The following is a 144,179-nucleotide window of genomic DNA, read 5'->3' as shown; positions in this document are numbered from 1 at the left end:
ACCACGCAATACACAACGGGTCCAAGATCAAAGACGGGAAGAGTGACAATTAGTATTTCAGCTGCTTTCACTTTTGTTTTCCTTCAAATGAGTAATGAGGCTGTGTAACAGATAGAGTTATAGAGAAGGAGCTGAGCGGCCTCACCTCCCCACAGCCTCCCCCAGTCCTCAAAGAGGTGCCCCAATAGGAGTGTTGGGTAGGAAATCACCGGTCGTGGGCGTGGTGGGAAGTGCTTGAATTTGCTTTTTAATCATTAGCCTGGAACTCCAGGCTTCACTGACCACGAGATAAGGCAATTTGGTGCTCTGATCAACGGGCCTACAGGTTTGGCCCTGGACAGCACTCACAGGCCTCTGTCCTTCAAGCTTCTTGAAGGAAGGGGAGCCATGTCTTGTATCTCTGTATTTCTGGCCTAACACTCCAACAAGCCCATAGGAGGGGCCCTGAAAATATTTGTTCATCAAATGAGCTGACTATTCTGTTTTAGTTCCACACCCTGGAGTATATGAAGGATTCCTGGAGAAGGTGAACAAAACCCCAGGAAGTTTAGTCACATGGCCATGGGGGTTTCTCCTTTGCACTAATGTTTCTAGATCTCCATTATGTAGGAATAGCAGCTCGAGCTTTCCAACAGCAACAGCTGGCCTTCAGAGACCTGAAGAGGGAAATTTGTGTCCTGAGCCAAAGTCACTCCCAAGGCATGATGAGCTTTGCTGCAGAGCCCAATGGCAAGAGGGGGACAAGGACAGGAAGACACAGGGGATGGGCCTGCAGACGCTGCACGTAGCTTCTATGAAGAGCTTAATACACTAACTTTCCTTTTTCTTTTCTCATGAAGCCAAAATAGCTCAAGTCCTGTATCCCTCTGCTTGTCAAACATTTTCCCATAGTATTGGTGTGAGATGAAGTTTTCACAGATTTACAGAAAAATAATAAAAATAAGGATATTGCTTTCATTAAGCAAAATGTATTCCTTTTCAAGAGAGTTACCTAACATAGAGATCTCTATTTCCTTGATTTTGGGGGGGAAGGGGAGAAAGGGAACTGTTCTTCTCTGCCATTATGTCGGTGGGTAGCATTTTTTAAAAAATGTCTTTAGTTGACAAAAGTTGGCAAACTTATACCAATTTCCCAACTGTTTGTTTATCTGTCTTAAGTTTACTGATCTGTGATATCTGAAAGTTTGGGTACCACTGCTATGACCTTTCTTATAGATTTTATTTTATTTTGAATCTCTCACTTGTATTTGAAGACCTTCTACGAACTTTGGGCATATTTTCATCATTGGCTTCAAGTGCAGAGCAGCATACAAAGATTTGCGTCCAGCTATCTTCTCAACATCCTCAAAGGCATCCCAAAATTAACATGTCCTCAACTAAATTCATCATCTCCAATGCCCCAGAGCTTTCTCCTCTGGCCTTCATGTACCTACGATGACCCTGTTACTCATCCGTTGCATAAGCCGGTGACCTCTGAGTCTCCTTCATCCTAGACATCCAGTCCATTGCCTAAATACACCTTGAATCTGACTTGTGCACTGAAGCCAGATTTAAACCTTTTTAAAATGCAAATCAGATCATGTCTCTTATCCTTAATCTTTGAATAAAGCATATAAATAATGCACCCTGAGTACCCATATTTCTTCTCTGTAATAGTTCTCTAGAAAAGTAGTATCAATGGGATTATACACACACACACACACACACACACACACACACACACCCGGACACACAGAGAGGAGAGAGATTTATGTTAAGGAGTTGGCTCATTATGGAAGCTGGAAGCTCTACCTTTAGGGTAGAGGCTGAAGACCCAGAAAGAGCCAACTTCCATGCCCTTTCCAGGTAGACCCACTCTCCCAGCACCCCACGTGTTCACCACCCCAGTCACTCTCCAGATGCCACACTATGGGATTTTTATGAAAGGCTTCATCACGTAGGCATGATTGATCACTAACTTCCTTCCCAGGCCCTCTCCCCTTTCTGGAGAATGGGGATGGGACTGAAAATGTCAAGCTTCTAATTGTGATTCGGTCTTTCTGGTGACCGCGCCTGTACCCAGGAGCCCACCAAGGGTCAGCTCATTAGGACTAAAGATACTGCTATTATCCAGGAAATTCCAAGGGATTTAAGAGCTCTGTGTCAGGATCCAGGGTCAAAAACCAAATAGTAGAACAAAGGATGATCTTAGCGCTCTTATCACTTAAGAAATGACAAGGATTTTAGGAGCTCTGGGCCAAGAACTGGAGGCATATATGTGGTCTATCATATCATAATAGCACGACAGAAATATCAGCAAGTTTGTCTCTAATGAAATAATAATGGCCTCATGATGGATGTCAGCTCATTCCAGATTAATTTTTCATGACCCCAGGTTAATGATTAATTTTACTGCTCACGATATGCACAATGCTCTGCTCATTATAAAGTAAAAATCTATCAGACTGATTTAAGATATTATAAAAATAAACTAATATCTGTGAGATGCTTACTTATTGATGAATATGAGTCCATCAATAGCATGGGTTTGAGAAATTACTTCTGACAATATGAAATAACCCTCATTTTACCTTAAGGTAATAATCAATGTTACTGTAATAAATAATATATTAAAATAACATTTTGCCTTGCAGTGGCTAGTTTTCTATTCAGAATTTAGCAAAGGCTTGACAGTAGTCTAGCTAGGAATAGTCCCTCGGGCCTTCTGCCCAGTAACAGGTTCATGTTCCTTTCAGAAACGATGGACACTTCCCCCTCCAAACAGAAATCTCAACTTGTTTTTTTCAAAAAGAACAATGTCTGAGGTTTAAGCATCCTGGACATTTAAGCATTCTCTATTTTCACGTCTCTAGTAACTTTTGCTTCAGGGATACAACGTGTACCATAGGTTCCATTTGTGACTGTGACTTGTAACTCTTCTTTTCATTAACCACATCCTTCTAGTGATTTGCCTACAAGCAAAGGATAAATCTACACCGCTCATGGTGGGCTAATCGAGACCACCCATTTATAATAAATGACAAAATATGTTTATCTGATGGCCCCTCCTAATTCCTTGCTCATTGGACTCTTGCTAGCCGCAGAGCTGTTTGCAGGGTCATGCCAAAAAAGAGTCTTCCAAAGTCAAAATGGAAATTTAGCTAAAACAAATTTTAGCTGCAAGCAAGTGAAAACACCTAAATTATGTGCAAGATAGGTCTGTGTGCACACACCTACACACACATACACAGAACTGTGGCTGTTGGAATGCATAGACACACACTTATATCTTAGCTTGGTCCACTAAGAAAGCCTGGTGTGAACGATACCACAGTTGCAAAAAGGACACCTTGCACCCAAACATTAGTTTCTTAAGAGCACTGTCTACCCAGGACACCTGGGTGGCTCAGTGGGTTAAAGCCTCTACTTTTGGCTCAGGTCATGATCCCAGGGTCCTGGGGTGGGGCCCCACACCTGGCTCTCTGCTCAGCAGGGAGCCTGCTTCCTCCTCTTTCTCTCTGCCTACTTGTGATCTCTCTCTGTCAAATAAATAAATAAAATCTTTAAAAAAAAAAAAAAGAAGAGCAGTGTCCACCCTTCTTTCTTAAATACCTGAGTAGAGCCCTGAAAGTTATGATCCTCCCTGCTTTGCTCTGCAGGTAGGATACTGATATAGGAAAAGCTAGAGGCTAAGAAATGCAACTAAGACACAGAGCGAGTCAATAGAGGGGCTGAGATTTTAGGAAGGCTCTGACTTCTAAGCAACTGAGCCTTGATAACCTCTGACACTCGCAGCCTCTGTCTTGCTTTGTATTGGTGAGGATGAGTTCATGTTCCTGGGCTGAGTTCATTACTTACTTCGCAATCCGCGATTCCTCCTGTTCTCTCTGAACAGCCCATCCTGATACTTTCAAAGGATGGGGTGAAGCTGGTACAGTGAAACATATTTAGAAGTTGTTTCTACAAAACCCGTCAATGTCTAAGAGCATCTCATGTCTAAATGCAACTCACGAGAAAGACATCATGCGTTCAAGGTAAAAGCAGCCTTTTTTTTTTTTTTTTTTCCAGAAATCAAAGTGAGTAGGATTCCAAATCTCTCTCACTTTCTTTTGAAGCAAACCCTAATTCCCACCCAAATCTGAACTGTAATTGCCTCTGGAAATCCCCTCTTGGATTGCATGTGAGCAAGAAACAGGCTCCACTTATGCAATTGAGGTCTGGGTGTTAATATTTTGTAGTGATTATCCTTCCACGATTGATGGAAAAATTGGTACATACAGCTTAACCAAAACCTAAAGTCTAACTTGCATTCAGGCAGTGAGAACAGGGAGATACTGAGAACGGTGGGGGGTGGGGGGGTGGGGGGTATGCAGCCTGAAGATCCAGGTTGAGCGGGAACAGCACATTTCACCTGGATGGTAGTCCCCTGGCTATGGTACTACTACTTCAGCACCAGTTACATGAAATATCTGATGTTAAGCTATCAAAATACTGGCATTAACCATGCCTAACGTTAACCTTCGATAGATATCCTCACATTGCCTAGAATTGGGATTTTTATCCAAAATTAGGTGATGATATAAAATAAATATATAGTGTTTTGCATTTTAGTTTATAAAGTATTCCTATATTGTATGCCATTTTGAAGATTCACATTTCCAAAGTCAGAAGATTTATCACGATTGCCATAATATGCCACTAGACTTTTCTATTCTAATTACATGAACATAGTGCCCTTTTTAGGAACATAGTCTAAGGATGGCTATTCTCAGTGAGCCATTATAGAAAGCCTTGTGTTATGAGTTCTGAAAAAAATTAAAGTCCAATTCTATAAAATATCTCTGAGTCAGTTTGTTATTCCATTAACTAAGATAGAACAAGACAGTTATGGCTTTCTACAACTCCTTAAACCAGTATTCCCACAATTGTTCATTTACTGGCATACATAAAAAATGATAAAATTACATGATCCAGTGGAGAAAATGGAGGAATCTGCTCACAGACTCAGATGCATGACCTCATGGACTCTGGCCACCTAAGTCTCCCTGGTACAGATTAACGATATCAATAGTTTGGCATATCTGTTAATGTGCTATGTACCACCAGATGAGAAAGTCTGCTATGTGCCTGAGATACAGGATTAAATTAAAACATTAAGACTGCACAAATGCCCATGAAAAGATATACAACATCATTAGTCATTAAGGAAATACAAATCAAAACTGCAATACGGTACAACTTCACACCGACTAGGAGGTCTGCCATACAATAAAATTTAAACAAAAGACAAAAGATAAGTGTTAGCAAACATGTGGAGGGACTGGAACTTTTGTATGTTGCCAATGAACATGTAACATGGTGCAGCCACCGTGGGAAACAGTCTGACAATTTCTCCAGAAGTTAAACACAGAATCACCATATGGATTTAAACACAGAATCACTGTAACACAGGATCATATGGTGATTCTGTGTCCAACCCCCAAAGAGCTGAAAACAACTACTCAAACAAGAACATGTACTCGTGTTCACAACAGCACTATTTAGAATAACCAAAAGGCAGAAACAACCCAAATGGCCATCAACAAAGAGATAAACAAATTGTGGTATGTACACTGAATGGGCTATTATTTGACTGTTGAAAGGAATGAAGTCCTGATGTAGAATGTGAATGAACCTCCAAACATTATACGAGGTGAAAGACAAAGTGTCACGTGTGGCGTGATTCCATTTACAAGAAATATGCATACTAAATCAGTCCCTTGCCACAGGACACAGATTAGTGGTGCCAGGCAGAGGCTAGATGGAAAGATGGCTTCATGGGTTAGGGTTTTACTTTGGAATAAACCTAATGTCTTGGAACCAGACAGAAAATGGTTCTTGCTTGACACTGTGAGTCTACTAAATGCCAATGAATTGTCCACTTAAAAATGATTAATTTTTTCTCATGTGATTTTACCTTGGTAAATTATTTTTTTAATTATACAAGTGAAGTAGAAGTGGAGATTTTACATTATAGAAGTGAATTACAATTATAATTACAATGATACAAGTGAAGTAGAAGTAGAAATCTTAAAATTCTCCAAAAATTTGATCAATAAATGCTAAGGCCAACAGCTCAGGAGCGAATTTTCTGTAAAGTGTATCTGTATGTTTCAAAATGTCTTATCCCATTAACTGGAAAAACTGTGCCAAAGAAAAGATTGATTCCACTTCATTCAAACATACTTTTTTTTAACTTATTTTTTTATTAACATATAGTGTATTATTTGCTTCAGGGGTACAGGTGTGGGATTCATCAGTCTTACACAATTCATAGCACTCACCATAGCATATACCCCCCCCCAATGTTCTTAATATGAGTCATTTTAAAAAGGAAGAGGTCAATTTATTGAGGTAAACAGACAAAGGATGAAAACAAAGCACACTGGAGAATAGGAAAAGCATGCATTCTCTACTCATTTTCCTACCTTTTTCCTAAAGCAGGACACGCTCATGGTTATTGCATTTGTTTTTTGTTTTTTGTTTTTTTTTTCATGGAGCTAGATAATGCTAGAAATAAATGGGGCATTAGAAATCTCTCTCAGACTATAGCTTGATCTAAAGCCAGGCTCCACTTTAAATTGTTTCTTCCACAGAGAAACAAATAGCGGTTGTATCACTTAAATTCATGAGAAGCAAATAAAATATACACCACTGCGATGGTTAATTCTGTGTGTCAACTTGGCAAAATGTGGTGCCCAGCTGTTTGATCAAACACTAGTCCAGATGTTACTGTAATGATATTTTTAGATGTGGTTAATATTTATAATCAATTAACTTTAATTAAAACAAATTACTCTCTGTAATGTGGGTGGGCCACATCTAAACCTTTGAAGACCTTAAGACCCAAGACTGAGGTTTCCTGGAGAAGAAGGAATTCTGCTTCCAGACTGCAACATACAAATTCTGCCGGAGTTTCCAGCCTTTGACTCAAGACTGCAAATCTATTGTGACATGTGTCTAGCCTGCTGGCCCGCCATTCAAGTGTGAGACCTGTCGTCTTCCCGGTCTCTTGAGCTAATTCCTTAAAAGTAATATCTGGATAGAGATATGGTAGATCCATCAATTGATTGATCCTATTGATTTTGTTTCTCTGGAGAACTCTAATACAACCACTTCAACCCCATCCCCTTATACTGATCTGGGGTGCTGCTCCTAGCTATTAAGCTAAGGCACTGCCACCTCACCAGTATTCATCCCCACCCCCCAAGCCAAGGCCATTCTATCAAAAGCCAGGGTTTAGCCCTCCCAGGTTTATTTACCTAAGGCTCACCCAGAGAAACCAGGACTTTATTATTACTGTTCTTTGATTCATGCTGTTTAGCAAGACAAGGTTTAACAATACCAAACCACGGAAGGGTGGTGTCATTAAGTCTCAGTGACAGCACACTTTAAACCAAAGTATATTCAAAAGCTAAGTGTATTCAATGTAATATTAATTCTTCAAAGAAAATAAATTACAGCATTCAGAAGGAAGTGGCTGACAGCTATTTTCTTTTCATTATCCCCCTAAGATGAGATAATAACAAATAGAATTTTAACAATCTCCTCTGTGCAGACTGAATCAGAGGAATTTGGAAGTGGCCAGAGTTCTACTTCATCTTATTTGGGGGAGACAGAAAATGTGTAATGCAGACATGTGAGAAAAAGAGCAGAGATCTACACTTACAGGTGGTGTGTAGTAACTCAGCCAGCTTCCTCAGGGGGGAAAAAACCTTCAGAAGAGACCAAGAGAAAAATATGGTTTTTAGGATTCTTATATAATTCAACAATGAAGCTTTTTGTCTACGATGCTCAGTGTTATCTGTAGTCTAAAATAAATAAATAAATAAACTGGAAAAATAATGAAACCTAAAAGCCATCTGATCATTTCAAATAGATGCAGAAAAAGCATTTGACAAAGTACAATATCTATTCATGCTGAGAGCCCTCAACAAAGTAGGTCTAGAGGAACATACTTAGCATAATAATGGCCAAACATGAATAACCCACACTGAACATCATACTCATTGGGGAAAAACTGAGAGCTTTTCCCGTAAGGTCAGGAACACGACTAGGATGTCCACTCTTACCACTGCTATTTCACACAGTACTGGAAGTCCTAGTCTCAGCAATCTGACAACAAAAAGAAATACAGGGTATCCAAATTGGTAAAGAAGAAGTAAAATTTTCACTATTTGCCAATGACACAATAATATATATAGAAAACCTTAGACTCCACCAAAACACTGCCAGAACTGATAAATGAATTCAGTAAAGTCGCAGGATACAAAATCAATGTGCAGAAATCTGTTGCACCTCTATACAATAATAATGAATCAGCAGAACGAGAAATTAAGAAAACAATCCCATTTACAATTGTGCCCCAAAGAATAAGATACCCAGGAATAACCTAACCAAAATGGTAAAAGACCTGTACTCTGCAAACCATAAACCACTCATGATAGAAACTGAAATGACACAAAGAAATGGGAAGATATCCCATGCTCATGGATTTGAAGAACAAGTATTGTTAAAATAGCTATACTACCAAAAGCAATCTACATATTTAATACAATTCCTATCAAAATACCAATAGCATTTTTCACACAACTGGAACAAACAATCTGAAAACTTATGTGGAACCATGAAAGACCATGAATAGCCAAAGCAATTTTAAAAAAGAAAAGCAAAGCCTGAGGTATCACAACTCCAGACTTCATGTGCTATTACAAAGCTGTAGTGATCACAGTAAACACAGCATGCTTCCGGCACAAAAGTAGAGAAATAGATTAATAGGACAGAATAGAAAATTCAGAAATAAGCCCACAACTATATGATCAACTAATCTTCAACAAAACGGGAAAGAATATCCAATGGTAAAAAGACAGTCTCTTCAACAAATGGTGCTGGGAAAACTGGACAGCAACATATGAAAGAATAAAACTGGACTACCCTTTGCACCATACACAAAAATAAGCTCAAAATGGATGAAAGACCTGAAACCATAAAAATTCTAACATAGAGTACAGGCAGTAATGTATGTGACATTAGTTATGCAACATTTTTCTAGATATGTCTCCCCAGGCAAGGGATACAAAAGCAAAAATGAACTACTGGGACTATCGCAAAATAAAAACCTTTCGTACAGAAAAGGAAATAATCAACAGAACTAAAAGGGAACCTGTGGAATGGGAGAAGATATTTGCAAGTGACATGCTTAATAAAGAGTTAGTATCCAAAATATATAAGGAACTTATACAACTCAATACTCCAGGAATAAAACCAACAGCAACAACAACAAAATAAAACAGTCCAATTAAAAATGGGCTCAAGACATGAACAGACACTTCTCCAAAGAAGTCATACAGGTAGCCAGCAGATTCATGAAAAGATGCTCAACATCCAAGTCATCATCAGGAAAATGCAAATCAAAACCACAGTGAGATATCATCTCTTACCTGTCAGAATAGATAAAATCAACAAGACAAGAAACAACAGGTATTGGGCAGGGTGTGGAGAAAAAGGAACCTTCTTATTCTGTTAGTGGGAAAGCAAACTGGTGCAGCCACTCTAAAAAACAGTATGGTGGTTCCTCAAAAAGAAAAAAAAAAAATAGAACTACCCTATGACCCAGCAATTGCACTACTGGGTATTTACCCCCAAAATACAAACACTAATTCAAAGGGATACATGCACCCCAATGTTTATAGCAGCATTATTTATGATAGCCAAGTTATGGAAGCAGCCCAAGTGTCATCAGTGGATAAATGGATAAAGAGGTGACACATATTTATCATATATATGTGATTGATATATATATATATATATATATATATATATATATATGGCACCCTTATTTGGGATATATATAATAATGTATATATTATATATGACATATAACTCCCCTTATTTGGGATATATATAGTAATATCCTTATTTGGCCATAAAAAAGAACAAAACTGTGCCATTTCCAATGACATGGATGGAGCTAGAGGGTATAATCTTACGTGAAATAATTCTGTCAAAGACAGATACCATATCATGTCCCTCATATGTGCAATTTAAGAAACAAAACAAGCAAAGGAGAAAAAGAGAGAAAGAAGGGCAAACCACGAAACAGACTCTTAACTGCAGAGAACAAACTGATGGTTACCAGAGGGGAAGTGGGTGAGAGTTGGGCAAAATAGGTGATGGGGATTTAAGAAGGGCATTTGTGTGACCAGTAATGGCTGATGTATGGAGCTGTTGAATCACTATATTGTATACCTGAAATGAATATGACACTGTATAATAATTATATTGGAATTAAAATTCAAAAATAAAGATGAGATAATGAAAAAAATTAAGCCATTATCACCTATCAGATTTATAAAAATTAAAACATTTATAATATACAGTGCTGATCAGGATGTGGTAAAACTAGCACCATCACACACTAGTGATATCAGTTTCTATTGTTAAAACATTTTGAAAAAGAAATCCATCACTGTCTATTTCTATTAGCACTTACAATGCACTTACTGACCTAAAGATCCCACACTGGGAAATAAAAGTGAAACATGAGGATCTATGGACAATAGTTACTTTTTATTTTTTTTAAGATTTTATTTATTTATTTGACAGACAGAGATCACAGGTAGGCAGAGAGGCAGGCAGAGAGAGAGGAAGGGAAGTAGGCTCCCTGCTCAGCAGAAAGCCTGATGCGGGGCTCCATCCCAGGACCCTGGGATCAAGATCTGAGCCCAAGGCAGAGGCTTTAACTCACTGAGCCACCCAGGTACCCCATGGTTATTTTTTAAAGCATATGTGTAGTTACTAAAAAAATACTGAAAATGATCTACATGTCTATAAAGAAAGAATGCTTGAATAAATTTGAGTATCCATCCTATAACATAGTAACCATCTATTAAAAATAATGACTTATATCTGCAATTATTAATGTACAACAAACACAGTCAACTGAGAGCATAAGTGGCAGAGAGATGTATAGGGTGCGATTCCATGTTTATTACAAATATCTCCTACAGGAGCACCTGGGTGGCTAAGTGGGTTAAGCCTCTGCCTTAGGCTCAGGTCATGATCTCAGGAGATCCCGCATCGGGCTGTCTGCTCGGGAGGGAGCCTGCTTCCTCCTCTCTCTCTGCCTGCCTCTCTGCCTACTCGTGATCTCTGTCAAATAAATAAATAAAATCTTTAAAAAAAAATCTCCTCTATTTGTGTCAATACGTTTGCTTGCATATGTTCACAGAGAGAAAAATGTGGAAGAATACACACCAAAGAGCTAACTTTACTTCATTTTTTAAAATTTTTTCAATTTATTTATTTTCAGAAAAGCAGTAGTCATTATTTTTTCACCACACCCAGTGCTCCATGCAATCTGTGGCCTCTATAATACCCACCACCTGGTACCCCAACCTCCCACCCCCGCCCGCCACTTCAAACCCCTCAGATTGTTTTTCAGAGTCCATAGTCTCTCATGATTCACCTCCCCTTCCGATTTACTCCAACCCCCTTCTCCTCTCTAACACCCCTTGTCCTCCATGCTATTTGTTATGCTCCACAAATAAGTGAAACCATATTATTGATTCTCTCTGCTTGACTTATTTCACTCAGCATAACCTCTTCCAGTCCCGCCCATGTTGCTACAAAAGTTGGGTATTCATCCTTTTTGATGAAGGCATAATACTCCATAGTGTATATGGACCACATCTTCTTTATCCATTCGTCCGTTGAAGGGCATCTTGGTTCTTTCCATAGTTTGGCGACCGTGGCCATTGCTGCTATAAACATTGGGGTACAGTTGGCCCTTCTTTTCACGACATCTATATCTTTGGGGTAAATACCCAGGAGTGCAATTGCAGGGTCATAGGGAAGTTCTATTTTTAATTTCTTGAGGAATCTCCACACTGTTCTCCAAAGAGGCTGCACCAACTTGCATTCCCACCAACAGTGTAAGAGGGTTCCCCTTTCTCCACATTCTCTCCAACACATGTTGTTTCCTGTTTTGTTAATTTTGGCCATTCTAACTGGTGTAAGGTGATATCTCAATGTGGTTGTAATTTGAATCTCCCTGAGGGCTAATGATGATGAACATTTTTTCATGTGTCTGATAGCCATTTGTATGTCTTGATTGGAGAAGTGTCTGTTCATATCTTCTTCCCATTTTTTGATATTTTTGCCTGTTTCATGTGTGTTGAGTTTGAGAAGTTCATTATAGAGCCTGGATATCAACCTTTTGTCTGTACTGTCATTTGCAAATATCTTCTCCCATTCCGTGGGTTGCCTCTTTGTTTTTTTGACTGTTTCCTTTGCTGTGCAGAAGCTTTTGATTTTGATGAAGTCCCAAAAGTTTATTTTCGCTTTTGTTTCCTTTGCCTTTGGAGACATATCTTCAAAGAAGTTGCTGTGGCTGATATCGAAGAGATTACTGCCTATGTTCTCCTTTAGGATTCTGATGGATTCCTGTCTCACGTTGAGGTCTTTTATCCATTTTGAGTTTATCTTTGTGTACGGTGTAAGAGAATGGTCGAGTTTCATTCTTCTACATATAGCTGTCCAGTTTTCCCAGCACCATTTATTGAAGAGACTGTCTTTTTTCCACTGTATACTTTTTCCTGTTTTGTCGAAGATTAATTGACTATAGAGTTGAGGGTGCATATCTGGGCTCTCTACTCTGTTCCACTGGTCTATGTGTCTGTTTTTACGCCAGTACCATGCTGTCTTGGTGATCACAGCTTTGTAATAAAGCTTGAAATCAGGTAACATGATGCCCCCAGCTTTATTTTTGTTTTTCAGCATTTCCTTAGCAATTCAGGGTCTCTTCCGATTCCATACAAATTTTTGGATTATTTGCTCCAGCTCCACAGAAAATATCATCCTTAATGGGAAAAAGCTTGCAGCCTTCCCATTGAGATCAGGAACAAGACAAGGATGCCCACTTTCACCACTCTTGTTCAACATAGTATTAGAAGTCCTAGCAACAGCAATCAGACAACAAAGAGAAATAAAGGTATCTAAATTGGTAATGAAGAAGTCAAACTCTCTCTCTTCGCAGATGACATGATTCTTTATATGGAAAACCCAAAAGACTCCACCCCCAAACTACTAGAACTCATACAGCAATTCAGCAACGTGGCAGAATACAAAGTCAATGTGCAGAAATCAGTGGCTTTCTTATACACTAACAATGAAAATACAGAAAGGGAAATTAGAGAATCGATTCCATTTACTATAGCACCAAGAACAATAAGATACCTGGGAATAAACCTAACCAAAGAGGTAAAGGATCTGTACTCGAGGAACTACAGAACACTCATGAAAGAAACTGAAGAAGACACAAAAAGATGGAAGACCATTCCATGCTCTTGGATTGGAAGAATAAACATTGTTAAAATGTCTATACTGCCTAGAGAAATCTATACTTTCAATGCCATTCCGATCAAAATTCCACCGGTATTCTTCAAAGAGCTGGAGCAAATAACTTTACTTCAGATAAGGTGTAAGGGACTTGGGGGAGGGCATAGGTGAGATTGCTAATGTTCCATTTTTAAGCATCTATATTGTTTGACTTTCGATTATTTATATCTAAACGTTTTCTAGAAACTATGCTTTGACATCTTAAAATGTCTATCTAGCTGAAGAAAGATAGCCCTCCCTGGGCTAGCCAATCCTGGAGATGGTAAAAGGCTCAGCAGGAAATGAGCCTTTGGTGAGCAAACTAATCAATTCAGAGACACATCTCCTCTCTCTGGTCCCTGTACACCAGGGGGCAAGATCCCTCTGCCTTCATTACCTCAGGCCATGCATCTAGGGACCATCCCTGTAAGTTTACAGCCTTCAGAACGTATTCAGACTAGTCAGTCCTAACATGTTTCCCCCTCCCTGCCTTACCATTCCTAAGGAATGCCCAATACAGGCTCTGGTTTGGGTTTCCCCTTTGCTCCTGCTTTCTGGCTCCTAACTCCAGGAGACGTCCCCATGTGGCCCTGCTGGAGGTTCTGTGCTTCCTGCTTCTCGGACCTGTGAGAATAAGAAACTCTATTTCCCTGAGCCTGTCCTGTGTCCCCCTTGTGACCATACCTGACTGACCATCACACACCAAAAAACACAGAACAGGCCTGTTATACAACCATGTATAATTCCTGTCATTTAGAAAATGGAATATTTAAATAAAATAAGCCTTAAAATAAAACCCTACTAGATACATTTAATATATAATTAAAATGAAAGGTGGGGATTCATTTCTACCTGAACAATGAGTCTTGGGTTTTTATGACAAACGACTGAACAATGGACAGGACCATGAGGCCTGTGGATTTGCATCTATCCAATCTCTTCTCTGTTCCAGAGATGGCACAGCAACCCTCCAACTCCCCCACCCCCACCCCAATCCCACTAACCTGTATTCTGCTGGGAATGGTGAAAGGCACCAGCTAGGGATGTTCTAAGATCATTAGCAGAGTTCACCTCTCTGGGTCTCACTTCTCAACTAAAATGGCGGCTACATGAGAAGACCTGTGTCTTGATGCCCTCACTAATTAACTGCACCCCTTCCACTGAGTCCTTGATACAGGATTATTTCAATAGAAGTATAAGCCGCTGGTAGAGATATTTAATTTTAGCCTCTCATTCTTTAATTTCAGTATGATTCAGCCTATTTGTCTCAAGCTTTTGGCTTCATTTTAGGAAGCAGATGTTTAACCTCCTGTTCCTTGAGCTAGTAATCTCTATAATTAAGAGTTCTGAAAGAATACTGGAAGGGGTACAACCTAGTTCTTGGATAAAATTATATCTGTGCGTGGGAACTGTGTTTCCTTCCGATTCTTTAATTATAATCTTGTGCGTCTATAGCATTTGTTCAGCATTTACATTTTAACAACAACAAAGCTCTGCTCGAAAAAAATTGCAGAGTTTCTTGAATGACTTCTTCCAAATTCATCTTTTATTTTCAGTTACATGTTTTCAGCCAGTGAATTTTTATGGATTTTCAAGTTTTAAATGTTTAACAGACTAAGCTAGGCAATGGCTTGGCTCTGCCACATGAACAACTAAACCCCGAAACTCGAGTGGCCCTCAAAGTGAGGTAAACCAGCTGACCCTCCTCACTTTCAGATGGAGCCATCTGGTGTATGGGGCCTTTAAGGTCACCATAGTAGGGCAAGAACAGGTGAAAGGGGTGTGTGGGATCTTTCATGGGCCAGGACTTCAAGAGATTTGCTTCACTTTCCCCCAGATTCTAATTGGCCCAACCCAACCGCAGGAGACGCTGTAGACATGTAGAGGGATATTTGTTAATCCCAAAGATTATCCAATGGGTGGAGGTCAAACAGAGAGGGGCTATGTATGAAGCACCATCAGTTTCTACATTAGATCGACGTATTTAAAATCAGTCCACAAAGCAGAAAAACGGAGCAGGACAAGGACAATTTTAACAATGTGACTTTTCAGTTTGTTTGATACTGTTCACTGGACTCCAGTAAGGATACCAGGAGCACTGATTCTAACTTAGACTATGGGGCTTCCTGCTCAGGAGGGAGTCTGCATCTCTCTCTCCCTCTCTCTGCCCCTCTTCCCCCTCATGCTTTCTCAGTCGCTCACTTACTCTTTATCAAATAAATAAAATCTTTTAAAAATGCACTCCATAAAAAAAAATAAGATTTGTGAAATGATCAAAGTTCGTGGCTACGTGGAAGAGCAGTAGGGTGGATTCAGTTTCAAATGAAGTAAAAGTTATGAGTGGCCCCTGCATAGGGTGAAACCAAAGGAAAATGGGTTACAGTGTTGGTGTATGAAAAAGAGAACATTATTCAAGTAGGAGATTTACAGAAGTAGCTAGATTTTCAGGTTCAGAAGTTTTGCTTTACACATTGCCCCTTCCCTCATTTTTATTCCTCATGATTGCTTCAATACACCCCTTTCCATTTCTCTACTTCCCAGCCTCCCTTGATAGGTCACAACTTTAAAAAACTGAACCTTTCATCCAAAGGAAAAAATGTAGAAGATTAGAGACAAACTAATGTTGCCCCCATTTTTATAAAGAAAACGGTAATACAACCAGAAAACTCAGTAAATTAAGCCTGAGTTTCACTTCTGTCATAAAATATGACGAATAAAAATAGTCCCTTTCCTGACGTGGTTCACAATCCCATAGGAGGAGGGGAACTGTGATTATCACGTAATATGATGTGGGACCTAAGGGCTCTATAAACAAAGTACAATGAGAGCTTAAAAAACACAGCAAGCACGGCTGCCTGTGGTATGAGGACTCATCACGGGACAGATACTGGAGTGTATTGCAAAAAATGAGACACACGCAGAATCAAAGAAATCTGAACTCATGTGACTTGGTCTACAAGAATGAGCCAAGTTGGATGTGGGGAAATGACGTGACAATGCTGGAAATACAGGCTGGGGTAACAGGCTGCCAGTCTCCCCAAGCCAAATTAAGATATTTGGGTGGCTCAGTCAGTTAAGCGTCTGCCTTCGGCTCAGCTCATGATCTTGGGGTCCTGGGATCAAGTCCCACATCGGGCTCTTTGCTCAGCGGGGAGCCTGCTTTCCCTTCTCTCTCCCTCTCTCTCTGCCTACTTGTGATCTCTCTTTCTATGTCAAATAAATAAATAAAATCTTAAAAATATTAAAAAAGATTCTATTTTTAAAAAAAGAAAAAAGAAAAAGAAAAACTGACATCTCTATTCCCTTGTTGGTTATTAAGCAGGAGTTGATCTTAGCTCCCAGAGGTCCCTTTCACATTCCTTTCCCATAGCACCCCCCAGACAGTTCACAGAATGGATGCTTGCTTTCTTTTAATCCAGCCAAAAGACAACTCTCTCCTCTCTTCTCTGACCAGGGGTTCATGTGCTTCAGTCAGGCCCACCAGGACAATCCTCCTATCTTAAGGTCAACTGATACGGGAGTTTCATTGTATCTGCAAAACCTCTTTACTGCAGTAAGGTGATTAGTATTTGACTGAATAACCCTGGGCCAGGAACCTTGAGGATCTGGTTTAGTATTCTGCCTACCACAACAAGCAATTTTTTTCATAAAAAATCTTTTAGAGTACTACAAAATGATGTTCCCACAGCCACCCAGTCTGGTAAAAACTGGACTGAGTGTTATAGAAAGAGCACTCTGGAAATTGGAGATTGAGTGTGCGGAAAAACCACACCAAACATCGCAGGTATGGACACATGGAAATAGGTTAAGAGGCTATTGTGGTTATCAAAACAAGGCAAGGGGCGCCTGGGTGGCTCAGTGGGTTAAAGCCTCTGCCTTCAGTTCAGGTCATGGTCCTGGGCTCCTGGGTCAAGTCCCACATCGGACTCTCTGCTCAGCAGGGAGCCTGCTTCCCTTCCTCTCTCTCTGCCTGCCCCTCTGTCTACTTGTGATCTCTGTCAAATAAATAAATAAAATCTTTAAAAAAAAAAAAAAGGCAAAATGAGCAACTTAGCTAAAAGAGTTTAGAGATAAAATCAATATCTCTTGATAAACGAATAGGAAAAGGAGGAAACTGAAAACTTTCAGGTTTTCAGCCCAAAAGATTAAATTAATTGTGCTGAACCAAACATAGTAGAAATGCAGAATATAAAGTGGTTTTCAGTATGTTGTTTGAATTCTAAGGTATAAATGGGAAGAAAAAGTTTGAAACCTTGCAGAAAGGGAGGGACGGATGATATACATCAGGGAGTCATCACAATGGATGAGAGTCTCTAAACTACCTGACCCAAAGGAGAATGGAACAGGAGTGTGGTTGGAGTGAGCAAATAAGTTCACTAAAACACAAGCAATGAATGCCAAGTTAAACCCATAAAATCATTTCCTTATTAGGAGACTGCTATAGTCAACTTTACGTTAATACCAACAAAGTATGTAACAGAAGAATCCATGATATCCTTGCAGGTAGATGAAAAGAATGCACGGGCTCTAAGACCCACACAGGTATCCGTACTCAAATAGGGATGATTCATTATTCATTATCAAAGCAATCAGTGAAAAAAAGCACTGATCTTGGAGTCGGGGAAGACTCTGGGCTCTTCTACTAACAGGGATCCACATACTAGATTAAACAACACACACACACACACACAGACACCCACACATCTTAAGTAAATGAAAAATGAATTGCATGCCCTTGAACCCACTTATCAGGTCAATATGAGTGTTGCATTAGATATTCTGAAAAATGCTTTTATCTCCAAAATTGTAAGGATTATGAACTCCAGGGGGTGAGATGCCTTCCTGCAAAGCACCATGCAGTTCTCATCTTTGTTCTAAACTGTTTCGTATTTTAATCTGAGATTTGGATAAGTTAACTTTTAGCATTATTTGGTTGAAACAAATCGGAGAGACACACTAAGTAACAGATGGCAAAAATCAATATTAAATTGTTGGCAGGAATCTGGAAGCAAAAACACAAATAATTAGCCAGTAATCTGACTAAATAAAGATTGTTGTTGGAACCTAGACTATATTTCTCAATAAATATAATTTCAAAGATTGTAATATCCTAAAGTCCTAATTGGTCAATGCCTGAGCCCTGGGTTACCCAAGCTCATGTTCTATGGGCTCCCGTGAGACTCTGGGTAAAAACGTCACCTCCCGTTCCCCTGAGTGTGGTCAGTGTTCTCCATCCCACTGTTTCTCATGCTCCCAAATCACTTACTATCTCATTCCTATACGCATCTTACCCCTCAAGTCAATATTTCCATGCAGTTGATCTCAACTAGATGTTCTTCCAAAATACTTTATTATTTTTAAAAGTCGTAAGTGATCATGTTAAGACAACAGTTACACCTTCCTTGTTAGCAGTGGGTTCTAAAGTTAACATGTAAGTAAAATATCCTATAGTCAAAATTACCACTGAGCATTCTGCAGGAAGACACCACACTGAAGACCAGCGCATGGTTATCGCTATCCCTGTCATTGGAACACACTATTCTTTCTTCAGTTAAGCCTCCGATGAAGCAGTTGGCCTACATTCAAGGGCCAAGTTGCACAAAAAACCACGCCTCTTAACCTATTCAACCCATACTGAGCTGCGCACAGCCAGGGGCTCTTTCTGGAGGCCACTGGCTTTTCAGTCCCTGAAATTATTGAAATCAGTCTCTATCTTCCATCCACCTCAAACACACTCCTAATGGGGTTGCCCCCTACAGGCAGATAAGGGAAAGACGGCAGATTGAAGTACGTGTGTGTGTGTGTGTGTGTGTGTGTGTGTGTGTGTGTGTGTTGGTATGTATTTTTTTTTTTAAGATTTTATTTATTTATTTGACAGAGAGAGATCACAGTAGACAGAGAGGCAGGCAGAGAGAGAGAGAGGGAAGCAGGCTCCCTGCTGAGCAGAGAGCCCGATGTGGGACTCGATCCCAGGACCCTGAGATCATGACCTGAGCGGAAGGCAGCGGCTTAACCCACTGAGCCACCCAGGCGCCCGGTATGTATTTTTTTAATGTGTCCAGAAAACAAGTTGGTATGCTCTCAATTGAACAGAAATTACGAAAAACCCCTTAAAGGAGATGGAATGTTGGACCGAAAAATCACAGCCTGAAATGCAAGTGAGAGAGCACTACAGGGGAAGGTGGATTGAAAGGCACTTTGAGGTGGTTAATCAGAGAGCTGGAGGCAGCATTGGAGCAAATATCAAGGTAATGGTTGGGGAACAGCAAAAGAGCCTCCAGGCCAGTCAACCATTTCCTGTCTCCCACGTGCACCAAGGAGCACACGGCAGAATCACCTGTCCTTGTGTCCAGAAGTCCTAAGACTGGCATTCAGGATCCTGCGGCCCATCCCAACCCACCCTGACAACCCTTATGGACAGGCTATGGTCTTTTTAAAAAATACAAAACTATGTTCAAAAAAAATCAACAATCATCAAACATTTAGGGAAAATTTATATAATAAAATATAGACCAAATTTGAATTTTTTTTCTTCCAAATATGGCAACTTTAAAAAAATGATTAATATCATACATGGTAGAGAATGTGAAGAAATAAATTCTCTCTTAGAGTATCGGTGGGCATACGATTATTACGGACATTTTCTGTGGGCCGCTTAGCAGGATTTAAAAAAACGTTAGAAGACAAATATTCTTTCAACTCTGCAACTTCCCTCTTTTATATGTATCAAAGAGAAAATCTCACACATGTGCACAAAGAGAAAGTCTCACAGCTGTGCACAAAGAACAATGCACAAGAAATCTCACTGTGGCATTATTTGTAAGAAAAAAAAAAAGTAAAAAATAAAACCACCAAAAACCTTAAATCGCTAACAAGGCATTGGTTAGATAAATTACAGTACCTTGTTACTATGTGTATTAGTTTGCTCAGGCTGCTGTAACTATGTACCCCAAACCCTGTCTTGCATGACTTCAACCACATTTTTCTCACAATTCTAGAGGCCGGAAGTCCCAGCTCAAGATGTCGGCTACGGGGAACTTCGCAAGCCTCCTTCCCTGGCTTGCAGATGGCTGTCTCCTCCATGTGTCTCGCTGCTGTGTCGGTCTGCTTCTGTGGACACTCACCCTAATGACCTCATTTTAACTCAGTTACCTCTTTAAAGGCTCTATCTCCAAATACAGTGATATTCTGAGGTACTGGGGCTTAGGATGGCCACACATCAATTTTAGGGGGACAAAATCAAGCTCACAGTGCTACTGATGCTGTGTAACAGTTAAAAAACAAAAGAGGACGTGTGCAGATATGGTTTTCTGTAGGGTCTAAACTTAAGTCTCTGTGCAGATGGTTCCCATTTACCCAAAAAAACAGCATTTGTTTATGAGGTGATAGCTTCTTCCTCAGAAGGAGAAGCCGGGCTGGAAGAGATGATCAAGTTTGTTTCATATGCATTATTTGAGTTTTTATGAGGAGAGTATATTTCTGAACTATTTGTGAATCCTTCTCTGAAAAAATTCCAAAACCGAACCAAAACAAAATAATACATGCTCACTGTAAAATTTGATTTGTAAACAGAGTCAGGAAAGAAGAAAAGTTATTCCCTGTGACTTCTCCAATGCACGGTTTGGAGTGGACCCTCGCACTTGGCTTTCTACACTCGGAGGACACAGGCAGGGGAAGGCAGCACAGAACTGACTGTCGGAACTGGGACACTTTCAAATGCGGAAGGGGCAGAAATATTAATTTCACTTGGAGAAAAGGCAAACCGTGAGCATCCTGGCAGACCTAGAAGAAAGGTTCCTCTGCATAGGTATATTATTGTTTTTTTAATTTTTAAACATTTTATTTATTTATCAGCAAGCACGCGCAAGAGAGCACAAGTGGGGGAGGGGCCGGCAGGGGAAAAAGCCGGCTCCACTGAGCAAGGAGCCAGATTCAGGACTCTAGCCCAGGACCCTGAGACCATGACCTGAGCCGAAGGCAGACACTTAACTGGCTGAGCCACCCAGGCGTCCCATGTGTATGATTCTTTGCCCCCTACATAAATAAGATCATATTATCTACAAATACTGGAACTATTCTGGTCATTGGGTCTACCTCCTGGAATCATTCCTACAGAACAGACAGGTCATCCTTCCTTACCTTGCCCTTTCCAATGGCCGAGTAGTATTTCCTGGTGCAGAGGTACCACAATTTATTTAAGCTGTAATTGATGAGTGACCTTCTAAAATTATTTAGAAACTTTTAAAATGGAAAGTAAGATTCTTCCCACCAAGTCACATTCTACTGAAGTCACCCCTTTGTCCAGCTTCTATTTGACAGTGTTTCTGGTGGTGAACTTCATAATTTCACACAATTTCATAGTTGGCTGATTTCCTAGATGAAAAATTTGGTATTTATATGAAAGATGAGAAATAGAATGGGTTTATACTGCCTTCCACAACCTGTCCCTGCCTCCAATTTTCCAGCATATTGATATATGGTATATATCATGTGTCAGCTCGGACTCTCTTTATGTCTATGTATATCTGTCTATCCATTTACAAAGAGTGTGGGGAAAGGGATGGCAAGCCCCCCCCCCAAGTGCCCTCCATCATCTCCATAAAAGTTACTGCTGATGCCCACCTATAGGCATCAAAGCTGCTTTCATGGAGTATGGTTTATAGAAGTCAAAGCCTGAAAACACCACTGGTATTTCAGATGTGTGTCCTGCTGAGTACAAAACTCCCCCATCAGAGGAGGGAGATGACTCAAGCCCTAGGCTTGTCACTGTAATTAGATTTAGAAATGAATGATTGCATTAAAGGGATTACAAATCTTTTCAGTTACCTTGATTTAATCTCGTCTATTAACTTAATAGAAATCTTGGACAGAGGAATCAACCCAGAATATTATGTCATTTGCTAATGAAAAAACTGCATCAAAATAACAAGAGAGATATGACCCCGCTGAATGTATACAGCTCCTGGCACGGCATAGTAACACAGTCTTAATTTGTTCCTTTTTACAGATTTGGGAAGGAAGAGAGGAAGTAGGGGAGGAAGGAAAGAGGGAAATAAAGAAACAGCTTAGCTAAGAGGATTTCTTAGCCCTCATAACTACTGATTTATGCTGCTAAAATTATGCCTCACTAATCCAGCCCTTGAATGAAAGGGGATTTCAGGGTAATATTCTAGAAGTTTCTCATCCCTTAAGGATCCTGATTCTATGGCTCACACACAGATGTATCTTTGTGGGCTTACTATACATGTGGAGTTGGGTTGACGGCCCAACGAGCATGTTGACTGGACCGAGTGTCCTCACTTAGGAAAAGGCCAACAGATGATGTCTCTTGGTCCCCATTGTGTGGACTCTGAACTCAAGAGAGGAATGTGTTAAATTTGAAAAGGTGATATTTAAGAGCTAGAGCTAGAACAGGTAACTCTGAATGCAGGGCCACATTTCAATAGATTAAGAGAGTCTCTGAGGACGCCATGTTTTCTGCGACAAGACAGACAATCACAGGGCATGGCTGGTTTTAGATTCTTACATAAAATCTTCAGCTTGTGTCCTGAGGTGTTAAGATGTAAATGCAGGAATCTTGTTTCAAAGTTGTAAACCCCTTCAGGGGGCTCCAAATTTTGGATTTCATAAGTATTTGATTTCTCCTTTATGCTTAAATATTTGTTGAGTTCTTTCTACCATGTGCAAGGCCCTATGCTATATATTCCAGAGGCTAGAAAAATGAAAAAGGCAGGGAGGTCTTCAGATCTGTCTCCAAAGGGAAGATGGGGACAGATCTGAAGGGCAAGGAAGGGAACAGTATTTGGGATACTGGAGGGTGGCAGAGATAATGCAGAATGGTGGCTGGATGTGACTTGGCAAGCCAAAAATTCCGGGTCAGAACCCTCACAGGTAGGTGCAGCTTTAAAAAATTATCTCAGCATCAGATTGTTAAGGGAATATATCCCCAGACCTGGGGGCTGAAGAGAAGATTGAGGAGCGAGGTTAAGTTAAAAATCCATTTCAGTGTCTGGGTTCCATGTACCAAGTCCTGCCAAGTACTGTCCATATCTTGAATCAATAGTTACCTCCTCTCTCTGTTGGCAAGTGCACGCTTCAAACGTCACAAACGAACTGCTGGCTGATGAGGGCTTTCAAGAAGTACCTGACCTGACAGCTGAATCCGTCCAACAAACTGTATCCAAGTCAAGGTCTTCACGGACCAAGGAGACGAATGCATTTTAATATGTCCTTGCTGGAAATCGTCTGACAGAAGCATCTCTGTGAAATTCCTGGAACCGAAAGACTAATAGACTTAAATATTTTACTGGCTGTCAGGTTGGAAGGCTCTTGGAACATTGAATTTAAGCTAGAACATTAAGTTTAAGCTTTTCAATCTCTTAGCGACTGGGTAGGAACAGACTGATAAGGACAGTGAGATGGAAATAAAAATATATCAAAAGAGCTTTCGATCGTCTTTACTATACTTCGATCCATCAGCCCGTTGCCTAATGGTAGGCTCCCAGGCAACCAGTATAGGCAATCAGAACCCACTTGTGAGTCCTTGTCAACCATGTCGAGAGGGCAAAGAACACCAGGGCGAGTAAGACTGCTTCTTTGGGAATGCTACCCAACTGTGAATTAGATATTTTCTAAGACTCTTTTTGGGGGACACCTGGGTGGCTCAGTGGGTTAAGCCACTGCCTTCAGCTTGGGTCGTGATCTCAGGGTTCTGGAATTGAGCCCCACTTCGGGCTCTTTGCTCAGCGGGGAGCCTGCTTCCCCCTCTCTCTCTGCCTGCCTCTCTGCTTACTTGTGATCTCTCTCTCTGTCAAATTAATAAATAAAATCTTAAAAAAAAGAAAGACTGTTCTTGTAACAGAAAAAGCTAAAATCATCGATCACAAAAATTGTGATCTGGGAGTAGAGAGGAGTAAAGACAGATTTTTAGGCTGTATGTCGGGCACCAGGCTAGGCACATGACATTTCATATCTATTTACTCCTCCAAACACCCACAAAGGTAGATGGTCTTACTACCTTGTTGGAGGACTGAAGCTAAATGTTTGCATCCTTCTAAATCCCTTGAGCATTACTCAGTGTAAATTCTGTTCACCTGAGAGCCCCACGTTGGCTGAACTTGAGATGAGGCAGAAGTGCTACAGTTTATAGGGAAGATGCCCAGGCAGAGAGCTCTCCTTAGGAGAAACAGAGAAAGAGAGGAAGCATAAGAAGAGTGGAGGAAAAGGGAAAGAAAAAGTTGCATGGGAGCCCATCCAAGGGTGAAGGGAGGAAACCAAGAGGCTAGTCACCAAGGAGAGGTATCAGGATGGAAAAAAAAATGTTTGTAGGATTTTAAAATGGTAACTCACTTGTTGAATGATCACATTGTAAACTGTTTCTTCCATCTCTACTCCCTTCTTAAAAAAAAAAAAATTTAATAGAGTTGACCTTGAATTTGCTTTGTGGAGAAATGTGGAGTCTTGCTTCAAAGGGGGTGTGGAGTAGGAACAGAGGCTGCCAAGGCCAAGGGGTGGGGCATGAGCAGCTTTTAAAATTCACAGAGTTGGGGCAATTGAGACTCCAAGAGCTTTGGTGACCTCCTCAAGATATCAGACGTAGGATGTGAAGTCCATTTCTCTTTTATCAAACCAGTGGGTCACTAGCATGGCCCCCGGGCCTGCCGTAGCGGCAACAGTCGCATGCGGGAACTTGCTAGAAATGCAAATTCCCAGTCCCCACCTCAGGCCTGCTGAGTCAAAACTCCAGGGGTGGGACCCAACAACCTGTACTTTAACAAGCCCTTCAGGGGTACCTGAGTGGCCCAGTCAGTTAAGTGTCTGATTCCTGATTTTGGCTCAGGTCATGATCTCAGGGTTGTGAGATCGAGCGCCGCAATGGGCTCTGTGCTCAGCTGAGAGTCAGCTTGAGATTCTCTTGTCTTCTTCTCCCTCTGCCTCTCCCCTCACGTGCATGCATTCTCTGTTTCTCTCCCTAAAATAAAATAAAATTAAAAACAAAAACAAAAACAAGCCCTCCAGGTGATTCTGATTCAAGCTCAAGCTTGAGAACCACTGTTCTACAGTAAAGACTACGCCACACTGTCCTCCCTAGGATTTAGGTCAACCTCTTCATCCCACAAACAGAAAACTGAGATTCAGAAAAGTGAGTTGACTTACCCAAGGTCAAATAGCTAGTTTTAAATAGCTGAAACTAGCACTCAGATTTTTCTTTAAGCTTTAATCCAGTTAACTTTTCAAATTCTTGTCAAGGTCTCCAAAAAACCTCAATATTGCCAAGCCATTGCATCTAACCAGACCTCTTGGCCATGTTTTAAAGAATTGGTCGCTCTTCCCTTCTTGAATCATCTTGATCTCTTGGCTTTGATGACAACATACTCTCCTGGTTCTTCTCTGAGAAAGAAGAAAGCCACCCCTGGTGTCTGGGAGCTGGCCTGATGCAGCCAGTCAGGGCTTGCTGCAGTTTAGGACCTGGCCCTGCTTTCATAGCTGGGCCCTGGTGTTCTGCCCTTGAACATAAACCATTTCATAGAGCATCAACCTCAGACAAGGTCACTCTGTGACTACTAGGCATCAAAACAAAGAAAGAGAACTGCTTCATAATGCGGCCTTAAGAGAGCCCCTCCATGTGAACACTGTCCAAACCTATAAAACCCCAAACATCCCCTCTCCTGGCTCCTCCAAGGGACCACTGCCTCTGTATCAGTGACAGCCTTGCCCTGGCTCTGCTCTTCCCTTCTTTTCCAGAGATTTGTTCAGAAATCCAATCATAGAATTCTCTTCCCTTCCTGAGCAGCTAATCAAAGCCAAAAAGCCTTGCTTCACTCCCCAGAGTCACCGGACACAAGCCCAAATCTTATAAGACAGTCATTCTAACACTCCTATTGAGATGTCTGTGGTTCCCCAAGGGGGTCGTTCCCCTTGCTGTGATGGGTAATAAACTCAACTTTGCTCAGCTACGGTCATGTCCCTGGTGTCTTTGGCTGGAGAGCATGGACACTGCCTACCTCACTGCTGCTTTCCTCTGTCTCTTTGCTCAATCACCTTCCTCTTTCTGATGTCTAGTGTTCTGTTTTTCTACATACTCTCCTCCCCTCCTCTGCTTTTCTCTTCTCTCCACACACCCTCTACAGGTGATCTCGTCCGTCATAGTATTTATGTACTGATGATGTCCACATTTATATATTCTAGTTTTAGCCTTTCCCATAGACTTTGATCTCTTGTGTTCACCTGTCTATACCATATATCCACACTCAGCATTAAATTCCAGATTTTTTTCCCTTCACACCTGGCCTACCCTCAAAGTCTGCCATCTTAGAAAATGGTACCACAGTTAATTCAGTTGTCCAGGTTCAAAAGCCTTGTAGTCATCCTTGACCAACCTCAGTCTCTTTCACTGAGCATCTAAGTCATCAAAATCCCAGAATAAAATATATTCTGAACTAAACACTTCTCCCCACCCTTCCCTGCAGCATCTCACCATCCTCTGTTTTGCAAGAATAAACAGCCTCCTAATGAGGCTTCCGGTCTCCACCTTGGTTCCCTCTATTGAGGCGGAGGCTAGAATCTAATCTTGTGAGCCTAACAGAAAGAAATTTACAAGAAGGCATTTCAATGGCTTGCAGCAAAGGAAGACTGAAAAAACAAATGCCGGTTGAGCCCCCCAGTCAAAACTTGGATGATCCATTGCGGAACCAGGCCACCAAGGGAGCTATTAGCACTTCCGTAATCACATCAGCTGCCAAGCACACGCGTCCAGCACTACACTGCTTTGCCGCAAACAAAAAGCCAGCGTGATCAGGAGAAGCCACGTGTCCTGGCAATGATACTTTCCAGCAGAAAATAGAAACACCAAATGGTTCATGGTCTTTCCCTTACTAAATCTCATGCAAATGCATCTGAGTGGCAGAACCTCTATCATGGGGGATGTGGTTTTTAGCCTTCTCCTCTCTGCAGAATGGGGAGGTTCTCTAGAAAGAGGGAGGGATGGATACCAAGCCTCAGGCCGCATTATACTCCCTTATTTCACCACTCAAAAGCCACAGCAATTCTGTTCAACACAGACCCTTTTTTTTTTAATTTAAAGATTTTATTTATTTGACAGACAGGGATCACAAGTAGGCAGAGAGGCAGGCAGAGAGAGAGAGAGAGAGAGGAGGGAGCAGGCTCCCTGCCGAACAGAGAGCCCGATGCGGGACTCGATCCCAGAACCCTGAGATCATGATCCGAGCTGAAGGCAGAGGCTTAACCCACTGAGCCACCCAGGCGCCCCTAAACATAAACCTTTTTCATGCACCACTCTGCTCAGGACCATCACAAGTGGGGCGCCATCGTGCTCGAATAGGATTCAAGTCCTTCCAAGTCCTTCCAAGACTTGATCTGGCAGCAGGCTCTTCCGTGCTCTTTCTTGCTCTGTCTGCTGTAGCCACTCTGGCCTCACAGATCCTCAAACGCGCTAGAACATCCCTGCTTCCAGACCGTCCTTTGTGCCCAGAGCAGCCCGCAGAAACTTACCTTGCTTGTGGTCCCACTTCACACATATCTCTAGCCGAAGGCCAAGGCAGCCTCCCCGGAGTACCCTAGAGAAATCGCGCTGCCCCACACCCTCCATCCACGCCTCTCCTACCTCACTCTATCCCCTCGATCGTACCTCTGTCACTTTTTATGTCTATATCGTGCTTCAGTGTTCTTCATATTTGGAACTGTATTTATCTGCTGACATGCTTATAACCTGCCTCACCTCATTAAAATCTAAGCTTCACGGCTTTGTTCCTCTTTTATCCTTGGGAAAGAACAACAGGACCTGGTATATGGCAGGTGCTCCGTATATACTTGTCAAATAAACTGATTATTCAGTCCTTCAAGATAATCCCCGAAATGTGCGCTATGACATGTAGGTAGTAGTAACGAAGTATGTGTAGTGCAGATCTACAATTCCTTATCTTTGATTTTGAACTGGAAAAATCTCTGTTAATGCAAAGTTTGATTTTTTAAAAATAACTCATCTACTTTGTTTATGGAACACTATTTTTTTTTTTTAAAGATTTTATTTACTTGAGAGAAAGAGAAAATGAACAGGGGGGAGGAGCATGTGGAGAGGGAGAAGCAGGCTCCCCCCTGAGCAGGGAGCCCCATGTGGGACTCGATCTTGAGTCTGAGATCCTGTGATTATGACCTGAGCCGAGGGCAGACGCTTAACTGACTGAGCCACCCAGGTGCCCCATGGAGCAGTATTTTTACTTGAAAGAACCAATTATATAACACTACAGTTACTTAGACTTGAGAATTTGGCAAACATTTTCTTGAAAATGGAAAGAAGTAGACCAATTGCTTTAAAGAAAACAACTGACAGTGTTGGTTGCGCATGATAAAATTAAAGCTTTTAGGTGAAAATTAAAATTTTGGAGAACATGTATTTGCATACATTACCTTATCAGCTTTCTAATACTTGAGAATTTTTCTGATGATCTCAGTGGTGATATTAGTGAGTAGAATTTTTAAATTTTGTTTAAGAAATGTGTTAATATTTGGAAGGTCAACATAACTCAGTAATGCCAGATGACCTATGCATCGTGTTGCAAAAAGTATGGGTAAAACTCTATTTAAAGTGCAAGGCAGATCAATGGATTTTAATGAATTAGACTACAAAAATTTCATTGATAACATTTCAGATTCCACATTTTTGCTAACCTCATAAAACTACTATATGTCAAGTTGTGGTACAGTAGCAAAGAAAAATATTCACACTTATCTGAACATGTTATTAAAACACTTTCCTTTCCCAACTACACATCTGTGTGAGGCCAATTTTTTTTTCACACATTTCAATCAAAACAGCATTATCACAGCGGATTGGATGCAGAAGCAGATATAGGAATCCTACTCTTTTTTATGAAGCCAGACATTAAAGAGATTTTCAAAAATGTAAAATATTGGAGCCCTTGGTGGCTCAGTCAGTTAAGTGTCTGACTCTTGTTTTTGCCTCAGATCATGATCTCAGGGTCGTGAGATCAAGCCCAGCATTGGGCTCAGTGCTCACCAGGAAGTCTGCTCAGGATTCTCTCTCTTCCTTTCTCTCTGTGCCTCCCCCCATCTCCCTACCCCTAAAGATAAATAAATAAATCTTTTAAAAAATATAAAATAGGGCGCCTGGGTGGCTCAGTGGGTTAAGCCGCTGCCTTCGGCTCAGGTCATGATCTCAGGGTCCTGGGATCGAGTCCCGCATCGGGCTCTCTGCTCAGCAGGGAGCCTGCTTCCCTCTCTCTCTTTCTGCCTGCCTCTCCATCTACTTGTGATTTCTCTCTGTCAAATAAATAAATAAAATCTTTAAAAAATATATATATAAAATAATACCACTCCTTTCATTATTTTTTGTTGTTGTTATTTTGGAAAACATAGTTCTTCTTTCTTCTTTTTATTTTTTTAGAGATTAATTTATTTGACAGAAAGATAGAGAGCACAAGTAGCGGGAGCAGCAGGCAGAGGGAGAGGGAGAAGCAGGCTCCCTGCTGAGCAAGAAGCCTGGCATGGGGCTCGATCCCAGGACCCTAGGATCATGACCTGAGCAGAAGGCAGATGCTTGAACCACCAGGCACCCCCTCTTCTTTTTTTTTTTTTAAAGACTTTATCTACGGGGACTCTCTCTTTCTCTCTAAAATAAATAAATAATTTTTGTAAAGGAATTTAATAAGGGGGATGTAGATTTCACAAAATGTTGCAGTGAGTATTTGAAGAAAAAGTTCTAGGCTGCATTTCCAGGAATGCCTACCAAAGCCATACAACAGAACTAAACAGCCAAGGGAATGAGGCGTCTACTACAAGAGGCTACAGAATTAGGAAACTATGAGCATAGCTGTTGCTCAGAACCACACACCCCTTTGCCCTCGCAGCAAGCTGCCAAAGCAGGAATCTATCTATTAGAAGTAGTCACATTCCTGCTGCTTCTAGAAGTTCTGCCTCCACCAGGATCCAAGCCTGCAGAGGAATGTTTATGCACTTCTCTCTCTCTCTCTCTCTCTCTCTCTAAATAACTCAATTCAAAATACAAGTCTTTTCTAAGTACCTCCTAGAATTAGGTAGAATTAGACTCACATTTCCAAACTCTGATTATACGGGAGTTTAGAAGGAGCGTGGTGTGGCCATTCAGTGAGGCATTTCTTCCCCTGTGTTGACCGTAATTCGTATCACACACCATAAGAGCAACAGCAATAACAAAAAGGCATTATAAGAAAATACAGGCAAAGATTTTATAAGCAAAATACAAATCCCAGAAGCCATTGCTCTTAAGATTGATAGTTTCAGGGGTTTTTTTTCTTTCATTTTTTAAAAAGATTTTATTTATTTATTTGACACAGAGAGAGAGACAGCGAGAGAAGGAAAGTAAGCAGGGGGAATGGGAGAGGGTTAAGCAGGCTTCCTGCCTGGCAGGGAGTCCAATATGGAGCTCAATCCCAGGACCCTGAGATCATGACCCGAGCCGAAGGCAGAGGCTTAACAACTAAGCCACCCAGGCGCCCCAAGATTGCTAGCTTTAACTACCTAAAAATTTAAAGCTAATAAATGACCAAAGATATAGAAACCAAATTAAAAAGACTTGTAACTGGGAGAAAATATTTGCAACATTTATAGCAAACAAAGGGTTATCTAGAATTTATTAAGTCTCTTTCAAATCAGTAAGGAAAAAAAAACAAACCAACCCAGTAAAATCAGAGAAAGTGAAATGTGTAGGTAACTCACAAAATAACCATTATATGGCAGCAGTTACTCAACCTCCTTAACAATTAGAGGAATGCAAACGAAAGCAACAATAAGGTTTTCTTTTTTAATCTAAAAAATTGGCAAAAAAAAAAAAAAAAAACTGTAAAGATTTTTAATGTCCAGAATTGACAAGGGAGTATTCTCATACACTGTAATTGGGACAATTCATAGGTGGGGTTTTTATGGAAGGGCATCAAGGACCGTTCACCAAAATTTTAAATATACACTCAATATCCTTTGATCTTCATACAGATAGTCCACTTTTCGCTCTCCGGTCTGCAGGGATCCTCATACATGTGCACAGACAAATGCAATGATGTTTTCATCAAGGCAGTTCGTCATGATAAAGTTGGAGATAATGTGAATCTCCATCAGTAGAGAGATTCTTTTTTTTTTTTTTTTAAGATTTTATTTATTTATTTGAGATCACAAGTAGGCAGAGAGGCAGTCGGGGGCGGGGGGAAAGTAGGCTCCTCGCTGAGCAGGGAACCTGATGCAGGGCTTAATCCCAGGACCCCGAGATCATGACCTGAGCTGAAGGCAGAGGCTTAACCCACTGAGCCATCCAGGGGCCCCAATAGAGAGATTCTTAAATAAAATGTTGCAAGTCCACACAACGGAGGCCACAGGAGCCATTAAAAAGAACGAGGCAAAGCTATGTGTAGGAATTGCAGAGTTTTCAAGACACGGGTCGTGGACTAGATAAAACGAGCTGTAGAATGATACATGCAGACACAGGGCATTTGGGAAGAATGGCTCCCCGTCGCACCCGTCATGTCTGCATTGGCAAATGTGCACAGGTGACCTCAGAGGAGTCCAGAGTGACAACAAGCACCCTTACCAAAGGTTACTTCTGGGAAGAAGAGTGTATGAGGTGAGAAGGAGTTTGTGAAAAGGGCTTTTTTTTTTCTGTATATCTTCCTTATTGTAAATTTTTACTGAAATAATACTTGGATATTAGTTGTGCCATTAAAATGGAAAGCTTATTTTGCTGTCCTTGTAATATTTGGCAATAGAAACATTTTTCCACATTTCAGGGCATAATTTGGGGCTGTTCAACACAGCCATTGCCATGGCGGGCATTTTCATGGTTAGTCCTGTTCCCTGAAATCGGATTGTGTTTATACTTTGGATAATGGCTCTATTTTCCATAATTAATTTCATGTAATTTTCACCACTTACTTACTTACAAGATACATATTTCTTGATTTTTATAATTGGAAAATACCTCGTATTTTCTTTTCTATTTATAGGGCTAATTATTGAGCCTTTAGTAGCAGACCCAGCATTACCTACTGCCGCCTTCCTAACTTCTCCCCAATAATTACATTCCCATTTTTCCACCTGCATACAAGCATGAACCTGTGATCAATTACAGAAACCACTCAGGGAAAGGAATATATGATAGAAGACTCTAAAAACCTTGTCTTTCCTGAAATCATGCAGTGGTATTGATTTAGAGCAGTTGAATCATTACTATCTCTTCTGTAAATACATCAGTCAGACAGAAATAGCTTATGAGAGCTGAACTTCCTCCTGCTCAAAAGTGCTTTGAGTGTAGGGTAACCAAGAATCATGGAAGGCTTAAAATAATTTAGTGATAAATTTCCCATCTGTGAAAGTTATTAAATATTTGAAGAATTCTAAAGCTCCACTGAACACTTCGTCTAAGAAAAAAAAAAAATGGCACCTCTATCATTGTCAAAGGTACATTAGCCATTCCCCAAACATTTATTAAGTGCTTCCCGTGTGCCAAGCTCTATGCCTGTCACTAGAAGTGTAAAGATAAATGAGCCCTGATCCTCACACAAAGAATCTATCAAACCTGTGGAAGAAATGAAACACACTCATCCGTCCTTCCTTCCTTCCTTCCTTCCATCCATCCATCCATCCATCCATCCATGCATCCATCTGTTGACATGTATTATTGGGTGCTAATAAAGGTCAACCATCCTGCCAAGCACTAGGGATACAATGGCGACCAACACTTACCTAGGAACATAGGTAATGAACAAAGCTCTGTGACAGTTTAGCAAAAGTATTCTGCCTCTGATATGAAACAAAGCTTCAAACAAGGGACATTTGTGCTGAGTCATGCTTTTAATATGTAAGGACATGGATGGAGGGAACATAGGTGGAAGAAAGAGTAGGAGCCAAGGGAAGAGAAACTCTGTAGGAGAGCACGTTCTGGCATGGCGCTTCACTGAACCTCAGTACACAATGGACACGATAGGATATTTGATGCCACACACACAACCCGAGCCTCCCAGTCAAGTTTAGTATGGAGATCCATGAACCTATGATTCTAGGAGTCCTGTTTTCCATACAAATTCTGTGTACATTTGCGTGTATGAGAGAGAGAGATAGAAAGAGAAGTCACGTCACAGAGGAGGCTGTGGGAGTCAGGACCAACACTGCAAAGGCATACGTCACTTCTGTCCACATCCTTTTGGCCAGAATTAAGTCACAGGAACATGGTCCTGCTTAATAGAAAATGAGGCTGGGCTATGCAGCCCCCCCCACGCCCCCCGTGTGCCAAGCAGATAAATGGAGCTGGTTTGTTGATCACTAAGCATTATCTCTGCTAGACTCAAGATTGTCTATAAAGGCTAATTCACATAAGGGGACCACTGGTTGGCATTTAAGTATTTAGGATTAAAGAACTGCTACACTCAACGGAATCACCATCGTGCATATTACAAGCAAATGTTGAATAACTCTTCTGCAAGATGGAGTGCTAGATTCGGAAATGCAAGAAATAATATAATCTACTGAAGGGGTTGACAGTTGAGGCCGGGATCAGGACTAACACGATGTCAGGTATGGTAAGTGCCAAAAGACACAGCAACACTTCACAGGATTTCAGTTTATGAATCATGTCCTCTTACTATAAAAAACCAGAGACCGGGCGCCTGGGTGGCTCAGTGGGTTAAGCCGCTGCCTTCGGCTCAGGTCATGATCTCAGAGTCCTGGGATCGAGTCCCGCATCGGGCTCTCTGCTCAGCAGAGAGCCTGCTTCCCTCTCTCTCTGCCTGCCTCTCCATCTACTTGTGATTTCTCTCTGTCAAATAAATAAATAAAATCTTTAAAAAAAAAAAAAAAAAACCAGAGACTGTGTTCACTGGGTTTTCATATTTAATTATAGGGTAGGCTTGTCGTACTTCCCAAACACAGAGACCAATGTATTGCTCATTTAAAACTCAGAGCTGTGAAAAAGAAAATGGAAGATGTTGACCAGAGAGAAGTATTTGTTCTCTGAGGAAGGGTGCAATTCGCAAAGCTGTCTGGTGATTTGTTTGTTTTAGAGAGAGAGAGCGCTAGTGCAGAGGGGCAGAGGGTGAGGGAGAGAGAATCCCAAGCAGGCCCCACCCTCCATATGGAGGCCCACAGGGGCGGATCCCACAACCCAGATCAAGTCACAGTGATTTATCCCATAGACTTCTGCAGGAAGTTACTTGATTGCTTGATAAGCTAAAACATGGTTTTTGACATGTATTTGGATCATTTCCTTTACTCACATAGGGATGGTCTATTGTCAGCATTGAGAGCACTGGTGTTAGAACCGAATTGTCTCAAGGCACAGCCTCATCGCATAACTGCTTGGAGTGAGTTACTCTACCTCCCGTAACTCAGTTTCCTCATTTGTGAACAAACAAAAGAAGGACAGTAGCAAGAATGATAATCACGCTGCCTCGGGCTCTCCTGCAGATCACAGGAGTTAATGCCTCATTACATATGCCCATGATGCATATCTTAAAAATGAGATATTGAGGGTGCCTGGGTGGCTCAGTGGGTTAAGCCTATGCATTCGGCTTAGATCATGATCTCAGGGTCCTGGGATTGAGCCCCGCATTGGGCTCTCTGCTCAGCAGGGAGCCTGCTTTCCCCCTCTCTCTGCCTGCCTCTCTGCCTACTTATGATCTCTGCCTGTCAAATAAATAAATAAAATCTTTGTTAAAAAAAAATGAGATATGATGACAATGTTAAAATCAATGTTTTTGGAGATGATTTAACAGAATGAAGATGTTGCACAAAGACTCAATTTAAAGCAAATAAATAGATATAATATCTTATTTTTGATTTTAAAAATATCAGATGGGGGCGCCTGGGTGGCTCAGTGGGTTAAGCCACTGCCTTCGGCTCAGGTCATGATCTCAGGGTCCTGGGATCGAGTCCCGCATCGGGCTCTCTGCTCAGCAGGGAGCCTGCTTCCTTCTCTCTCTCTCTCTCTGCCTGCCTCTCAGTGTACTTGTAATTTCTCTCTGTCAAATAAATAAATAAAATCTTTAAAAAAATAATAATAATAAAAATAAAAATATCAGATGGACAGAGACAGACAAGAACGAAATGCACCAAAATGTTAACAATGCTATCTTTAGGGATGCCTGGGTGACTCAGTCGGTTAAGCCTCTGCCTTCCGCTGAGGTCATGATCCCAGGCTCCTGGGATCAAGCCCCACAGCAGGTTTCCTGCTTAGTGGGGAACCTGATTCTCCCTCTGCCAGCTGCTCCCCATGCATATGCTCACTCTCTCTGTGTCAAATAAATATACAATCTTAAAAAGAAATAATGTCTTTAACTGGTACAGTTATGGATGTTTGGTTTTTCAAATAATTCTAAATTTTCAGATTTTTTAAACATTTGTTTCTTTCACATACTCTTTATTATCTCAAAAAGCCCTTACATCTTTTAAACTTGGTATGCACACATAATTGCTTTATTAACACGCTGGGATTCTTTTATGTTATTTTCTCATAAAGACAGGAAGACTTCCCTGAGGACACTCTTGGCTTTACTCTTATGTTAGTATAATTGGCCAGCAACATTAAAAATTAATCCCCGAAGAAGCAAATAATTTTGTTTTGTTTGCTTTCAGATTTTTATAGCTCCATGGTAAAGAACTAAAATATGATTTCAAGTCCTTGTTTTCCCCTTGTTTCTCTAATATGCACCTGGAGACTTAATCAATATGTGCTGGAATAATTCCAAATAATTTCTAATGTAAACTCTAACAGTTGAACTTGACCATTGGAGATATAGAGCTCTAGAAAGAACTCTACTCCATTTCAGATTTTCTTCAAAGCTGGGGTTTTAATACACCGAATTTATGTATATACTATAATTTATGAATTTAGGTATAAATTGAATATATACTATTCAGCATATTAGGTATAAATTGAATTTTGGGGGAAAAAAAGTTTATTTTTATTTCCATGCAAGATGGCTTTCTCTTTCAAATGAACATTTCTTCAGTCAAGCTAACTCTCGTGTGAAGAAGATTCTGTTAACACGCATTCCGTTTGGACACAGAAACTTGTGCTTGACATTGCTCTTACAGTGTCCTCTTCTGTTTCTGCTAATCTGATTTCTGAGCAGAAAGAACCGAGCTCATGAGGGAGGGTTACCGATATTACATTACACTTGTGTGTTTGTAGCCAGAATAGTTAGTGTGGGAAAGCTTTTGCCTCAGGGATGGAAGAGCCACTGTTGGAAATGACAGGCACATTCTGTCCTGCAGTAGTGGAAAATGCACAGGCAGAGGGCTTTCCTACCTGTCTGGCCCTTGACAGTGACTTAACCTCCAGGCCATTTCACCAGCAACCTTCCCCTTAGAAAGACATTTTTCCCCTGGCTCGTTATTCTTGTTGGGTGATAGCTAACCCCCCACACACACCAAACCCAAATATTCTAATTGGGCTTTCTGTGATTGTTTGGCTTGCTCAATTGGATTTTATAATGCTTTTAATCACCTTCTTACTGATTATCTTTACTTGCCTATTTTATTTCCTTCTCTTCTTTCACATTAAATGAGAAAAAGGAAGTAAAAATTCCAGGTCAGCAAAGTGAGCACCGTCTTATGCCAAACGAAAGATGCAGTTTCCCCTGACTACTTGGGCACAGGGGCTTTGTGGCTGCTAAAGCATATTCCTTGCTCTGGTCTTAGCCTAGCTCTTTTCTTTCTTTCTTTCTTTCTTTCTTTTTCTTTCCTTCTTTTTTTTTTTTTTTTTAATATTCTTATTTATTTATTTGACCGAAAGAGAGAGAGTACAAGCAGGAGGAGCAGCAGAGGGAAAGGGAGAAGCAGGCCCCCTACTGAGCAGGGAGCCCGATGCGGGGCTTGATCCCAACACCCTGGGATCATCACCTCAGCAGAAGGCAGTTGCTTAATGACTGAGCCACCCAGGCACCCTCAGCCAAGTTCTTAATAATGGGCTGAAACCAATCTTTGGGACCCCTTCCCATGTTCTTTTATATCCTGGCTTGACTGCTGTTTCCAGACATACCCAGTGTCATTCCCATAATACAGAAGATGAAATCATCTGGGGGAGGAAGGAGAAACTAGACTTGTGAAGGCCTGGGTGTGAAAATACCAGCCTCGTTCTTTGTCCAAACACCTGAACAGACTCTGTGTGTTCTGCCACGGCTCAACACCCTTTGTCAACAGCACATCAGAGAATCCCAGCTCTGGAAAGGACTCTGAGGTTCCTCTGCATGGCATCTTCTCTGATGTTCTCTGCAAACATGAGCAGTAAGTGAGCTGGCTTCCTTGTCTGCCTGTCCCGTGACAAAGAAGTGTAACTTTTTAATTTTTTTTTAAACATTTTATTTATTTGTCAGAGAGAGACAGAGACAGAGACAGAACACAAGCAGGGAAAGTGGCAAAGGGAGAGGGAGAAGCAGGCTCCCTGCTGAGCAAGGACCCTGATGCGGGACTTGATCCCAGGACCAGAGACCCTGAGATGGTGACCTGAGCAAAAGGCAGACGCTGACTGCCAACTGAGCCATGCAGGCATCCCAAGACGTGTAACTCTAGAAGGAGCCCTGCTTTCAGGCAGTTCAAAGTTCAGAAATACCTTCCTCTTGTTGAGTCTAAATGTTCTTCCTTATAATTCACTTTGTCTGGCCCGAGTTGGCCCTCCGGCGCCTCTTAGAAACTGTCTCTTTCCTCTTCCACACTTCAAGTTCTTCAGAAATTATTCTCATCAGTTAAATAGAGGCTACTACCAATTATTAACTCCACTTCCGAGACTTTGAAATCCAGCTTGGAAGACAGGAAGCTCCTGCTCAAATTTCTCCTACTCGATCTACTTCTCCATTGTTCTTAGAACGGACTTGACTGTAAATGAATAAGATAAAGAAGGCACCAAATCCCTTCTTAACTTAAAACTTACTAGATCCAAAGAAAAACGCTTTCCGTTTTGAGGTGCCTAGGTGGTTCAGCCGTTGAGCATCTAACTCTTGGACTCAGCTCAGGTCCTGATCTCAAGGCTGGTGAGATGGAGCCTGGCGCTGGGCTCTGTGCTCAGTGGGAGTCTGCTTGGGGGTTTTCTGACCTCTACCCCACCCCTGCTCTCATGCGCTTTCTCTCTCAAATAAATAAATAAACCTTTTTTAAAGGTTTTGTTTTGTTTTGTTTTAAAAGAGTGGTGTGGGACCCTCAGTGATTCCGTAACTCAACTCTTACTTTTCAGGTAAGTAATCTAAGATCCAGAGCTCTTCGTTCAGGTCAGGATTAGAGAACTCTGGTTTTTTACTAGGATTGTGGGATCATGGTATTTATTGTGTTGCTTGTTCTTGGAAGATAATAATTGTACTTTGGCAACTGCAAATAGTTTTCTAATAAAGTTTTCTTATTGTATAGTTTTTGAAACTATTTTACAATAAGTTAACTTCTGGTAGCATAAATCAGTACCTAATCTTAAATGTAAATTTATTCTAATTTTTTAAAAAAGTTGTACCCCCAAAGGTTCCAAAAATATTATCAAAGAAAAATAAAAACAACCACATCAAAAGTCACCTTTTTCCCCAGACTATCAAATCCCCAGGAACACACACACACACACAGAGCACAGGTAGGCACACATACACACAGAGAATCTACTCCATTTTTCCTAAAACTGACTTTCATATGAACTCAAGACTACCATTACTAATAGGTAGATGCAACCAAGCTACTTAGCCAGGGAAGCAACATTTCACTTTACTTGACAAACACAATGTAACACGACAAGGAACTGAGCTACAGTACAAGATGGGGCACATGGGCTGTGGCTTTGACCTTACCATGAATAGCTTTTTGGTAAGTGAATGCTGTGGTATTGTGAATTCTGTATTTAAAACACGCAGACTTACTTGCACTACTGCACTCGAGAATGTAAAGTAATATTAAAGAAAAGGAACAAGACAGCTTTCCACATGTTGATACTGCTTCTCACACACTTGACTGGAAACAGCAGGGATACAATATCAATGAAATCCATAAGCACAGAGTTGTGGCTACAAATAGGAATAATTTTTGTTCCCAAACTACATATAATCCCTTTCTCTTTAAAAAAAAAAAAAAAAAAGTATAAAAGAAGGGCATGGCTCATTTGGTTAAGTGTCTGCCTTGGGCTCAAGTGGTAATCCTAGGGCTCTGGGATCGAGTCCTGCTTTGGGCTCCTTGCTCAGTGGGGAGTCTGTTTCTCCCTTTCACTTTGCCCCTGCCTTCCCCTGCTTAAGCTTGTTCTCTCTCAAGTAAATACAATCTTTAAAAATGTACAGAAGAGTACAAAAATGGAAATTCCATCACCCAGAGGAAATCACTATTAACATTTTGGTATACATGTCCTGTATTTTCCCCATACATGTATGTAAATATGCAATGTATACAAAATAGTGATCAAAATGCTTTTTTATTCAACATTATATTCTATTTCCAGGTCACTAAATTGTCTTTAAAATCATGGCTCTGTATTTTCTCTACATGCTAGATATATATATATTTTTTTTAATAGAACACATTCCCTGTTGTTGAAATTTATTTTTTATAGTCTTTCTTTCCCTACCGTGACGAAAAAAGTCATCTTTCCCATTTCCTCTCCACTCCAAGCCAAAAGCAAACAACACATATCCCAAAAAAATCATACCTGAGATTCTGTATTTGAGAGTGCTTCTTGCAAAAGAATTATGCAACAGCACAGTGAAAGAGAGAGAGAGAGAGGGAGAGAGAAACAGACCAGGAGACATGTGTCACTCACTGTTCCAGCTAAAAGCTGACTCCCAAAATTACAAGATTACAAACAGAAGCTTATGAAAGAGCAACAAAGCAGAAATTAGAAGAATGCCGAAGGAATACCCAAATTATGCCAGAGATGGGGAGGAAGTAGGAAAATGACACAAAGGATAGTGGAAGATGACACAGGTGCCCCCCCACGCAAAAGGCACAAGGTTGTTTTACATCCTCGGCAAACATTATAAATTAGAAGGTAGAAGGATGGGGCGCCTGGGTGGCTCAGTGGGTTAAGCCGCTGCCTTCAGCTCAGGTCATGATCTCAGGGTCCTGGGATCGAGTCCCGCATCGGGCTCTCTGCTCAGCGGGGAGCCTGCTTCCTCCTCTCTCTCTCTGCCTCTCTGCCTGCTTGTGATCTCTCTCTGTCAAATGAATAAAATAAATTCTTTAAAAAAAAAAAAAAGAAGGTAGAAGGATGGTGGGCTCGTGCTGGTAAGAACAGCACAGTATGGATGAGAGTGAGAAAGAAAGTTCTTGACAACACCGCTAGAAGCACAAGCATTTACATGTTGTCCTGCCGGCAGAGAAACAGGGTGCATTTGGAGATGGATGACCCTTGGATCTGTGGTAACGGAAACAAAAACAAATAGGTTAAGTGGCGGCATGTTGAGACCAACATCCGAGGAAGCACCTGCTGGTATTTTAATCCATCGCTGTGTGATACAGAAAGCGTCACACACTCATACATCAGAACGAGATGGAGCTGTTCCTTCAACAAAAGCTCATTAAACACCTGGATTGCCATGGCTCCGGGCTAGCCTCTGAGGGCACAGGATGAATCCATCTCCGGAGTTCCCTTTAGGGAGAGATGGGACACAAGAGTTTTGATGACATTCTGTAACCTTCCTTCCAGGGACTTGATTCAGCTGGGAACTACACATTTTTAAAAAAGACTTGATACTTATTACCTGACAGAGAGGGAGAGAGGGGGAAAGAGAGAACACAAGCAGGGGGAGTGGCAGGCAGAGGGAGAGGGAGAAGGAGGCTCCCCCTGAGCAGGGAACCCAACATGGGGCTTGATCCTGGGACCCTGAGACCATGACCTGAGCTGAAGGCAGAGGCTTCACCAAATGAGCCACCCGGGTGCCCTGGGAACTACACATTTTCTTCGTGATGTCTGTAATTATTTGATTAATTTTTTAACAATCTGATTAACTATTTGATTATTGGCCATCATCCCACAAGACCGAAAGTTCTATGGGGGGTGTATTTTGTCCATTTTTGCTCACCGTTGTTTTCCTAGCACAATGCCTGGCACATAATAGATGTTCCATGAATACTTGTTGAATATATTAATGAATGAATAAGTACTTTTTATAAAAGTCATGATAAGCATCTTATATAGGATATACATAAAGACTGCTGCAGGCTCGGGACAGAGATTAATTCCAGATATAAGCTAAAAGGTTTTGAGGAAGAGATGGCCTTGTAAGTCAGGAGCCCAGATTCAACAATTACTATACTCATCTTGGTGAGAAGTAATAGGACATCAACATCTAGAGTAGAAACAATAAGAAGACAGAGAAGTGGATAGGTGAAAGTATTACAAAGACAACACTGGCAGATGGTGGCTGCCAACGGGCTAAGAAGGACAAAGAGAAGCCAGGCACGCCAGGAGTTCCCCGAATAAAGCAAAGAGTCACTGGCTTAGGTCAACCGGGCCTAGGATCTCAGATGCAAATGTACTGAGGTCCCCCCCAGAGAGAATTCAAGCAGAATGCCAGCAATGTGGATCCGGAGGTTTATGAGAAGACCAGCTCGGAGGCAGATCTTTTATTCATCCACACAGAAATTCTGCTGGCAGTTATAAAGGTAGATGAAGCTGTCCTGGGAAGCACTACAGAGAGAGAAAAGCAGAAAACCAAGGACAGGTATTTGAGAAGTACTGCAATTTTCGCCAGGGCTATTTTTTACATAGTTCAGGAAGACAGAAGGCCAGACAGAAGACAGAAGGCCCATAAAACCCTATCAGATCATGTTGGGAAATTTCCTGTTTACCCCAAGGAGGCTGGGGCCCTATCCTCCTTGGGTCTGGAGAATACCAGTTCTTTGGATAAAGGCAGCAGCCCCAGACTCTGTTAGCCCCAGAGTGGCTGGGGAAGTGAACGGTTTAGGACCGAGGTGGAGGGCATACTGAACCCCAACCATCCTCGTCCCAAATGCCAAGGACAGCTTCTGCTTATCGCTTCCATCCCTAGGATATGCTGATTTATAGTATCAGTGGCGGTGAGCTTCTTAAGCCCCAGGCCAGTCTGACGGGTTTATCATAGGGAATCCTTTGTAACCAATGAGGTCACAAAGCCTTTTCTATCCCTGGTGTCAGACTGGTTTATATCCAGTCTCCTCCGGTGATCATTCTGGAAGCACGGCTCAATGTCTTCCTGTGATCTGCACACAGCCCACCTCGTCTATGTTTACAATTCTACCTGTTGAGAGCTCCCGTTTTCTGATGTACCAAGATATTATCGTACTAAGCTTGTTAAAATCACTCAAAAATACAGAATGACTTTGAAAGGAGGAGCAATGAAGGGAAGATAATTTTTTTTGTAAGTCCCCATTATAGTAATAACAGAGAAGCACTCAGACGAGAGATTTTCATGTAGCAGGTACCCAGAGCTGACATGACTAAAATAGTTACATAAGTATCATGCAGTATAGTTTGAGGCTTATCGTGATATGTGCAAATTAATTAATTCAAATAAATGCAGTAAGCTCTAACTAAATGCTAAGAACAGTGACAGGCACGGAGAACCAAATGAATAAATAGTCACGGGCGCTAAGGAAATAGCTGACAGAGGTAAAATGGCAGGCTCCTGGTGAGCGGCTGTCGGGAATGAAAACAGATAAAACTTGAAGAAGATTTTAAAATCAGTTTCTCTTCAGATCATCCTCTTTCATACCACCTGATAAGCATCTTGATTCACTATGGCGTTAGCAGCAGTAAAATGGGTGATAGCAAACAGAACTCTCTGGAAACATTTATTTCCAAATCAAAATGGAGCTTTATATTGTGTTTGTCATGAATCCGCACATTCTTCTCTACCAGAAGACTATAATTGCAAAGTAGAGCTCGCTTTGACATCTGATGGTGGGACGAGAGTGTGTTACCACCCTTCTGTGGACATTCCATACACAACCTATCCCTCGGCCAGATCCTCTGCATAATAATGAAGAAACACGTGACCAAGCGCTGAAAAGCCGAGTAGAAGAAAAAAAATGGGCACTTTGAGCAAGGATCCATGATAGAACAACTTAGCAAAATGTTCTTTACTACGAAGCACCGTGGGTATCCTCGTGGACAGTATCATCGATGTCGTAGGAAACGATCCTCCAAAAGACAGATGATACTGAGGTTTTCTTTTTTTTTTTTTTTAAAGATTTTATTTATTTATTTGACAGAGAGAGATCACAAGTAGGCAGAGAGGCAGGCAGAGAGAGAGAGGAGGAAGCAGGCTCCCTGCCGAGCAGAGAGCCTGATGTGGGACTCGATCCCAGGACCTGAGATCATGACCTGAGCCGAAGGCAGCGTCCCAACCCACTGAGCCACCCAGGCGCCCAATACTGAGGTTTTCAGGAATCGAAAAGATGTTATCTTGTGTCTCATTTGCCATTTGAGAAAATGCATTGATTATATTCACTAATATGTTATATAGCAAAATAATAATAAAATGTGTTCATATATTAAAAAAAAAAGAAAATAGCAGACATGCATTTGTACATAAATGCCATAACTTAAGAAATCAGAGGTGTGGAATTGAGGGCTGAATAAGCTGGAGAAATCTCTAGAGAGGTAGGTCGGGGCGAGGCTGTGAGGGGCTCGGTGGCCTGCTCCCTGGGACATGTGGTATTTAGAAAGCAGTGCAGAGCTGCTATTGGATCTCAAGCAGAGGGGACATGAAATAAGGATTTATCGATCTATTTTAGGATTTATCTATCTATTTTAGGATTTATTGATCTATTAGATTCCCCCCACACACATATCCATTAAATCAATGGTGAAAAATAATAATGGTAAATTCTGGATATAATTTTCAGAATGGTGCAGAGAAAACAAACATTATTTTTTGCGGAGAAAGATTTACTGTACTAGAAAGATTTTCAGTTAACAAATGCAATTTGATTAGCAGAAATCTGTTCTCAAATAACATCTCTAAAAAGAATCTTCTGTTTCCATAGGAAAAGAAGACCACTAAGAAAACAGAGCCACGAAGACGATCGTTAGAGCTCTCCTCTCTGTCACGACGGTGCCACGGACGGCCAGGATGCTGCCATACTGTTGTGCTCATTCAGGTTATAAAGAAGAGGAACAGTTCTCTACATGGATATCAGTTACTTATTCTGAAGTGACACAAGAAAGTAGGGAAGAACAAGCAGTGCTCTCCACAGCCACAAGCAATCAGAATGTTCTGGAAGGTCTCAAGGAAATGCAGCCCCAGGTAGGGTAGGGTGAGGTCAGCTGTCAAGGCATTCCTTGCTGCTCCAATGTAACTCGATCATGTGTTTGGCTCAGTTTAACTCTGTCTTTGCCTCTCTGGGAGCGGTGAACAGAGTGGTTAAGAACACAGGCTCTGGAGCCCCCACTGCCTGGGTTCAACTCCAGGCCTCGTGTCTAAGACACTGAGGAAAAGATCTCATCAGGCCTCATCCTCTTTAGCGGGTGTCTGTCTGGCAGCAGGCTCCCAGCCATCATCTCACAGGCCACAGGACAGACTAGACAAATCCTTTAAATGGACACAAGTCCTTTGCTGGGTTCGTCATGTGATGGTAAGTATGTTACCCATGTGTGAGGAGCCCTGTCACTGCCCTTCTCCAAAGGGCACAGGACAGATCCTGAGAGACCCTTGGCCTGCCATCTGCTCCTCAAGAGGCACAAGCCAGACCCTGAGTTAATTTGTAAAGGAACTGAGCTGATTAAGCTATGGAGTTAAGCCATGGAATTAAGCTATATAATAATCACATATAATAACATAGCATAGTACATAATAACATATAACAGACAACATCATACATATTTATACATTCACATTACATTCACATTACATATTTTATGTATTTGCATTCATTATATATAACATATTCACTTAAATTAATTTTATATATAATACATGGAATGTAAAATGTGATATATAAATATATATAATAATGAAGGAATTTATTTAACAAAGCAATATAAAATGAAGTTATGTATAAATTTAAAAAGAAACAGAATACTTGCTAAATATTCCACAGTGGTCTAACTTCCGTTAAGACCATCACCAATACTCTTTATAATCAACTGTAAGAGAAGACCTATTGCTTCTAGATAGACTCTACTTATTAATAATACAGTCATCCCCCTTCTCAACTGGTGCTACCTTCCAAGACCCCCAGTGGATGCCTAAAACTGGGGCTAGTACAGAACCCTACGTACACTATGTTTTTTCTTAAATACACGTCTCTGGTAAAGTTTAATTTAGGAGTCGGGCACAGTAAGACACTGACAACAACTAATAAGAAAATGGAAGAATTATAACGATATACTGTAATAGATGTTATGTGAAAGGCTGTCTGTCTCAAGATACTTGATTGGTTTTCACTCATCATCCTTACGATGAGGGGAGATGACAAAATGGCGGGGATCGGAGAGGAAGTGGAGGGAATGACCCCAGAGCCCGGAAGCAGCATCAGGTGACTGCTGATGTTCTGATGCATCAGGAAGAGGAGCATCTGCTTCTGGATGGCAATTGATGGCCAGGTACCTGAGACCAGGAGAGCTGAAAATGTGGATAAAGCAGGACGACTGGAATCTTGTGTATGGCATCACTGTCATACTGGTATTATTCCTTCAAAAAATTTTTTAATATAAAATTTCTATTTTAAGGGGCGCCTGGCTGGCTCAGTGGGTTAAAGCCTCTGCCTTCGGCTCGGGTCATGATTCCAGGGTCCTGGGATCGAGCCCCACATTGGGCTCTCTGCTCAGCAGGGAGCCTGCTCCCTGCTCTCTCTCTCTCTCTCTCTGCCTACCTGTGATCTCTGTCTGTCAAATAAATAAATATTTTTTTGAAAAATTTATATTTTAACAAGCCAAATTAAGAAAGTCATAGAATTGGTTATGTCTACTGGAGAGTAAAAATTAATTAAATTTTTTTCATGATAAATATCCAACATCACAAATAAGGAGACGATAATCCAATACTGGGCCGTCTTCCCCCTCTGTGTGCCCACCTGCCATCAACAACAGCCAGTGTTTGACAGTCATATTTTCGTTTATCTTTTTGCTGAGAGATGAAAGTGAAATTCTCAGGTAGAAAAAGAACACAAATACTATGTCCTAGCTTCAAGCTCCTAGCTATACTTCTCTAGTGTACAAATTTCCTTTAGAGCACACTTTCTTTCTATTTCCTCCGTCAGTACCCAAATGCTGTTAGTGGCCATGGAAATGCCTCTTATGATGGCCTCAAATAGAATAATCTCTTTATTTTTCATCCTGCCTCCAAACAAGGAAATGGTAACTCAAGTCTACAGACCTCTAGGGATTCCACAGATCTGCTTTAGCCAGTGTCTGAAATCCCAGAAAATGTATGCAAATCTTTTTACATTTGCTCTTTATATAGGAGGGTTCCAAAGCTCCTCTCGGATTTTGATATGAACCTATTACCTACAAGAGGTTAAGAACCTCTGCCTCTGCCACATCTCAAAAGCAGAGTAAACAGACTTTCTTACTTCCATTCCTTTGCTGATTCTCCATATCAAGATTCTACACCTATCACCACCTCCAGGATGCCTTCCCTGACTACATCATCTATAACCAATTTCCCTCATGCTTTCCTGAAGAATTTAAAACAGACCACTTTTGTAGTTATCACAGTCTGTTGAGACCCCATTTGCCTGACAAATATTTATTGGGCATGTATTATGTGCAGGTCACTATACTAATTGAGGTATGCCTTGTTCTCTGCCCCACTGCTAGAAGATGGCAAGGAACATTCCAGTATCCAGTATAGTCCTTGTACCCAAGGACATATTGCATATATAGCTCCATTGAATAGAAATAAAAATGAGCAGTGGCACTTTAGTGGGCTGACATCCAGCTCAAGAAAAACATGTAAAATCAGGCTCATGATTTTTTGTTTCCCCTTTTAAATGCAAAAGGCAGAGTTCCACAGAAAAAGGAAAAGTTAGTTTATCCAGAACATGGTGATAAAGATACCCAAGCAAAGGTTCCCTTCCCTACCCCAATACACTGTTGCACTACCAAATTATTTCAGAAGCACAAACTACGTATGCTGATCTCCACCAGCCCTTGTAGTAGCATCTCAAATACACCAGTGTCCATGCGAGCCCTATAGTCAGGTCCGCACAAAAAAAACACACCTGGAAAACAGCTCAACATGAAGTTCCCTTCCTCCTGCTTGAAATCAGAAACACCAAATTCATACACGAAGGGCAACAGAGCAATTACTAAATATGTTGATTTTTCAATTTTGGGAACGTGCATTTTTTTTTTTTTTAAGTACTCAGGCCTCTGATGATTAGTGAGTTGTCTACAATAGGGGTTGACGATTATCACCCTGAGGACTTGGCAGAGAGTAGTTCAACCCTATTGTCACAGAAGCAATGGGGTGCGCGTGGGGGTGGGGGAGGCGATGTGTCCGATTTCAGGACAAACTTCTAACCTAAATCCTTCCCTCTTTATGATAGATGCTATTTTGATGCGGACTAGTTTTGCAAAACTCTTAACAGGTTAAGCACCCTGTTTCAGTGAAAAGATCTGGAGACTCTAGCACCGGCACCTTGGACTTAATGCCTTTGATTTTCCATTATCCCACAAACCCGATGGGCTCATCTCCGTGGAAGTAGGTGGTTGCAAGAATCCAAGGAGGAAAGACGCGCTAAAGCGTCACGTCGCTGTCACCCCAGGTACTGCGCTGCCGTGCTCCCGGCCGGCCAGGTGCACTCGCTCGGCGGCGTCCTCTCCCACGGAGGACGGGCCACGCCGGGAAAGACGGACGAGAAGAGCCTGGGAGGAAGGCAAGAAGGTCACCCCCATCCCCAGGCCGGGCGGGAGCCGCAGAGCCTCACTTCCCGCGCACGTTCGGGAGGGGCGTTCCCAGGGCACCGGGCAGGGAGGCGACACTCCCCGGGCTCCGCTCCGCGCCCGCCGCCCCTCCGAAGCCGTCCGCCTTCCCGGCCTGGAGGCGCCGCGGGCCTTAGTCCCCGGACCGCCGGAGCCCGAGCGCCGCCTCTGGAGAGGTGAGGGCGGGGCAGGGAGGCGGGGAGGCGGGGATGGCGATGGGGGCGGGGAACGGCGCGCCCGGGGCCGCGGGCGGTCACCCAGCGGCTGTCGCGGCGCCCGCGCCGAGGCCCCCCGAGCCCCGGGAACGGCGTTTCCCGCGCACCGCGCGCGCGTAGGAGGGCGGCCGAAGCCTGGCCCCGGGCCGCGGCGGGAGGAGCGGGCGGAGGGGCCAGCCCCGAGCTCTGCGCGCCGAGCCGCGGCCCGGGAGGCCTCCGGGGCCCTCGCGGTAACTTCGGAAGCCCCGGCACGGCGGGCGCGCGCTCCCACGCGGGCACGCGCGTCCCGGCGCCCCGCTCCCCCGCGCGCGCTCCGTCTGTTTTTCCCGGTTGCTTTCGCTCTCACACTCTGAAATAGGTCAAGGGGTGGAATTTACACCAGGTACGGCCCCCGGCTCTGATGCAAAAGCGGCTCTCTCTCCCCGGCTCCTTGCAACTAGTTGGTTCCCGAGAGCCTCCCGCCCCCATACCGTGCCGAGAGCGCCGGCGACCGTGGCGCGGACAATGGTCTGCGGAGGGGAGCCGCGGCGAGCCTCGCGCCCACCCTAGTTCCGCCGGCCCTGCGCCCGCCCTCCCCCAGCACACCCGGAGGAGGGGGCGCGACGCGTCGCTTCGCGCTCGGGTCCCCGCGCCCGGGGTCTGACCGCCTAGGTGAGTTCGTGCTCTTCCCCCGCCGTTCCGGTCGCCGAGAGTGACCTGTTTACCTTGAAAACTTAGACGTGACCAAAACGGGCGAGCGTGCCCTGCCGTAGGGGGGTGCGGGGTGTGCTTCAGAGGCGAACACCGGATCCATCAGAGCTCAAGAGCTGCAGGGGACATGTTCAGTGTCTTAAAGGTGAAAATGAATTCGTGTTTTCATGGAATACATGCGTCTCTCTCCCTTTAGAAGCTACCACTTGGAAACTGCTTTTTAACTAGCAGGAGGCGGTGAACTGGGATAACTTAAAACCAGAAAGTTTATCAGAATCTGTTTTAGGTGATCTGAAAGAACTTGCGGAAATAGTCAAAGCCGACAACAAATATACAGTTTAAGAAGGAATTTCAAAACGAGATGGTAGGATTTGCATAATATTTGCCCTAGGTGTATCTTATGGTATTACCTGGGTTCTTCGTGGTGAATATCGTAAACATACAAACGCTTTCTGTAGAAAGAGTAAGGCTGTAGACATCTACCCACAACGCTTTACATCCGTTGGTATGCATGAATTGAAATGTGTATTGAACATTTCGTGTGGGCAGAGAGCTAGAAAATATATCGTGTTGAGGTTTAGGTTTTTAGCAGTATTACAGGCAAAGGTTGACATTTAACTCCTTTCAGTGGTTACACGGAGGATCCGTCATGGGACTGATTAGCGTATGGAATCCTTGACATGACTGGCTCATGAATGGTTAATCTGGCCTGAAGTTTAGAGAAGGGAGGACTGGAGGATTTTCTGTCCTTGATGCCTGACCGAAAATGCAGTGGGAAGGATTCCAGTGCTGGTGAAGGATTTTTAAAGGAGCTCAAAGGGGAAGATCATTTGAGAGGAATGAAGGGGACTCCCTGATGGCCACTGATGGCACATACCTTCTTCTAAAGGAGACCCTGGACACGCTGGAAAGCGTCTCCTCACTAAGGAAACCACTCCAGAAGCTACTGCTTTCTTAATACATTTGGTCAGACTTGAGAAGGGAGCTCTCTATGGGCTCTTCTTTTAGTTCAGAAGAAAGCCTGTCTCTAGAAAGGTTCAATTGTAATGATGTTCTCTGGAAATAATTTGTCCTTTTGCGTGTGTGTGTGTGTGTGTGTGTGTGTGTTTTAATATATCCAAATCACCAAGGCAGTTCAAGGTTTTAATAAAATTTTACTTACCGGCAGGATATGAAATGGATAATACTATGCATGGTTAATTCTGTTTCCAAGTGGGAGAGGCAGACATGCTTTCCCAGTAAATCTTAGGTCTCTGTTTATGTGGGTTTTCTAAAGCCAAATCTTACCAGGGATTAAGAGGACTCTAAAGAAGGTATTAATGCTTATGGTATTTCTGGCAGGTGGATACGTGAATACTTCTAGGCTATGTCATTGTAAATAATTCTTAGGCACCTTTAGAGAACTAGTATCCAAAATTTGAAACACATTTTGATGAAGGCTCTATCACTGCTTCGAAGAAGGCACAAAGCATCAGACCCGCTTGGCAATATACAGGACCTTAATGCTGAGAAAAACGTGCAGCTAAGTCTTTGTGTTTACTGCATGGTGATGCTCTGATGTGTATTTTAAATAGGAATTGAGTCAAGCTCTCATTGTGATTTAGCTCTTGGTCTGATGCATTTTTGAGATGAGGCTGTCAGCACTGGTCCAGGCAATCTTACCTTTCTACTTACAGGTAAATGAGAAAGTGCTCTAAGATGGCATGAAAGTATTAAGATGCTGGGGTTTTATTTAAGAACAGACCTGGGGTGTCCGGGTGGCTCATTTGTTAAGCTGCTGACTCTTGGTTTCCGTTCAGGTCATGATCTCAGGGTTATGAGATCGAGCTCCAGGAAGGACTCCACACTCAGCAGGGAGTCTGCTTGAAGATTCTCTTCCTCTGCCCCTCCCCTGAGTCACAGTCTCTAGATCAATCAATCAATCAATCAATCAGTCTTAAAAAGAAATAAGAACAGACTGAAGGAATTAAAATGGAGCCCAATTCTGGTATAGTTTGGGCCCTAGAAGGACTGCAAGCGGAGTGGTGCTAAGTGGCCAATTGAATGTCCTTCAGCTGTTGTGAGTTTCTTCTCTTGATGCCGTAAGAGCACACATAGCATTGAGCCCCTAGCTGAGAGGTATCCGAAAGGAGCTGACATCATTCACTTTGCGTACTTACTTCCCATCTAGTCAAACTTCTAACCCCTCAAGAGAAGGAATTTAGAGTCCACACTGGATCACCTGGAGTAAATCCCATCTCCAAGCCATTTCCTCATCTGTGAAATGGCCATCATGAGACTTCCCCACGTGGCTGTGAGAAGCAAATGGAAAGATTTGTAAGGAATGCCAAGCATGTAGTCAGCACACTGTGAGCCACCCCACAAGGAGAAATGTGTTGAGTTCGATGTCCTCTCCTGGGGGCCGTGGAGGGGTAGCTGTATAATTGCCAGGAGCACTGAATATTCAGGTAAATGGGTCATTCTCCTGTCCTGATACACTTAGTATGCTCTCCTAGTATACACTATAGTATAGGCTAGACTCCCAGGATTAGTGTCCCTTGGGAGCTAGAAGCTCACCCTGTCCAACTTGCATATCCTCCACCTTAGGCCTTGGCTTCTCTGTGGTTAAAGAAGTTACGAGTGGTGGTTTTTGGAAATAATGATGAGATAGTAGGGGAGGATGAGATGACCAAGTGAAATTCTAAAATAGAATTTAAACATGTTTGTGTTTATGCCGTTGGTAGTTATGGCCCTCCTCAAATGATGATCATTCCAAGTTTCCCCAGGGGCAGTTACGCATTTTGGGGTATTGGACTTCGGGGATGGGGCAGCAATACCATTCCATCAGCTTTTCAGTTGTTCAGCATTGCCTGGGGACGTAAGGCACCACACTCAGCCCTCAGAAAGCAATAGCAAGAAACACAGCTCTAACCTCCCATGGGACACAGGTGTGCTGCTCATACATAGGTAAACCTGTCATTATACTTGTGCTCAGTGCAAGGCAGGAAAAATGTCAAGGGCAGAAACAGGGAATTTGACCTAGTATGGGAGGGATGTCAGGAATGCTTGCTTCCGGCAGTGATGTTGGGGTTGTGAAGGGAGATCCTTTCTTGGGGGGAAGGAAGAGCCTTTAATGTGTAAGGAAGAGCCCCAGCAGAGACCCCCCACTGTAGAGGGACTCTGCACACTCAGGTACTGTAGAGGGACTCTGTGCACTCAGGTACTATAGGGGGACTCTGCGTGCTCAGGTACTGTAGGGGGACTCTGCACGCTCAGGTACTATAGGGGTGGGCCGAGGAGAGAACAGGGATCTTTGGAGAAGGGGCAATGTTGTCAGTAAAGCTGGAACATAGGCCTCTGCTGTTGAGACTCATTTTCTTTTCTATCAAGGATCACAGCCTCAATAGAACTCATAATTGCTCTGTGTAAACATCTTACCTTAGGCTTTGAGACTACTCTATTGAATTATAAAAATATTTACAATCATTTTTTCAAGCAGATCAGAACCTAAACCTAATTGACTAGTCTGTCAGCTCTTTATATTACTAAGTGTCTGACTTTAAAACCATTGGGATTAATTTCCTTTTTTAAAATCTAATAGATTTGTGCTTAATATACATGCTTTACATATTTCCAGCCATCATATATACATAGATACAAATTGATTTGTCCTATATTTGTATATAGGAGAGCTGGACATACACAAAATACCTATTTGATCCAGGGTGAATCTATAGATCTGAGAGCTCTCAGGACTGATTTGCTTGCATTTGCCAGTGGAAAGGCCTCCAGAGTCTGGATGGGGGAAGCCTGAGCCCAGCTCTGAGAAGCTGTGAGGCGGACCTGCGGGCAGTGGTGGGGAGCAGCGTGTCTCCTTGGTGGATTGCTTTCCAGCACCATCCAGGCAAACCGAGTGAAGAATCTGGCGTCTGAGTCTCTCCACCATACGCCTGATTTTATTCGCTCTTATTCCCTTCTTTTTCCTTCTTCTTTCCCCTCTTTGCCATTTTTTCATGTTTTTTTTTTTTTTTTCTCTCTCTCTCTCTCTTTACGAGCCCCCATAATGATTTCTCAGCCTTTATAATTATGCTCTGGCTTTAACCTCAGGCCCTACAATGTTGGCCACAGTTGGGTAGTTCTGAATCCTAGAGCCTTTGACCTTCCTGTTCTGCATGGGTAACCAGAGGTCTCAGATGGACACAAACTTTTCCTTCTTGCAGTTCTCTCAGGTGGCAGGCGTGCTGCCTCGTGCCCTGGATGCCCTCATCTCTCCCTTCTTCCCTGGATCAGGGAGGCTGCGGATAATGGAAACTATCTGAGCTACTGGAAGCAGAACAGGGTTTCATATGGGAATTAGGTGCTCACAAGAAGGTTGGAAGAAGAGGTTGCCAGTGGAAGGGGAGAAGAGGATCCAGTCTGGGCTCTTAGGGTGACACCCAGACAACACAGCTGAACTGGATCCGCCCCCCCCCTCCCCCCGCCCGGGGCTGGGGGCAGAGGATCTGCTGCCATTACTGCTGCCTTGTGGAGGCTGAGAATCAGGGCCACCTCTGGAGCTGCTGACCTTAAAGAACACAATGATCAGAGAAGCTGCTACAAGTGCCACTCCACCCAGGAAGCAGGGAACTGAACACAGCCACCAATAACAAAACAAACTAGCAGACATATCTTGTTAATATACTCTCTCCCTCCCTTCTCACCCAGCTCATCTCCCCTGCAGAACCTGATCTGTGCCCGGAACCCTAACTGCAAGGAACTCTGGGAAATGTAGTTTCTACCTTCCCAGCCTCCCAGATCAAGGAACGCATCCTTGAAGGAGACAGGAAAGAATGCGGAATGACACCCCATCACATCTTACATATATCTAAAACATATTTCATCAGAGCCTTAGCTAGCATATTTCATTCAAAGCAGGTGGATGATATATTGTAAGAATCCAAAAAGGATCTAGTTGCTAACCAATTTCCATTTCAAACAGATGGATATTATAGTCATTACAGTGGAAAATTGCTGGAAAAAGCATCAAGCAAATAGATAACTAAAAATTACCAAGCTCCTGCCTCTGCATGTGGTTCTGTTTGAATATGAAATAATTTTCCTTTGTTTCGGTGTAGTAATCAAAGCCAAAAACCAGGAGAATTGATTCTAAAAAGTTCTCCCCATCAAAGTCCCAGATAGTCTACATTTAATAAATGGCAATATGAAGGAAGAATACAGTGTCTGATAAGAGAAATAGGTCCTGACAGGCTGGCTCTTTCATTAGATGAATTATCTATGTATCTCTGTTTCTACCGAAATCTTTCTTTAACCTATAACTTGAATGGTGCTTTTTTCTTTTCTTTCTTTCTTTCTTTCTTTTTTTTTAAGGATAATAAAGATAGAAATCATCTATTAATTGGAGATTAATATAAGTATTGACTCTAATCACTTATTTCATACGCTGGTGCATATCAGGTTCTGTCCTTGCATTAAAGTAAATGTGGCTGAATCTCCATAGTTAAGTAATAAATTATCATTTATCGGCAGTCAGGAATTCCATTCGCACATTTAGGAATGAGTCTTCATTATTGAATGAAGTCATTTTGTATTTGCCTCTGATTTTGAGAGCTTGAAATCGAGAGCAGAGTAGCCGAAACAAATGGAGTAACCTAGTGTATTTGACAGTCTAAGACATGTGTCTATTTGTAATTGATTTTTATGTCTCAAAAGGCAGCACTCCATTCAGAAATCTTCTCTGGTAGATGCTGAAAGCATTTAAATGCAGATTTACAAATGCTGCCTGGGGCAAACCACCGTATAATATGAAAGTATTCTTCCAAATCCAGTGGTGACTCCCAGAGTTTAGCCACCACACTCCAAGCCACTAAAACTAAACATAGTGCTTTTGCTCTGAAAATGCAGCTTCAAGACAAATCCACTGTCTTCCATCCTGAGCCCCCTCCTAAGCCCCACTTACCATGTGTTCTCAGGAGGGAACTGTTTGAATCTAATATTACACTATTACTTGAATAATTGTAAAGGAAAGTAAGTAGTATTAATCTATGTTACGGTAACACATTAGGATCCCTGATTCCCCCTCCCCACAGTTTCTCTCTTTCATTCGTATTTGAGTAAAGAGAAAAACCCGGATTTCCCTCCCACTGGGTTATGGGGGGACGGGTTCTCATCTTCAGCTGTATGGAGCTTAGTTGCAGGTTACATTGTAGGTCACACCTCCTTTTATGGATTGAAAATCAAAGTCTTTTGGTTTTCCAAGTGTATTATAAAGTCAAAGAACATCCAAATCTGAACCCAGTCTCTGGTTAGATCATTGATGGACTACACTGAAATGGGAAGTGGGTAGAGAAAGCATGGTTTGGGGGTTTTTTAAAGCAAAATTTGAGGACCATCAAGCAAGACTAGTATTTGAACATCATTAAATGATTGTTTAGTCACTGACTTAAGATGTGGATATTAAGAATCTCTTTTGTACCATGATTGGTGCTGGATTCTAAAGATAGATGGCTGTGCCTTTGAGAGACTGATTCTCAGAGAGTTATATAAGGTTATATTAGGTAAACTGGTACTCTTATTGTCAGTATGGAGAGTAGTGGTTTTCTCAAAGAAAAAGTGGGACATTTTCTCATGGTAAGGTGAAAGACAGAGTTAATTGAAACCTAGACATACTTCTGATTTCAGAGAATATTTACTGATACTTTTGACAACAGCAAGACAATAAAAAGGCAGCCAAGAGAGGGAAGAAAATGTCAACTGTCTCAGATGGGGTCTTTTATCTACTCCTTTTAACCTACAGAAACTGAAGGGAGCTTGTCACAAGTTAGAGGGTTTTAGTGTTTAAAGAAATAATGAGTTTATAAGAAAAGAGGACTGCTTTTGGTTCTTTAATCAATATTCAGAAAGTAGTCTTTTATCTTTAAAAAATGTTAAGGTTGGTAGTATGGAATGGGGGACCTCAATCCTATCGGGAACTTCCATCCTATCACTATAAGAAATTGAATTCAATTCCAAAAATGGGCCTGGAAGTAGATTTTCCCCCAGAGCCTCTTATGACAGCTCAGCCTGGCCACTATCTTGATTTCAGCTTTGTCACATCCTGAGAAGGAAACTCAGCCGTGTTGTCCCGAACTCTGGACCTACAGAACTGTGAGCTAATAAATGGGCGTCATTCTAAGTTAAAAAAAAAAAAAGATCAGAACAAGTAACATTCTATAGGACATTGAATTTATAATTAGAGTACTTGAGAAAATGCAGGCACATTCTGAATATTAAGACATCTGCAAATGAAAAGGTCAATACAATGACTTATGCAATTATGAAACAGATCTAGGGTGACCAGATGACGTGTTGTTCAATCTGGGACACTTTTAAGAGTGAAAGGAGTACTATTAATGATTGTCCTGGGAAAAGAAGCAGAAACGGGGACCGAAGCCAGCAAACCAGGATTTATGGTCACCCAAGATTAAGATGATGGTTGTATAACATTATTGCATTAACTGCAATATTGATTTCTTAAAAATTGTGGTAAATATATATATAACATAAAAGATTTAAACCATTTGAAGTGTACAGTTCAGTAGCATTAAGTATATGCATACTGTTGTGCAACTACCATCATTCATCTCCAGAATTTTTATCATCTTGCCTTGCTGAAACTGTACCTATTAAACAGAAAGTCCCTGTTCACCTCTCCCCTTCACTCCTGGCAACCACCATTCTACTTCCTGTCTCTGAATTTGCCTACTCTAGGTACGTTACATTGGCAGAGTAATAAACTCTCTGTCCTTTTGTGACTGGCTTATTTCACTTAGCATAGTGTTCTCAGGTTTTATCCATGCTGTAACTTATATCAGAGTTTCCATTCTTTTTAATGATAAAAGCTCTTCTACTGTATGTATTTCCACATTTTGGTTATCTATTCATTCATCGATGGACACTGTGCTGCTTCCACCTTTGGCTCCTGTGACTAATACTGCTATGAACATGGGTGTGCAAATATCTCTGTGAGCCCTTTCTTGCTATTGTTTTGGGCATATACCCACCATATTAGTTTTTAAGTGGAGAAATTTAAAATGGAAGGAAAAAGAGCATTCTTTACAGGATCTTTCTGGTCATACTTCTTCAGTACGGTATTCTATCAGACCAGAGTCCAGCGATGCCTCTACAGAATTCATTAGAAAAATCCATTGTTACAGATGACCTGCTGAAAAATACACCCAGGGGTTCAAATTCCATCTGCACACAAGAAAGGAAGCTAGTATTTCTGTCTCTGCTACCATGATGCATTGATCTCGGATGTTTCTAAGTGAAAAGGGCTGGCATTTAGAACGTCAGAATCTGAGTCAAGTGAATGGCCTTCAGCAGCATAAGGAACCAGAAAATGAACAGCATGAGACTGAACAACAGGAGGCTCCATGTGACCCAGAACATCTTTGTCATGCAGGGGACCATGAACTTCCTGGAAACAGGCCACAGAACCAACTGCCATCTGTTGATTTAAAAGCCGAGAAAAAAGGAGACAAGCTACAGGGGCATGTGGACCTTCCAGATACTGAGAAAAATGTTCTTTTCTTGGCCGTAGAAGTAGCTATGAGAAAGTCAATGTCAAGAACATTGGTCCATCTGATCTCAACTTAGATAATCCCTTCATGGAAATGGGAGCATCAAAATATAACTCTTCATCTCAAATTTTAAGTATTTTCATTTCCACCAGGGATTTATAGACCTGGAAAGTAATGTCGACAAGTCTGGAACAAAAAAGAATTGCCACATGTCCCTCTCTAGGTCTCTTTGGCAGATGTCAGCCTTCTCTGCAGTCAGTAAAGAAAGTAATTCATCTGTAACTTCGGCCTTGAGGGAACTTGATAAACCTTTGGTCATCGGAAAGAACCAAGCTTCAGAAAATGCATCTGCAGAGGTTAATCTGCCAATCAGAAATGGTAGCCGAGAGCCCAACAGGTATTAAGGAGCTTTGAGAAAAATGGACCCAAAGTAAACACCTTACAGCTTTCCAGAATGAACAGTGCCCACAAGTCTGTTCTCACCAGATCACGCCTATATCAGTGGGGGCTGAAATACTACCAGGCAAGTCCACATGAAAAACTGCACACAAATGTTTATGATCTGAACACTCCCAAGTTTCAAATAACCAACATGTCCTTCAGTAGATGAATAGACAATCTGTGGTATAGTCATGCAATAGAATGATATTCAATGATGAAAACACCTATTAAGCCATGAAAAGACATGAAAGAACCTTAAATAAATATTGCTCAGAAAAAGAAACCAGTCTGAAAAGGCTAAATGCTGTATAACTCTGAATATAGGACATTCTGGAAAGAGTAGTATATGAATCAGGACTGAGATAGTAAAGAGGCCAGTGATTGCCAGGGATTTTTAGGGGGAGATAGAAGATCAATAATGGAGGATAGGGGACTTTCAGAGCAGTGAGACTATTCCGGACGATGCTGTCGCTACGGACATGAGTCATCTTGTATTTGGCAAAACCCACAGAACAGTACAATACGAAGAGTGAATCCTAATATAACTATGGACATTTGTTAAAAATCATATATCAATATCGGTGCATCAGTTTTAACCAATGTTCCACAACAGTGCAAAATGTTAGTAAAAACTGCATAAAACATGTCTTCAAAAACGAAGACACACTTCAGTTGGTGTTAGTGCAGAAGATGTACCAAATGTTACCTGCGGGGGTCCGGGTGGTGGTCTGTGGAGGGCAGGGTGAACTTGGCTTCGAGTCCATGAAGGGAACAAATGAGAGCGGTCTGTCAGCGATTCCCAGCGGAAACATCTACTGACCACACTGTACCAGACTAGTCACCCAAACTCTTACCAGCTGGCCTCTGAGCAAACTGCTTCCTTCCCATATTAATTAAAGACTTGAGTCTGGGCCTCCGGAATCCACTGACACATCTGAAACCAGAGAAGACGGGGGTCCTGAAGAGACACAGCCGTTTCCCAGGTCCAACCTACGGACTGCAATCAATCCCCCGCACCCTCCCATGACCCCCTCATCCCCCCACCCCCCCCCCCCCACTGCAGACCCCGCTGAGATTCTCTGTGCTGGCTCTCCTCTGTGGGAAGCTCTTGAGCCCTTGTGGCAAGGGCTCAGCAGACCCAGCTCTTCCTGTTTTTCTAGCAAGGAACGGGGTCATTCCTACAGAGCTCTGACAGAGTGGGCTAGCCCATACACCTTGAAAAAGCTATATAGATACACACGCACACCCAGAGGTGTCCATATATGTAGAAGCCTGCAAGCAGCATATCGAGCTGGGTATTTTTAGGTTTTTGTGATTGATTTTTCTCCAGAGTAATTTGTGATCTTTTGTCTGATAATCTGCCCTACTTGTGAAAATTTGAGCCTTTTGAAATATATGAGCAGTATGTGCATCCAGAAGCTTTTAATTCTCATTGAGATGATATATTCTGGCATAAAAGTGATGGTTTTGTGTGTAGCATACCACCTTACAATGATCATGAATCTTCGAAAAGTGGAAACTACTAGAAATCCCACCGCGTGTGCAGCTGAAAGCAGATGAGCCGAACACTGGCTCTCTGTGCTGTGGGCAGGGTGTGCCCTGTTGACTCAGCTGTCAGCTTCTAAACTTTAAACCACACAGTTTGGTGTTTTGAAGGAGTCCCGGTGCTCTGGGTGTTAGGATTCATGCAGGGGAAACAGGACATCAGAGAATAATTGGTCAGTAAAACAGTGAAGGAAAACCAATACTCTTTTGATACGGAAATGTTCATTGTAGGTAAACAGTAATCACTAAAGCATTTCTACAGGTTATTGGATCCTCTGTGCAACAGCTGCTTCAGTCAAAGCCAGGACCGAGTCACTCCCATTTTCCTGGATCCGTTTAAACTAGACCATAGTCGGTTTGCTGGGTCTCTGGACTGATAGGATCAGTACATGTGGATTCCTGTCCATAGTCCTTAAGAAGGTTATACAGTTTCCTTTTCTTTACCAGTTGGCTCTCAGGTGTTTATAAGTGACACCAATGGCGTTGGTTTGCACCTACTGTGACACAGAACTTAAACCTCTTTCCGCACACAGTTGCCACTGGCCCCACCTCAGCACAATGCTGTTCCCTCTGGCCCTCGGGCCCCGCGCCCACCTCCTCTCTGCCTTGCTCAGCATCCGGGGTCCTTCACTTGACATTAGGTGGGCGAGGCTTCCTGCTTGTGGGATGAACAATGGCTTCAGAAAGAGGACACTGTGGTCCCTGCCCATCCCCAAAGTGCCAATAGAATGACCAGCCTGTGCAGTTTCACCACAGTTTTCTTCAAAACTAGTGTTGCTAGAAAACCCAGTGTTGGAAGCCCGCAGCAGGAAAACCAGAGGGGCTGTGGGGGTGGAGGGGTGTTCTAGAGCGGACGGGCTGCAGGGGGCTGAAAGGGGGGTGAAGGACAAGGAAGTAGGCAAGGCTTGCAGTCGCCTCTTAGAAAGGAGGAAAAGGGGGACTCTAAAGATGGCGGGCAGGTGGGGGGCTGAGCATGGCTGTCCTGGTGTGTAGTTTTCTGTTCCTGTATTAGGAGAGAGGAGGTCATTGGGGGAGAGGCTGCACAGGTGGAGAGAAAGGATTGGCCAGGGGCCAGGAAAGATGAGAGCAACAGAGAGATGCCAGCCTTTGAGAGGCATCTTGACAGTCCGGGGAGGAGAAGGGATGTGGGAGACCCAGGGTGGCAAGAAGGGAAACTGAAGGAATTTTCATTTTCTTAGAGAAGGAAGAGCAGAGGTAGCCGGATAAGGCACTGTTTTGTCAACATGTCACGCTTTCTGGGGAAATTGAATTAGGATCTCAATGCAAATGATACAACCTTAAGCTTCAGATTTATATCTCTTTGCCCATTTTTGGCTCTTGTTTTCTCACGCATGAGCTCTGCAGCATCTCATTCTCTAACGGTTGAGGAGGCCTTAAAAGAGGGATCGGCTGACTGAAGCAGACTATTGGCCTTTCTGAGGAAAAAGCTGTGTTAAAAATCTCAAGTCGTTACTGTCATCTTCCTGATTTGTGTTCTTGAAAAACTCGTTTTCTAAAATAACCTATTTCGACTTTGCTTTCTTAACATTTCATATTTTAATGACATAGAAACTGGGGCACGGCTTACAGTTGAGGGCGTCTTATCCACTTTCTTGGCTCAATAATTATACGTGTAACAAAATAGATGGTGTCTTAGGATGGGCGACCCGGACAGAAGAGCACAGATTGGGTGCCTTAAACAGTGGATATTTATTTTCTCACAGTTCTGGAGGCCAGAAGTCCCAGAGGAAGGTGCCAGCCAATCTGGTTTCTGGGAAGAGCCGTCTTCCTGGCTTGCAGATGGCCAACAGATGGCCACCTTCTTGCTGGGTCCTCTCATGACCTTTCCTTTGTGTGCACACGGACAGAGAGCCACCCCCCCACCCCCGGTGTCCTGGCTTGCATTCGTTCTTAAAGTAGGCTCCACAGCCAGCGTGGGACTTGAACTCACAACCCCAAGGTTAAAAGATACATGCTTTACTGAGCACACCAGGTACCCTTCTGGGGGTCTTGTCTTCCAAGAATATTCTAAGGACCCCACCGGTATGACTTCATTTGACCTTAGTGACCTCCTCATAAGCCCCTGCTGCAAAGACAGCTGCATTGCAAGTTAGAGCTTCAACATGATTTTTGGGGGAGACACAAGCTATCAGGCCATGCAGACAGCATCCTAGATTCTATTAAGGAGTGGATGGCCATCACCAAAGAATACCTCCCTCAGCTATGGGTGCTTCAGGTTAAATCTTTGGTCTTATTTATTTTTAGTTTTTAACTTGGAATCAGACTATATATATATATATATATATATATATATATATTTTTTTTTTTTTTTAAGGAGATTATGATACAGCCCAGTGAAAAGTTCAAGAATGGTATTTATCACTGGAAATTTGAAATAATAGCCTGTGCATCCTTATAGGCTTATCTCTGAAGAGACAAACACAGTTATAAAACGGGGTCTGGAAACAGAAAAAAAAATTAAACTTTCTGAAACAGTCTGATTTATTCTGGGCACAGACTTAATAACTCCTGCTGCTAGAAGAAGTACAATTTACTGCCACAGCAAAGCTTGAAATGTCAAACATATTCTTACAAAATACAATGCAAGCTGCCTGCAAATTAGACCATTCTCTAAGCTGGCGTATTTCCTGCGTCTCTGCAGCTTTCATAATTGTGGCACTTACTGAGAATGGAAGGCCTCTGTGCGTGATGCGAACATTCTAACCCCGGCAGTGTGTCAGTTGCCATCGGCATTGAGCAGGTAAGGGCTGCTACAGACCCTGGAGGGAACTAAGAGATCCAAGCTATTAGGAGCTCCGGATAAAGGAGACAGAACTAGCACTGAAGTGAACACAGCAAGGAGATGGTGTCAGAGAGCTCGGGTTACAAAGCAGAGGCTGCCAATCAGAAGGCCAGGAGCCAGGGACTTGGCAGGAGGTCACAGCGGCTGCCGGCCTTTTCCAGCATGCAGCTCCGACTCAGAGCCCAGGAGGAATGAGAGTGGTCAGCACAGATGTCACCAAATTGGTTTATCCAAAGCTGACCCTTCTGATGACCCGGAAGTCTTTTCTTCCCGTTTTAGGTAGGATTTCAAGAGATTTAGTTGCCTGATTTCTGTTAGGCCAAAAAAAAGTGAGAAGAGCCGACAGCCGGGGCGGACGGAAGTGGTGTAGAAGTACTCCGAACCGCGTGCCACTCGGTGTAGAGGCAGACACTATTCGGCCCCGGAGAGCATCACTCTTAGACTCTGTCAGACTTAGCGCTCACATTGCCAATTTAAAAATAGGCCATTTAGGGGCGCCTGGGTGGCTCAGTGGTTTAGCCTCTGCCTTCGGCTCAGGTCATGATCCCAGCATCTTGGGATCGAGCCCCACATCGGGCTCTCTGCTCAGCAGGGAACCTGCTTCCTCCTCTCTCGGTCTGCCTCTCTGCCTACTTGTGATCTCTCTCACTGTCAAATAAATAAATAAATAAAAATCATTTAAAAATTAGGCCATTTATAGGCTATTCAGGAAGACCTCAAAAGCATGTATATTATGTTAGATTTCCATAAAAGTCATTAAAATAAATATAATACTTTGAGCAACCTCAGCTATTTGTAATATTAAATTAGGTGATATAGGTTTTCATTTAAATTGACCTGATTTGGAGTTCAGCACATATTTATTTGGCACAGGCCTTCCCAGACTCCTACAGGAGAGGGATAGCACATGTCAATTCCATCCGGCGCCATCCCAGAGTGACCCTGCCATCAGGGGAGTCAGCCCCTCCAAGATGAGCTGAGCCTGTTTGTTCAGAAGCTGGGCACAGTGAGGAGGTCCACAGTGGAGGGCTAAAAGCTCCATTTCCCTAGATCACAGGAGCGGGAAACAGAGGTGACAATATGTTCCTTACCGTGTTTTCATTTTACAGTGTTTAGTGTACAGCTTACAGTTCAGTGTACAGTTTTGATTTTAAGTTACGAAAATATAAAGGCATTTTAGGATCACCTAACATTCCTCATCAGTACAGACACCCAATGGTCGATACTCCAGAAGTATGGGAGGTACAAGTCATAAAATTCTAGGTAGCATGAAAATAACCTTTTTTACAGTGCCTGAAAAATTTGATTGAGAAGCAGGAATGTTCTGTGGGTTCCATGTCCAAACACTGGTTCACTCTAGGGTTCTGGGTAAATCATTTCCTGTATTTGTTTTCTCTCTGAAATGATCATCTAAAGATACGTGCAGTGCCCTGAAATCTTTGATCAGTTACATACTAGTATGTTGGACAAAAGCATATATAAAAAACCACCCAAAGTCTCAGGAACAAATGTAATCCGTAATGGGATGAGGCAATGGCAGAGCTAGGTCTTGACCTCAGGACCTTGGGTCTTCAAGGTCACGTTCTCGACTCCTGCTCCCCGCTACTGCTTGCACACAGACTGAAGCTCTTCAGAGCACAGTGAGGTTATGGGGACAAGGATAATGATGGCTTGCTGACCCCAGGGGTTTTTCTTTTGGTAGAACTGACATTAAAATGACTTTCTCCTCCTGGCATTTGACCCACATAAATTATTTTAAACTTTTCTTTACTAATGCACGATACCTAAGCTTATTCCTTTCTAACACAAGTTGCCCTTAAACATCGGTAATTTCCAGGGACGGCAAAGCCTCCTGAGTTTTCAACTTTTCTTGTTAATTAAGTACGGAAACTGTCACTCTCCTAGGAGAATTACAATCACCAATCCACTTAGAACGCCAGCAGAGTATTAAATATGTTTTCAGAATATCATCTTAACTCCGAATAGTGTGATTCTTTAATTTGTTTGAAGCATTGTGACACGTCATTGTTCAAGTAGAAGGATCTTGTAATACAGCTTTTTAAAAAGACAGTGATAAAGATGAATTTCTATTTTAAATGATGCTCCTCAAATCACAAAAGACATACCCACACTAAACAACAATAAAGGTCCGCAGAGCTGTGTGACCGTCTTAGGACACTGCCTGTTTGATGGAGGTGAAGTTGGGAAGGGGACTGAAATGGGCAGACTTTCCTGATTTCTGTTCCTTTAATCTGGAAAGCCACCGGCTTGCTCTATGGAATTTTCTTTTCACAAATGGACATTAATTCATTATCAATTTCTGATTCATTTGTCCTAGAGAGCTACTATAGTTTCTAATTAACTACCAAAATCTCTTCATGTTCTCTAGTCCGAGGTCTGAATTTTTATGGAATGCCATCAGGTTGAGAGGAATCTTAGACAGTGACATCTCAAGGTGTGAATGGGAGGCCACATGTTGATGTTTAGCTGCGCCTTCTGAGAAGGACCAGTCCTCAGGATGGTGAGGATGGGCAGCCCATAGGGAATACCAGGCTTACAGGGGACAGGGGAAGTGCAGTTTCTGATTTAACAATGCCTGTTAGTTGGGGCGCCTGGGTGGCTCAGTGGGTTAAGCCTCTGCCTTTGGCTCAGGTCATGATCTCAGGGTCCTGGGATCGAGCCCCGCATCAGGCCCTCTGCTCTGCAGGGAGCCTGCTTCCTCCTCTCTCTCTGCCTGCCTCTCTGCCAACTTGTGATCTCTCTCTCTCTCTCTGTGTCAAATTAAAAAACAAAAACAAAAACAATACCTGTTAGTTACTAGAAGAGCGGAGGCATGACAGATATGCACCAAGCCCTTTATTACCTGTGCTGGCCTCACCCGACCTGTGTCCCTGAGAGTCAGCAGGGATGCGTGCTCCTACTTACGGAAAACCAAAGTCCCTCCCCTTGGGGTTATAGCTGGATTTCCATCTGGGCTCTCTGTCTATACAGAGAGAATTATTTGAGATCCTCGGCTCCTTTTACTGATACCAACAATCTCCTCCCTTTAATTTTGTCCTGGTGATATTTCCAGTAACTACTTGGTTTTCTTCCAGGTAAGAAAATTGTATAAAAACATCAAAAAACAAACTTAATTGTTAACTTTTGGGGACATCTGTTATTAGTAAGGAGACAAGTTTGTACTTTCACTGTCCTTGAACTTTGGGCTCTGAGATCTATTTTTTATGTGACCCTGTTTGTAATCTGTCCTCACTTTTTACTTCGAAAGTAGCATTTGACTGTGGTTTTTTTTTTTTTTTTTTTTTTTTTTTTATTGTGCCGTATTCTCACTCACACACAACAGTCAAGAGAACATGTCGTTGGCAGGTGGCGGCACTGTCCCATGGTCAGCTGCTGAGAACCATCATTAGCTGCCAGGGAAAGAGTGGGCTCCGGTCAGAAAATGACAGGTCAGAGGTCTGCAGTGATGAGGATCTACAAGAACCCAGGCAAGTGGTCCGTGCAGGCCACCAAATGCCACGTGAAATAGAGAAGCAGCCTTTGGTTCCCAGCATGCCCAGAGATCATGGACATCAGCTCGTGCCAGTTTCTGTCAAAAAGGGACTTTCCTGGCTCCCTCACATCACCTTGCCAGTGGCCTCTCTGAGCACTCTAGCACTGGACGTTTTGAAGCAAACTGGACCAGGGAGGAGGTCCAAAAGAAATATCACCGCTCTCCACCTTTCCTGCCACTGGCTTCACTGTGACCGTGGGCCCAAGCTGGGAAAGTTCCAGACTGCAGTGCAATATGGAGCTCGCTCTTAGACTGGGCAGGGAACCTTCGCTTCAGAAATCAGCGTGTTGGTGAGCAAAGCGCGCTGGAGAACAGAGCAATGGAAGTATGAGTGCCACTGAGGAGGTCTCCGGGGACATCACGTCACCTGCATATCCCTCTTGCTCCACGTGATAGTTCTGCTAAGGCTGGGGACTACACAAAGCAGAGTGTTGCAGTCTGTGCTCAAAGCCATGACTTGGGGTTGGTGGAAAGGGACTGGCCCTCCAACGCATTATGGGGAAAACAAAAAGAATTTTACCTCTTTCTTGCATAAAAGGGGGAGAAAAACCATGAGGAACTCTTAACGCTAGGGAATAAACAGGGTTGCTGAAGGGGATGGGGTGATGGGGTAACTGGGTGACAGGCCCGTGACGTGAGGAGCACTAGGGGTTACACGCAATGGGTGAATTACTGAATGCCACATCTGAAACTAATGGCGTACTGTAGGTTGGCTAATTGAATTTAAAGAAAAAAAAATTGGGGACAACAGCTGCAAAGCTTTTTTTTTTTTTTTTTTTTCCTGAAAGTAGCTCCCCTGACTACTCCATTTGCTGGGTCTAGCACTGTGTTCTAGGGTTAAGAAGTGTTTTATGATCAGTATGATGGTGGAAAATTGGGCAATAAGAAGGAAGCCCATGAGTAGACACAGTGTGTTTGAAAAATTTTGCCATAAAAGGAAGCAAGGAAATTAAGGCTTAAACTGGACAGTGATCTGTGGTCATGCCTGGGAAGGTTTTATTTTTTTAAGAGACATTAAAAGATATTGAACCATATTTTTATATTTATGGGAGAGATTTAATAGTGAAGGGAAAGTTTTTTTTTTAAGATACTGAAGCATATTTTTATATTAATGGGAAAGGTTTAATAGCAAAGGGAAAATTGATGGTTGGCAAGAGAAGGGAGAGAGTTGCAGGATGGAAGCTGTTGAGCTGTCAGCATATAGCTGGAAGGTTTGCTTTCTAGGTTAGTATGAACAGTTCATCCCTTGTCTTTCTTCCAGGAGGAAGGAGTGTATAATAAATGCAAATAGGTTAGTGTGAGTCCATGGAAATCAGAATGTTCCTCACACCCCCAAACAATTTACATCATATGGATATCAAGCATTTTGTTGAACATATAACTGTTGAATATATGTAGATCCCAAGATAAAATTTAGAACTTATCTGGAACTACATCAAAATAAGACACACTCTCTTCTGCATCAAAAGACACAATCAACAGAGTGAAAAAGCAACCTATAGGATAGGAGATAGTATTTAAAATCATACATCTGATAGGAGGTTTATATCCAAAATAAATAAAGAGCTCCTACAAATCAATAACAACAAGGAAAGAAAGAAAGAAAGAGAAGAAGAAGAAGAAAGAACAAGCTAGATCACCTGACTTTTAAAATGGGCAAGGGGGGATACCTGAGTGGCTCAGTGGGTTGAAGCCTCTGCCTTCGGCTCAGGTCATGATCCCAGTGTCCTGGGATCGAGCCCCGCGTCAGGCGCTCTGCTCGGTGGAGAGCCTGCTTCCTCCTCTCTGTCTCTCTGCCTGCCTCTCTACCTACTTGTGATCTCTGTGAAATAAATAAAATCTTAAAAAAAAAAAATAAAGTCCCTTAACCATTTTTATTTTTTTTAAGACTTTATTTATTTATTTGACTCCTGCCGGCAGGAGTGTAAAATGATAGAACCACTCTAGGTAACAGTATGGAGGATCCTCAGAAAATTAAAAATAAAACTGTCATATGATCCAGCAACCCCATTTCTGGGTATTTATCCAAAGAACAGAAAGCAGAATCTTGAAGAGCTTTTTGCACGCCTATGTTCTAGTGGCGTTGTTCACAATACCCAAAAGGTGGAAGTTACCCAAACGGCCATCGACAGAGGAAAGGATAAACATCATGGTGTGTACATACAATGAAATATTGTTCAACCTGAAAACAGGAAGGAAATCCAGAGGTGAAACTTAAGGTCATTATGCTAAGTGAAATAAGCCAGTCACAAGACAAATACTGTATGAGCCCACTTATATGAGGTATCTAAAATAGTTAAACCCTTAGAATGATGGGTGTGGTTGATAGGGATTGGGGAAGGGGAAAAGGGAAACTTATTATTTAATGGGCATAGAGTTTCAGGGTTGGAGGATGAAAACGTTCTGGAGATCTGTTGAAGAACAATGTGACTGTACATAACGCTACTGAGTTGTACACTTAACAAGTGGTTGAGATGATAAATTTTATTTCGCATGTTTTTATCACAACTAAAAATAAAAAATTGTAATTTATGACTTATTATTTGCCTCTTTCCTTTTAAAAGTTGTGAATATAACAAGAGATTTTAACTGATGCTTCTAGCTATTTGGAAGCACTCATTCCTTCCCTTGGCAATTGTCTACCACCACCAAGTCTGCCAGATACAGTAAGAGATATTATGGGTAAAGAGATGAGGCAGGGATGGTTCTTGTCCATACAGAGCTGAACGTTAAGTTGGAGGAAATAAACAAATGAGTAGAGTAATGTCTTTTCAGTTCCGTGTGATCCATGCTTCCTGACAAGTGACAGAAACTGACATTGGTAATCTATTGGCTGATTAGGAATTTATTGGAAGGATATGGAGGTCATAGAAAGTCAGAGAACCAGACTTGGAAAGTAAGTGCACCCTAGGGCAGCTCCAGAAATCACAACCCTGAGGTTCAGTCATCAATCTGAGCAGGACCCACTAACACTACTTCAGAGGCCTCCTGCCACACAAGGCTCCGTGGCCATAGTAATCACTGGAGTGTGAGGACCTCTAAACCCACAAACCCAGAGCCATAACAACAGAGAGAACATATTTTAAAAATAATTAGATATAATTATATCTAGTAATTAGATAAAATTATTAGTGGCATCACTCTAAACTCTCCCTTCCCTTCTACCTCATTTTCCCAAAATGGACTTATAAGAAAAAGAGAGTGTCACGTATCATATAGATCAGAATCATATATACAAGCCCCATCTCGTGGTCACCAGATATTGTTTCCATGTGGACTTTAAGTAAGTCTTTCTTAGGCCATTCTACTGTTAAAAAAGGCCTGCGATTTCTAGGTCCATGGTAAGATCAGTGATAGGACATCATTTATTACTTCTTTCACTGTAAGGTACGTTTCTTGGTCCAAAGCAGTGTTGTTTGAGATACCATGTACTTGTTTCATTAACACCACGTGAGGACAGACCAAATGGTGGCCCCCGTGGTGCTGGTGTTGATGTGTATCCATGTCATACAAGGGGAGGAACAAGAGGGCACAAGGTGGTGAATCTAGCTGGGGGATAGGAGAGCCTTCATAGAGAATATGGCACAAAGAGACCCTTCCAAAATAATTGTGTCTCCCAGGTATTCCAGGGGAGCAAGATAGTTCCAGGCAGAGGGAACAGATGAGCAAAAACCATGAAGACATCAAATGTCTAAAGCATTCAGAGAAACTCAAGTCATAAAGGTACAGCATGACACAAACTAAGGAGCTGGTCCTCGACCACAAATCAGCTAAGTATCTACACTGATTCCTTTATCCTTCATCACAGCAAGAATTTCTCAATGAAAGAAGCCATCATTGGTTTAAGTTCCGGTGCCAAGTCCTTATGGCAACAAGCAGTTTGCTGACTGGCTACTTTGAGTGGAACATCATAGTGGGAAATGCTGGAGGACAAGCTGGGGTCACATCTTGGAGAGCTTTGTGTGATATGCTGAGGTATTCAGACTTGCTCTTTAAGTTCGAAGAGGAGTGAGATGTGATCTTGACCATGCTGTTGAGGACAAATTTAGGGCACAAAGCTGTGAAGTCTGGGGGACTGGTGGGTCTAGAAACTATCGTATCAACCTGGTTCCCAAAACTCAGCCCTTTATTTCAGTGTTGGTTTGTGATCAAGCTAATGGAATGAGAAAATTAGAGGAGGTTTAGTCAGTTTTTCACAAAGCTAAGTATTATTCAATATTAAAGATATTTCTTTAGTTTGAAATTGTGGGCCTCTCAACTTTCATGGGGGTAAATTATCCATTCATCTATGCAATTATGGTGACAGTATAAAATTGGCATTAAAAATGTGTGTTTGTGTGTGTGTGTGTGTGTGTGTGTGTACACGTACGCACATGTGGGCGTGTGTATATGTCCATCCTAGCTTCAAGTAAAGAACCAGCTGGCCCCTCTGGTTCTCCAAATGTCCGTCTGAGATTTTTGGGAGAGGTCTGTGAAATCCATAAGAGTAGGAACTCCAAGCTGAGGCAGTGGGGAAGGAGTGGGAGGCACATAAGAGGTGAGATGCAGATCGAATCTGTAGGAAAAGATGCTTGACCGTCCAGATCTTACTGTACTTTGTGTGCACGTGACTCTCTTCCTGAACCCCATATAATCCAGTTTTTTTCATGACAACCCTATGAATACCACTTTTGGATCAATGGTATTATAAACACCTTTTTATGAATGCAGAATACATCTTCACGTTTATCCCCTTATCCTATTCTTAGAGAATCATCAGATGATATCTCGTTTTATATTGACACCATAGCCTTCATGTCAATTCCGTCTTGAACCATCACTTGACAGTAAGACCAGTGTGGAACTCCTTATCACATGACCTGCCGAAACCTTCTTTCCTTCAAGGAAAGAAGACGGGTCACGTTCTGCTTCTCCTCTGGTGTTGCCCTCCTGCAGCATCAAAACAATTTTCTTTCAAGTTGCCATTCTAGAGATTTTATTGCGTTTATCTTAACGCAGACCAGAGCTGGTTTTGTCAAACTGACACCAGCAGCAAAGGCCTGGAGGAAGCCGGGTGCTATAGTTTCATTTTTCTTGAATCTCATATTTGACTTCCTGGCAGTCTCTAATCTACAAAATCAAAATAAACCATAATAGAGCTCAACGAAGCAGGTCTAGTCATTCACTGCCTGTGCAGGAGCAGCCTTCGGGAACAGATCTATCTCATCATCAGTGCTGTGCTGGGAGCTCTTTGTTCCCTCTTTGTATCATCCTCCCGTAACCACCCTCCCCCCTACCCACACTGACCCTCTTCCCCAAGCTTTGAGGACCTTCATTTCCGTCACTGAGACTGTAGAGATGGTATCCTGCCCCTAAATGGAGTCAATTTAGACATGTAAGCTTTAAAAATTTTCAAGGAAAACCAAGTATTCTTGAGAATATTTGGTCTTTGTCCCAAGATAGATTTCCCTCACGTCGTCTGCTTTCTTTCAACCTACACTGACTCTGGGGTGACCTTTGAACCCTGTTGGGATTCTGGAGAGTGCCATACTCTCCTAGGACTACATATGATGTAGTTTGGAGGCCCTGAGTTTGTTCTGCTCATGAGATTTTAAATTAGCAAAGCTAGTTGTTCCTTTTCTTACCATTTCTTCTATAATCTCTCTGGTGTGTCATTAAGGGCTTCTGTGTAGCATAGGGAATATTAATTAGAATAACATCCTGTTTCACTTGCCTCATTACATCGAGGGAATAATACTCAAAGTGCCACTCCAAATTATAAAAGCTAATATTGCTCGCTATCTATACTTTTTATCAATAAATCATGGGCTTGCTTCCTGCTGCTCTTATTCAGTGATTGTTCTGTGTCTTCTATCAGCCTGGAGCTTCTGAAGAGGAGGGACCTCACCCATTTTCTGCTCCTCTGGTAGCTTCCAAAGCATCTGTTGCCTAGTAGGGGATGTATAAGGTTAAATATTTGGGATCCGTGGTGTTCTAATCTTATTCCTGTTCTCAACTCTGCATAATTTCTTTTGATTTAATACATTCCCATAGTCCTAACTGCCAAGATGTAGGATAATGATTTTTAAATGATCTTTAGTCCAGCCTGTGCTCTGGAACTCCATATCCATCTTACTTTGTTGTCTTCCAAACACGAAGAAAACAATATATCCAGCCCTGAACCCTCCCTCTGATTATTTCCTCTGATGGTGAACCTTAGCTCCATCAAAAGGACCATCTTTTTTATTCTTCTGCTCTTTTCTACACACATGTATACGATAGACCTTTATTGAGCACTGTGTAAATTGCAGCCCCCACCAAAGACATCAGCCATCGTGATCCTAAGCTCTATTGTCCCTAGCTGGAAAACACTGCAATCAGAGAACATAAGGAGTATGGACAAACAGCCCGTGCCAGAACATGGAATATAACCTGTTCCTGATCATGGCAGTTCAAAGTCAGTTACCAACATCTAGTCCCTCTTCTATCCTATTTCCTGCAGATGCATAAATCTTAAGTAACCTTCTTTGATATATTCACGTGTATTCCAGAAAAGGTTCATCAGTTTATAGCTGGTCATTACCAAAGTTTCATTTTGTTTGCCTTTCGTTGTCTCTCCCATTTTGTTTTAGGATGGTGGTGGTCCCTCTTACAATGTCAGCAGTATTATTCCTACTGCTGCTTCTTCAGCACGCTCTTCCTGGGTCCCCCAGTCCTGCTAATCTGATCCTTTCTCCTTACATAATATCTCTTATATTTGGCCTTACACGCTGAATATCATACCTAAAATATTTAACTGGGTTCTTTCTCTGTCTTCATTGTGAACCCAGCCAGGAAATATGAGCCTACAGTATTACCAAAGGAGATTTTCTGAAAATTTAATCCCAGTATTGTTATTGTACAGTGTTATGTTAATTTTAGGTATACGATACAGTGATTCAAGAATTCCATACATCACCCAGCTGTCATCACGACAAGTGTCCGCCTTTATCCCTGTCACTTATTTAACTCACCCCCCCCCACCTCCCCTCTGGTAACCATCAGTTTGTTCTCTATAGTTAAGAGTCTGTTTCTTGGCGTGTCTCTCTTTCCCCCCATTTGCTCATTTGTTTTGTTTCTTAAATTCCACATATGAGTGAAATCTTCTCTGATTTGTTGCACTTGGCATTATACTCTCTAGCTCCATCCATGTCATTGCAAATGATAATATTTCATTATTTTTTATGGCTGAATAATATTCCTGAGTGTGTGTGTGACCTCTTCTTTATCCATTCATAAATCAGTGGATACTTGGGTGGCTTCAATATCTTGATTATTGTAAGTGATGCTGCTGTAAACATTGGGGTGTATGTATCCCTTTGAATTAGTGTTTTGGTGTTTGGGGGTAAAGAGTCAGTAATGAGATTACTGGATTATAGGGCAGTTCTATTTTTCACTTTTTGAGGAACCTCTCTACTGTTTTTACAGTGGCTGCACCAGTTTGGATTCCCACCAACAGTGTAAGAAGGTTCCTTTTTCTCCACATTATCCTCAACACCCGTTGTTTCCTGTGTTTTTTATTTTAGTCACTCGGACAGGTGTGAGGTGATTGCTCACTGTAGTTTTGACTTGTATTTCCCTGCTGATGAGTGATGTTGAGCATTTTTTCATGTATCTCTTGGCCATCTGTATGTCTTCTTTGGAGAAGGATCTGTTCATGTCTTCAGACCATTTTTAATTGGATTATTTGGAGGTTTGATGTTGAATTATGTAACTTTTTTATATTTTTTGGATACTAACTCTTTATCGGATATGTCATTTGCAAATACCTTCTCCCATTCCATAGGTTGCCTTTTAGTTCTGTTGATTGTTTCCTTTGCTGTGCAGAAAATAAGTTTTTTACTACTAACTATTCCAGAGATATATGCCTAATATAATAAAAGGGCTCATCTGAATTCAACATTTTTAAAAGACAGACACTATCCTATTTTGTCTTTGCCCAGCAACTTCTGCGAGAAGACAAAATTCACATTTTCAGCGGGGGGATATTTGGATCCTAATTTAGAAAACATAAGGAAAGTCAGTTACACGTGTAGGTATTAAAGGCATGATTTTGGTGTACAGAAAATCTTCCCCACCCTGCTCCCATCCAAATAGCTCACAAATGCCTTCTGCACTGTCTACAATTCCTTTCATTGGCTAGTGTTATGGACTCATCTTCAGGTGCACACTGGACAAGGTTAATAGATGTAGGCACTAATGCCTGAAGGAAAGGCGCATAGCCAAGTTGGCACTCCACGGAGGGAGTATGCAAGCATGGATCTAAGTAGAGAGCATTTCTTTTCAGGACTAGCATGAGGGCTCAGTAAACCACATCATCTCCTCTACGATAAAGGCAGGCTCTAAAATTGTAAGAGGAAAGATGAGATCCAATGACAAATAGCTCTCTCAAGACCCTTCTTAAATGTTCTTCCTAAAAAGTCAACCCTTGGGGCTTTCAGTGGTACAGATCATATATCTGATACGATTGAGAGATGACTGAGGTTTAAATGTATAGAATTCTGAAGACCCAAAATAAAGCTTTCCAAAGCGCTCCCAGATAGGGGACCAAGACTGGTGTGGGTAAAGAGCAGGGGGAAGCCACGTGCATGTCACCCCATCATCCTGAGATCACTGCCTACAGTAGGAGGTGCAGTCTGTGGCAGTGAGATGTACATATAAGGAAAATGAAGACTAGGGAACATGGTTGAGAACTGTGATCTAGATTAAGTAATTTGCTTCACTTACAGACAAGGAATCAGGTCCCCGAGTATTACAGAATTGGCTTTTCCTATCACATCAGGCATTCCTCCAGATCTCATTTTATACCCCAAGACTTCTACATTACAAAGTGCTCTTTGGCATACAAGGCCCATCTCTATTTTCAAAAGTAACTAAGTCTTCTGATGAGTTTCATGACAGACCCACTGTGTGATGAGAAAAGAAAAGAAATGTGAACAGCGAAGAATAAGTAGCAGTACGTCTCAAAGTGATGCTGATATTATGAACAAATTTTGAGCAGTTAAATTGTACTGGCGTGATTTAATGCAGTTTGGTAATATTGTCTTAAATAGCATACATTTCCTTAAGCCATGGGATTCAAAGTTGACCCTCAGTGCTTGTCATTTTTCTAGGAACAAGATGAGATCATTCAATGTAATTTTTGGGAGAAAGTACCGTATATTTTATAGAAAGCTTAAGAATTAATTCAGAAATGGCTCTTACCACGGCTGGCATTCTCCATATATTCCCAGTTCTTTCTAATCCCTTCTTCTCTGGGTAATTTATACATGGGTCAAGAGGTCAGCCTGAGCTGTGGCTGGTTCAGTATTTGTCTTATGTAAAATGACATTGAGCATTTGTGTTTTCCCGAATAGGGCCTGTGTTCCTTTCGGAGACTCATGCAAAGTGCGTCATCGCGTGAAGGACCTCGCTGTTGGATTTCACTCAACTACTTTTCATTTACATTCCACACTGACAAAGTCATGGGCAAAACCTGTCACTCTCTAAGGGTAAAAACTCACAAAGGCAAGAAGTAATTTTCCTGTAATCACAAGATGACTCAGGTTAGTAGCTTTTAGCTTTTACTATAATTCAAATAACAGGAGGGCACTGGGGCACTGGGCAAACCTCATTAGCCCCTATCTCGATAATTTTAAATTTACGATAATGTGATATAAAGTAAGTTGGAGTTTATTTTTGTACAAGGTGGCAAAAAGAATTTAAAAATAGTTACATGGGGTGAGGTCAAATTACAAGAAAGCATGTAGTATTTTTTAGATGTGAAATGTTTTTCTAGTAAAGAGCATTGCTAAGTGATAGCTGTTATCCTATAAAACTTTGCAGTATTGTCTGTACTTGAAAGTAATATGTAGATGTTAAGTTTGAAGGATCAGGGATTAAAAGGTAAAAAAAACAAAAAACCTGTATCTTGTATGGATTAAAAGGTAAAAAAACAAAAAACCTGTATCTTGTAGTTAAGTCTTTGAACTGTCCTGACCAACTTGTATTGTTATGTTAGAATTGCAATTAGAGGGGTGCCTGCGTGGCTCAGTGGGTTAAGCCTCTGCCTTCCACTCAGGTCATGGTCTCAGGGTCCTGGGATCGAGCCCCACATCGGGCTCTCTGCTTAGCAGGGAGCCTGCTTCCTCCTCTCTCTCTGCCTGGCCTCTGCCTACTTGTGATCTCTCTGTGTCAAATAAATAAATAAAATCTTTTTTTAAAAAAGAAAAATCAGAATCTCCTAGGGTATTAAGCAGAAAAACAAGGTGATGTAGCTCATTCTGGCAAACTAATTAGGAGGGGAAAAAAAAGAACTGCAGATGGAGTAGGTCTTTACAATTTAGAGTTTACGTTTGCTTTTTTAATATTGCGTCCTCTGTGGCATTTATAATGGGAGAACAATTTATATGCTTACATTTGCTTTTAGTTACAAAAATATGACTTCTGCCTGCCTGGGGTACATGTGTGAAACAGCCTCTGCCGGGGCAGGAAATCATGAAATAGGAAAGATAATTGGGGAAAAGCTCAGTCCTTGCCCTGTTTCCTGTTGGTTCCAGCAGGGCATTTATGATTTCTGACCCCATACTTGAGGGCCAGTTTGTCTGGAGTTAAGTACCATTGTCTTGCAGAAGGAACTAAGCAATAGGCTCACAGATGCGTTGGTTCTGCAGGTAGATATTGAGTGACTGCTCTGTGTTTTGCATGATCCAAAGACAAAGAAAGGTCCTAGTCCCGTTCCTGCCCTCCAGGAGCTTCTAATCTCATTAGGCACATATATGAAGTTGAGAATTCAATATGGGATCAGGAGAAATGTCCGAAGAGTGAGAAGAGTGATATAGATCATAAATACGCAGAGCACAGGAAGAGTGGGGAAGGCTGGCAAATATCTATGGCTCTGCCTGAAGTCTTTATGGAGGAGGAAAAAGTCTGCTAGACTTCAAAGGCCAGGTAAGATTTTGGAAGGGGAAGGTGATAGAGCATTTCAGATGACAAAGGACAGTCTGCTGGCTTTGGCAAACCCGAATGAAGAGCTGTGGGACACCCACTGACAGAAGGGTGAGAAGGGGTCTTCAGGTGGAAGCTGAAAGCTTGAGACGCGGTGGCTCTAGGACAGACTGGGACCCGGTTGTGGAAGGCTCTGAATGCCAGACCGGGGAGTACAAGCTTCTTCCCACAGAGAATAGAGACCCCTGAGAGGCTTTCAACACTATTAAATGGCTTTTATCCGTTATCTGGAAAATTATCCAGGATTGGCATGAAGCAGAGATTCTAGATTGCTTTTCTTGAGCTCATGGAGGGAAAATGACAAACCACCATCAAGCCAGGAGTAACACGCATACTGTGTAGCCCTTGCTGGATGTACAGTGTCTCCAGCAAGCGATGATTAATGGAGGAAGGATGGTGCAAACTCGCAGCCTTAAGGATAGAGAAGGTGTGGGGAGTGGGAGGAAGGCAAGGGGGCGGGGCAGAATGAGCGGAAGCCTGTAACAACAGCTCAGATACTAGGTTGTGGCATTGCAAAAAGAAAGGCAGAGATACAACAAAGATGGCAGTGGTAGCATCACAACTCTGACCTCTGGGCCAGCGCTGGTTCCCAGAAGACACTGCCATCCCAGCATGTTTTAGCGCCATCCAGCTTGAGCAAGGGTCTTTTTGTCTATTTGTGGCAAGTCCTATCGGGAACTCTGGTGGCCACAACGCGGTTCGCCCGCTGTGACACCCCCTGAGGCGGGTGCCGTGGTTGCAAAGACCCATCTAAGTCTGTTCATAAAGTCTGTTGGCAGCAAACATCAAAACAAACTCCTCCTCAGGCAAGAAGGCGGGATTTGTTGGCAATGTACTAAGGAGCTGACAGAAGAAAGAGCTACAAGCCAAACCCCAGGAAAGGCAACAGTTGGAAGACTTGAGCATCTTTGGCTTGTGCGATTGGGAACTGGGTTCCAACTACCTCTTACCAGTTTCTCAGGGGAGAGAGAATGACTGTCCCAGATTGGATTATATGTCGACCGCCTTCGCCTATGTGACCAGCAGCCCCGGCATCAATGGAGTCTGAGGTGGGCAGCTCCTCAAAAGAAGAGAGGATAAGCAGAAATTTCTAAAAAGTATTTAAGCTCTGAGGCGCCTGGGTGGCTCAGTCAGTTAAGCATTTGACTCATGATTTCAGCTCAGGTCATGATATCAGGGACCTGGGATCAAGCCCCGTGTGGGGCTCGATGCTGAGTGGGGAGTCTGCCTGGGGTTCTCTCTTTCCCTCTCCTCCCCCTCCCCCTCGATGGGCACATGTTCTCACTTAAATAAATAAAATTTAATTTCTAAAATTTCTAAAATACAAATAATGGTCATATGTGTGTGGCCTCAGGCTTGGGGAGAGATCAGTGATTTCACAGAATCTCAGATTTCCAAAATGATTTTTTCACAACTACCTCTGCTCTTTCATACTAAAGTCTTACTGTTTACAAACAAAGGAACAAACAGATATTGACCAGAAATTATCCTCAGCAGTGACTTCATGCCTTCATGTTCTGGGTTCCACACATTAGTGTCCTTTCATAGCAGTCAGACCTTCAGACCCATCGGGTGACCTGAAGTGATTTGATTTCTGTGCCTTAGCTATGATAGAACTTTTAAGTTTGAGAGAGAGAGAGAGAGAAAGAGAGAGAAAGAGAGAGAGGGGAGCACACAAGCAGGAGGGGCAGGAAGAGAATCTCAAACAGACTCTGCGCTTAGTGTAGGTCCCGATGTGAGGCTTGGTCTCACAATCCTGAGATCCCAACCCTGAGATCCCAACCTAAGCCAAAACCAAGAGTTGGACACAATCGACAACACCATCCAAATGCCCCAAAAGGGCTTTAAGAAACACAGTGGCCAAAAAAAAAAAAAAGAAAGAAAGAAAGAAAAGAAACACAGTGGCTTGCCCAGTTTGGGTCAGTCTTTGAATAGATACTTCTTACAAGTACAATTTAATTGAGTTCTAAGGTGACGATCCTAATTTCTCATGCATTCATTTGGAGATGTGTTACTCTACATGCAAGCAGGGCTCATAGACAGTTTCCTTTTTAGCAATTTCCATTTACACTGGAAATGAACATAAGATATTAAACTCCAGCATACTACAATTCTAGACTTCTAGAGCAAGAGTTTTTAAGCTTCTTTGGTGTGATTTTGAAATTTAATTTTTTAATACAAAGCTTCAAGCAAATTTCAGTTACAAGTTGTCAAATCTGATTTCTGTTAATGATTGATTAATGGCAATGCATTCTATGAATGGTGAATATTAGAATCTAAATATGTAGTTCTGAGCCCTAATTGGAATAGATATAAATTAATAAAAACATAAAACTATGTATTTTATCTCTTCTTTATTTTTATCCCAATAAAGTTGGGACTCTTAGATCTTAGATCTTTATCTACTTTTCCCCCTTCCCATGTCTTACTTCTTTTGCATTAACATATAGGAAGCACATGATAATCCTTCAAAATATATTTGTTGTCCATTTTTTTCTCCTTCTTTTCTTTTCCCCTTCTTTTCTTCTCCCTTCTTTTGCCTTTCCCCTTCCTTATCCTTCCATTTTGCTCCCTTAAAAAGAAAAACTACAGGGGTACCTGGGTGGATCAGTCAATTAAGCCTCTGACTCTTGATTTCAGCTCAGGTCATGATCGCAGGGTCATGGGTTTGAGCCCTGCATCAGGCTCCACACTCAGCATGGAGTTTGCTTGTCCCTCTCCCTCTGTCCCTCCCCCTGCTCTCTCCCTCTCAAATAAATAAATAGAATCTTAAAGAAAAACTGTATTGGCACATATTTTTGTCTCCTTCTTTGTTTCCTCTGTTTCTTCTATTACAACTGTGTTGTGCAGGAGATTAACTGTCCACCTATCAGTTAGGCTCCAAATTGCTGTTCCCTTGCTTCTAAGGCTTATTAATATTGTGAAATCATTCTGAAGGATTTTATTCTCCCATAAGCTCAGCAGGTTTTTCCAGTAAGTGCCCTTGCAGATAGCCTCATCGACAGCTAGCTAAACCTTCCAGCTGATCAACATAGGAGTAATAAATCAGGAAATTTCAGTTTGTCCAAACATGTCGAACAAGGCACTGACATATCCCAGAATTGTCTTAATGGGTAACGGTAGAACAACAAAGTAATTAGAGAATGACTGTAAGTAAGAAAAGGACCCACATGCTGTTATAAGCTAAGGCTAAGGCAGCATCTTTCCCGGATTCTTTACATAATATCTGTCCCCATCCATTTACTGAGATCCACAATCCTCTTATATCATTGTAGCTGTGCTTCTTGGAGGCTGGAGCTAACAAAATTCATCCTTAATTTCACATTAAATATTTAGGTAAAGCTATTCAGTTATCTAGTAAGCACATGAATCTTGGGTTGGTAAAGTAACTTTCTTTTCTTGCAGCAGACCAATTAGTCACTGACCTGCTGCCCTAATATGACACCTTTACTGAGGACAAATGGACTTTATTCTTCACTGGTTACTGGATAACCTGGCATGAAATGTTATCTTATTTAAATTAGTATAAAATCCTCAGAAAATTTCCCTATGCCATGTCCTTAAGGGTTATTTGTGAATCAGTTTTTAAGTGTGTGGTTGTTGAAGTCAAGTTGGGTCCACATCCCAAGCATTGGGTTTATCTCTATTTGTTCAGGTCTTTTTTATGTTCGTCGAAAGTTTTATAGTTTTATTCCAAGAAAAAAGAGGAAAGGAAATCCTTAAATTTTGTCCTTAAATTTCTGACCTAAAAACTCTTTCAACAGTTTCTGTATATATTATTACATAATCTAATTTCATGGGAATACTGCCTCAACATAGTATCCTAACTCATCTTCGACCCTAGTGATCTCCAGTTTCTAGGTCTCCCCCAGGAGGCACTGACTGAATGACATTCATTCATCCTGGCAATGGCAGAACACAGCTGAGAAAGGATATTCTGCTCAGCTTTGAGTTTTAAAATGCTTTAAACTTCATAGCAAGACAACTGTCTGAAAGTGAAAGAATTTTCTTACATTGAAATATACAGGGAAGTACATATAAGTGTACACTTAGGTGAATTTTCACAAAATAAGCACACTTGTGTAACCAGAACCCAGATCAAGAAGTAGAATATTACCCACACCCGGAATGGTACTTTCCCTGCTCCTTTGCTATTACCACACCCCCAGGTAACCACGATTTGACTTCTAATTGCACAGACTGTTTTACCTGTTTCTGTACTTTGCATAAATGGAATCCTACACTCTGTATTCTTTTGTGTCTTTCTCTTTTCACATTATATTTAGGAGACTGAGCCATCTCATTGCATACAGTCGCAGACTTTTTCATTCTTATTACTCTCCAGTATTTCTTCATATGAATCGATGGCAATCTATTTGATTGTTCTATTGATGACGGACTATTGATATAGACATAATGCATGGTTTCCAGGCTAGTGCCATTTTGAAGAGTGCTACTGTGGAAATTCTAGACTGTCTTTTGGAGAACATTCATGGGCATTTCTTTTGGATATATATTCACATACATAAAGAGCACAATCTCTGGGCCACAGGATGTGCATGTATTTGGCTTTAGTTGTCACTTGCCAAACAGTCTTCCAAACAGGCTGACATGATTTACACTTCTACTAGCAGCGTATTCTAATTCTGGCAGGTCCATGTTCTCACCAGTACCTGGTATCTTCTGTGTTTTTCCTGTTAGCTGTTCTCTCACTTAGAGTGTGGTATCACACTGTGGTTTTAATCCGCAGTTGTCTGATGTGAATGAAGATGAGCACGTTTTCATATATTTCCTGTTCATCTCCTGCCCACTGTGCAGTTCTGTGGATTTTTTGTCCTTTTTTATATTGGGTTGTTTGTCTCTTGCTTAATGATGTGGAAGAAATCTTTATATTCTGGATATAAATTCTTTGTCAGATGTATGTAGTGTGACTATCTTTTTACATCCTATGGGTTGGATTTTCACTCTCCTACTGATGTCTTAATTTAATTTATTTTTAAAGATTTTATTCATGTATTTATTTGAGAGAATGAGAGATAGAGGAGTGTGAGTGGTGGGGTGGGGGACAGGAGGGGCAGAAGGAGAGAGAGAATCTTAAGCAGGCTCTACACTCAGCACAGAGCCCTGATGCAGGGCTCGATCTCATGACCCTGAGATCATGACCTGAGCCAAAACCGGGAGTCAGACACTTAACAGACTGAGCCACCCAGGTGCCCTGTGATGTCTTAATTTTAATAGTCCAATTTATTTATTTTCCCTTTTATGGTTAGTTCTTTCTAGGACCTGTTCGAGAAACCTTAACCTACCTCAAGGCCAAATAGAAGCTCTCTTTTTCCTCTAAAAGCTCTATTGTTTTACCTCACAGCAAAAGGGTGTAATTCAGAAATGTCACCAGTAGATATCTGCAGACAGAATTAAATAAGAAAACGAATGAGTATGTTTTCCATTGAGCCAGAACATGAAGGACTGATCAGAGAGAAAATAATTGTGTAGAAAGAAACTCCCATCACAAACAAAAGACAAATCCCTTCTGGTGACTGGGCTGTGAGCTTAGAACCTCTTCTCCCCATCTCTGAGCTCCCTTCTAGGAGTGGTTACTATAGGAACTGTCCTGGGAATATGCGGCTATGGTGACCCCTCCCTGGGGACAAGGAGACACTCAAGGGGACAAAACAAGGCCTCTCAGAGTCCTCTTTGCTCTCTGTGGGTCAAGTGCAGTGTCTCATCTCCTTGATAAGCTACTAAGAAAATATTTTCTCAGAAGGCCTTTTCAGGTCCTCTGAATGTTTCTACTATTTATATATGCATGTGATAGGCATAGTTTTACCATGGTCATTAAGAGCAGTCCATTTTTTGGCACCCACTTCAAATCTCAAAGTTACATTTGAAATTGTGGGTGTTGGACATGTCTCAATGTGCACCATCTCTCCTTGTTTCTTTGCCCAGGAACATGGCATTAAGAAAGACTGCAGGCTTACAGACGGGCATAAGGAAACTTTATGGGTGATGGCTACATTCATTATAGTAATTGTCTTGTGGTTCCCCATGTGCATATGTAGAAAACTTAGGAAACGGCACACATTAAATATGTGCAGTTTGTTATACTTCAATTTTACCTAAACTGTTAACAATAAAATAATTTTAAAATATTGTTAATTTTCCTGGATTTTCATTTTTCAATTTACTCATTAAACATGGTTAGTGCTGTTATGTTTAAGACTAATGCTAGATACCATGGGCTGACCAAAGATGCATATTTAATGTTGTTTCCTAAGCAATCAGAAACTGTCAGGATTAAGTAGATTAAGTAGAATTACTTAAGTAATTGCTTAAGTCATTATAATACTTTGTAGACTATGAAACATTTCAGGTCCTATGGAATTTAGGGAGGAAGGAAGTTACATTTATGTGAGAAGTCTGATGAAAACCACAGGCAAAAGTTGCTCTGTCGCTCACAACATCAAGTTTTAAAAGGCAGGATACAATACTGAATTCCGTTTTCTCCCAGTTTTGTTACATCTGTAGTAAAAAGAAAATGTCAATTTTATGAAGAAAAAAAAAAGACACACCTCATAGAATATGACTGATAGGTTTTACTTTTTCATTACCTATTCAACATTTCTTAGGTAAGCTGTTTATTCCCTTTTTTTTTTTTTTTTTGGCTCAAAAATATGCAGTGTGTCAATCAAGAACAGTTGCCTTGGGGACCTACGTGGCTTTTTCCATGATTTTGCAGAGACATGGAAAATGGTGCTGGAGCTACACGCTGGTCCTAAAGCTTCTGCCCAGACCCAATCCACATTTTTTTGTTTTGTTTTGTTTTTGTTTGTTTTCCTGTTCATATTTAATGGCCAACATCCAGGCTTTCCCAGAATGAAGTTGGGTGGAGAAGTGTTTTCTTAATCACATGCCCAGAACAAGACAACCAAATATTTGAGACTTCTTAATGATGACCCTGTTGCTAGAAAAAATCGCCGAGATCCTTGTTTTTGTTCCTCTCTCCATGGGAAACACATCAGGCCACTGACCTCTTTTGTTAGTTTCCTATCACTCTCTTGCCTCTCCCATTTTCCAAGGAATACAGGCTAGACACAGAACAAAAACCAAAGCTCTTAGTGTAAGAAGTAAAGCTGGGTTCGAGAGGACGCTTGTCGTGGTCAGGTCAGAAACACCAACAAGTGTGAGTGCAAAGGGGAACTGATGGACTCCAAGGTGAGGAAGATAAGGAGCAGCCCCCAAAGTCTCAGCCAAAGTCTCAGGTTGTAGAACCGGGACTTTACACGCGCCATGTTTCCCTTTCCTCTCTGTGTTTGTCTCTCATCCGTTTGCTTTGCCTGACTTCATTCTCTTTCACCTAAAGTCAGCTCTTCTCCGCATGGGGGAGCCTGACCGTCACATCTTTCTAGCTCTGGGATGCCAGACACAAGGCCACTGGTTTGGTTTTGTTTTGATTTATTTTTTAATGTATTTATTTTAAGAGGGAGGGAGAGAGTGTGTGTGAGAGTGGGAGTGGGTCAGGGAGGCGCAGAGGGAAAGGGAGAATCTTTAGAAGACTCCATGTTGGGGGCTCGATGCCCTGGCCCTGAGATTTGAACCTGAGCTGAAATCAAGAGTTGGACACTTCAGTGACCAAGCCAACCAGGTGTCCCAAAGCCACTGGTTCTTTAGCTCCACCTGGAGATCACTCCAGGAAGGCCTCTAATTGGCCCGCCTTGTATCACCTGCCCACCTTGGACCAATGATTGTGTCCAGGGATACGATACCATGATCGGCCATGCCTGGGTCATATGTCCATCCAGGCAGGACAAGATAAAAATGATCAGAATGAGGGGACTTCTGAACGTGGTTGGACAGATACAAATAATAGCTACTCTAATCTCCTTAGAATTAGATACGCCAAGGGCAGTCTTTTAAAACTGTAAATATTGTAAATCCAATCATGTTACCCACCCCCAACCCGTCCACCAACGAGAACTTTCTACTTCCCGTGGCACTTAAAGTAAGACCCAAATCAGTTCTTTGAATTTTCAGTGGTCCACTTCCTCTGTCTTCTCCTTACCTTTCAAATTATTTTGCCTTCTCTTCTGACTCACCAGCAAGACATCAGTTAGCGTCAAGGGCCTAGAGTTTTACAGCACACAGGTTAAGGAGCCTGGCTTAACGAAACCGTATCTCCCTAGCTTCCCCTTGAACCACGTGTTTTAGTACTAATCTCACTCACTTAATCACATTACCTCATTCGCAAGGATTTGCAAGGAATTCTCCTCTATGTATAAAATCCACATGAAAAATATTACAGGAAATTTAAATCCAGTGTTAAAAAAATGTCATATGGGAGAGCCCCGACTCTACAAATCAGTTTCACAGTCAGGTCTTTACTCTGCAGTATATAATCTTAACTGTAAAATACAGTAAAAACAAAATGGATTTCTGTTGTTCACACACTTTAAAATAGCTCTTTGTTTACCGTAGAGGCTAAGCTATTTGGGAGAAGACTTAGAGGAAAGTCTCCAAAGGGTGCTGTTCAGATACTACAAATTCTGAGCTTATAGCTGCAGCCTATTGAAGATAATCAAGTTTATGTTGTTTGCCACTTAACGTGTGCAAATACAAGAAAGCTAAATGTATTTGTTCTGGGGTTCCTCAAAATAGCCTTGCTTGATTTGATTCCTCCAGGGGAAAAATGTTAAAGAGACTTAAGTTTATGGAGATTTTGATTAAAAAGAAAGGCACTCCGTGTTTGGGTCTTTCTGCTGTGGAGGCAGTTATAGACAGCCGTATGTTTACTTTGTAAATTGCAGTTGAGGGAGCAACATAAGCTGTTTCCAGTTTGGGTGGAAGTTATGTCAGGCCTCACAGATGAGATGTGTACTCTTGTTAGGAGTTTGCCAGATTTTTTGCAGGGGCTGTGGGCAGGTCCATGGTAATTAAGGAGAGCCTACTGCTAATTTGTTTTCTTAAGAGTAAATCCTGAACTGCTCCTCCTTGCAAGAGAAAGAATGATGGAATTAGAATATCATCATTTGGTGATGACTGTAGTACTAACTGTTTTGGGCAAGAATCACGGAGGGATAGGATGCTAAAATTAGCTGACGAGACTCTGAGAAACAGGATATTTATGTAGTCTCAAAGCATCTCTCCACAAGATATTTCTTAAATGCAAGGGGGAGTAAGAAGGGAAAGGCACTTTGTAGTTCCTAATGAGGCAGCGTCTTACTGAGGGGCTTCCTACTTTCCAGGGTGGGGGTGGTGAGCGGATGGAGGGTGGGGAGAGGCACACAGGGGCTGTCTGCAGACTCTGCCCTTCTCCTGTGGCTCTCTCATCTGCCAGCTTGTGAGTGGAAAGTCCCTCTCTTCCCACACCCCCCAGGGTGACTCCCTCTTCTCGAAAAGCCTGTGCCACCTTCTGTACTCAGGATTAAATTCTTTTCTGGTTATGCTTGTTGGTTCGTTTATTGATGGTCTGCTGTGTGCCAGCTCCAGGGGATTCAACTTCAAATAAGACAAGCCCTTGATCTCTAGGACCTTCCTGCCACCGCTAGAGGAAAAGACCAAATAAACTATTGTAGCCCTTTGGATCTGTTAAGGTATACATGAGATGCACAGGAGTATACAAGGGGCAGTAGGGCCCTTAAATGATTGAAAATACCTGGGTGGCTCATTGGATTAAGCCTCTGCCATCAGCTTGGGTCATGATCTCAGGGTCCTGGGATTGAGCCCCGCATCAGGCCTTCTGCTCGGCGGGGAGTCTGCTCCCCCCACACCGCCGCCTGCCTCTCTGCCTACTTGTGATCTCTCTCTGTCAAATAAATAAATAAAATCCTTTTTAAAAATTAAAAATGGAGCACTGGGTGTGGTGCATAAATAATGAATTCTGGAACACTGAAATTTTTTAAAAATTTAAAAACAAAAAAACCTGTAATATTGATTGGTAAAAAGCCACACCCTGAACCCCTGGCCACTTCCCTGGGATACTCCACTGACAGGCCTCAAGAGAATAATTAAAAGATTAAACCCCAAACAGCAGAGGCCTCTAAGAATACTTTTACATTTTCCCACTCCTTTCTGATTGCCCAATCCTGCATGAGAGGTCAAACAAGGCTTTCTGGAAGAGGCAATGTGTGTTTTGAGAATGAACAGAAGTTAGCCAGGTAAAGCACAGCGTCTGTTCAGGCCCCCGGATCCGGGAGAGAACATGTCACACGGGAGAGACCAGGGTTCACTGAATGGAACAGCTCATCAGTGGGGGGAACGGTGGTGAGAAATGGCTTCAAGAGTTAAGTTAAGGCCAGATCAGAAAGAGCCTTGTCCACCCTTCTGAGACACCTGAACTTGATTGGACAAGCTAGAAAATGCCTCTGAAAATGAGAAGCAACACAATTCGATTTCTGTTTCAGAAAACCAGTTGTGGCATAAGTGAAGGAAAGGGGTTGAAGGGGAATAAAACAAACAAACAAAAACCCTGTTAACAGACTGTGGAAGTAATTCAGGCAGGAGATGAGCACCTTGTCTAAAGCAGAATCAGTACGGAAATAGAGAAATAGTTGCAATCCAAAAACATTAAAAAGGTAGACTCGATAGGGCTTTGTGATTGGATTGGAGTGAAGAGCTACCTGTTATAAAACTTTAAAACATATTTAGCATTAGAATGATTCTATCCAGAGAGAACGATTTGGTAAGCCTTTTATCTGTGCTTCCAAAATGAAGAATTGATCTTGCGCAGAAAGTTACAGTGACTGGCTCGTTTACAAACCATTATTTTCAAAGATCTGAAGATAATAACTGTGCATTTGCTAGTCTTTGGACAATTATGGTGGGTTTATGGTGCAGGTTTTGTCCTCTGCAGTGTACAAGAGAGTGTAAGGACAGTACAACCTCGACGCTTGTAGGTTTCCAACTTTAGGAAATGCACATCCCCATCAGCTATCTCTGACCTGCATTTCTTGGGCTGGTCCCACTCCCAGGATGGATCATGAGGCTGCCCAGCTGGAGAAGCAGCACGTGCATGATGTGTATGAGAGCACCGCACCTTACTTCGGTGACCTGCAGAGCAAAGCTTGGCCTCGTGTCCGCCAGTTCCTCCAGGAGCAGAAGCCCGGCAGCCTCATCGCTGACATAGGTAATCCGGGCTTGTGCCGTGTGGTTGGAAATATATTCTATTGTACCTTTCCTTTTCAGATGCGTTTTACACTTCTGGTCTAACCAGAAGCCTGAAAGTGCATGCTTGGCCTGCCAGTACCTATACTAGTCAACCTTATAGCAGAAATTCATCAAGTCAGGAAGTAGGAAACTTTCTGGTATCTACATTTACACAATGGCGACCTTTTCAGGAGCCTCTGTGCACATCTTCCAATGAAACTGACCTGGCATTGAATGAATAAATCATCACTGAAATGACTGCGGGCGAAACTGACCATTTAAAATTTGGAAACATTCACATTTGTAAATAACATTTGGTGGCTCACCTTTATGGGCTCTCATGTCTTCTACAGAAGAGCCAGAATTGTGGGATGACACAAGAGGTCCCCAACCTCTTCTTAGTCTCATAGATCCTTTCCCTTAATGCTTCTGTAGGTCTTTCCTTATTAGAGCCTATCTTTAATTAGATCATAGCTTCATAATCACAGATTTGTCTGGAGGACTTAGGCTCAGTACCTTTCTGAATCAAGAAGTGGTAAGCCACAATCCAGTAGATCTAAGAGTAAGGTGTGAGAAATGCTAGGATTCCAACTGAAGGCACAGCCACCCAAAACTGCTTTCCAGCAACCGCGTACACACTGTGCCCAGGAGAGTCCTAAATCTGCAGTTACCAATCCCATCTGATTTGACCTTTACTCTAAACATTTACTCTAAATATTAGTAAGAGAAACAGATGTGTGCCCATGGCTTTTAGCAAACTAAAGATGGTACGAGTAGGGGGAGATCTGGGAACGGGGAACAGGTCATGTAGAAAGAGAGAGACTTTGAAAACTGTTTCTATCATGTCAACTTTTTTTTTTTAATTTTTTATTTATAAACATATATTTTTATCCCCAGGGGTACAGGTCTGTGAATCACCAGGTTTACACACTTCACAGCACTCACCAAAGCACATACCCTCCCCAATGTCCATAACCCCACCCCCTTCTCCCAACCTCCCTCCCCCCCGCCCCCGGCAACCCTCAGTTTGTTTTGTCAGATTAAGAGTCACTTATGGTTTGTCTCCCTCCCAGTCCCATCTTGTTTCATTGATTCTTCTCCTTCCCACTTAAGCCCCCATGTTGCATCACCACTTCCTCATGTCAACTTTTAAAAATTAACTGTGGTTTCAGAAGAACAGTGAACTTGGAGCTCTTACCACCCACAAGGTCAGCAAAGTGCCAGAATCTTAAAATCAGTTAGGAGGAAAAGGAGCCATTCCATAAGTAGCTTTGGGACAACAGTATAATTACATGCTTTCTCATGCCTTACCCCCCAAAATCCAAATGAAGCAAAGATTTAAGTATGAGAAAACAAAATCGTTATAGGACTAGATACTGACTAGATCATTTTTTAAAATATCCTCAGAGGCAAAAACCCCTTCTTTGTGTAACACCAAGGAAAGTCAGAAATCATAGAAGACAATTGTCATTATTCATAGTCCCTAGGTTAAGTTGATAAAATTGCCATGAACATTAACTTCGTGAATTCTGAATTACTGTCCCTAGAGCAAATGCAGGCTCAGGTTCCTGTGAGTCTCTGGTCACAGCATTCTTGTCAATGATCAACACCTATCCTTGTTTCATGCTTCTGTCTACTTAAAGACACACCATGACTATATAGTATGATCTTTAACACTGAACTCAAGGCCAACACACCAGAACTCATGCCTGAACAGAGTTCCCAGAGCACACATATCTTGTCCATTAAGCTTGTCATCGCCATCCTGGGCTTAGGAACCCCTCACAGCGCTTGAGCCCTATACCCAGGGACCATCCAAAACCATGACGTCACTAACACAAAGCACAAAAATGCAAAAACTGTGGCAATAAATAGACTACATAGAGGGTCCTTGTTGATAGGATGAGAACCGAAATAAGACACGAGTCAGGCACCTCAGGCAACTCAGATTTTTCCAGACTGGTTGCTGCTGTGTCAACAGGCTTGTCGGTTAACCACTGCCCAAGTGTTTGAGCATTGACGTGGGCGGGGGGTGGGGGGTGGGGGTGGTCATAGACTTTATCAAGTAGGTGAATATGCAAATATGGAACCTGTGAGTGATCGACTGTATCGATATCTTTGACAGTATGAAAAGTTATAAATTCTACAAGGCAAAAATCTAGACAAATATATAAATGAAACAAAAATTTAAAATATCTGCAATTTATCTGATAGAAAATTAGATAACTTTCTTAATCTACAGACATTCTTCAAAGTCAATATGAAAGAATAGGACCAAAATTTCCCAAAAAAAAGAAAGGATAAGAACAAACAATTCAAAAAAGGAGGCATACCGATCGCTTAAGATTGTTTTGCTAGGTGATGACCTTACGTGGCTCAATAACAAAGGTACCAAAGGGTATTCAGTGAAAACTATGCCATCCCAGTCCTACGGCACCAAGGAACCCATGCCAGTAGCAATTAGCTTCTTGTATGATCCTGAGACATTTAAGTAGAAGCATTTACATAGGTGTACCTATGGGTGAATTTTCCTTTTTTGATTACACAGATGGTGGTCTGTAATATAAACTGTTATACACGTAGCTTTTGTTTCCTCTCATATATTGTGGAGATCACTCCATGTTTGTACTTCTAGAGCTGTCTCCTATTAAAACCTGCATAGCAGCCTCTGATCACAGCACCGTGTTAACCAACCTATGTTGTCTGCTCTACTGTGCTACTGCAAATAGCACAATAAACAAATTCTACTACTTTGATTACATAATGATGGGGGCATTGTTTTTGTTTTGTTTTTTCTTTTTTAAAGATCTTATTTACTTTTGGGCGCCTGGGTGGCTCAGTGGGATAAGCCTCTGCTTTCAGCTCAGGTCATGATCTCAGGGTCCTGGGATCGAGCCCCCCGTCAGGCTCTCTGCTCGGCAGGGGGCCTGCTTCCTCCTCTCTCTATGCCTGCCTCTCTGCCTACTCTCTGTCAAATAAATAAATAAAATCTTTAAAAAATAATAAAATAAAGATCTTATTTACTTTAGATCGAGAGAGACATTTTCTAGGGAGAAAGAGATTGAGAGCTGGGAGAGGGACAGAGAGAGAATTCTAAGCAGACTCCAGCATGGAGCCCAATGTGGGGCTCGATCCCAGGATCCTGAGATCATGACCTGAGCTGAAACCAAGAGTCAGATGCTTAACTGACTGAGCTATTCATGTTTCTCAAAAGATAGATTTTAAAATAAAAGTGAAGGGACGCCTGGGTGGCTCAGTTGGTTAAGCAGCTACCTTCGGCTCAGGTCATGATCCCAGGGTCCTGGGATGGAGTCCCACATCGGGTTCCTTGCTCGGCAGAGAGCCTGCTTCTCCCTCTGCCTCTGCCTTCCTCTCTGTCTGCCTGTGCTCGCTCGCTCTCTCTCCCTCTGTCTCTGACAAATAAATAAATAAAATCTTTAAAACAATAAAATAAAATAAAAGTGAAGTTAAAGAACAAAATAAATGAAAAGAAAAGAAAGAAGACCAAGGAGATTAGAAGAAAGGGTGGCTCAGTTGGTCCAGGTCATGATAACAAGGTCATGGGATCCAGTCCCACATTGAGCTCCTTGCCTGCTTCTCCCTCTGCCTGCTGCTCCCCCTGCTTGTGCGCTCTCTCTCTCTCTCTCTCTCATTCTCCTTCTCTGACAAATAAATAAATAAAATTTAAAAAAAAAAGAAAGAAGGTAAGATAATAGGACTATCCCCAAAAGGAAATGTTTTTTCTTTCCAGGTTTTCCACCTCACTAAAATCAATTGTTTGTTATGCTGGTAACTTGACCGGTCATTAGATTAGCAATTTATACTTAATTACTAGTAAAACTTTGCATAAGTAATAAACATCTGGAGGTAATCGGGTTCCAGTTGCCTATGCAGTAATATCCTAGGCTGTTTTCTCTATTTAGGTGGTGCAACTTTCAGTTGACTAAAATTTTATTAACCTCCTCTCCCGATTCCCCAGTTGAGCTGATTTGCTGAGATGTGGGGGAAGGGTTCCTGATGCAACCAAGTCTTCAGGGCAGGTATCAGGAATTAAGGAAGCAGGAACTGGAGTCTAAGTGAAAAGAAATTCGATGATTCAAAGACAGCAGAAATCCCAAGTCTCTCAGGAAATGCTAGGATCTGTGCAGTTGTGGCAATGCCATTACCTAAAATGAGCTAGTCACTAAGGACATTAGATGGGCCATGGAGGGTGTTCTGGGGTGAGAGTTTTATTTAGATTAAGTTTAGAAAGCAGGAATAAGACCGGAGCCTGATTCTTTTTGAGAAGGTTACTTTTTTACCTGACATCAGAGACAAATGTCTGTCCCAATAGTATTGAATAGTATTGCCTTTGGGGGTACTTAATAAAAATGGACTTTCCAATAATTAAGATTCCCTTTACCGTTTGGCTGTATGTTCTCATTCCCAGTCTCTGTGATCAAATTTGATTTGTTAAGTCATTCTCTATTTGCCATTCCTTCATTGAGTCAATAAAAATGTAGACCCTCTGATTTGTGGCCAGAAACTGAATATGCCTACAGAATAAAACATATCCCTTCTTCTCTGGTTTTAAGAAATGTATAAAATGGGGGCCCCTGGGTGGCTCAGTGGGTTAAAGCCTCTGCCTTCAGCTCAGGTCATGATCCCAGGGTCCTGGGATTGAGCCCTGCATCGGGCTCTCTGCTTGTGAGGCTGCTTCCTCCTCTCTCTCTCTCTGCCTGCCTGTCTGCCTACTTGTGATCTCTGTCAAGAAAATAAATAAAAATCTTTTTTTAAAAAAAGTAATGTATAGGGGCGCCTGGGTGGCTCAGTGGGTTGAGCCGCTGCCTTCGGCTCAGGTCATGATCTCAGGGTCCTGGGATCGAGTCCCACTTCGGGCTCTTTGCTCAGCAGGGAGCCTGCTTCGTCCTCTCTCTCTCTCTGCCTGCCTCTCTGTCTACTTGTGATCTCTCTCTGTCAAATAAATAAATAAACTCTTTAAAAAAAAAAAGTGATGTATAAAATGGGAAATAAACAGTACATATATATATATATATATATATATATATATATATATATATATATATTTTCTTCTCTTTCCCATGGGAAAATAGAATCCTCTTTCACATGATAATCTTAGCAAAAAAAAAAAAAAAAAAAAAAAGCCTCTTAATTTAAAAAATGTTGTTGTTCCTACAAGCTTGAGAGGAAACATTCAGATTAGTTATTTCTAGCAAACACTTGTGCACCATGCGTTGAAACATTTTGTGCAACTGGGGCAAGTATCTGTTTTCAACTCTGCGTGTGGTGCAGAATGGAAAAAAAGAGGGAATGCAAGCCTGCAAACACTTTCTGTTAGCTTGCTTCAATACCACGGAAGGTTGTCCTTTCAGGAGACTTTGTAAAGGAGCATGAGCGTTGTGCACTGGACCTTGCCGCAGTATCAGAAATGTTCTGATGTGCTTCTTGCACATTCAAGATAATGGGGTCACTAGGCTTGGCAGTATTCCCCATCTCATTAGGATAAAATCTTCCCCACTCTGGCATCGCAGTGTATGCAGCTGGAAAATAAATATTGGCATCATATTTGGGAAATTCACCACCGTCCGTAAGGCTGAGTGCCATCGGAAATGAATCTGCAACTGGGATGTGCCTGGGTGGCTCAGTTGGTTAAGCATCTGCCTTTGGCTCAGGTCGCAATCCCAGAGTCCTGGGATCGAGTTCTGCATCAGGCTTCCTGCTCAGCAGGGAGTCTGCTTCTCTCTCTCCCTCTGCTGCTCCCCTGCTTGTGCTCTCTCTCTCTCTCTCTCTGACAAATAAAATCTTAAAAAATAAATCAGTAAATATGGGATAAATCAAGGGTGCCATGGGACCTGGAAGCCTTTCAGGAGATGCTGAGATTTGAAAAGGCCCAAGTGGGTTCAGTACTGCCTGATGCCCTCGGAACACCTCCCTCTAGCCTGAATGGTCCACAAACCTATTTTTGTTTTGTTTTTTTAAATCCCAGCATCTTTAATGGACAGTGTTATATTAGTTTCAGGTGCACAATGTAATGATTCAACTGTTCTATACACTGGTCAGTGCTCATCATTATACTCGGACTCTTAATCCCCTTCATCAGTTTCACCCGTCCTCCCCCTCCGACCCCCCATAACCAGCAGTTTCTCAGGAACCTGTTCTTCCTTTGTGTCTCTGTAAGTCTCCATTTTTCTAAACATATCCCCTGAGCCAATTAAATTGAAAAAGCAAATGGATTTGCAAGACTTATTTTTCTTCAGCTATGACCATCATCTTTGAAATACTCAGGCTGCCATTTTAAAATATTGTGTGATTCCTATTTTCCCCATACCTCCCTTCAAATATTGGTTACTTTTTCTCATAACCATTCTTGGGAGCAGTGGCTATGAGATCTAAACTATTTCCAAGACCCCAATCGTTACACTGAAATAATCACATTGGGAATCTTATTTTTTATTCACAGGCTCACCACTGTCTCACCTGCATTGGTGAACTTTAATTATGCTTTTAGTGTCTCATATAATTTTGAATGTCCTATTAAGAGGGAGTTATTAGAGCATTGTGACGTATTTCAGAAGCAGTAAACTAAACATCCTTGAACAGTGGTAGATTTTTTTTCAGGGAGAAAAATCTAGAGCTAATTCCAGTAGGCACGAATATCAGCTCTAATGATATCTTTAAATATTTCTGGAAGAGGAATTAGCTGCTATGTCTGTGCAAATATACTAAGTATCAGATCCTAGAAGGCTTTGTTTCAAGATGATTGCTCACTCCTAGTACTTCCTCCTCATTGTAGTATCAGATCTGATTGGTCTAGATAAATATTGAATTATTTGGGTCTCTCCACCAGAAAATGAATGTTAAAAATGGTCTAAGAAGAAAGTAGTCCTAAGAGTTGCATACTGAGTCAATAGAGATCGTTTAAAACCTAGAACTGAGGGACACCTGGGTGGCTCAGTTGGTTAAGCAGCTGCCTTCAGTTCAGGTCATGATCCCAGGGTCCTGATATCGAGTCCCACATTGGGCTCCTTGCTCAGCAGGGAGCCTGCTTCTCCCTCTGCCTCTGCCTGCCATTCTGTCTGCCTGTGCTGGCTCGCTCTCCCTCTCTCTCTCTGACAAATAAATAAAATCTTAAAAAAAAAAAAAAAACCACCTAGAACTGACATTAGATCAGATGAAAAGATATTGAAATTCCCTTTCCATTCAAATTCAGCATTTTTGAAAAGCATGTTTTATTGTATAAATTCTTTTATTTATAGCCAATGAAAAAAGGCTCGGCAGTAGTTTGTTTTACACAGAAAGCACGTGGTAAGAATGTCTGGGGAGAGGAGCACCTTGCGTGGCTCAGCGAGTTAAGCCACCCGAGCTGACCAAGCTCACCACCTGAGCTTTGGCTCAGGTCGTGATCCCAGAGTCCTAGGCTCGAACCCCACCGTGGGGCTCTCTGCTCAATGGGGAACCTGCTTCTCCCTCTCCCTTTGCCTGCAGCTCCATCTGCTTGTGCTCTTTCTCTCTCAATTTGTCAAATAAATAAAATAAACAAAATCTTTTTTTAAATTTCTGGAGAGATAATATGAGAATAAACACCATCACGTACAGACCTTTGCATAACAAAATATGTATGTGAAGGTAGCTTTTGTGCAGGACTGAGCCCCACTCCTGGGGTCCTAGCAACTCTCTTCTCCTGCTGTGAGCCAGCTAACAGTCTTTGGTTGTGCTAGCACACTAAACCCTACGGGCATGACCTCATTAAATGTTTGATAAATATCATTTTCTTTTTCCTGATTCCTCTCCCTCTTCTATTACAAATGAAAATCTGTAAGTGCCCTCTGAAGGTCTTTCTTTGGCTGCTGTGAGTACCTTCATGCTATGCTCTCATTGGTCTTGGTTTGTTAATACAAAGTTATTTCTCTTGCTTGTCGTAAGAAAAACTGAGTGTTCCACTTTCCAGAAAGGACGCACATAATGCAGGTTTTTCTCTTACAGGTTGTGGGACTGGAAAGTATCTTAAAGTGAACAGCCAGGTGTATGCCCTGGGCTGTGACTACTGTGGGCCATTGGTGGAGATCGCCCGGAGTAGAGGATGTGAAGTCATGGTATGTGACAACCTCCATCTCCCCTTCCGGGATCAGGGCTTGGATGCCATCATCTCCATAGGAGGTAAGGCAGCCTGGGCACAGACTCCCTCTTCACCTTGAGAATGACCTTACGTGGTGGAGGCCCTTCTCGCAACTCAACATGCATTCTTTGTCGCAATGTCTATGTGATTCATGTGATCAAATTAAAAAAAAAAAATTCCGACTGGATTATTGGGCTAATCTCAAAGGTTCTTAATGGTGGTACACGGGATGGTATTAATGAGTCAAACTTTCAAACTGGTGTTGTGTTCTCTCCGATGACTCCTTCCCATTTCTTATACTTATGAGTAAGGAAGAATTAGGGGAATTTTGCTCATTGAAATATTTTGTACTTTGGTATACTGAAATGAAGCCAGATTTTTCCAACATGAAGTAGAACGTTAGAAGTCATAGTAGCAACTTTAGGTCACAAGTGTGTCCCTTATTAGTAGATGCTAGAAACTGATGCGCTGAAGGTCACCAGGCAGGATGTTTGGAGTAACCTACCGCTCACTGGGGCGGGGGCACTGGGGAAGATGGCCCCACCAGGTCCCAGATGGCATTGTTTTTATAATGCCTGTCAGCTCTCTTAATGCCAGATTGTTCAGAAGTCCAGGGAATGTGTTCCTATTTTCCCAGCAGGAGTGCCATACACACACACAGGACACAGATGAAAAAGGAACAACAAAAGCCCGTGCTTGAAGCATACACAGGTAAGGCTCATTTTACCCCGTGCACGTAATCCTGAAACCTAGTACGTTAGTCATATTTAAATACGCCAGGGAAACGTGCACCACTTTCGTTTTTGCCACGAGGACAATCTTTGGCCAAGCAAATCATTCGCTCCTATCCGCTTAGAAAACGAATCTGTTTGACTCCAACAAACTTCGTCAAAGCAAGGTGAGCCTACATAAAAGTGACCAGATTAAAAACTCATTGTCAGAGAAAAACACAGAGTAAGACTGCTCTCTCCTGAAGGAAACGGGGCCTCCATCTGTTTGACCTTAGATGGGGACTGTATCTCTGCTTAGCGTGGGAAGGCAGGCCTGGACGCCACAGCCCGGAAAGTCCTTAGGACAGGCAGGAGACGGTTGCCATGGAAACCCGCTCTAGGACAGCCCTGCTTATTTGCTGCTGAAACTGTGAAGTCCACTTGGGGCCTAAACATGAAGAGAACGGATTCCTGTTACACCAAGCAACTCAGTACAATGTTTTGAATCGTGAGTGGAAAGAAAGTTTTGGGGTTGTTGGTCATCTCACCTAAGGAACGAGAAATCGTGGAAGGTCAGAGAAGTGTATTCTCCACTCTTTTTGTTTGTCGGCATTAGTTGGAGAGTCTGCGAGGCTCCCTGCGTCCCGGCTGTGCAACTGAGGCACAGGTGCGGGCGGGGGGGGGGGGGGTTACTGCCCAGCTTTCCTGCGTCCGGGAAACACTCTGTGCGCACAGTTAAGCCTTTCTCAGCTCTCAACAGAAGTCTCACCCCTTGTCTGCAGGAGAAACGCAGCACACCTGGTTGCCATCTTCTGAAGAAAAATGCTTCCTTGGGTGGAACCACACCGTGTATTTTAGGAACTGTAACTATAACGTGACGCGTCATTCTCAGCTGGGTTTCACTTTTAGAACCATATTGTGAAAAACTTTGATAGTTTGTCTCTCTGACGTCCATATATATTAACTTCCCTGTTTAGAATTCTGTATGTTGGCACTTTTTGCTAATCTTCTGAAGAAATATATATTTTTTGCTTTTTGATGTCTCTTAATAATAATAATTTGAAAGGTAAGCATCATACCTAATGATACGTTCGTTGTGTTTTATTGGCAGATTGCAAAAAGAAACACTCTTTCCACTTACTTTTAGAACAGCTTGACAAGTCTATGAAAATTTAGTGATATATTAAAACAGGGCCAATCAGCCATTTACTCTAGGTCAGTGATTCTCAACTTGGGGTGATGCTGCCCCTGCCAGCCTTAGGGGGACACCTGTCCACGTCTGGAGACATTTTCAGCTGGCTCAGTTGGTTGTGTGTGTATGTACGACCTGCTGCCTGCTAGTGGGTGGTCTCCTACAACAAAGAATTATGTAGCCCGAAATGTCAGGAGTGCTGAGATTGGAACGCCCTGCTTTATGCTAAACCTCTCGATTCTGAATGCTTCTCCACAGAGAGATGAGACCTGTACACTTGAAAGCTACATAACAATATGTCATAAAATATCAATATATAACAGGACTTTAAAGACGATCTTGTGTAACTTCCCATTTAGTTCTAGAATCCAGTATTGAATTCAACCTGCCTATTTTCTGGGGTCTCAGCAGGAACACATTGCTATGGGATCCCTATATTGTGCTCTTTTTGCCTTTAAGTTGTGATTATGATTTTTACAATAAAGGGGGACTTTTTTTTAATCCGTTAAATATTCAGTATAGTTTCCTGAGATAATTCACGTAAATGTATCTCCACGTCCCATTTTGGCTACGTTTATAATGTTTTAAAATAGAATATACATATGTGCATATATAATACATTTTTAATATAATGAAGTTGTAAACTTCAGTTATAAACTTTTCCCAAAAATTTGGCCTAATGGTTACTTAGTATTACATCTTAAATATAAACATAAAACAATATAGGAGGGCCTGGGTAGCTCAGTTGGTTAAGCATCTGACCTGGGCTCAGGTCATGACCTTGGGGTTCTGGGGTCTGGCCTCATAGCAGGTTCCCTGCTCAGTGGTGAGTCTGCTTGTCCTTCTTTCTTTCCCTTGCTAGTATTCTCTCTCTCTCTCAAATAAATAAATAAAATCTTAAAAAAAAAACTAAAAACAACAATCTAAAATATTGAGATATTTCCTGGGTGATATTATGCTATTAAAAATGAGTCATCATAGGACGCCTGGGTGGTTCAGTTGGTTAAGCAACTGCCTTCGGTTCATGTCATGATCCCAGGGTCGTGGGATCAAGTCCTGCATCAGGCTCCCTGCTTAGTGGGGAGCCTGCTCCTCCCTCTGCCTGCGGCTCTCTCTCTCTCTCTCTGTGGCAAATAAATAAATCTTTGAACAAAATATTTTTTAAAAAATGAATCATCACAGAACAAATGTTTAAAAAAAATACATAAAGCCCTGCTTTATGCTAAACCTATCCTCCTTTAAAAGGACTTCTTTGGACGACGCCCTGAATCCTGAAATGTTGAAGACTGCTGTCTGAATCTGCTTAAAGAGATTATTATATTAAAGTAGTCCAGTTTTAAAGATGATTTTTTTCTTTTGGGGCCGCCAAAAGGAACATGTCAACTCTCATTATTCATAGTAATTTTATTCTGTTAAGTCTCTGTGAATATTTCATAGTGAATACGGAGCCACGGCTCCCAGGGGAACTACCGGACTAAGTTCCCGTGAGCCTCTGGTGGTAGCATTTTTGTCAACTGATTAATAAACAGCCTTGTTTTACTTGTGCCTCTGTTTAAAGACAACTTATTTTTAAAATATTTTCTGTATTTTTTAAATTTCCATGTATTTTTTATCCCAGAGAGTGAGCAAGCAGTGGGTGGGGGGGGCGCAGAGGGAGAGGGAGAATCCCAGGCAAACTCCACGCTGGCGTAGAGCCTTGAGGCAGGGCTCCATGCCACAATCCCAAGACCATGACCCGAACAGAAATCAGGAGTCAGATGCTCAACCGACTGAGCCACCCAGGTGCCCCCAGAGAAAACTCATTTAATTTGAGCTCATGCCAACAGCCCGAACAAAGCTTCTATAACCCCTCTATTTTCTCTCTGAGACATATCCCCGCCTTCTCATGCACTATGCTCAGGGATCATTTTAAGCAGCAAAATCACACACAAAATGCACAAAATGCAAAATACATGGCACTAAATAGATCACGAAAGGACACGCATTGACAAGAGGCAAGCCGGAACAAGGAAGCAGGGGTCACCTGGTTTGATCTCAGCTGGGAAGGTACACGCTGGAGTTTTTTGTCACCGTGGGCATGTCAGCAATACTTGGGGGGTTTCAAGTATATTTTGGCAAGTAGCAAAATTTGCAAATACAGGGGCGCCTGGGTGGCTCAGTGGTTTAAGCCTCTGCCTTCAGCTCAGGTCATGATCTCAGGGTCCTGGGATCGAGCCCCGCATCGGGCTCTCTGCTCAGCGGGGAGCCTGCTTCCCCCTCTCTCTCTGCCTGCCTTTCTGTCTACTTGTGATCTCTGTCTATCAAATAAATAAATAAAAATCTTTAAAAAATATTAAAAGAAAAAAATTTAAAAAAATTTGCAAATACAGACTTCACAGATCACGAGGACTGACCATCTTTAGAAGATACACCCACAGAAGTTCTCCAGTGAATTAGGCGCAAGTCATGAGAGATATGAACAACCATGAATAGTCCTAGATATGAACATTAGCATCATCTTAAGTCTTGGTCGCCCTGACCTCTGTGCCTCCTTTTAGCTTAGTGACCAAGACTCTGTCTCTAGAAATATAATCTTTCAAATGATCCATTATGAACGGCTCTGTGGGGACGGGAGTAGGGGATGGATATTTGCTCTCTCTCTGCGGCAGGTAAACTAGAGATTTAAAACCACCACTAGCACCTGGATTATGCTGAGGGTTTTAGGAGCTGTCCTAGCCTCCCCTCCATCTCTCCTCTCCCTCACTACTCATACCTGTGTAGTAGTGTCCAGACTCCCCTTAGAACCAACTTCCTACCTGAGACATGGGGTGGGCCATACCCCTGCATGTGGAAAACGATCTGATTGTTTCTCTTGACATGGTACCGTGATCGAACTCCTCTTGGGACTAATAGACTGGTGCTTTCCATGGATTATTTGATTAAAATATGCCTAATAACACACTTAAAGCTGGATAAAGGCAGTCCTATTTGAATCTTACTTTAACTTTGCAGGGATTGGAAGCAAAACAATGACATAGGTGTTGATTTTTGTTAAACACATACACAACCAATTTATATCAATTTTTAAAAAATTATAAGCATTTATTTGGATTTGGGCTTGGCTGGCTTATCTTCACATTATCTAAATAGAAAAACAACCTTTAACATTCTTCTCCACTTCTATTTGCTTTATTAATTTTATTAACATTGATTAGTGGTATTAACCTTTTGGTGCTTTAGAAGTACCAATCATTCATGAAAGCAAAGAATTATTTCATAGTTCTTTCACTAGGGAATACTTACCTAACGTAGTGCTCCCATGAAAATTTCATTAATTCACACCAATTATCCTAGTTAACAAATTTCGTAGGATTTTGGAACTAGCAGGATTTGGAATAGACATATTATTTAAATGTCTTATTATCGGCAAAGAAACCTGAAATCCATAGAAGTTAAATAATTGCCCCAGATTGTCTAAAAAGTACAGGAGCCAGAGATAAAAATTACGTCTCCCCTAAACCAAGGCTGTGCTGTTCCTACCATCTGTCCTGCCACATAGGAAATGAGGGAGGAGGTTTTCCTGCATGTTGAAATTGCATCATGATCATACAGAAAATACTAGTATCTGAATGCGTTGGTTTACTTGTGTGTATACACACTGAGATCTAGTTTCTTCTTTTTCAGTCATACATCATTTTTCTACAAAACAAAGAAGAATCAGAGCAATAAAAGAAATGGCCAGGGTCTTAGTTCCTGGAGGCCAGCTGATGATTTACGTGTGGGCCATGGAACAAAAGAACAGGCACTTTGAGAAGCAAGATGTGCTCGTTCCGTGGAACAGGGCCTTCTGCTCGCGGCTTCTCTCAGACCCCAGCCAGCCGGGGAGAAAGCCATGTGCACATCCGGAAAGAAGCCATCCCTACCATCCTCCGTGCTCGGTCTGTAGCTGTTCTGTTTGTTTTAAAGAGCAGGGTCATTCACAGCGATCCCACAGCATGGACTACGAGCCCCTGATGGCTGGAACGTGTTGTGCAGATATTTCTAAGGAAGGGGAGGAAGAAAATGGATTCTCTAACATGTTAGGAAAATCTTTTCGCTCCTGGTTTTTCTCTAGGTCTTTGGATGAATCAACTCTGAGGAAGCAAATTGAAAGAGTGAGACCCTTGAAAAATACAGAAGGTTGGGCCAATAGCACTGTATCCATCCAGCCTTCCAGACACTCCAGTTTAGACTTAGGACACCAAGAACCCCTTTCAACAAGAGAGCAAAGTTTAGATGAAGACGTGTTTGTGGAAGCGTCTCAGAAACAACTGGAGTGGCCGAGAGCACCAGCCGCAAGGAAACATCTACGTAGGGACCAACAAGGAGAAGTGAGGAGAAATGGAGATGGGAATTTTCTGGAAGGTGCCAATACAAGTGAGAACAGCGTGAATGAGGATGATACGGAGGAAGGTCACCCTTCTGCTGGTAAAACCCTGAGAAGGATTTCTGCACTTGACTCCACAGATTCCAACTCGGAGGAGACAATTCCTGTTGAAGAACAACAGCCCGGTATTTTGGATTCTAGAGCCTTTATGCGGTACTACCACGTGTTTCGAGAAGGCGAGCTCTATGGCCTGCTGAAGGAGCACGTGGCAGAGCTGCATGTTCTGAGCTCAGGGAATGATCATGGCAACTGGTGTGTCATTGCCGAGAAGAAGGACAACTGTGACTGACTGGGTCATTTTAGACAATTCCTCCAAAAGGTGAACCATGTTCTTTTCACTGGGTTTGGTACATGGTTACCTGAATTTGTGTCCAATTTTGTTATTTTTATTCCATTTATGCTTTGGTTTGTAGAGATGATGAATCGGTCATCTAGTAAGTTTCTGGATGAACAGAGAGCCTGGCACGTAAAGCATTTGACAAAGGGTATTTGTAAATTATTAATATAAGAGAACTAAAAGAGTAATAGGAAATGAACATCAGTACAGATGGGATCTCCTTTTCCCTGCAAGGTGAAATTTTTATGATGATACATGTATGTCATTTGTCAGTATTAGATGCTGATTTTAACAGGTTCTGTTGTTGACTTTTTGTTACTATTGAAGTTGAGTCAATGTAAAATGTTATATTGATTTCAGGTGTACAGCATAGTGATTTGACAATTCCATACAAGATTCCATTTTCATTTTTATAATGAAGGGGGTGGGTGAGTTCTGCTTCTCAGATTACACTGTAGATCCAAATGCAAGATAACAGGGAAACTGTTCCACTGTGCAGATGTAAACTGAATCACGTGATACATTAATCTGTTGCCGAGGCCTTGCTCTTACTTCAAGTCCTTCAAAAAGTGAGAGATGGTGGACAGAGATAAGAGGTGTCACAAGGACTTTTCTAAATGATAAGCAGACTTACTTCCAAATGTATAAACAACAAGGTTTTCAATGTTGCAAGGAAGGCTTTTAAAAGCACTAGGGGTGTGTAGAGAGTGGTGGGTATAGGTACTAGGCACGTGGCAAGTACCCGGGTGGTATTTTCATGACCTCATTGAAAGCAGGAATGTCTGGTTAAGATAAGACCAAGACTGACTAATGAGGAGTTTTCATCTAGAGTGATGCTTTTCTGATGAACTGAAGCGGTTTTTAGGAACTGAGAATCTGGTTGAAGCACCATTTGATTTTGGTTCTCATTATAAATATACTGTTAAAGGGCAAGATATCTGTCCTTGATAGAGGATCTATTTTTGGACTGTTTTTTAAAAAAATCTGGGCATTCATCTTATTGGAAGTGACATTTTATTCGTTATGTTAGGGATTTAGGCAGAATTAAGTCCTATTCAAGGTTGAATTTCTGCCACTTTGAAGGCAAATGGATAGACTGGGTGTCATATGGTCACTGCATCTGTTTCGAGTACCCACTGGTCTGTTTAAATCTACGTCATGGGTCAGGAGACAGATATAATTGGGAATCAACATTTGACGGAAGTCTTTTTAATTTATGGACCACTATAATCCTAGACAAAAATCCAATTCTTGTTTTGTATAAAATTTTCATTTGTTTTGCATTCTTTTTCCCTTCTATGATTGTGCTCTATCTTAAGATAATGCTGCTATGTTCAGAGAAACCTAAAGGATTATTTTTAATGCTTATCTGGAAATGACTGATGTGTATTTCTCTTTTGGCTTCCAAATGAGATCCAACATCATCTGTTGCATGGGTGAGGTTGTCTGATGGACAATTTGTGAGATATAGGATTTATAGTGTTTGGTGCACAGTTTGCATTAGAGGGACAATGAAAACAGACCCAGAAATGGAATATAAATTAAAGATTAATTTAGTGTCTTCCATTTCTTATTTTAAATTTCAGATAGCTAACATACAGTGCAGTATTCGTTTCTGGAGAATTCAGTGATTCAACACCTACGTACAACACCCAGAACTCATCACAACACAGGCCCTCCTTAACTCCCAAGCCCATCTCCCCAGCCCACGTCCCTCTATCAACCCTCAGTTTGTTCTCTATCATTAATAGCTCTTACAGTTTGTTTTCCTCTCCTTTCCCCCCCTCTTCCCATATGTTCATCTGTTTATTTTCTTAAATTCCACATATGACTGAGATCATATGGTATTTGTCTTTGTTTGACTTATTTCACTTAGCATAATACATTTTAGTTCCATCCTTGTCCTTGCAAATGGCAAGATTTCATTCTTTCTGATGGCTGAGTAATATTCCATTGTGTGTGTGTGTTGTTTTTTTATATATTTTATATATATATGTATACATCCTTTAAATACCGCATTTTTTTTACCTATTTATTGGTCGATGGGCACTTGGATGCTCTCCATAGTTTGGCTATTGTTGATAATGTTGCTGTAAATATTGGGGTGAATGTACCCCTTTGAATCTGTAGTTTTGTAGCCTTTGGGTAAATACCTAGTTGGGCAATTGTTGGATCATAGGGTTCTATTTTTTAAAGTTAAGACATTAAACAAGAGTATAAGTGGTTTCCTTGGTAGAAAGAAAATACTCTCTGAGTTGGAGAAGTTCTTACAGTTAAGTCTTGAAGGCCTCTTTGTTCTGAGTGGGTTTTTCCTCCCCTTGAAGCCTGTTGTCACATGTATGTTTAATGCCAACCTTGCTGCTAGAAATCTGCTTGAAGTCATCTCTTTCTGGGGGGAGCGTACCAGTTACGCAGAACCCCACCTATTAGGCTGCATCGAAACAGCCGTGCCCTCACCTGTGTGAGTGACCTCCTACGTACACATCCTACTTTATATAAGATGATTCCTAGAATGGTTCTTGAGAAAAACTGGCACATAATTTGAAGGGCTGTAAATAAGAAGCCACCAATAATAGCAACCTTTTTCTCTTCATCTGCTGAGCACAATAATTCTCTGGATCCAGACATTTTTCTGTGTCTGAATATTGAACACTCCATGGTTGATACCCTCTCTTTGGTGTATTCACAGGGAAAGCGCTCTTAACTCTGACTTCCATCTCTGGAGATTATATATATGTATGTCATCGAAGAGCCAAGCTGATGTAAATATCTTAATCTTTTAAAAACCTTGCTGATGTTGAGGATTGTCCTCAAAAGGAAATACAAATCATAAGCAATTTTAAGTGCACACAGCTTGCTTATGATTATTCAGTCTGCCTTAACTTGCTTAGCTATAGATTTTGCTGCTCTGAAGTAATGTGAAAGCTTGGACTCCATTATGAGTACTGGATCAAAGAATGTCTTCCCTGTTCCTTCTCTGTTCCTTGCTGGAATCCCTGCTCAGTCCCACTGCCTGAAGAAGCAGAAAGTGTTTGGGAGATGACCCAAAAGGTCTTCCTTGAAAGCCTTTGCTGGCTGGGGCTCCTGGGTGGCTCAGTCTGTTAAGGGGCTGACTCTTGATTTCAGCTGAGGTCATGATCTCAGGGTCCTGAGATTGAGCCCTGTCTCGGGATCCACACTCAGTGGGAAGTCTGCTTGAGGATTCTTTCTCTCCCTCTCCTTCTGCCTCACTCATGCACTCACTCTCTCTCTCTTCCCAAATAAATCAATCTTAAGGGGGGAAAAAAAAAAAAGCCCTTACTGGCTTACTGATGCCTCACTGGCCTATTTAAGGATGACACACAGTCCAATGATTTGGGGTAAACTGCATTAACATGTGGGAAATGACGCAATCAGAGTAACATCACAGTGGCAGCCATGCACCTGATCTATTTAAACTATGATTTTTTAAATTGTCACTAAGGTGACGGAGTGACACTAGTGTGTCATGTTACTAACAAACCATGTGACAACTGTCTCAGATTATCACGTCGATCTGGTCCTCCTCTCTTGCCACACTGCCTGATACAGGATGCTGTAGGATTCTTGCTTCCAGTTGCCCTTCTACATTCTTCCAAATTCTAGAAGTCAAGAATTCCTCAATGTTTTAACTGATCCTCAGTTGAATGGGCAAACATTGGAGGTAATCCAGAGAGAAAGTGATCCAAATCCAGATCACCCAGGAACATAAATGTAATTGTATATTCAAAGCCACACAAAAAATAAGCACTGCTGAATTTTTTATAAAACTAAATGGGTTTGGAGGAGGACAGAGGGGTTAACCCAAGAGTTATGGAACTTGGTCACTTGGTTGGGGAAGGTACTCCGTAAAACAGAGCACAGTTTGGGAGGGGAGGAGGAAACAGGGCCTAACCACTAGCCAAGTGGCTGCGGCCTAGGGTTGGGGGGAAATACGGCAGGCCTGAGATCTTCCCTGCTATTATGTAGAAAATATGAATGAATAAGAGCAGCTAACTTCCCTTGATATCTAACCGGAATTATTCTAGCTCTAATGCTCGTCACAGCCCTCTGGGATATAAATATACTTACTGTTTTGTAAGAAAGAAATGAATTAAATTGCCTAATATCATACACAGCATGTATCCCCCATGTCGTAAGCAACAAGGTTGAGATTCAAGTGCAGCAGGATGGAGGCAGGCGGCTCCCGCCTCTGTTCTCAACCGCAATACCGTATGGTCCCCCAGTCACGGTGCCGGGCAGAGGACACGAGCCTTTCAAGGTAAGTAGAATCATCCCCTCTACAAACGAACGTCAGCAAAGTTAAGCAAAGATGTCACAGTTACACAATAACTGGATAGTAATCCTTGACATCTTTTACACCTGTTTTTTCTCACTTGTAACCCTGTTTCTATTTGATGTTAATCAGAAAAGTAGTCTTTGTCACAAAATGCTCCGTGATCACGTCTCTTCCCAACTCTGCAACCCTTGAAATACTATATTATTGTGTTTCCTTCTTAAGGATGAGAAAACCGAGGGCTACTCATTTTACTTGGTGACGGAAGCCCGCTCTATGTATCGATCCTAGATACACAGGATAGGAGGCCATGAACATCAGGTGTGTCGCATATACGCAGAATATGAAAATTAAGTGCCCCGAAGGAGCCAAGGCAGAACAGTTTCATTTTCGTTGTATACCTACCACCTCGCTGTACTTGAAGTAATACAGAAAACTCCCTCTTGGAGAACCCCCATGCGTATTAGCCTATGGAAGGTCTACCCTAAAATAAGTTTGACTTAATGCAATGGAGCTTGCCTTCGACACACAGCATTCTCTAGCACAAGCCTTCTGACGAGCATATTTAAGAAAATAAAGCGTCCGACGGAATGGAAGGTAGACCCCCCTCGGGTGGCACTCAGGCTCTTCATAAATTGGTAATTATTTTTCAGGCTCATCTCCTGTGACTGCACCCACATTTTTTTTCCTGTTCTGCAATCTGCTGTTTTAAACAACGCTTTTTATTAGAAATTGCACAGTGACAAGCAATTATCACATCCCCTAGATATAAACTTGGACTTCGAATGCCATAATTGTAATCCTTCTCCCAAGAAAAAAGCGTGGCGCAGGCTGCATTCCGCCAATTCAAAGGGTGTATGAGGTAAGTGTTACCACACCCCCATCCAGCAGATGGAAAAACCATGGGAGTGAAGAGCGTTACACAGACTTTCCTAGAGCCTCAACCAAGACTGCTCCCCCTCCCCTTTTCCCGGCCCCAACCCCAAATTATGATGATTGGTTTAATCGCGTAACCTCCATATTAATTGTCCTCAAAACAGGAGCAGGAATATCTCAAAAGAATTCTCGCCAACCAAGAACTGGGGTTGTAATACAAATGGAAAGCACAGAAAACACAGAGAAACCTAAGAGCTAATCGCAGAGAAAATACTGTGATCTGTCCTATTTTTGCTTCCACATGGGTCCCACAGGTTGGGATGCAGCCGTAGGAACAAGAATCCTGTCACATTCTGCCCCACTCCCATGAAGGCCTTCCTGAGGGGATGAGGCTCCAGGGACGTCCTCTCTGGAGGGGAGCGGCCTTAGCTGCTGGTGGGCCACCTGGGAGAAATGATGGCCACCCTGGATCCCTCCTTTGGCAAATAAGTATATCTATTTTGTCTCTTCAACTATAGCTGGGAAACATACAGCTTACTTCAATCCAGTTAATTACCAATTAATCCATACAAAACAACATATTTTCTCTACACAGAACATTTATTTTTCTCTGGATATGATCTCCTCAGGGAGAAGACCGTGGGTCACTATGATGCATCTGTCGCCAGTGTAACTGAGGACCGAACTCCCTGTATAAGTTATATTCATATTTATACTCACTCTGCAGGGAATTTGGTTGAATGACAGGCATTTCTGTGTTGAGTGAATCACAACCACTTCCATTGGATTTTCTGTTAATGTATGTGGAGGGACTTCATTAGGGAAGCGCTGGCAACTGGGAAGGGTCACAAATGTGGACCCTGGTGGAATTTCTGAGAAACTTTAAATATGTGTGAAAACTGTCCCGTTCTCCTTAGGTGTTCTCTTAAATACGTATTCTGTAAATATATATATATATTTGTAAACATCATGTATTTGTCATGAGTGATCAAGAAAAAGTAGCCCTGTATACTTGTCAAAACATTAAATTACCAATTACCATAGAAATATACTTCATTAATAGATTTTTTTTGTTTCATGGAAATTAAAAAATAGTTGTTAATATGGTTGTGCTTCATCTGAGGTTGACATGTCTATTGGTATCAAAAGTGCAAAAACTTTTTCTACAGTATATACAGTTACTTCCACCTTCCCGAGAGGGAGCTAGCAATAGTCTTAAAAGCACAAATTGACGTAAGAGATCTTGACTGTTGTAATAATCTGACGATTTTTTATTTGCATTAACCAATCATGTTGAGGATCTTTTCGTAATTAGTATTATTTAAAATGGTGTATTTCCTATGCCCATCATATATCTTAGGCAGTTTATTTAAATTGTGTGTAAGTGTACTTTTTAAAAAGTGTTACTAGGTGAACAACATTATGCCTTTTATCTCCACTCTGAGTGTGACAGGACAGATAAACCTCCATCAGTTCAGACAGCCGCCTCTCCTGATCCTTCAAAAGAACCTGGCAAATTCGAATTCTATCATCTTTGTCTAAAGGAAACCAAACTTACCATTTAATAATAAGTTGTCTTTAAAGGCTTAGTAGAAGAATATTATTGCCTAAAAAAAATCTTTTAAGCTGAATAAAAATGTATTAGACCATCCAAAAGTGTGTGTGGAGATATGGTACCGCTATTGAAACACCATTTTTCATGTTCTTGGAACACAAGCACCTTTTGCGACCCATTGTATCAGCCGGTTGTCAGCTCCTTAGCAGAGTGGGGTGTGAAGGGACAGGGGGTGGCGGTGTGAAGGAAGAGGCTGCGTGCCCAGGACTCCTGTGGCCCAAATGCAGCCCAGCGGGAGTGTGTTCGGGCAGCAGTGGGTGCCCCATCCCGGCACCAGCCTGACCACCTCCCAGTGTCCGTCATGGAAGCAGCTAGCACATCTCCCTGAGTGTCCTTGTGGTGGCTGCTCAGGAGGCAAACATGAAAAGTACTAAAAGCAAAATAAGCTCCGTGCCAATCTTTTGGCCAAAATCAAGGAAATCAAGGAAACCTTGGTCCCACCCGCCTTGTACTCTTTGGCCGAAATCTCCGTTTCAGAACATTGCTAGTTCTTTGTCCTTAGAAACCATCACACCTTCCATCTTTGTGCTCATCTGCCGTTTTTTGAAATGTCTAAACATAACTTCCTATGAAGAGCTAGATCCTTAACAGATTTGCTGACAGATTTTACAGACTTCTCAATGGTTCGATCAGAAGGAAATGGTGAAGCCCATGTCCCTGCTCTTTATTGCACACTGACTCCCCAGGGGCAGGACATAGAAAATAGTCCCCACGGGGCTACACCCCAGACAGTGGAAAACTGCCAGGTGTTTGACCCGCCAGGGACCTTTCTTGTCACTGACTCTGAGAAGGAGGGATATGCCTGAGCCAAGAAGCAGACCTGCCTCTCCCCCAAGACGCCACATTGTTTGCACACCTTGTGTTAGTTTCCAGACCCCCACCTTACTGCAGCCCCCAGTCCAGATCCGCTATCAGGACCGCCTGAACTCACCGCCCCAGGCTGCTGTTCCTGGTCACCATCTACAGCTCCTTCCATTCAGGGTATTTTACAGCACTACTCGCCATATTCACCTTCAGCAACCAAAAACCTTCCTGGGGCGCCTGGATGTCTCAGTGGGTTAAGTGTCCTACTCTTGATTTCGGCTCAGGTCATGATCTCGGGGTCATAAGAATGAGCCTCACTTTGGGACTCTCTCAAATAAATAAATCTTAAAAAAACAAAACAAAAAATAAATAAAACAAACAAACAAACAAAAAACCCACAACCTTCCAGAGCCATCTACAATTATTATTATTTTCCCTCATGTCTCTCCAATTTAAAAAAAAAAAAAATCACAAAGCAGGGTGGGGGAGTTGACTAAGACCTTTCCAGCTCTAGCCACATTTCTACCTGCTGTCTTTGTCCTCCGTGTCAGCCCCAGCCCTGAGCTCCAGAAACAAAGTCACATTTACCATTTTAAAGGGCCTGCTACAAATGGGGTGAAAAGGAGCTCTCCCACCTCGCCTTCAGCATTCTGGGGAGGAAGAGTCCAGCTCTGGCTGATGAATTCAGTTCCTGGGATCAGCTGGCCATGGAGGGACATGTCTCAACTTTGTCTTCTGCCAACATAACCTCTCCTCTTGGATCCTGTAGGTCTAAGTCCCTTCCCTCATGGTCCTCTAAGACTCCCAGGTGTAAAGAATGAGAGCTCATTTATTCATGAGATTTTTTCTTACGATAGTCCCCCCTATTCTGCTAGGAATACATTCTGAGACCGTCAGTGGATGCCTTGAAACTGTAGATGTACTGAACCCTCTGTATCCTATGTTTTTCCCCATACACTCGTACCCGTGAGAGGCTCAGTTTATACATTAGGCACAGTCAGAGATGAACAATCACCAACAACAAACAGAACCATAACAATATACTGTCATAAAAGTTAAGTGAAAGTGGTGTCTCTCTCTCTCTCTCAAAATCTATTTATCAAAATACTGTACTCACCCTTCTCGTGGCAATGGGAGTTGATAAGACGCCATGATGGTGAACTGAAGTGATGCTAATGAAGGTTTTGCGACGCTGCATCAGGATCACAAGGAGCAGCACCTGCTTCTGCCCGAGGCTGACCATGGGTAATGGAAACCGCGCAGAAGGGGGGCGTGGTATTTGAGTACAGATAAAACCAATGATGTGTGCTTGGTTCTCAGCGTTAACTGATCAAGGGCAAAAATGAAATCACCAGTGACCAATATGTAACCAATAGTTACTAGCTTTTTCTTTCTCTTGAAAAGAAAGGGGCCGGGGCACCTGAGTGGCTCAGTGGGTTAAAGACTCTGCCTTTGGCTCAGGTCATGCTCTAGGGTCCTGGGATGGAGCCCCGTCATCAGGCTCTCTGCTCAGTGGGGAGCCTGCTTCCTCCTCTCTCTGTCTCTGCCTGCCTCTTTGCCTACTTGTCTGTCAAATAAATAAATAAAATTTTTAATAAAAATATTTAAAAAAATAAAAAAGAAAGAAAGAAAGAAAGAAAGAAAGAAAGGAAGGAAGGAAGGGGCCGGGGCTCCTGGGTGGCTCAGATGGTCGGGCGTCTGCCTTCGGCTCAGGTCGTGACCTCAGGTCCTGGGATCGAGCCCCAGGTTGGGTTCCCTGCTCAGGTGGGAGTCTGCTTCTCCCTCTACCTCTCCCCCTGCTTGTGCTCTCTCTCTCCCTTTCTCTCAAATGAATAAATATTTAAAACAAACAAACAAACAAAGGGGCCACAGTATTTGACTAAGTGTAAAATTCAGGGCATGCTATTTTGATACACCAAGGGAAATCCCTCCTTCCCACATGTCATCCCTGAAAAATTAGGACAGTCAGACCTCTGTGTTCAGAGCTCTCTTGCTCCAGAAGAAAAGCAAGGCCATGAAGTCAAACTCATCCATGCCTTTGAGAGGCCGGAACCCCCCCCCACCCCTCCACCAAAGGTTTATGAGTGGAGATGCTGTATTGGGAGGAAGGCTGGAGCAGCCCCACTCACAGGGGAGCCAGTCGGGGCAGTGAGCTGCACCCCCAGCACTTCCGCTGGGAGGGGAAGGAATATGACTGGGGATAGCCACATGTGTACCACAAGCCTGAGCACTCGCCCCAGGTTTGGGCGGCGTGGCAAAGATCCTGATGCCCAGACTTGGCACAAAGTGGGAGGAGCTGCCACTTTTGTGTGATGGGTCTCTTCCACGGACCTTGTTCCTGTGCGTTAGGCGGGACTGGCGTGCCCATCCCGGACACGGGTAAGGGGTTGAGCTGCAGGGGTCATCTGCATCAGGGACCACAGAAAATTTCTCATCCAAAGAAACAGTTGGACCCCCAGATTTTGACGAAACAAGAAGACTCTTGTCTTGAAGTTGATTGTTAAAGTGTCCTGACCCAGTCCCTTCTTCAACAGAAGGGAGAAATTTCATGTGTGAGCAGAAATGGCTTGCACACTTGCACACAGGGTTCTCTCCTGCTCCTGGGCGTGATGCGCAGCCATCCTGAGGAAACTCACCCTGCTGTCAGCCCTCAAAAGCAGGCGATCTATATCTCTCTCTCTCTCTCTTTTTTTTTTTTTGTCTTTTTAAAATTACTATAATATTGGTAACTAATTCAAAAGAACCAGCCCAAGAAAGATACTGAAGCCATAGGAACAGAACAGAAAAGCTTATTTTTCCATCACTCTAAAGATGGTGATTTGGGGGTACCTGGATGGCTCAGTAGGTTAAGCTTCTGCCTTCAGCTCAGGTCATGATCTTGAGGTCCTAGGATTGAGCCCTGCATCGGGTTCTCTACTCAGCAGGGAGCCTGCTTCCCCCTCTCTCTCTGCCTGCTACTCTACTTACTTGTGATAGCTCTCTTTCTCACTGTCAAATAAATAAAATCTTTAAAAAAAAATAAAGATGGTGATTTTAAAACTCCTCATTTCTTTGTATTTTGTGGTAAATAACTTTCAAACAATTCCTCTGGGCAAGGGGTTTTCTAGGTACTGTTAGAGATTTTATGGGAATAAGATACAGTCCCTGGTCCTGTAGACTTAAAAGTGGGCAGAATAGATGTGCATAGTTTTCTCCTTCTGGAATATTCTTCCACTCTCCATTTGGCTCAATTTAATCATGCTTCCAGCTAAGCTTAAATGCATATCTCTCAGGTGGACCCTAGGTGCCCCTGCCATAACCCAGGCCATACAGAAGTTATGGTCCCAGAGCCATGGGTAGTCTTCCTTTTGAAATTCATCACACACATCGCTTTAGACACATTAGCCTTTTGGCTAAGATCAAGTGAAATTCATCACACACACTTATTTCCTTAGCATTTCCTTTGTCTACCAGAGTACATATATCACAAGGGCCCAAGCTGCTTTGCCCCTCTCACTGCAGGACCCTACAGTGTCTAGCAGCGTGCTGGCCAGGTAGGGAGTGCTCGGGGAGAAGAGTTATTGTGGCCTGGCTCTGGGCTTGAGGGGTGCTTGAAGGATGTTACAGAGACCCTGGGGGCCCTGAGGGAGAGGAGGGTTAGCAGAAGGCAGGCAGGACTTAGGAGGTCAGGGAATTCAGAGACTGACAAAGAGGGAGGGAAACTCAGAGAAAACAGACGGTGGCCAATAACAACTTTTGTCTTGTGGGCACTGCATGCAAAGAACTTTACACTTAACAGTGCCCTTCACTTGTTACACCAACCTGAGGGGAAGGCATTACTGAGCCCCATGGATAGGTGTAGAAAGTAGGGCCCAAAGAGGTCAGGCTCCTTGCCAAAGTCACACTGCTGGGGGGTGTGCAAACACCCCTGTTCTACAGGCTCCATGTGGAAGGGGTGCTTTTGTGAGGCGGATAAGAGGCAGAGAAAACTGCAGAAAGTAGATGGTGGTTTGAGTTTTCAGGGCCCGAATGCCATGCTGAGGGGTTTAAAGATTTTATGTATTTGACAGAGGGAGATATCACAAGTAGGCAGAGAGGCAGGCAGAAAGAGGGGCGGGGGGGAAGCAGGCTCCCTCTTGAGCAGAGAGCCTGATGCGGGGCTCGATCCCGGGACCCTGGGATCATGATTCCAGCTGAAGGCAGAGGGTTTAACCCACTGAGCCACCCAGGCACCCCCCATGCTGAGGGGTTTAAACTTGAACCTAGAATGCTATGATACAGAGCCTTTGCAGATTTGTGAACAGGTGCTTCAGAAACATGACTCTGGAAACCAGCAAGGGTGTGTGTGGGGAGGGGACCTGAGATGGGGCGGAGTCTAAGGAAGGTAGAGGAGACACAGCAAGGAGCTGGGACAGGAGACTGAGAAATGAAAAGCTACATGCAGAACTAAGACAGAATGAACTAGAATCTGACTAGAGAGCCTGGAGGACAGGGGAACATGGCTCCCAAGCTTCCTCCTGGCTGCCCGGCGGCTGTGAGGCCTTGGACAGACCCTGCGGGAAAGGCCTCCTCCGTCCGCATGGCGCTCAGTCGCCCTCTCCTGGAGAAGGAAACCACCTGCCGGCCGGGTCCCTCCGGTCTCCACAGAACCAGTGGAGGCCCCCAGTGGACACTAGCGGATCTTTTAAACACCTGGTAACTAACAAGTTGCTAACCAGGGAATCATTCAGACCAATCTGCACCTGCAGAGACAACCAACAGAAGGCTCTGGACGCAAATTGTTACATCTTCCAACACACACACACACACCATTCCAGACGTGGAAGCAGGTGGGCGATAACCAAAGAGATGTGTACTTGACTGAAAGTAGATATCATTTACCTGGATAAAAGGATAGGATAAAAGAAGGGAGATCTTTTGGAAATATTAAATATTTTTAGAAGTATTCGGGACGCCTGGGCGGCTCAGTTGGTTGAGCAGCTGCCTTAGGCTCAGGTCATGATCCCAGCGTCCTAGGATCGAGTCCCGCATCCCGCTCCTTGCTCAGCAGGGAGCCTGCTTCTCCCTCTGCCTCTGCCTGCCATTCTGTCTGCCTGTGCTTGCTCTCTCGCCCTCTCTCTCTGATAAATAAATTTTTAAAAATAAATAAATAAAAAATAAATATTTTTAGAAGTATTAAAAGACTGAAATCATGGTGGGTCTTCAGCTATTATTGATATTGGAATACCTCAGGCAATCAACGGTTGAAATGTGACTGGTTTGAACAACTTGAAAATATGACATGTGGAATTTAGTAAAGATAAAGGCAGAAGAAGAAAAAAACAGGTTTGAATGGGGGGGACTCAGTTGGAAGTCTCCTGGGCTTTCCTCGAAGCCTATGCTCTCCCCACCCCCCCACACACACCTCCCACCTCCGTGAGGGGTCGGCCTCACTGCCCAACCCCCTAATTTCCACATCTACTCCCGAGGCATATGCCTGGCCTGAGCCATTGAAAGGGTCTGTGCAAATGGGTCTATCCACATGGTGGATAGTCCCAGAATGGTGGAGAGCATGGCTGCTCTGGCCTGGGAGTCATAAGAAGAAAATTGATGGTGACCTTCCAGGACCGACAGCACCGACCCAATTACCTTCTCATCTTCTCATCTTGGCCCTTACTTAACTTTCTTTGTTCCCTCAGCTCTAGACTTACTGTTTCCTTCCCATTCCTCCAATATCTCAGGACTCAGGCAGCTCCGGTACTTTGCATTCACTGTTCCCTCTACTGGGAATGCTCTTCCCTGAAGTATAGGCAGTGTTCCCCTCACTGCCTTCCAGCCTTGGTTCAGATGTCGTATGATCAAAATTATCCTTTGATCAACCTACCTTAAATTAGGGCACCATATTCCTTCCAAACACACCACATACACATTCCCTATTCCTTTCCATGTTTCATTTTTCTCCATGGCCCTTATCATCTTCAAAGATTACATTTTACTTGTGCATGTTATCTGCTCCATCCATCCCCTGATGTAGCGCTCCAAGACAACAGGCATTTTGTTTTGTCATCTTGTCCACTGCTCTCTCTCCCCACCGACAACAGTGTTCAGCATAAGGCAAACACTCACACAATATTTGATGGCTTCCAGTTGGTTCTTGGATCAGCAATATCCAGTGTTCACCCACACAGAGACCACATGCTCAGCCTGGGGGTGACAAGGCTTGGGGGTAAGCCCAGGGGGAATCTCGGCAGCCTTTAATGACCTACGCCTTTTTTCCCAGACTGGGGAGTCTAGCGTGGGGTTGAGAAAAAAATGTTGCCTTGCACCTAGACAGGAATTTTAGAGTTGAAAAACCAAGAACTGACCACCTTGGATTTTGGGTTTTGGAGGGACCTGTTTCTCAACAGCTGAATGTGGATCCCCATGGCTGTCTGCCTGAGAAGAAAGTCCTCAGGGACCACGTGGACACCACAGAGAACATGGTGAGCTTGGACCAGGAGGAGATGATGGGAGCCAATGGCTTCCCTGCTTTGTTACTTCCCATTCCTAGGTGCTCTTTTGCTGGGAGGGCTGATTGCCTTGACCAAATGGTTCGACCTCTCCTGAGTATCAATTTTCTGATCTGTACAGTTTCTTGAGCTGTAAAGTCAGGTGAATGATAACAGTCCCAGCAAATCAACATATAACTGGAGTCTATATATATACATAGGTGTGTATATATATAGAGAGAGAGAGAGTTCTGAGTTTCAAAGTGTCAGGAAAGAGCTATCAAGGAAGGCCACCAGCACAGGGAAAAATGCAATATACTAACAAAATGTATGGTACAGACATCTGTTGTATGGGACTTATAGGTAAACAAGATAACTGGGGAGTAATTAAATTACCACATTTGTCCTTTTCCTTTCTAATTATAAAGCCAAAAATACAGTTCTCTATTGGGTAGGAAAACAAACAAACAAAATTGGAAGAAATCTAGGAAGCAAGCAACGGTACCATCAACATGTCAAGTTCCAAATTTCTTAGTTGCACAAAGGCATTTTCCTGATAACACATCTGAGTAGGCATTGCCAGGTGGTCTTAGGACACGGTCACGGCCAGGTCAGGGCCAGGCTTAGGCAAACCTGGGAAATGTCTCCACAGATTTTCATTGTGCTTACCCCACCCCTGCCCCCACACTGTGCCCACCGGGGTTCTGTGTCCCCAGCTGGCTGGCATCGGCGGTCCCATGCCATTTCTCCAAGCCCAGGGACTAGAAGTGGGTCGTAGGCCATTCCTCCCAGGGAAAACAGCTCAAGCTGAGAGGAGCCAATTTCCAGGAGTTGGGCTCTCTCCTCACCTAACCAGGCCATCTAGCTCCCCCCGGGCACAGTTCTTCCTCCACATCAATTCAAGAGTTCGGGGACAACCTCAAAGCTCCCCCTCCCCCAGTGGAACGTAGGCCTGCTTCACCCACAGCAGCATTAAGCTCAGATGCAAACCGGCTATGAGGGCCTTCCAGGGGCACTCTTCTGCTGACAGAAGTGGTTCTCAGCCTGGTGGCAGGGAGAAACACGTCTGGAGCTTTCTGAACACACTAGTTAACAAGACCCACCCAGAGCCACTAACACAGGCCCAGGCCGGTGCACGGTGGGGCTGGGCAGCCCGGCTTACAGAGCCCCCACGTTCCTCTCCCAGCACACAGGACCTGTCAGGGTGCGCTCCCCCGCCTCAGCCCTCACCACCTTCTCCTCCTCCACTAACACCCTGCTGGTGTTCCCTGAATGCACCTCACCATTTCATGCCCTGCGGGTTTTCTACACCCTTCTGTGGGGCTAGGACCTAACTCCTCAAAGTGTGGCTGACGGACTGCATCAGCCTCTTCTGGGAACCCAGAGCCATAGAAACAGAACCCACATTTGCAGCAAGATCCTGGCTGCTTTATACAAACGTTAAAGTCTGAAAAACACTTAAGATGCTTTCCTGGCTCACACCCCAGAGCATCCACACTCCCACTTCTGTCCCTAGGATCCCTGCTCAAGTCGCTCCTCTTGGCACAAGGCTTTCCCAGCCTCACCCTGGAAGGCACGAACTCGTCCCTCCTTCGTGCTGCCACTTGCAAAGCCCCCGAGAGCTGACATCAACCATCCCCTGCACCTGCGTTCCCCAAGGTCAGGGTCAAACAAAAACCACCTAGCTAGTCACTTCGGGAAATACATGTTCCTAAAAGAAAAGGCTGTGAACCCACGAAACAGTTTACTTACAAGATCCATAGCTTGTGCATCAAGGGTAGCCGCGAACCCCTTACTTGTCTGTGCCCCTCATCCGGAGAAACCTACGAATGCAGAACTCTGCCCAAGCCCGAGCAATTCCACCTTGCGCAAGTCTCACCGGAAAATCACCCAGCCCAGGCCCTGAAGCCAGACGAATACCCAGCTCGATGTCCTTTTCTGAGACATGACTGAGAAAATCAGGGTGATGTTTGCCCTCCTTGCAGGAGATCTAACAAACTTAGCTTTCGTTTCTTTTCTCTTTTCTTTCCCTCCCTCCCTTCCTCCTTCCTTCCTTCCTTCCTTCTTATTTGTCAGAGAGAGAGAAAGCACAAGCAGGGGGAGCAGCAGGCAGAGGGAGAAGCAGGCTCCCCACTGAGCAGGGAGCCCAATGCTGGACTCGATCCCAGGACCCTGGGATCATGACCTGAGTCGAAGGCAGAGGCTCAACCCACCAAGCCACCCAGGTGTCCCCAAACAGCTTTCTAAAATCAAGTTTTCTAGCGGCCTTTTGGACAGTTGACAGGCAACATGCTCATCACAGATTCCTGAAATTATTTATTTGTGTGGCAGATACCACCTTACTACCTTTTCATGACCCCCTCCAGGGTGCACAGACACACACAGACACACTATAGACTCACACAAAGAGCATCAAAACAATAGAACTAATGGGCAGAAAACCTGAGCTGCAGGCAAGAAGAAAGGGGGAAAGAGCAAAGGGAAGGAAGAGCCAGGGAGGGGTTGGAAGAGCGAACAAGCATGATAGGAGAGGTCTTCCACCATCAGGAAACAACCAGTCCCACACTCAGGCCTCCTGGGCTCCCAGTTGGCCCCCCTCCGTGCCCTTGTCCCTGGAGGAGCTGAGGACAATGGAAGTGAATAGGGTGACAGGGCCAGTTTCAAATTCAGACAGCTGGGCTGAATTTCAAGGGTGCAATATTTAACTTGAACCTAAAGCTAAAGACTTTTTTGTTTTATCTTCTGTATGTTCTTAGAGATTATTTGTACTTGACCTCAACTGAATAGTATATAATGAAACACAGTATATACAAAGCAATCAGCTGCCTTTGTGTAATATTGTTTCTATCCAACCGATGTTTATAGAGTCTCTCTCTCTCTCTCCTTCTCGTTCTTTGAAAGCTACGAAAAAAATTCTGGGTAAAAATTAGATAACAGAGACTAAAGAACTTTTGAGCATATATTGGAAGGCCAGGAGCAAGAATAATTGCAAAGCATTTGGAATTTCCATGACCGGAGTAGGAAGAAAACTTGCTTAGATTTATTCAAAACTTTCTTTCTAATCCAAATATGAATCTATTACCAGGTAATTTTCACCACTGATACATTAATTATCTCTTGCCAACAAATCAGCCCCAAACTTAAGGCAACAATGATTTTCGGTTTCTGAGGACTAGGTTCTGAGAGTGATTTAGCTGAGTAATTCTGGGTCTCTCTTGAGGTTGCAGTCAGGATGCTGGCTGCAGCTGATGTCATCCGAAGGCCTGACCGGGGCTAGAGAAACCACTTCCCATAAGTTTGGCTCAAACGGTTGTTGGCAGAAGGTCTCCGTGTCACATGGCCCTTTCTAGAACACTGCTCACAACTTTCCCTGGAGCTGGCCATCCAAGAGGAAGAGCACAAGGAAGACAGTGACTTTTATGATCTGGTCTTTGAAGTCACACTGTTGCTTCTGCTTGAGCTATTTATTAAAAGTGAGTTGCTAAGGCCAGCGGACCCTTGAGTACAGGGGAATGAGGCTCTGCCTTTTTTAAAGGAATGTTAAATAATTTGTGGACATACTTTGAACCCTGATATTCTTCCCATAGGCAAAATACTCTTATTCCTCCCGATGCTTCCCAAAAGTCTCACCCCTGTATGGCATTAGATCAAAACCCAGGTTGTCACCATTTAAATCAGGTCCCAGTACAGTTAATTTTCCTGGTGTGCAGTTCTTCAAGTACAGTTCCTTTCTCTCCGAGGTCCGGTCAGCTAAAGACATTAACTGAAATGTCTATTAGTTATTCATCACTATGTAGTGAGTTACCTCACAACTTATTAAAGCAACAAACATTTACCATCTCCATTTTGGTGGGTCAGCAATTCAGAAGTGGTTTTGCTGGGTGGGTCTGAGATAGTATCTTTCAGGACATTTCAGTCAAGATATCAGCTGTAACTGAGTTACCTGGAGGCTTGAGGAAGCTGGAGGAACTGTTTCTAGGATCACTCAGTGACAGAGCTGTTGGCTGGAGGCCTTAGTGTCTCACCATGTGGACCCCTCCATAGACATTTGAATGTCCTCATGACATGGCGGTTAGCTTTCTCCAAGGTAAGTGATCCAAGAGTGAGCAAGCAAGATGGGAGCCATGATGTTTTTTTATGACCCAGTGTCAGAAGTGACAGACCATCACCCCTGCTGTGTTCATCTGGTCTCACAGGAGATACCACAAGAGACAGCCACAGGACAACTCTGCTATGATACTGGAGGGGATTACACAAGAGCATGAATCCAGTGTCATGGCTCTTTGGGGGCTATCTTGGAGATAGGCCAACTCACCTGCTAGGGAATTAATGTCAGAAGCTGGACTTAGGCAAATGGTCAGAAGTTGTAGATTCTTATATGTGTTTGCCACTCCTCACATGATCCTCATACAGTAACAAAATTTGGGGGTACCATGAAAGTGGGGATCTTAGATAATAACTGTTTCTACCAGATGAATGATGATGCTAGGCTGATAAAAAGACCAAAAGGATTTGTGTGAAAACAGCTCAGAGAAATCCAGGCATTGTAGACATCTGTTTATCTGAGAGGGCACTCTGAAGGCTTGTGAGACGGACAATATGGTCTTGGAAAAATCACTGGCTTTCTCTTTACCTTGTCCTTAATTTCAAAAGAGCACAACAGTAGCTTCTTTGATGAGTTTTTATGGGAATTCAAACTTTTATATGTAAGGCAAATGGCAATTATTAATTAATCAATAAATGGTAACTACTGTAAATACTATTTCATGGCATTGTATGGTGACCATCTGTGTTGATACATGCCTTTCAGTTTTCGGAGAGGCATATATAAATTCATAAAAAAGGGATATCTCTCCCATTTAATAAAGCATACAACCATACTTCTGAAAAGTAATACAAACAACAACAACAACAACAAAATCCATTACCCTACAACTCTAACACAATCACCAGCTTTCCTTCTAGGCTTCTTTACTGTGTTCTTTTCCCATACCGAAGTCAAAGTATACATGAAAGTCTGCTTTTTTTTTTCTTTCACTTTGTATCTGAATATGGAAACATCTCACAGAATCTGAGACTGAAACTCTTTGTGTGTGTCATGCTCAGCGCACCGAGCTGGGGGTGGGATCGGGAGGGGAGAGTGGGTGGAAGGAGGGGAAGCTGTTGGCCAGGAAACACTCAACAACTTTCTGTCCTGATCAGCTGAAGTTCTAAGAAGCAGAGGTCCTACAGGGTTTCAGAGACCAATGCAGAGAGACAGTAGGAGATGCTAAAAGATTCTGGAAGTCTAGGGATGAAAGGTGTTTAGCCAATCTTTGGTTGATTCCTCTTCCATAAATCATAGATGTTGCATGCACCTTCCATTACGGGGCTGCTGGAAGGGCTAGTCAAATTAGTATATGTCAAGTGCCCAGCACATAGGAAAAAGGTGTTACTACTAAAATGTCAACATTCCATGAACTGGGATATAGGATTTCCCAAAAAGTATCTAGCAACCTAGGAATTCTTACCAGACTTTTTTTTTTTTTTTTAAAGATTTTATTTATTTGACAGAGAGAAATCACAAGTAGGCAGAGAGGCAGGCAGAGAGGCAGGCAGAGAGAGAGAGAGGAGGAAGCAGGCTCCCTGCTGAGCAGAGAGCCCGATGCGGGACTCGATCCCAGGACCCTGAGATCTTGACCTGAGCCGAAGGCAGCGGCTTAACCACTGAGCCACCCAGGCGCCCAGACTTTTTTTTTTTTTAAGATGTTATTTTTAAACGATCTTGACACCCAACATGGCACTCGAACCCACAACCCTGAGATCAAGAGTTGTACGCTCTACTGACTGAGCCAGCCAGGCACCCCCTCGACAGACTTCTGAAACATATACCTTAGGTCCTAATATTTCATGACTAATTTCTATAATATGGTAAAATCCATCTGGACATCAGACCAGTGTGGGGTTAATTATTAATCAAAGCCATTGGCAGCAAAGACGGATGGCTGCAGCAACTAGGTGGGCAACCTAAGAGCAGGATGCTGGGAGGAGCTTGCAAGGTGGGCAGTGCAACCCCGTCTCCATGGGGGGCAGCAGATACTGGGCTCACAGCTGCTCTGTAGGACTATATAGCTCAGGGTTGCCAGGGGACAGCTAGTGAGCATTTTTTTCTACAGTCATCTGAATTAATGTGCTATTGCACATAAGCAAAATGATACTACAATGTTCTTGGAAATTTAAAAAAAAAAAATTTTTTTTAAGTAGGCTCCACGCCCAGCATGGAGCCCAACATGGGGCTCAAATTCACGGCCCTGAGACCAAGACCTGAGCTGACATCGAGAGTTGGAGGTTCAACCAACTGAGTCACCCAGGTGCCCCAATGTTCTTGGAAATTTACACACACAAAAATCAACCATGGCTAGGTGACAGGGATTCTAGTAGAGGGACAGGAGTTCCTTTCTTCCTTATCTCTAGCTGTTGGGAGTTATTTCATTTTATATGTTCGAATACAATTTATAAATTACATAAAAAGTACACATTGACATACAAAACACTTCAGAAGTCCTCTGAGAGAGCCAAAATCCATTTAATTTTATTTAGCCCAGTAGATCCCATACTATTGGACCTAGAAGCTCTGTTTTCCACATAAAATGTATTCACACCTTATGCAGCACACTCTGGGAAAGGCTTTCAAAAGGAATATTCCAACAAACCAATCAAAAATAATAGACTGCTTATTCTGTGCCATGTCGGGGCACCCCACAGCTGTTCCTGCAACAGTGCTGATGGGCCCTGGGCACCTGCCGGCTTCAGCTCAGCTGTGGGGACACGGCAGCTACCCTTGAGGACCTGATGCCCATCTCTCCTCACTGCTCATCTCACAGGGAAGAGGATGGGCCCCATATTAGAGCTTAATAAATGGGAGCTTCCCCCTGAATCCTTGGAAAACATTTTTTTTTAAACTTCTCTAACAACCACCTTATGACAGCAGCTTAATGAGTAAGTTAAAGACAGAGAAATATCTCCTCTTACGTGGCCTGAATACATTTGATATTGTCAGAACCTGGCAAGTTGCACTGCGTACTACACTGCAAATTCTGGGATGATGAATTACAATGACAATGCCATACTTTTCACTTGTTTCTCTTTTATCTTTTTTTCCCTAATTTGTAAACATGGAGCACAGGGTGGGATAGCCTTAGATTCCTAACCTTTAAAGTGAGCAAAACTATATTCATCTTGCAGAATTTGGTCAGCCAGAATTTTTGAAAGATCAAATAACAAAGCAGAAGTATGTTAAGTGCCTAAAACAATACAGAGATATAGCAGGACTCAGTACATGACAAGACAACTATGGGGCGCTTGGGTGGCTCACTGAGTTAAGCCTCAGACTCTTGGTTTCAGCTCAGGTCATGATCTCAGGGTCACGGGATCAAGCACCAGGTTGGGCTCCCTGCTCAGCAAGGAGTCCCCTTCAGATTCTGTCTCTCTCCCCTTCTCCTTCTGCTCCCCTGCCTGTCCTCTCTCTCTCTAAAGTTAAGTATTTTTTTCAAATGACAAGATAATTATTGGTATTATTTCTAAACTACCTGTTAACATCAAACTCTTGGAAGATGGGAAAAATCATGGATCTGAAGTATGTTCAGTCACTAGCGTAAATCGCGAAACCGAAATATTTGAAGTTGTTGACATTTTTTAAAGGATTGGAAAGGTCCCTTGGAAATTATCTTTGGCAGATGACAAAAAGAGAAACCGAGGCTGAGAAAAATTAAGCAACTCGCCCATGTTCTTCACAGGAGCATGAATTACCAGCGCCCAACATTTGGATCCCACCCTAAGCATACAAAAACCACCGAAAAGTTGCAAACACAACAGGATTCGTATCTGAAGTGAACACACCCAGAATCCCAGGGATTCTGTAGCTTACACACATCGGCATGGTTAATAAACTTGAAGTCTGAGCATAAGGAGTGATCTGCTGCGAATGTTCCCAGGGTTTTGTTTAAATCCCTGCTCGCCTGCTCAGGGGGACCCGGTTTTCGCCGAGCACTGTAGGATCTGGGCCGCAAAGCCTTCGCCCGTCGCACCACTAGATGGCGCCAAACCCACTCACGGGGACTGGGGGAGCCACCGAGTGTGGGGGGAGCCCAAGCTGGTGGAAAATGGGAGAAGTTTACCGTCCTGGTGCCATTTTAAACGTTCTTACTCGGACGTGAAAGTAGATGAATTAAGTTTGCCATTATCCCGCCAATTTAAGTCTAATTGAATTGGATAAAAACAGAGCAGAGCCGGAGAACTGGCAGCCAGCCCAGCGTCCCCAGCCCATATTACAGGGCGAGGGAGAATCCTGACAGAAGCCGGTCTTCAAGCCCTACCCGACCGGGGAGCACACGCCCCGCGCCTCCTAAGCAGCAGCCCGCCGTCCGAACCCTGTTTTAGGGTCGATGGGAGCCGAGCAATCGTAGCAGCGGAAGGAGGACCGTTTCTAGAACTTCAATAGAAGAGGCTACAATGTAGGGATCAAAGGGGGGCATGAAAGAGGACAACGATCGCACGGAATGTGAATCAGAAAGAAGATAAGCGAATGCGGGCCGTTAGGAAGCGGCGGCTGGAGCTGGAACTCAGTTACAGAACGCCCAGGCCGCGAGGAGCCCTGCGGGGAAGCCGAGCGCCGCCCGAGGACTCCCGCGTTCGCCCGCCGCCGCACAGGTGCTCGTGCTCGTGCTCGTGCTCGCGGCCGGGCGCCAGCCCCGCGCTCTCTCCGCCAGGACGCGCGGCCCTGTCCACGGCGGCTGCAAACCTGCCGCCACGTCCGCATGGAGCCCCGCGCGGAGACGGCCGCCCGCGCGCACACGCGCTCAGCCGCGCGCTGCACCCGCCCCGGACGCGGACGGACGCCGGCTGAGAGCCGGGCGGCCGCGGCCGCGCCCGATAACGTCTCACGGGAAGCTGGAGATCAGCCCCGCTCGCGTTCCCACAGGAAGCCCAGCTCCAGCTGTTGGCCCCTAGTTAGTAATCCGTTCCCTGCTCGCGAAAGAACGCCGGAACACAACCACACACGCGCACACACACACACACAACCACACACACGCACACGCGCCCAGCCCTTCCCCTGAGGAAGAAGAACGATTCCCAGAAGTTTCAGGGAGAGGCCCGGCTGGCTGACGGAGCTTGGCAGGAAATGGGGGGACTCTGCTACGAGGCCATGGTCTTCGCCGGCCCCCGCGCAGGCCAGGCGTGTCACGGGGAGAATTCAGATGCGGAGAAGCCATGTTTTCCCTCAGGGGTGCCCCTACTTTGGCTGAAAGTGTTTGGGACCCAAACCTTCGCGGCCGGCATCAGATGTATGTATCTGATGGGAAGTGCCGGCTGAGCTGTGGTTTGGGCACCGCTTCGGTTCCCTGTAGCTCGCGGGTTAGTCCCCCCGAGCCGCCGCCGCCTGTCAGAGCGGGACGGAATCCCTGTTACCTCACAGGACGGTTCTGAGGAGAACCTGTTACCTCACAGGACGGTTCTGAGGAGAACCTGTTACCTCACTGGACGGTTCTGAGGAGAGCCTGACAGAAGACGTCCTGAGGCACAAAGGAGCCTCCGGAAATACCAGCCTCCTGCCTTCAGTTTAATTTTCGAATTCACGTTGTCCCTCACACTGTGAACCAGGTCTCCAGCTAAGAGAAGAAAAATGCCTGTGTCTGTGGAGGCACTGGGGAATTCTTCCAAGTCTTATCCCACCCAATGGCTCTCCAAAACTTCTCGTCTGGAAAGCCACTTACTCTTAAAATCTGAGGATTCCAAATAGCTTTTTTTAATTATTATTGTGGGTTATCATAATAGAAATGAATACTGAGAAATTTTAAAAATATTTAAGAGAGTGACCATCATCATGCGTGACACGTTAATACAGATTATGACAAATAACTATTTTCCAAAACAGAAAACGTTTATTGAGAAGAGCGATGGCATTTGCGTTTTACAAACCTCTTCCTGTCTGGCTTAATAGAAAACAGCTGGTTTCTCATGTCTCTTCTGCCTCTACATTCTAACTGTTGTAGTACCTTGTTTTGGTAGAAGTTTATGAAGAAAAATCAGCCTCTGTGTGAGGGAGGAGTATTTTAATAGGTTCTAAAGATAAAGTGTGCATATTCTTTGATACTACACCCAAACTCAGTAAGTGCTAGCTTCTTTTAAGTTAATTTTAATGTGGAATCGGGAACCTTATCAGTGAACTTTTAAAATTCTCTTCCATGAAACCCATTGATCTGTTTTGCACTTGGAATGGGTCTTTTACCCACGCATGCTTTTGTGACATTCGGAAAATATTGGTTCACTAACTTACATAGATCTTCCGAATTTTGACACATTTTATTACACATATCCCCCCCAAATCACATTACTATATCGTCAGCAGTCTCGTCAGAATAATGTCTATAAGGAAGTTGTCAAGCTCACAGAGATGGACCCAAGTTTTCCATAGTTCTAATCATTGGCAACTGATATTGTCAGTTGTTTTACTTGAGGGGACAAGCTTATTTTAATCATTTTGAGAAAATATCCTTCAAATATCCAAGTCTAAACAACCATATTTTGGCTTTCACTCTTTAAAATTTTAAAGAATAATGGTGTTCCAGGGGGCATAAAAGGCTAGTTCAGCTCACAATTCAATTACTAAGTGTTCTTCCTCAAGAAAACCAACTCTTCATTATTCAGCGGAAATGCTTGATGTGTATTTCCCAGTTTATCACAGAGAATATTCAATGCGCATGTACTCAGAGGTCAAGATTTACAAAATTAATAATTTTTACTGATTTTCCAGGGACATTCTTTTTTTTTTTTTAAAGTAATCTCTACACCCAACATGGGGCTGGAACTCACAACCCCAAAATAAAGAGTCGCACATTCCACCGATGGAGCCAGCCAGGTACCCCTAGCAAGGGCATTCTTAAGTGAAACTGCAATCTGTTTTACTGTGAGTATGTGGTGACAATTTGGTGCCACATGCCACATGCCACATGCCAAGGAGGCAGCAGTTTCGCTCTCTGTTGCTTTTGCATCATCAGTAGAAATGTCACCACAGTGAAAAAATCAACACCTTAATATTAATATGAAACTAATTTTTACCTTACAAACTCCCTGAAAGAGTCTCAGAGACCCCTTTAGTGCCCTTTTTCCCTCAGGTCTCCAACCCCTGCGACCTCTGACTACTCTTTACTTCCCTATTGCAGCACTCAATAGAATGGGGGTGTCTCTGAGTCTGTAAAGTAAAAACTATTTTCATACATTAACATTAGAATGCTTTACTTCGCCATGTTCTTGATGTATACTTGACTCCCCTATTTTTAACAATAATTACTTGGCATACTGATTACATGCCAGACACTATTTAACATAATAATACAGGAGTCAACCAGACAAACAAGTCCTTGCTCTCACCACTCATATTCTAGAATAGACAATAAACTTGTAAATAAATGAACACGCAAGACAGAAGTCCTATAACAATTAAAAATAGACCGATGTGACCAAAGATGAGCCTGTAGTGAGATGGCTCCAAAATGAGGGGTGTCAGGTTTGTGCCTGGGTATGAATAATGGTGAATCATGAGTAGAAATTAGGATGGGTCGAGTTTCCAGTAGACTGGCTAGGGTAGAATTGGAATTCTACCGGGACAAGGAATTTGGGATAAGGAAGAGGAAAGAAGGCTTGGTTCCTTGTGTTTAAAAGGAGCGTCATCTTACCCCTTCTGGAGCGGGTGGTACCTCACCGGCCTTCCAGGGGAAGTAGCAAGGCATGATGGGAATGTCTGCAGGAAAGCAGCTGGGGTTTGGCATGAGAAACCACTCTGCCCTGCGAGGGCTGCTACAGCATCACTGGTGTCACTAGACCCTGCTTGTTCTGCCTCGAGGCTGGTGGGAGAAGGGGGACAAAGATGGAACTGGATTTATTTGTAATTTGAAGGCCTTGTTGCCCTGGTTGCAATACCCAGCCCACACAGTCATCCCAAGGCCAGCCGTCACCGCTGCTTCAGGGTATTACAGAGCCGCCTCTAGCGCACATTCACACCTTTCCTCTACACCAGTAGTCACGTAAGCCAGCTCTCTAGAGCGAAAACAGAAGTAAAAACAAAGAAATCACACAAAACTCAGAAGAATGGCCTATTACGAAAAGCACTTTGCCATGGAGGAAATAATTACACCATTTGCTTGAAAGAGTTCTAAGGACTCAGTTCTTGCCCTGTTTTCCTCTTCCCTTTGCCCTGGCAAGAGGTCCCTGCCATTCCTGCTGGAGGCATGTGTCCTCTGCATCCCCAGGGCACGTTTCTGGTGTTTTCTTCTGAGAACCCCTCATATTATTCTGGGGGGTGGGGGGGGGCAGCATCTAGTCTTTCCTTGGATTCAACCCGCCCCTCCTCCTCCCCCTGTGAGCTGGCTCCTTTGCATTAATGCCCCTTCCCCCATGCCTCCTGGAAGGGCCACCATTTTGTTTTCTTTCACATGTTTCCCATAAGTAGGAATTATTATAATCCCAACAGAAGTATATTTTACCTCCTTCATGAGTCCTTGCAGCCACTTCATGTTTTTCAAGAAGAGACATACTGGACAGGCTGTCAGTGTCTATGCAGAACGCTGCACTTTACACCACCCGTAGACGTTGGACATAAAATGTGAAATATATCTGCACTCTAGAAGTACCCATGCATGGCCGTCCACTCAATCTCCTCTCTCCATTAAATCATAGCATATTCCCCTTTCTTAGTATAGCATAACATTCTGGGGGAGGTGACAGGGACTACTGCTTATCACTATACAGCTACAGCCCAAGCTTTTACAGATCATTGACACTTTTATTGTAAAGGTGTTAGAAAATGTGGTTCACTCTACTCCACAGAGGCAGCGGGGTGGGAGGGGCAGCCATGTGCAGAGTGGAAGGGTGGTTTTTGCTCTAATCTCTATTCCAAGAGCATCAGTACTTCCGCTGTAACCACCGTTCCCCAATCATGTAACTTCTTGCATGGCCCCTTTTGGGGTTGGCTCTAAAGGGCTTACAGCCCAACATATACACCACATTTAGCAACTCTCCAGGGGCTTATCACAAGTGTCTCAGGAATGAGATACATGAAAGACTTTGTCTTATGTTTCCCGGCTTCAGTGTTCTTCTGTCCTGATGACCACATCTTCTTCATCACTGTTGCTCTGTCTTCTTTTTGAACTTCGATGTGTGTCTTGGCTAGACTTTGTCTCCCCAAAATAGATCCCCATAAATACTTTAACAAGTTGGTCCTGCATTTCTATCACACTTAAAAGTCACATGAATCACAGCAAGCCTTCCCTTGGGGCCCTGGGGAACACACTAGGGAACAACACGTTTGAACAAGGAAAGGGCGAGTCAGGCATAGGGAGCCAGGAGGCTCACACACTGCCTCCCCCAGTTCCATCCAGCAGCAAGCACCCTACGTAATGATGAGTAACGCCCTTCGAGTGTCTGTTAACCGGATTAGTTGGGGGTAGGTGGTAGTTATCGGGGTGGGTGGAGGCTGAGGGTGGCAAAAGCTAGCAGGAAATCCTAAAGAAGACAGGAAAGCTGAGGAATGACTGTCTAGTTTTCCTTTGCTCATTCTTCTGACCGTCCAGTACTTTACAGTAAATTCACACACAGTCCAGTGAAGCAGGAAGGCCAGGGTGCTTTCTGATCGGTCACTTTATCCCTATTCATCTGGGATTCACAGTTTATAGCCAGCTTCTATCCTTAACTCCAGCTCTTTGGTTTCTGCAAGCATCTCCTCACCTCTTAGTTTCTTCAAATGTTCTTTCCGTCTCCTTGAGTTGGCTCCATCCCTTGCTCTGAGTGTTTCCTTGTGCCCTTTGAGAACCCTGTTGAACCACTGGCTGTCACCATCGGGCTGACTCAGTGGCAGGAAGGCGAGGAGAGAAGACAATAATCAGAACGTGGGTGGCTCATTCAGTTAAGCATCTGACCTTGGTTTCGGCTCAGGTCATGATCTCCAGGTCACGATGTCAGGGTTGTGAGATCGAGCTCCATGTAGGGCTCTGCACTCAGCCAGGAGCCTGCTTGAGATTCTGTCCCTCTTCCCCTCCCTCGCTCGGGGACACACACACACACACACACTCTCTCTCTCTCTCATAAAAAGGTCTTTTAAAAAAAGATCTGATCAGTGCTTGCTTCGGCAGCACATATACTAAAAAAAAGATCTGATCAGAAACAAGCTGTTTAGTGAATACATTGAAAGCTGTATTTGTATTCCAAATCTTAATTGTTCAAATATTTTCTGCCAACTTTGCCATTTCACTTTTCCCATATAACTAAACTCATGGAGAAGAGACATGAAAGGAACTGAAGTCATAACTAATATAATTTGTACTATGTAATATCAGCTCATTTGTTTTGAGATGATAACGTATCCTATTTTGTAACTCCCACCTAAGGCCTCCCTGGAAGGTAGTAAACATTGATAATGATAGATAAAAACTGAGATTTCACATTTTAGTTCTTTTTCTTTGTCTCTCCTCAGCCAAGCAACAGAGAATTCACACAGCTCTCCTGAGAACACCAGATTTGCATGTATAGTGCGTACTAAAGCAAGCACGTGCTGGCAGTTGCTGTCAAGGAAGTAGAAATTTTCCTCAGCTTAATTCCCAAGATACAGAGTCTGAGCATGTGGCAGGAACACAGCACGCGTATTTGACAAACTCATGGCGCTCCCACTGGCACAGTGGCAGACGGATGGCTTCCGCAGTCAGCTGCCCGCATCGGGTGAGGCTATTTCCTTCAGAAGAGCAATACTGTACCTTCAAAGGCATCTTGATGGATTTGATTTGGCTTTTTGCTTGTGGCGCTTTAAAATGGTCACCCAGGGGCACCTGGGTGGCTCAGTGGGTTAAGCCTCTGCCTTCGGTTCAGGTCATGATCCCAGGATCCTGGGATCAAGCCCCATGTCGGGCTCTCTGCTCAACAGGGAGCCTGCTTCCTCCTCTCTCCCTCTCTGCCTGCCTCTCTGCCTACTTGTGACCTCTGTCAAATAAATAAATAAAATCTTTTAAAAAAATAAATAAATAAAAATAAAATAAAATGGTCACTCCAAAAGCTGAATGTGTGAAGACAATCACTTATTCCCCAATGATGTCAGGCCTTACATGGCTGTGGAGAGACCAACAACTCTGCTGTATTATCTGGTTAAGTGGCCATCGAAGCAGAGTCCGGGTACCTGAAAGCCAGGTGTTGATCACCTGTCTGTCCCCCACTTTCCCCATCCCATATGTATCACTCAGGGTTCTGCTGATAAGCAGAACCAACAAGATGTTTCTAGAGAAAGGGATTTATTTTCAGCTCATGCAATTTGAGGGAGTTGACAAGTTCAAAATCTGCAGGGCAGGCTGGCCGGCTGGAGATTCCAAGAACTGATTCTGTAATCTGGAGGCAGAATTCCTTCTTCTTTGGGTGAAGGGGGTCCCAGTCTTTTCTCTTAAGGCCTTCAACTCATTAATGATGGAGCACATCTGCTTTACTCAAAGTCTGCTCATTTAAATGTTAATCATATCTAGGGGTGCCTGGGTTGCTCAGTCAGTTAAGTGTCTGACTCTTGATTTCCACTCAGGTCATGATCTCAGGGTTGTGAGCCGAGCCCCAAGTTGGACTCTGAATTGGGCATGGAGCCTGCTTGAGATTCTCTCTTACCCTTCCCACTCCATCTCTCCCTCAATAAATAAATAAGTAAATAAACAAATAAATGTTAATCATGTCCCCAAAAAATCTTCTCAGCAAACAGAGGCTAATGTATGATCAAACAAGTGGCTCTCACACTCCAGCCAAGATGACTCCATAAAATTAACCATCGGCACACAGTAAGGCCTCCATGAATTGACTTGATTAGATATGTATCCCCAGACAAAACATACCCTGAGCCACTATTTGCTCAGCTGAACAATGCAGGGATTGGACTTCATTCCCCCCATTCTGGTAGGCCAACAGCAAAAATGTAAGTCTTGAGACTATGAAGAACCTGTGACCTCTGGTCTCTTCAGGTAACACCTTCCCCCACCATGGAGGCTGCCCCCAGTCCCAGTAGCAATAATATAAATACTGTATGGTGGTCCCACCCGCCCTTATCCTCAGGGGATACATTCCAGAACTTTAGTGAAACTGAACCCTACATACACTATACATACACACTTATGACAGAGCTTAATTTATAAATTAGGCACAGTGAGAAATTAACGATAACTAATAAATAAGAAAACAGAACAATTATAATGATACAACATAATAAAAGTTACATGAATGTAGCTTCTCTCTCTCGCTCTCGAAATCTCCTATTGTACTGCACTGGCCCTTCTTCTTGTGATGGTGGGACGTCACTTCCCCTACGTGACGAGGGGAAGTACGGTGGGGGATGTAGGAGCTGTGACCTAGTGTGGGCTACTGCTGAACTCCAGATGACACATCAGAAGGAGGATCTTGGCTTCTGGGCCATGGCTGACAGCATGTAACTGAAATTGCAGAAAGCAAAATCGAAGATACAGGACTACTGTACAAAGCTCTATAATCCACGAGCTGTCTTCCTGCTATCCTGGTTTCCTAAGGCCTAACCACACCCAGGGACAGGACTCAAGCAGCTTGGGATGTCCAAATCACCAGCTCTCCATAGAAGAAGGGCTCCTCATCTAACGGTGAATAGACTGCTTAAGAATTTAGAACCCAGAAGTGAAGGAAATGCCTCTGAAATTGCTGGGACCTCAAGGAGAGCCTTCTAGAAAAATAGGCACTAGTTCCAGCCATGACTCCTGGTCTCTTTGTTGTTGTTTTTTTTCTTTTAACCAGTCCAGGAAGGAAATAATGTCCAGTGTCTTTGGAAGATGATTGGAAGAGGGTCACTGAGGAGGAATGAGGTTCAAACCACGGTCAATACATAGACCCTAAAGCCATGCCTGGTCCATAACACTCAATGATGTCCATGGAATGGACCATTTATTGTATCATTTTAGCCTTTCTCCATCTCTCTCTGTTTCCCTGAATCCTCGCCCAAAGGTAGCATCCACAGTAATGATTCCCTTGGAGTCATTCAAGCCCGAAGCTTGAAGCAGACAGAACCAATGCACAGGGGACCCTACACACCATGGTGGTTTCTCAGCTCTGAATCCATATATCAAACATGATGGGTGTTTCTTTCAGCCAATGCTTCACAAGGAGCAAAAAGGCAAACATTTCAGTTCAGTTCAGATAACACATAGATCTATTTCTGTTTTCCGTCTGATTCCACGCATATGAGGACTTTGACACAAGGTAGGCAATTTGATTCAGAAATGTGTTGTTTCATTTAGATTTTTGTTTGTTCGTTTTGTTTTCTGAACTTGCAGCTTACCGACTGGGCCAAGTAACTAAACCACGAATCTGGCATTTCAGGCACCTAGATCACATCTTTTGAAAGTTGTTTATGTATGTGGAGTTTATCTGAAACAACTGTACAGTCAAGGATAAGTCCTTGGACTTGGAGCCAGTAGAACGGGGCTCTTACAGAACCCAAGATGTCATGTAATTTATTTCTGCCAACGTAGACGAGATAGGTAGAGCCAATGGTTCATTTTCCATGAGGCTTTGTGGGGTACTGAATCTTGACGAGGGTAGCGTGGACATAGGTCTGGAACCTTAGAGAGTAACTGTGCCGTGTTCAATCAGCCTCGGGGAACACAGGCCTCCAAGCCGGATGATCTGAAGAGTTAGAGTCATTGTCCTTTGTAGCTCAGTCATCCTGTTCTACCAAAAGGATATCACTCTCAAGTGAACTAGATAATCACTTCTTAAGTGATATTAGGAAGTGGTATTATTTCCTAAGAAGCAAACAAATTGACACGTGGAGAGAGGATAAAAGGATGAAGGGCCCTTAACTGGTTGTGGAGAGGAAGATTTTTTCCAGAAGGTAATACATAGGCTGAGAACTCGAGTCAGGAGCAGCCGGCTGTGTGAAGCTGATCTTCCAGACATAGTGATGGGTGAGAGAGAGGACAGTGGGACCGAGGGAGATGGGAAATCATGTCGACTCCCACTGCGTCTGCCTTGTGCACCCAGCCTGCTGGTGCTATCATTCACAAAGAAGGCAGAAAGCAGGGAGAAGGAGAGGCAGGGGGGAAAATCAAAAGTTAGGTTGTGGGGGCGCCTGGTGGCTCAGTGGGTTAAGCCTCTGCCTTTGGCTCAGGTCATGGTCCCAGGGTCCTGGGCTTGGGCCCCGCATCGGGCTCTCTGCTCAGTGGGGAGCCTGCTTCCCCCTCTCTCTCTGCCTGCCTCTCTGTCAACTTGTGATCTCTCTCTGTCAAATAAATAAAATCTTAAAAAAAAAAAAAAAGTTAGGTCGTGGACACGTCATGTTTGTGATGACCGTGAGAATTCCAAGGGGAGATGCAGAGTAGGTGTGTAGGAGCTAGGGTCCTGGCAGAAAACCAGGGCAAGGGGAAGCAAGCTTAATGAAAAGACTCTAATAAAGGTGTGGGCAGAGTTTAGGGAAAGCAAAGAGATGGGACAGTGCCCTGAAGCTTGAACAGTGGGGGGCCATGACCTTGCCTAGGCCTGAGGAAGCAAGGGAAAGGGGGCAATAACTGGTTGAGAGACAGGACTAGGGGGCTAGAGGCAGATGGAGAGGGCTTCTGAAGCATCTGTGGCCTTCAGTAGAGAGAGAGAAGGCCAGTCTGAGGTGAACCACAAAGAGGGAGTGGGGGTAATAAACTTACAGACCTCACTATCCTCCTACCTTTCAATCTCCTGCTGGAAAGTTCTGTTGGCTAAGTCCAGCTGGAAGTCAGAGAGTCTGCTGATGTAGTTGACAAAGGTCAAAGTGCCAGGGCAGAGAGGAAGGTCACCAGGAGTACAGAGTGGATCTGGAAGGGCAAACAGAAAACATGCACATCACAAGGCAGTTGGATACACAAGTCTGGAGCTCTAACAGATGTATGGGGTAGTTAGCAATACCTGGTACAGGGCACCTGGGTGACTCAGTGGGTTAAAGCCTCTGCTTTCAGCTCAGGTCATGATCGCAGGGTCTGGGATCAAGGCCTGCATCAGGCTCTCTGCTCAGCAGGGAGCCTGCTTCCCCTCTCTCTCTCTGCCTGCCTCTCTGCCTACTCATGATCTCTGTCAAATAAATAAAATCTTAAAAAAAAAAAAAAAAAGAAAAGAAAAAGAAAAAGATAAAAGAAATACCTGGTACATAGGCGGGAATTAAAATCATAGCAACAGGGCGCCTGGGTGGCTCAGTGGGTTAAGCCACTGCCTTCGGCTCCGGTCATGATCTCAGAGTCGTGGGATCGAGTCCCGCATCGGGCTCTCTGCTCAGCAGAGAGCCTGCTTCCCTCTCTCTCTCTGCCTGCCTCTCCATCTACTTGTGATTTCTCTCTGTCAAATAAATAAATAAAATCTTTAAAAAATAAAAAAAAAAAAAATAAATAAAATAAAATCATAGCAACAGATGAGGTCGTGCAAGGAGAGCAAATGAGGAGCAGGGACTGAGCCCTGCAGGACTCTGACCTTAGAGCTTAGCTGGAGAATAAAGAGGACTTTGCAAAAGAGACTGAATAGGAGAGGCTAGAGGCCGAGGAGGAAAAGCAAGACAGTGTGGTGTCACAGAAGGGCGACAGGTGCAATAGGAAGAAAGGATCAGCTGAGCCTCTTGAGTCAAATGCTCGTGGGAAGCTGAGGAGCAGGAATGTGCCTCTTGGGTATGGCAAATTATTCCACAAGGATGCCAAGCACTGTGCTTGTGGGTGTTGCCCAGAGCGTAAGTCCTGGGTTTTGAGGACATCCCAACCTAGATGAGGAACCAGGCCCACTGCAGGGTGACGGATCTGATAGAACTAGGAGCAAGTGCCTTTGGAAGCAGAGGGCACTGGGAAAACTTTCCTAAGGACAACAGTTATATAGGGTATGTCCATAAATTCTTCAGAATAAAGAATTCCAGTATTGGAAAAATCTTGCGTTTTAAAGAAGAGAAAAATGAAACTCAGGAAAACCACTTGTTACTCCTTGACTCAGCAGCCCATTGGGAGGATGCTGACAATCTAAATATTTTCTTAATTTCAGAGCTTCTTGATTAAATCTTCAAAGGACAGACCTATGACCTAAAACTTTATTAGAATCAAGGTGCTATTTGGGCGCCTGGGTGGCTCAGTGGGTTAAGCCTCTGCCTTCGGCTCAGGTCATGATCTCAGGGTCCTGGGATGGAGCCCTGCATCAGGGTCTCTGCTCAGCAGGGAGCCTGGTCCCCCCCCCTCTGTCTTCCTCTTTGCCTACTTGTGACTTCTCTCTATGGCAAATAAATAAATAAATAAAATATTTTTAAAAAATGGCTAGCATGATCAATTAATTTTATGTGATAGGTATTTTATCACAATTAAAATTTTTAAATTAAAATGCTTACAACTTTGTTTTACATCATTTAATATCAAGTGAACATCCTTCTCAAGAAATCAAGAAAATATTTTTCTTGAAAAATCAAGAACTATTTTTTGTATTGTTTTTTCAGTGGCTATACAAAAGCCTATTTTTTATTACACACCTTATTTAATCAAATTACTATTTTTTGAAATTTGGTTTTCTACAAAGCTAAAACATCATAAGAAAACTGCAAGGGGGGTCACTGAAGCTACATCTTTACCATATGTATAATTATTTTCTTAGAATAAAATTTCAGGATCAAAAGACAGCAGAGCTTGTCATGTGTGAGGGAGGCAGGAAATATAATATAAATGTTGAAATATTAAAACCAATCAGCAGAGATTGAAGTGGGAGTGTGATACAAATTAAGTGCTAGACAAAATATTTCTAGTTGGGGAAAGGAAGTGTTATTTATCCGTTCGCTTACTCCATATAGAAATTATACTGAGACTCTGCTGTGCACCATTGTTTTAGACACTGTGGTGTCAAATTGTCTTAGACATTCTCTTATCCCTCAGGGAACCCAAAAGCCAGGCAAGAGAGAAGTCAGTCAACAATTTCAAGGCAGCTTAGGACAGGAAGAAATGGAGATATGCCCCAGGTCCCATGGGAGCAGAAGAGGAAATTCACCAACGGGGAAGGCTTCTTAAAGGATGTGGCTGTATGTCAGTGAACTGAGTGTGGACAGAAGAGTTGGAGTTACTTACACTAAGAAAGGGGATAACTAAATGGGGTAGCCCACCTTGCAGAGGGCCCACCTTCGAGACACCCCTCCCCAATGATGCCTACTTCCTATTATTCACAATCCTGTGTAGCCTTCTCTCCTGTTGGATCAGGGCTGTTCTGAGTGACCAAGAGAGAACGGTAGAGATAACACTGTCTGAACTCAGAGGCTAGATTATAAAAAGCATTGCAGCTTCTTTCTTGCTCTCTTGGATTACTTGTCCCGCCGGAAGCCAGGTCTTGGGCCAGGAGGATATTCAAGCAAAAGGCATGAAGAACTGAGGCCTCCCCAAGAGCCAGTGCTACCTTATCAGCCGCCTGAACAAGCCTTCTCACAAATGGATCACCCGCCAGGCAGCCCCCCCACCCCACCCCCTCGCCAGCCTCCCCTCTCCCACCCTATGCACCACCCCCTCCCCCCGCCGCAACCCGAGACCTCAGCCCTGACTAGCATCGTGACTTCGGCCTCTTGAGGGAGCCCAAGAGAGAACCAAGAGACATACTAAGCTATTAGCTATTGCTGTTTTTGTAATCCACTAAAAAGTCTTGGGGTCCTAAAAAAAAAGTCCCAACAAAGTTCTAGAGAAAGCACGGAGCAAGGGACGGGAGAGTAAGTAACATGTGAGCAGAGAACCCGCAGCTGGTGGGAGTGGACAAGTGGCAGGGACATCATGCCTCCATGTGTCCCGTCCATGGGCTGGGGGCGGAGATGGGAAATGGTTGAGGTCAGGTAGGAGAAGGTTTTGAGGAGGGCACGCTAAAGTTCCTTAAATTGAACAGGTAAGCTGATGATTTTTGAACCGTCCCCAGAAAAGCCCAAGGGCTTGACACCTGCCAGCCAGCCCACCTGATGCTGGGGGGGGGGGGGGGTTGGCAAGGGCCAGCCCCCGCCTTGCCCCATCCCTGTTCCAAACGCACTGTGCTTCTGATTAGTCCTTCCTTTGAAGGCTATGTTCTGTGGCCAGAATTTTGAAAACCATCTCTGCTGGCGACAGAAGCGCCTGAGTCCATCATCTCCCCTCCCCACACAGGAGAGCGGGCAAGGCCCTGAGTGCCGCCTGCAAAAAAACCGTGCAGGTTTTCTGGATCAGCTTCAGTAGCAACGCGAAATGGAAACCAACCCTGGGCTTCGGGGAGGGCTCAAACCTTATCAAGGCGCGGCGGAGCGCAGCGCAACAGCAGCGCGGCCCTTCCCGAGATAACGAGTCACGCTTCCCCGCGGCACACCTGTGCCGAGCTCGGGTTGCAATCTCGGCTTCCCCAGAGATGAGGCAACCACCGAAGGCCACACCCTCACTCAGGGCAGAGGTGGGGTCCGCTCTCCCGACCCCGGCGTCCGCAGTGCATTGTTTCAAGTCTTACGCCACCAGATAAAAATAGTGGGACCGCAGGGGTATCCGAGGCCAGGGCACAGAACCAGGGCGGAGGGGTGTGCCGGTCAAGAGAAGAGGCGCAGGGAGGGGTGCGGCAGGTAAAGGGAAGGGCGGCATCCCAGCCTGTCGGTTTGGGCCAAATCTGTTTCCTTCCGCGCAAAACAAGAGACACTCGTGCTCCCGGAGCCCCCTGCTATCTCCCGTGCTGTGACACTTCTCGAAATGTCTAACACGTCCAAAGGTGTCAAATTCGCATTTTCGGTCAATGTCCAGAAAGACGCAACTCCGGTAAGGAGAGGAGGAGCTTCCCTTCTCCGTTTCATGCCTACCTCCTGCGGCGCTGACCTTTGCGAGGCGCGCGCTACGTGGCGCAGAGCGAGCCGGTCCGCGGGCGGCTACGTGACTGCCCGCTCGCCGCGCCCCTCGCCGCCCCGCCGGCGCCCCCGTCCGCCCGCACGGCAGCCGGGCGATCGGGGAGGTGGGCGGGGCCTCGGGGGCGGGGCGGGGCCTCGCCGCCCGCGCCCTCCACGCTCCGCGGAGCTGGGGAAGCGGCAGCTGCAGACTCGCGCACAGCCAGGTGTGGGATTCCGTCGCGTTTCCCCGACCGGGACGCGCAAGGTCACCAGCGCGGTCTGAGCCTGCTTCCTCATTATTAGACTAGGCACTGGCGAGACTCTGAGGCCCGTCCAGATCTAGGGTCTGAGGCCGTGGTGTCCTGAATGTTGCTTTTCTAGGATCCTGTCTGTAAAGCGCCATAAGGTCCTTGGAATCATAGTGCTGACTTCGTTTTGTCACCCACTGCTTATTTGTCACCCACGAAATGGCCGCTTTAGAATCAATAACCATAACATCATTACTATATAGATAGTTTACCGATCACTTTAAATGGTAGGCTTGGATCCAAATCATTACTTCCATTTTACAGATGACGAAATTAACAGTTTCCTTTAATACTAATAATCATTATTACTGAAAACGTAAATTGCTTAAGAATATATAGATATGAAACTCCTTTTTCTGGAGCCACTTTCAAAGAATGCTCCTGATCTGACCTTAAACAAAAGGAAAGGGCAAAGCGATGTTATCTTTTAGGTCAGGAAAATAAACAGAGTTTTCTGTTTTCTTCCCCCTTTTGTAAGCAGTGACATTTGAGAGGTTTCTCACCAGCAGGTTTTTGCTTATGCCTGAAAATTATCCGACTGACATTAGCCTAAACAAGGGGCAGGGGGCAATCTGGGGGGACCTCCCTTGTGCTTTAAACAGTATATTGTGAGGCTGCAGAAATGGGGGCTACAGTTTTCAGGGAAATACCCTTTTGCTCAGTTTATTGGGTGGGTTGCATGGTCTCCCTGGCCTCAGAAAATGGTCAGGAGGGTAGAAAGGAAGGAGGTTTGTTGGTATCTGCTTGCTTCCTTTGAGGCTTAGGTGTTGTTCAAAGAACCCCAAGGGATGAGGTCCAGCTGGGGAACTGGTTTGGGGTGGGAGTGGTAAGAGTGGTAGAGGAATCCCAGTGGCAGAGCCCTGCTCATTGTGTGCTATCCCCTGCACTACAGTCTGAGGAGATGGCCACGACTCTTTCTTGTGTGATAAAGCTCAGAAAGTTGCCTCAACTGAAACAGCTAGGAAGTAAGACAACTGGCTTTCAGACCCAATCATCTGAGCTCCAACTTCAAAGCCGTCTCCTGTTTCAAAGCCCTAGACGTCAGGAAGGTTCTCAGGTCCCATCAGAGTGATAGTGATGAGGGAGCAGGAGGAGTGCCGGGTTGACTGAGATCTCCAGGGGAATGAGAATGTGGGTCTCGAATCTACCAGGATCTGGCTCCAAAGCAGTGAGATTCACTGCAAGTAAAGTCACACAGCAAGAAATGGCAACCGTGCCCCAGGGGTCAAATTGAGCTCCTGAAAGGCCAGGAAGTTAAGACTGTTTTTTATATATTAGAGTGGTTGGGGAAAAAAAATATTTTTTAAGATTTTATTTGTTTGTTTATTTGACAGTGAGAGAGCGCGCTGGCCTACGCACACATGAGCGGGGGAGGGGCAGCGGGAGAGGGAGAAGCAAAGAGCCCAACACAGCAGGGTTCCATCCCAGGACCCTGGGATCAAGACTTGAGCTGAAAGCAGCCACTTAACCAACTAAGCCACCCAGTTTCCCTGGGGGTAAAATATTTTCTTAAAGACTATTTCATGACTTAAATTTTATGAAATTCAAGTTTCCATAGCCATAAATAAAGTTTTATTAGAACATACCCGTGCTCATTGTGTCTTTGCCTGCTTTCACATTACTAATTCTGACTTGAATAAAATCGATTATTATTCACCATAATTATGTTCAACAAAGTCATCAGGAATACTGATTAGCAAGTACTGAACCATTGTTCCTGAGGGAAATACAGAAGTAGGTTTATCTGGAAGTCTCTGGTCACAAAAGTTTTGTCAAGAGATGAATACATATTCATCTTTTATGTGTGATGAATACATAAACATATTTTATGTGTATTTCTTTTTAAAGAAGTTTTATTTTTATATATTGTTTATTCACTAACATTGAACTCATGGTCAGTGTGCTCTTGGACAAAACTTCCCTAACACACACATTTGTCCCCTTAAAGTCACATAGCAGCCATCTTGTGCCCCTGGAGCACTATGCTTGGGTGCTATTTTAAACACCAAAATCACCAAACACAGACACAAAATGACAGGAAATGGACCACAAAAAAGACATTTATGTTTGGTGTGAGAGCTGAAATGAGAAGACAGAATGTCACCTTGTCCAACTTCACGTCTGGGAACATAGGTGTCAGGCGACTCACAGTTTTCACTGCTCTGCCCACGTCCATGAGTGACTGCAAAGGCACTACAGTACTGCTTTGGGGTTATAAATATATTTTAGTCAGTGGGCAAATTTGTAACTACAGAATTCAAGAATAATGAAGATTCACCGTCCTAGCAGCAGAGACGATATGGACTGCAAAATCCGTAATATTTACTGGCCCTTTATAAAAGAAGTATGCCAGCCCCTGCCACACAGTGTTCTTAGCTTTCCCCCCAAAGGTGAAATGGGCACAAAGGGACACCATCATGACGCCCAAACTAGAGGGCCCTCTTAAGGAAGAGCAAAATGAAATGGGTTATGAGATCAGGAAACTGGGAGCTCATGTAATTGAAGGTGGAAAGAATTTCTAAACTGTCGGGCAAAGTTTCAGTTTCTTCTCATCACAGATCTTCTGGTTTTCATTCAACGAACATTTTTTCCTAGTACTTTTTAATGTGCATGGGTCTGTACCCAGTGTCCGGTTTAATCAATAACCCTTTTACCTGGTCAGTGCATTGAAACCGAAGCAGTGAAAGGCAGGGAGAGAAGACCTGAAGCAAAGCCTAGTCGGTTTATCTTGGAGCTCTCTATACCTATCTATCTATCTACTTGGATGTATGGACTTGGAGATGTATAGATTTGGAGAAGCAGCCTCTGAAACAGATGATTTTTAACACTTGTTTGCTTGTTACGACTTTTTTTTTTTTTTAAGATTTTATTTATTTATGTGACAGGCAGAGATCACAAATAGGCAGAGAAGCGGGCAGAGAGAGAGAGAGGAAGAAGCAGGCTCCCTGCCAAGCAGAGAGCCCAATGTGGGGCTCGATCCCAAGATCCTGGGATCATGACCTGAGCCAAAGGCAGAGGCTTTAACCTGCTGAGCCACGCAGGTGCCCCTGTTACGACTTCCTGATTGCAGAAAAGTTTTGAGACAGCTCACCACCAAAGCACATGCTAACAGGATGAGGGAGACTAAGGGGGTGTGTGCATGGGGCGCTTGAGAAGTTGTGCACCACAAGGGGGCCCTGGGCTTGTTACATGGAGTTGCAAATTTGAATTTCAGGTTCTCATCTCAAAACACTCGGGTTGGGGGAGATGAAGTCAGTTCTGAGAGCAAACTCCGTGGACAGAGGGCTTTCTGCAGTCCTTAGGAGTCACACAGTTTCCTGATGTGAGGTTTCTCAGAGTGGAACCCGGAGGGACGGGGCCCCGGCTCCACAAACTCAAGCCGATCCAAACCAAATGCTTAACTGCTTCCTACCGCAATGGAAACGCAGCTCTGTATTTTCTTTGGAACCTACATATTAAATGTCTGACTATTTACTTTCCCCATGTCTGGCCATACCCGAAAGAAAGAACCTAAAGTACCAAGAGGAGTGATGCCCGGAATAATTTTGAAATTGCCCTTCATGGGGGACGTTCTCACTCGGCCTCTGGCTCAGGGTTGGAAGGCATCCGTTCGGCGCTGAGAGAGACCGTAGTTTGTTGTTAACTGAGGGGGCAATCCGTAGACTAGAAATTTTAGACTGCTGTGGGGTCTAGAGGGCCGGCAGGCAAAGCCAGGAACTTTTCTCAGGAAACGGTTCGGGGCCCACCCTAGCCATGAACAAGTCACGGCTTTATTCTACAGGGAGGGCGAGAGGTGATTTCATCCTGGAAGATTTTCAAAGGCCACCACCCCGGGAAAAAATTCCAGCAATGCTTACATTTCTATGGACCAAAAAAGAAAAAGGAGAAGAAAAAAAGCGTGTTTCTCCGAAGCCCCCCATGGCGAGCAGCATACCTGAAGTACCATTACTACTCCTTCCCTGACCCTTCGTCTAGGAGACATATTTCTTCTTCCTACTTCTTGCCATGGAGACAGAAGCTTAGATCGATTAA

General features: G+C 43.2%; 2 protein-coding genes and 1 pseudogene across 8 annotated transcripts; 2 read left to right on the top strand and 1 right to left on the bottom strand.

The window, feature by feature from the left end:
* The first annotated feature begins 43,125 nt into the window (after positions 1-43,125).
* Positions 43,126-43,545, top strand: LOC309855329 (large ribosomal subunit protein mL42 pseudogene; annotated as a pseudogene). Its single transcript has one exon. The product of its transcript is annotated as a large ribosomal subunit protein mL42 pseudogene (transcript).
* A 4,611-nt stretch (positions 43,546-48,156) lies between these two features.
* Positions 48,157-109,769, top strand: TRMT9B (tRNA methyltransferase 9B (putative)). Of its 6 annotated transcripts, none has more exons than XM_082715498.1 (6): positions 48,157-48,432; positions 62,347-62,445; positions 75,415-75,603; positions 88,009-88,163; positions 96,167-96,340; positions 101,865-109,769. In XM_082715498.1, exons 4-6 carry the CDS (start codon positions 88,010-88,012, stop codon positions 102,893-102,895), a joined length of 1,359 nt encoding a protein of 452 aa, XP_082571624.1. In that variant the 5' UTR covers positions 48,157-48,432; positions 62,347-62,445; positions 75,415-75,603; position 88,009; the 3' UTR covers positions 102,896-109,769. The 6 variants fall into 6 exon arrangements, with proteins under 6 accessions (XP_082571624.1, XP_082571623.1, XP_082571625.1 ...); XM_082715496.1 differs by lacking the exon at positions 48,157-48,432 and adding an exon at positions 48,526-49,122; XM_082715497.1 differs by lacking the exon at positions 62,347-62,445.
* Positions 109,770-129,777: 20,008 nt separating this feature from the next.
* Positions 129,778-142,323, bottom strand: LOC309855312 (uncharacterized protein; the record flags this gene model as incomplete). Its single annotated transcript, XM_082715479.1, has 4 exons — positions 129,778-130,854; positions 135,712-135,838; positions 139,816-140,026; positions 142,252-142,323. The coding sequence occupies 4 exons, from the start codon at positions 142,321-142,323 to the stop codon at positions 130,752-130,754; spliced, it is 513 nt and encodes a 170-aa protein (XP_082571605.1). The 3' UTR covers positions 129,778-130,751.
* Positions 142,324-144,179: the final 1,856 nt, after the last annotated feature.

The sequence above is a fragment of the Mustela nivalis genome (assembly GCF_964662115.1).
Source record: "Mustela nivalis genome assembly, chromosome: 20".
Lineage (NCBI taxonomy): Eukaryota > Metazoa > Chordata > Mammalia > Carnivora > Mustelidae > Mustela > Mustela nivalis.
Note: the sequence above shows the minus strand (reverse complement) of the source record. Positions and strands in the feature narration are given on the sequence as shown.

Coding starts and splice junctions, on each gene's coding strand:
- TRMT9B (XM_082715497.1), top strand. CDS start 88,010: ATGGATCATGAGGCTGCCCAGCTGGAGAAGCAGCACGTGCATGATGTG. Junction 88,164..96,166: donor CAGCCTCATCGCTGACATAG/GTAATCCGGGCT, acceptor TTTCTCTTACAG/GTTGTGGGACTGGAAAGTAT. Junction 96,341..101,864: donor TGCCATCATCTCCATAGGAG/GTAAGGCAGCCT, acceptor CTTCTTTTTCAG/TCATACATCATTTTTCTACA.